Source organism: Achroia grisella, unplaced genomic scaffold (assembly GCF_030625045.1).
Source record: "Achroia grisella isolate CSIRO2021 unplaced genomic scaffold, CSIRO_AGI_Agris_v1 utg152, whole genome shotgun sequence".
NCBI lineage: Eukaryota > Metazoa > Arthropoda > Insecta > Lepidoptera > Pyralidae > Achroia > Achroia grisella.
In genome coordinates, this window is record NW_026712648.1 from 406,010 (window position 1) to 531,939 (window position 125,930).

Here is a 125,930-nt window from a genome sequence, read left to right on the forward strand (position 1 = left end):
ACGTCAGATACAAATGAAGTATTTACATAGTACAATTCCGCTCTTTCTGGTATAAATTGTAAACACTGGAACAAATATGTACAGTTTAATGCTTAAACAATTGAATAAAGGTAAATTGAAACTCATCGAATAACATGTAACTTGTAAATAAAAAAGACCACTAAAAACGTACTAAATATACGTACGTAAGTATACATGGAGTCGACTGTACTAATTATGATATAGACTATTCAATTAGCTGGATTTTTTATGTAAATCGCAATAAATATAACTATAAAAATAATTAACTATTTAAGAACGTATACATACTACGTGATGCGTTCAGAAGAGAGAGCAGGGTATTCAAAATATAATGCTGCTCTTAGATTTTCGTCACGTAGTCAATATTCTCTAGATAAAAGTAGTGCATTTATGTATTAACTAGCTATGCCCGCGATTTTATCCGCTTATTATAGTGACCTTGACTGAATAAAGAAAAATTATTCAATAACCTAACCCAAAAATTACGATTAGTATAGAAAATAAAAACTTTCCCTATTTTATTTTACTCCCTTTAGGATAACATTTTATCAACAGATTAAAAATAAGTATCAAGTTTCTATATTTAAAAATGATCTTTCATCTCGTCTGTCAACCACTTATAACTCCTTTTCTTAATTTATATCTAATCGACACCGTAGAATATAAGATTCAAACTTTAAAAAAAATTATGATATTTTCCTACAATCTTTCATCTACCCTTTCAATCCCTTACAACTCGCTTATATTGTATTTAAACAACAGCTTTAAAAATAGGTTTCACGCTTCTAGTCTAAAAATGACAATACTTCAATACAAACTTTAATTTGAACCTAAAAAAAGGTTGAAAGGAGAGATCCCATTCAATCTATTTTTATTTTATGTTCATCCCCTGAACTGGATAACATGACTTACGTAAATTATTGTAACGGAACTCAGGATAAACGATAGAACCGCAATGTTCTGACAATATAACATTTTGCAGATAATATATTAGTACAACTGATAAGAATGACATTGTACCTGCGCAGTATTTAATGTCAATTATACAGTCAGATTCAAATATGCGTGAACAATAATGTTGTATATAGTACCTGCCTACTCACACAGAGTATTTTTTTGAGTACGTGTGGTAGAAATAAATCACATTCTTTCACTCTCTCCCTCCTTTATCTCTTTCTCTATTAAAATGAGTTAGAGTATGTAAAAGAAGAGTCAAGTTTCTATATTTGTATAAGTATTACTGTTTATTCGCTTAATTAGAAACTATGTGGATATATCTATGATTTAAATACTGGTATTTTTCTACGGAAGGTTAGTAGATTGATACAATTAAAAATCGATACTAATTGTCGTTACTAACAATCTCAGGGTGGAGTTTGTTATTAACATGTAATAGTGACCCCAATGCTAACTATAATATACCACGTCAGGTCGACCTCCAAGCGGTACCCCCTGAATACCATAGTGGTTAATTCGCAACGACTTCGCCACGATCGTCCTCCACATGTGCTTCTCCAACATAAACCAGCGCAGACAGGTGCAACATACCTTAATGTTATCCATTAAGAAAACTGAGTTCCTTTTAGCATTTACAGATAACTTTTTTGTGTACAACTGTACCATGATACGAATTATACCTAATTACATAAACTGTTCGATTATACAAACTATTGTACTTCAAAACAAATAAATGTAGATAATACAATAATACATCCGCTGTGATTCGTTTATGCTTAGAACTAGGCCACTTTACGCATAAATAAATCACAGCGGATGTATTATTGTAATAAATACTTCGCGGATAATATGTCCCGTATCATTTAGTAAATTTTATTGGGAACTATCCATCATTACTAATAATTCGTGGCCAGCCCCTCCTCATTCAGTTATTATGGCAAACTTAAAAAACCTATTATTCAAAATTTAAATATGCGGACTGCGACTTTGTCCTTATAACCGTAACAGATCAGCAAACATAGGCTACAGGTATACATATAAAATTTAAACTTGTCCATGACAAATCCTATTTATTAAATTTACATATGTATATGTATGTAGTATACATATACATATGTAAATTTAATAAATATTTATTAACCTATTAATAGATGATAACATATCAGACCTAACAACTCACTTTCAAATGTATATTGTTAGTAGAGAGCATCTATGTATATCATCTCATAAATTTATATACGTAGTATCTATCAACATTCAAAACGGTCAAATATGATTCTCCCAAAAAGATCTAGACATTACTTTATATTTGTAAGAATAATCCCTTGATATACAATTTTAAAAATTTATTTTTATTGTATATATCTCACACAGAACCAATATTGTGTCGTAGTCGCAATTATAATGAACAACTGCTACTATAAATTACCAAGAATAGATATACATACTCGTATTTCACTTTTCAATACGCTCACTCAGAACAAATTTATTTATTTTTAGAAAACCAAGGCTATTTACAAACGTAGTTATAAAGATAATCAAATCAGAACGGCCACTTACACATTTTCACGGATAGAAACGTAATATAAAATAAATTACAGCACTAACACGAGAGCCGTGTATGTGTCCTAAGTAAAATCAAATAAATTCTACTAAGTAAAAAAATAACAATCTACTAAATTAAAACATGTGCTGAAACTAACAAACAAACATTTTTAAATAATGGAAATGCATATAAGTAACATTAAATCGATACCTATAAATCAAAAAATTGCCTGCTTATCACGGCCCTCGCTAAAGACATTCTATCGGAAAACAAATCAATATCTAATACCCTACTTAATCTATTGAAGTTATTACTTGCTCGCCACAAATAACTGTTTTGCCCATAGTTAGATGACACAGAAGGTATAGAAATAGAAGGAGTAAATCTGGTACGTTTAGCTGGTACATTAAAATTAAGTTTTGAAAGTAACTCCCTTCGGTGTCATAGACTATCCTAGTCTATGGCTACATACGTATTATGCTGGAACTAACTAACTAAATCTAACTTTTAGCCATTTTCTGTGTAAGTACTAATTAATAAGTGTAAATTAATCAATAATAATTGATAAAATACATTTCATATATTCATTATCGTATTCATCTATAATTGTTTTATATACGCATAAAAATTAGATGATAAATTTTATTAAATAAATGTAGTATAATATATCATATACTGTATGATAATAGCTATAAAACCTTTTGCTTTTATATTTTTATTTACCTTAACAATTTATTTTATAAAATCTGGACGCTTAAGAAGATAATACGCATGATATACATATAAATTCGGCTGACGACCAGATCACACCTCGCCTTCTAAAAGTATGTAAGGTACCTATATAAGGCCCCTCCCACGCTGTTCTTTGGCTGTGGCATTACTCTTACGTGTACAGTTAGAAAAAAAGTGCATCTGAGTATTATTTTAGAAATTTAATTGTAAACTGTAATCAAAGTATTAAACATACATTCATATCTGAATATTCTTAAGACTAATATAGATTAGACTTAGTTAATAGTTCAGCAAATATTCAGGTAGACTTCTAAAAAGACTTCTGCGTACCTTAGTCTCGCCCATTTCATCCACCAAGCAATTTTTTTCAGTATATAGAGTATCTAATGTTAGGCCAATGACTTTCTATTATCGACATTAGAATTTATATTTTCAATCGAACAGAAATGTATACAAATTTAAATTATAAGGCAAATAATAACAACAAAGGGTTTAACAAGAAACAGGAAATTTAATAATTATATTATAGATATTACAGTTAGGTAATAATAAAATAAATGTCTAAACAAAACAGCAATAAAACACAATATACATTCTTTGTCCAATAAAATAAAAGAGTTTTCATTATTTAATTGTATTAGATACCTACGTATATTATATATTTGACATTATTATTATACTTAATTGTCTTTTTGTGCGCACAAAACAACAAATACTTATGCCTACTTCACTATATACATAGGTATAGAACGTCTCATTAATATGTATATATATTAGTTATATACAAACAATATAATGACAGCCACATAACTAGTAATTGACTAACCAAAATAATATTTACTGTTTAAAAGGTTAAAGTACATAACTATGGTAGTTAGACATAATGGTGCTATGTAAATAACAATAACAATAATACAGATAAGTAGATACATAGATGGTATTAAGCTGAACGAAATATTAGAAAATGGATTAAAACAATTAGCTAGTTTAACTGAAAATTTCTAGAAAGATATTAGAATGAAATTTGCGATTAATGAATACAAACATCATCACAAGATACCAATTGGATGATGACGTAGAACCTCTAAATGAAAATGAAATAACCAAATTATCTATATTTACATATGTCTACATACAACATACTCTTAGATAATATTTCCATATAAGAGTACTTAAGTTTCATTAAATTTACATGGTCATGCAGTACAAAATAATAAAAAAAATAGACAGAAAAACCAAAATAGATGAATGGCGTAATAAATCTCTGCATGGTAGACATTACAACGATTTATGCTTATATAATATTGACAAGTTAGCATAGAACGAATGGCTAAGACGTGGTTTTTTCTTCCCAGAGATCTGTCTCTGGGTTTAGAGTTTCATCGTCGCCATACAAGACCATGTGGCAAAACGCGGAACTACCAAAAATTCATTATGAAAAAAAAACCTCCGGACAATTCAATGCAGAAGATGCAATTACCACGAAGACCATAACACTTTACAGGACGATGCAAATATCCTGTTCACAAAGAATACAATTAAAACAAGATATTCTTCAGAATATTATAGTTCAGTATACATATTTTGCTAATTCTGTAAGACCTAGCAAAATATATATATATACTTTTTAATTCAACAGTTAGGTATAAACAGAAAGCTATATCGTGCTAGTTATAAAGCAACTTTTTAAAAGTCTATGATTCATATCCATTAATAACTAAAAAACATTTATAATAATTTTATATTCAAATTGGCTTGAACAACATCAAAAGTAGGTATAAACATAGCCTTGATGCAGTAATTGAAAACATTACACAAAAATTATATTACGAATGGGCCATTGTTATTGTCAAAACACATTTCCATAGACCACATATTCGTTTTCTAGATAATATCAATACTAAAGCGTACATAATTGACATTGCAGTTCCAAATATAATACTTATAATGTACAAAATGCTATAGCTGAGAAGATGGGCAAAATATACAAATATAAAGAATGATACAAATCATATGTGGCCCCTACGATTTGCAACTGTAATACCCTTAATACTGTCATGGGAGCCATTTCAAATCAACTGCAGTTGTCATTGACAACTCTGAACCTCTGATATTATACATCGAACTATAAAAAGCTGCCATACTCAAGACATGTAGTAGTAAGACATTTTTAAGCAACTAACTCTCTATAAAATCCACACAAAACAAGACATCTAGTTTGAAACTTTGAATATATCCATTATTAATTATTTATGATTAGGTTTTTAATCAATTTAAAATATTAATAAATATTATTATTTCTATTTTATATAATTCACTAGAATTACATAGATTAAGTTCTGTACTAAGGAATCCTTGTGTTACAGATGATGCGTCCTTCCATAATGAATGCTATACAAGCATTCAATGTTTATGTTACTTTGTAATTTTTACAAGTAATATTTTTTACCAGTATATTTTATAAGAGAGAAAATCTTCTCAATATTACAAATATACAACTAAAAATTAAATTTAGCGTTAAAATAATTTTGTGGAAACTTGAATAAAATTATAGTTTACAAAAATTTGTTACAAACATGAATACTTATTTCATTTTTTATATATTTGAGTATGTGTATGTGCATTGTTCTGAATATAAGGGCGTATGGTTTTTTTTTTTAGTGGATGATAATGGAATGATGCACCTGCCTGCGCAAACGGTATATACCAAGGATGATAAGATGAACATGAAATCAGATCAATTAGCCCATCGTGATGAGTTCACCGGGAATTTATCACGATGCTTTCCAGGGGGAACCGCGTGGAAGTCAACCTGACATGGTACATTGTTAGCAATGGGATCAACAGTCTACATTACTAACAATATTTTGTCCCCCAGGGCGTATGGTTGTAATTGTAATCATACATAAAGGTTTCACCAGGTCAAATTATCAGGATGGTTTCTAGGAGAAACCGCGTGGAGATCAACTGGACATGGTTGTACATTGGTAGCAATGGCTTATTATTCCACTGCACTGGAATTGTTCCCCCCCCCCCCCTACCGGTTTCATCTAATTTTATTGAATATCTATAAGATCTCTAGGAATTATATAGTTCGTATCACCTTGACGATACTATATCCCATCATACCTAACAAGGAACTGCCGGGGTGAGGTGAGAGGAGATGAGGATTACTTACGCGAGAACTGTATTAATAATAACAATCTCTGGACAATTCACACAACGCCATCTTTCTCAAATCAAGCAGATCGTATTAGAGTAAATTATGTATGTTAGTTAGTACACAACTCATATAGAAATAGAATTAGAAATAATCTTTATTCAAATAAACTTAATTCTAATTTTGATTCTACCGCTTTTTCGGAATGCAGATTCATCACAAGAAGAACAAGCAAGAAACTTGTGTATTGCTCTTTTAAATAAAATGAAATAAAAAATATAAATACTTAGATACTCTTTTTTTGTAATACATACATAATATACATATACATAACTTATATAACCATACTCATGAATATAAATATTTGTCAGTTACGAGGAATTAAACCCATGACCATTGGAAGGTGGTCGATTAGCAAACCCATTTAGGTTTGCTAATCGACCACCGATACCATCCATATAACAATCTTAAACCTTATTTTTTGTAATTGTTCAATCAATGGTTTATATCGTGCTAACTCGATAGCGTTATCTACATCTAAAATATTCCTTAAGTAAGCATTATACCTACAGAATTTTAATGGTTTCAATATTACCCAGGCATTACAAACTCTAGTACTCTCTATGCTGGTCATACTTTATTAGATATCCAACGAAAGTTCATGAAAGGACAAATCCTTATTCATTAATCTTCTAAATCAGACCAGACCAATAATAAGAGCGGTAACTATTGGGAAGAACGAGGAATGTAGTGAACATTTAAAATAATAGGGATTTTGAATAGACTAATTACTAATACTAAATATTTGTCACTATTTAATATTTAGTCAATCTTCTCACTCCATTATGTAACGCAGTCGTTGGAGACAGTATAACTATCCTTTAAAAATAAATTGATAGATTTTATTAATATATGAGAGTTCAAAAATGTATCCCAGAATGTGTAAAATATATATGAGAAACATGGTCACCATACTGAACAAAAGGTGTAAAAATCACTGGGATAAAATCTACAAATACCAACAAGAACTATAGAAGTATACAATTAATTATTTACCATATCAAGTGCCTTTTTATAAAATAAATAAATATAATATTTTATAAATACCTAAGTTGGACCAGAGTAGCTAAGTAAGTACATACTATTATGTCTGTTTAAAAACAGCCCACTGCTTTCAGAGTCGAGAGCCTCAGCTCCACAATATTATAATCAGAAAAAGCTTACATGATGAGGGAGGTCCACCCACCCTCTTGCTCTCTCACTCTCAGACACTCACCCACCCAGTAACCATAAAGGCATCTCACTCGCACATGTCGCAAAAACAAATCATTTATAGCGAGGAAGGTGTAGTTATATCATTAACTTAAATAATTATGTAGGCGAACTCGTTACGTTGAACCGTGTAGTCTGTACCTCAATTTGAATCGACGCGTTTACGTTAACGAGATATCTCTTCTAGTACAGAAACATAACGTTTACAATCGCGTTTTGCACTCGTGGATACGTAGCACGCTAGATTCAACGATAGTTTCATGATTACAGTTTCGTATAATGGAGTGGGAGTGAAGTGACTCCACTGCTTTAATCATTGGGGAAATATTCAGCACTCCGCCACCAAAACGCGAATTACTATTTTCTTTTCATATTTACAGGACTTTACCCCGATTTGTGTTGTCGTGCGTAATGACGTTCAAAGCGGCTGAAATGCATGAACACAATTAAAATGCCAAAAGAAATTATTATTAAAATTGTGAGCTTTCAGCATTTGCATTTACTGGTAATGAATAGGTAGGTATATCTACATACCTATAATATACTGTATAGTTAGTTAATTTCATAAAATAATTAATATTTAGGTACTTAATGGTAACAAAAATATATTTAAGAATCCGTAACTAAGTTCCATCAGGAGGAGAATAGAGAAGGTTTCTAATTTTTTAACGGATGATGATAAAATGGTATTCTAGCCATTACTAGCCTAGTATGTATTTAGAGTTATTTATGGCATAATTAATATACTTTAAATTTTAAAAATGTACACGAAATTGTCACTATGCTATTATTTATGAGTTCCCGAAAAGTATTTCGATTCTTACAAGTGTCTTAGTAGCGTGTCATAGACACGAGATGATAATGTATACAATTGTAAACAACCGTCATTTTTACATTATACAAAAAAAATAGTATTTTAAAACGCAATATAATACTGTTTCCGACCTAATAATAAATTACAAATTATTTCTTAATTTTTTTATTTAATTTTCTAAATAGTTTCCTTGTAACTCTACACACTTCTCCCAGCAATTATCCAGTCTGTCAGTGTGTTAAACTACTGTATGCCAGAAGCATCATTTACACAAATAATAAATAAAATTAAATCTATAAAAATGAACAATATGACCACAATTGTGTTATTTTTTGGTAATAGTATTCAATTAAATAGGCAGGATGTAATTAAAGGAATTGAATATTTATTACAATTAAATGTGTATAAGATTGTATTGTGCGCTTTTCCTTACACAAATAGACATCTTCATAAAAAAATTAACAGTAAGGTACATTACCTGAATAACTTATTACATATGTTGACATGTCGTCATAGTGACATTTTTACATTTTTTGATACTAATAGTTTTATTAGTGATTTTTATTTGACAAAAGATACAATGTATCTCTCTAAATCATCTAAAAATAAAATAGCCACTTTAGTGGCTTATAATATTGACTACATGAACAGTTTACATGGTAAACTTAAACATAAAAATACTGACATAACAAATAATTCTATTAATATTTGTGACATAAATACTATGACTGCAGATTTAAACTGCTCACAAAGACAAAGGGAAAGCAATCAGAATTAATAATTGTTCATCAGAACATACAAAGTTTTCCCGGCAGCGAGTTAATTATACAATTATTTTTAGAAAAGTATAATATTGATATTGTCTGTTTCACAGAACATTGGCTTAAAGAGAGCAATATGATGTTCAATTTAAATAATTATAACGTTGTCAGCTGCTTCAATAGAAAGTCAGTTAACAGAGGCGGGTCTATGATAATTGCAAGAAATAATATTAAAGTAAAGGAACGTGCTGACATTGTTAGACTTTCTATTGAGTGTTGTATAGAATTATCTTGTATAGAACTAGAAAATTATATCCTTATATGTGTGTACAGGCCTCCTAATAGTGATTACAATGTTTTTGAAGGGGTGATGGAGGATATTTTCAATATAAAAAAAAATATTTAATAGTCTTAAAAAAATTATTGTATGTGGAGATTTTAACGTTGATATTCTTTGTAACACACCCACATGTACAAAAATTATTAGTTTATTTCAGTCATTTGATTTAAGTCATGTCTTTCATGAACCCACTCGTGTAACTGCCACGTCTGCTACTTGTCTTGACAATGTTTTTTGTAACTGTGAGTATACAGAAAAATTCATAATAAATAAACTTCCTTCAGATCACTGTGGTCAAGTTGTTAAGTTTAGTAATCAGACTAAAAAAAATACCAATAATAAAAAATCAAAAAGACAAATAAATGTTTACAATATTAACAAATACAAAAGCGCGATTAAAAATAAATTGGATTTGCTGTTACAATATAGTAATAATCCTGATTATCTTTACACCAAGCTAATTACTATTCTATCAGGAGAATATGAACAATTTTTCAAGAAAAAGAAGTTTATGTTAAATCTAAATTCACGGAATGGGCAACAGTAGGTATACTTAAAAGTAGAAATATTTTGTTTGATTTATACGATCAAAAAAAATATCGATTTGATGACAAATTCACCACTTATGTGAAAAATTATTCAAAAATTTTTAAAAAAGTTTGTATTACGGCTAAATCTAATTATATTAATAAACAAATTAACCAGTCTTCTGACAAAATTAAAACCATATGGGGCATTATAAATAAAGAAACCGGAAGATCTAAATTAGCCTATAATCAATTTGCATTAAATTATGATAATAAATTAATAACAGCAACAAAAGATGTAGTTAATGTTTTTGAAGATTTTTTTGCTAATATTCCGATTAATATTACATCTTCTCTGGACTCATCTCCATCTCGAGCAAAAATATTACTAGAGTCTAATATCGGTTGTTGTGCTTTAAGATTTAAATTTTCACATGTTAGCCCCGTTCATATCATAAAAATATTCAAACATCTAAATTTAAAAAATACAGAAGACCTTTGGGGCATGTCTGTAAAAGTAGTTAGTTCTTTCATAGATATTGTTGCTCCATATCTAGCTACTATTTTTAATAAATGTATTGATAATGGGACTTTTCCACAATTAATGAAATTTAGCAAATTAATCCCACTATTTAAATCAGGAGATAAATTTGAGCCAGGGAACTATAGACCTATATCTATTTTGCCAGTTCTAAGTAAGGTGTTTGAAAAGATAATGTTAAATCAAATGTTACAACACTTCAGGGATAACCGACTGCTTCACAGTCAACAATATGGTTTCACCGCCGGCAAGTCTACCACTGACGCAGGTGTAGCGCTGATAACACATATTTTCCAATCATGGGAGAAGTCACAGGATGCACTCGGAGTTTTTTGTGACCTATCAAAGGCATTTGATTGCATGGATCATAAAACACTTTTGTACAAGCTCGAACATTATGGTATACAAGTTCAGCTGCATATGCAATTAGAAGAATTAGGCAATTAACAGACGTGGCGACGGCTAAACTTGTATACTTTAGTTATTTCCATAGCATTATGTCATATGGTATACTACTGTGGGGTAAAGCAGCCGATATAAATACTATATTTATTTTACAAAAGAGAGCCATACGTTCTATTTATGGTATGGGTTCAAGAGAGTCATTACGTCAGTGTTTTAAAGACTCAAATATCCTCACCGTTACTTCACAATACATTTATGAGAATATCATGTATACGCGGAAGAATTTAGACAGTTTTAGAAAACTTAAAGACTGTACAAATAGAAACTTACGCAATAAAAATAAGCTAATTTTACCTAAATGCCGCCTGCACAAAGTCAGTAATTCATTCTATAGTAATTGCGTAAGATTTTATAATAAACTGCCAGAATCTGCACTAAATCTGACAGAGAGGCAATTCAAATCTTATATTAAACAAGTTTTATGTAAGAAAGCCTATTACAGGATAGACGAATTCATAGAAGACAACATATCAAGTAAATAATTAGTTTATTAGCATACAACGTTATAATTTGTTTATCTCATTGCTTTCTTGATTCAATTATTTTAGAAATATGAAAGCGTAGCGGGTTTTGTATTAATTGCCGCATGCATTCTTATGTGAAATGTGAATACTATAAACATCAGATGGCAATTGTGAATATGACGTGGTCTAGTGTTTTGAGTAGTCATGCTCATTAAAATGTCCAGACTTGTGGCGGCGTGGTGGACCGGGTCATTGGGCTAAAATATGGTCGAGCGCAATGATGGCTGGCTCATCCGTCATACTCGTGAACGGGTGCTGCTTGTAGGGACTGGTCTGCTCTAATCACTATGACTGATTTCCTCTTATTAATTGTTTAACCAGTTGGTTATGTATTCAATATTTTTTTCTTTTTGAGTATTTAATTGAATTAGTGCTAATATATTTGTATTCACACACTTAAACTTAAATTGTAAGTAAGAATAAATTATTTAAAAGAGCAACACACAAGTTTCTTGCTTGTTCTTCTTGTGATGAGACAGCATTCCGAATGAGCGGTAGATTAAAAAAAAAAAATGTTATGACTATTCAAAAGTGCTTCAATGTAAGTTTATTTGAATAAATGATTTTCTATTCTATTCTGTCTAACCCGTCCAAATAGTAGGTATTCGGTGTTTTTCCCTACAAAATAATTGTGAGTGCCAAATTTGATTAAAGCCCATCGACGGCAATTTTTAGATGAAGGAACAATAAGAAGTCACTTGGGGCTTAATCTGGTGAGTAAGGGTTGTAGATTTTTGCCATGGACACCGCTGATGTTTATAACGACGCGTTGTATCAGTGAAACAGAATTTTCTTTCTCTGTAAATGTTCCCGTTTTTCCGCAATTTCTACCTTCTGCTTGCCAAGTACGTAATGATGCGTAGTATGCTCCCGTTTTAGTATTTTTCCTTTTTAAAGATAACTCCATGACATGACCAAAAGTTCACCATCACTGTAAAACAGTTTTAGATTATTTTGAGCAATCTCCTTTTAGGTTCACTGTTTTAACTATTTTTCAGGCATATAATGGTGTATCCCAGTTTCATCTACAGTAATTAATAGGCGCCAAAACTCGGATTTATTGACTCTAAACTCCGTCAATAGAGCGTTGAAAATGTTTATTCGAACACGTTTTTGGTTTGACAAACAACACATGATTCTATTCCATTCCATTATTATCAAAAGAATATTCCATACCATTATCGCCCATTATAAAAATATATAGTTAATATTGTGTTGATGTCAAACATATGTTATGTTTAAAAGCGCAACAGGTAAGTTTTATAGGTACTTATCTACTCATTCCTCTTGGTGGCCTCATTGGTAACACTGAAACAAAGCAAAAAAATATGTATTCCAGGCATCTTGAAAACAAATATAGACAAAAGCAGGGTTGCATTAACGAAATATTTTTTTATTAATCTATGAAATATATTTTTTTATTGGCACAAATTTGCTTCGGTACAGTTGTCTGCATATATTCATTTTGAATGTCTTTTGTGGGAAACTGTGTATTTTTTTCTTTTTTAGAAGTAGGTGTTATCGGTTATTTCATGGATACATTTTTGGACTATTCCCATAAGGGTGGTGCCAACTCTGGTATGTAAATAATAAAATATTACTTCGGCATTTGTAATGAACACGGAAGTCTATTAGTGTAGTTGGATAGATGGAATGTTGCAAAAAATAGCAAAACAACAAAAAAAAAGCAAACTTACAATAACATACCGTGAAACTGCGGGCACAACTAGTATATAATAAAACGTAGTGCTAATGATAATGAAGTCAAAATGATATAATACTTGAATACAAGTATGTAGATATTTTTTTAATTATTTGTGACTAAAATTTTTACTACGCTAGTCATATGGTATCAAAATAGTACCTACTCAAATAATTTATCCGTATCTCGGTAAACTAAGCAACAAGATATTATGTCTTATTAACAAAGTCTCACCATATTTATCACCATAAAAATATGAATTGTTTCATGGATTTTTTTTCAATCCAAAAGACATATACCTATAATAACAAAAAATTGTGTTTACGGCCAATTACTTTCAAATATGCAATGCACATTCGTAATTACAGCTACACAAATATATAGATATGCACAGTAGTTAGCACACATGTTATCAAGATTGAGACCGCCTTTATAGAAATTAAAAGAAAAGTAAATTCGATTTTTCCAAAAATCCTTAAATAACTATCTACTAATTGCAAATATATCATACCTACTAAATATTGTTATGTAAATACTATATTGATTTAAGCAATATAAAAAAATGAATATATCATTATTCACGTGGGTTTATTACACACTTTGATGATGTGTCAAATCTACCGTCAGTTCGGAGTGCTTTCGAACTAAAAAGAACTGACGAGAAACTTAACTCTTTTCTAATAAGCCTGTACATTTTCAACTCGTTACAATTCCTTTTTATAAAATAGGATTCGGGAATAAAAAGAATACAGGCAGAAGAAGCTTTTTTGATTTGTTAAAACTGTAATTTGTCCTCTAGTTTAAAGCAAAATGATATTTTAATACATATATGTAAAGTACCTAAAACAACCGATGCCGAGTTAACTTAAATATATTTAAAAATAATTCAAGGTAGGTATATAGCTCGTGCTATAACCTTGCTTTTAAAAAGGAGTTTATGCTGAAATTAATTACCCCCAAAAGGCTAATTCTCTATACCTACAATTAATAACGGTATAAGTATTTAGGTACGTTTAGTTTTACCAGACTGTGAGGGAATGACGATCAGAAATGTTACTTTAAAAAGAAAAAAATTATATCTTTTTTAGCGCAGACACCTACATCCTCACGTTAAATTTGCAATATTGTTAAATAGACAGTGCTACCCACTATCAAAAACGAATAGCAGCATTCGTGTTTGATTACAGATGCGTTCATAATTTGATTGCCAGTAAAATGTGAGAGAATGAATATTTTTTTGGGACACATGTATATTTATTGAATTCGTTTATTGCTTTGTAATCTAAATTAAGTTTTTTTTTTTTTAATCTATTACATTTTTATACTATCGGCTATAGTTGCAACAGTTTCGTAAATTTTATTGTGTCGTTAATGATGATGAAATTATTTAATTTGGAGTTTGAGACTTAGGAGGGAATGATTTTGGAGATATTAAATAGATGCATTTATTTTATTACACACTTTTAGCCCCAAATGATGTGTGAATCATTTAGGCATAGTAGTGTAGATTGCAGGAAATATTGGTAACCGATAGGTACATGTTTCCTAGATTTTTGTTCAAACTCATATTTCAGATTTTTTGAGATTCAACATTTTATGCCGATTAGCATATGTATGGTCTAAAAAAATATGAAGTATGCTGTTCTGAAAATTTAAAAAATAAGTATTATTAATATCAAATAGTTAATCGATTAGTCTATGTTTTGGTTTACTCGTTGAGGAAGCATTAATAGGTGTGTGTTGCAAATATAAATCCAAAATAGTAAGACTTTATATAAAGTTTTTTTTTTCACCACAAGTTTCTTGCGTATTCTTCTTGTGATGAATCTGCATTCCGAATAAGCGGTAGGTAAAATTGACTATTCAAAAGTGCTTATATTAAGTTTATTTAAATAAAGATTATTTTTATTTCTATTTCTATTAAAGAAGAACAACAGCCGAGTTTCAGCGAATTGTTAGATATACATTTTTGTCCTCGGTGAACTTAAAATATATATTATAATATCTATAACATTCTATATATACTAAAACTGAAAACAAAGCAGTAAGTGGCAAAATTAGTTTAAAATATTATTTTATGTAGCTCATAAGAAAATATTAAAAAATCGTACATAGCACATTTCATAGATATGCAAAACAATATTTAATATTTTTTTTGGAAAATTAGATAGGGTACTATCGGATATTAGACGTCTGATAGATATATTTTAATTTTCTCTTATAAATGAATACACAACATACATAAAAAGAACTCAGACTAATACAAAAAAATCATACTCAGTACCTAATAATAATGTTTGTACCGTGCGAAAAATCGAACCTGCAACTGCCGGAAGTAAAGAGGTATGCTCAAGACTAGGCTATTGGCTAGACCACTGGTGCAGTCGAATGGCATGAGGCATGAAACCCTAATCCTCCGGAACAGCAACGTGTAATTCTAGTAGTGTAACCAGGACCTGATTATCCATTAAGTAGAGGGGGAGGTAATTGTTAGTAATGTGGACTGATGACCCCATTGCTAGCAATGTACCATATCATGTTGCGGTTCCCCTGGAAACCATCATGATAAATTCCTGGTCAATTTGTCGCGATGAGCTAAATGATCTGACCTCATGTTCATGCTATCATTCTCTACTTGTGTCCCACTAGCATAAACCATCATCATAATATTATTTAAAATTTTAAATAACGTGTCAGTGAAAATTTAATCGGTAAATTAGGATCTGCGCTCAATGAGATACATCATTATGGTCCTGGCTGGCTGTCAGTTGACAAAAAAAATCATACAGATCACAATCATCTAGTATCAAATAGATTAACTAAGACTTTAGATTATGTTTGAATTATGTAGGTAAACTAAAAAACCGCATATGTATTTCAATTTTGGATTTAATTATAGATTTTCTTATTATTATTTATAGATTTATACTTAATATGTTTTTATATTTATATACGCTAAATTGTCTTTTCGAACAAACATTATATTTACTGTTATACCTATGTATACCTTTATCTTTGTCTCTATTTGTATCAATTTTATCACCTTGAAATTATCTAATAAAAAAATATTATTATATTAATATATTTTGTTACTTTTATTCACAATATGTACTTCACCGATTTGACAATCTAATGATCTACAGACGGCCGAAAAGCATTGTTTAAAAATAATATGTATTCTTTCGATATATAGATGTAAAATAACTTTCAGCGACCTATATTTAATTTTTTACTTAAAATACAGGACGCATCCTGAATCATGCCGTGACCTAGGCAACTTTACGCGTTGCCTAAGGGCCACGGCATGGTCATCTGGCCTTGAATACCACGAACGTCAAATAGGGACGTAATAATCGCCCTGCTTTTCATGTGTATATAAAAAAAAAATGTTTACATACAAAATGTTATTTTTTTATCTTAATACATAAAGGAATTTAAACAGAGCCGACATTAAATTACGTCGACTACGAAAATTAGCGGTAATTTACCATACCGAATTCAGCAGAAGTTAACCATAATTTCTTCACGGGATTCCCCGTGGAAGTCTATCTGACATGAGTAAGCTTGAAAATGACTAGTGTAAGCTATCCATGCTAGATGTAGTAACTTACATTACTAACAAAGATGTAGCTATTTCCCATTACTAATAATCACTGACGCAGTCACCGCCCTTTGAAAAATCAGGAGTAGATGTGGCCAAACAAATAATATATCTATTTAAAAATAAATATTAATATTTTTTTACAACGATAGAAAAATCTATAGATTTTTTAATAAAATGAATAAAATTTCCGAAATTAACCGTGTTTCTCCTTATAATATAAGCAATCTACAAGTGAAAGTCCCATCAAATTCGTTCCAGACGTTTCAGAGATTAGAATGAACAGACAGACGGATTAAATTATTATTTTTTTGTATTAGTAACGTTTATACTTTCACTAGCTACTCGCCCCGGCTTCGCACGGGTATACATGTAATATATGTACATATAAGCCTTCCTCTTGAATCACTCTATCTTTTAAAAAACCGCTTCAAAATCCGTTGCGTAGTTTTAAAGATTTAAGCATACATAGGAACAGACTGACAGCGACATCGACTTTGTTTTATACTATGTAGTGACAATAATAATGATGATATGCATTCGGTGAAAAGCTGTTTTATTTGAAATTACGGAAAGATATTTCAATTTTTCGTTTGTATATAAACTGCACCACAGACATCAGACCATCAAGCAATGCCAGTGGTGCCACTCATGCGTGATGACATCCACTCATACGTAGTAACTTTTTACCATATCGCGCTCTTCAAACGAAACACATCTTTGGATTGCAAATTGCTTCACGGCTGAAAGAAAAGTCTACGATACGATACCCACACTTGAGTGGGTTATCTATATTCTTTTATGTTCCAATGGCATTCTAATTGAATGGCAAATTAGGTGACGGCCCACCTTATATATCGTAGCCAATGTCTATATATATGAACACGACACATGACATAAGATAATTCGGAAGATAATTTAAGTATATCCTTTGGTATCTAAAGTTTTTTGAAAATTTTATACCCATTAAAAACCATACCCATAAAATTCCCATTGACTTTTATTAAACGACAGGGATTTTCTATACAAAGGAAGTTGTTATGCCTCTTAAGCTGTAATAACATAACAGTGCCGAATATCACTCTAAATCCAAAACACGACTTACAAAACAAGCTGCTCAGCAGTTAAATAGATGAGACTAAAGTAAATTACACGACTATTTACAAAATCTATCTCGCCTCTAATAGACATCATCACTTAGACCAGTACCGCCCGTAGAATCTCAACCGTTGCCAAAAAAAACTTCATTGACGAGAGTTTTAATGGATGATTCCGGGATAGTGCACTCTTCTCGGCTAATGGTTTACGTTGGCATGGCACCCGTGGAAGATGACAGGATGAGCAAGAGGTCATGTTAGCTGACCCATCATGACAAATTCATCTGGAATTTATTACGATGGTTTCCAGGGGTCACCGGGTTGAGGTCAACCTAATACGGTACATTGCTGGCAATGGAGTAATTAGTTTAGATTACTAACTGTGCAAAACGCACATTTTTTATATGATAATTATATTTTTTATATATACATTTTATATATTTTATTCTTTGTTCCATTTTTATTGTCAATTTCGATATATATGTCTTTTACCATCAGCGACCTTAGTTTCTCTTAATACTAAAAATAAAATATACAGTACTTAAAAAACCTTAGTTGTTAACTAACAATCCCTTTCCTCCGACATTGACGAATTGGTACCACCGTATATTCAGTAATATGGATAAATACTATCATGTTTTGCTCACACAGAAGCTCTGCATATAGATGCAGACTAGTTTCTATAACGTTGCTTTATGATCCAGATAGAAAGAGAGAAAAAATCCTGTACTCTAAGGGCTGTACACCTTGTACCTTCTTTACTAATCTTAAAATAAAATAATGGTTTTTTATAAGGTACAGTTTCTAGTTCTTTATTTGCGAGGCACAGATTTAAAATAATTGAAAAGTTAGTTTTTAGTTTAAATTAGACTGTATTTTGTGATGTAGAATTTGATTTTTTTAAGAGACTACCTGGAATCATTTTCGAGACTGATGATTACTTTAATATACATAAATACTTCATTGGATATGAAATAAAATATATTGATATAAAATATTAAGATTATGTAGACGTGCAGTTTCAATTTTTCACTCATAATAGTCGTTAAAAATCGCTCTAATTTTCTTTAGATCCATCGCAAATATTGTACACAATTACGTCATTATTATCGTTACTTTAGCTCCCGTGTAAATTCATGCAAAATACCGTTCCACCGTCAGATGAATGGAACTAAATGGACTTCATTAGGCACAAAAAACGTGGACCCGACGGCGCGGCGGTGACGAGGCGAACCTGCGTGTCTGCGTGCGCGAATTATGCAATTTCATTTCAATTTGCGGTGCAAAGTGTCGCGGGGTACCTCAGGAGGGCACCGGGCTCGACCCCTAAGAGGGTGGGGTACCACCCTATAGGTGGTAACCTATTAAGGCGGTTGCATACACGACACAACCACATGGTTTTTTTTGCCACCCTTTGCATGGCAATCACACGATATTACACCTAAACACCGCGGCCTAAAAGCGAAAGATGTTGGACTTTGGTTGATTAAATTATTTCTCCATTATTTGATTCGCCACCTCTTTCAAAATGGCGGCAAAAAATGTATTGCTTGTAGAAGTGTATGCAGCTAAATAACTTTAGGTTTGAATGCAGGTAGAGTCCTGATTATACTATACTTATCTAGTAATATTATTAACTTAATGAAAATAACATACGAAAACATTAGATGCAACTACATAGTAAGTACATGTAGTAAAAAGTAATTTACTTTTTATATTTTGGCTATATCTACTGATCCATTTTTTTATCATAAAGTGGTCAGTGTTTTATCTTAACTATATATGAACTACATATTATTATACATATGAGTTGTTAATAAAAGAAATCTTGATTAATTGCCTATGATAAAAAAGAATAGGCTTTAATTTTATTAGACCTATCTACAATAAGTTGTTGCATTGATATTCAAAATAAATAAATACTAAAACTAAATCTCTAATACGTACCTACCAGATGCCTTATAAAAAAGTAGTAAGCAATAAAACATTATTGCTTACTACTATTCTATAATTTATATTAAGCTTTATATTGTTGTTATTTTTATAATATATAGGTAGTTAGTTATGGTCTATAAAAATATCATTTTCATTCATATATGATATAGGTATATATAACTATATATAAGTATCAAATGTTACTAAAATCGGTATAAATTCTGTCAAATAAAATGAGATTTAACAAAATCGGTCCATAATTGGCGGAAATATTATATAACGTATCTATAATACATATATCTACCTAACAACACGATTTTAACTAACTATAAAAATATGTGTTTACATCACTACTTCACTGAATGTGAACTACGAGACTAGTCTAATAAATTGTTTTAACTATTAAAATTATTTATTTGTTTCCGTTGCGTTACAAAATTATGATGTTTTAATTAATTCACACACACAATATGTATATCTATTAATTTATCTTCACTGCGCTACGGTAGCTACGACATGATATAACAATAGGTACCTACCTAAATATACCTCATGCAGGTCCGACTGTCTGAAAGGTTGATATTAGTTGCTATTGTACTACCTATCATACACTTTCATTATAATGGAGTACTGCATTTGATGCGTAAACATTACTTTCCTATTCACACTTTCTTACCAATAAATCACTAAAAGGAGCATTGTCCCAATAAAAGGGAATGACAGGCCATAAGGAAAACAAACCAACACGTCATCTGTTCAATTCCAAATACTCAAAGATAGTAATGGATCGGGTGTGACGGAATTGCTGGCAGCCGGGGACGCCCACTGTTTGGACAGCGGCACAATGCCGCCGGATGCGAAAACGAAAACGAAGCATTATAAGGCGCGTTAAAGAGGCTCGAAACCTTTGAGGTGTCACCGAGTCGGCCTGCGCTCCTAATGACGTAAATCGAGCCGGCACTCTTTTGTTTTGTTTCCGATTATCCGCTCGCAATCCGCTCCTTATTGAATTACCGCCTTTAATCATTGATGCCGTGGTGAAATTGAGATTACGTTCTAACGACCTCTCAATCAGTAAGCACTTCGATGATTGTGTAATCAATACTCCTTTGATTCGACCAAATAAAAAATGAGTAGATAATTGAATTTCTTCCTGCGAGACAGCGAGAGCATACGGTGCTGGATAGACGATCCTTACGCGACGCCGCGACATCTTCTTTTTCACGAGTTTGTTAAATCGAGTACCTATGTTATAGTTGGTTTAACAAACTCGTGAAAAAGGTGTGTATCTATCATTTTATACGATGCTAATTATAATCAAATAGAGGTTAAATATCAAACTTAGGTATCTAATAATATTATAGACATTAGGTTAACTACCTAATGTCTATAATATTATTAGATATATATAAGGTACAAACTATTTCATTTTAACATCTTTATTGCTTTTTAAAATATATTCGTAGTACAATTTTAGTGTTCTAATCGTTGTTTTTACGTGGGGATGGGGATTGTTTGTAATGTGGACTAATTAAGTTAATTAAATTAAATTAAGTGGACCACGTTGTTCCCCCTGGAAACCACGGTGATAAATTTCTAGTGAATTCACCACGATAGGCTGACCTGACCTGACGTCATGCTCAATTTGTCATCCTCCACTTTTACCCCGCTAATTTATCTAAACTGTTAGCGCAAACGGGTGCACCATTCCATTTAACATCCTTTAAAAACACACAGCTACAAAGCAGTGCTTAATTATAATCAAATACAGATCAAACTCATCCATACATATAAATAAAATTGCAGTGTCTGTTTGTTGTCTAATTGAAATAACCGTTTTTTACTACATGCATATGAATATAAATACGGTACATACACGAAAATAACATTTATTACAATTTTTGTCTGTCTGTTTGTTCCGGCTAATCTCTGAAATGGCTAAACCGATTTTGACGGGACTTTTTTTGGCAGGTAGCTGATGTAATAAGGAGTAACTTAGGCTACTTTTATTTTAGAAAAATAAAGTTAAATTTCACGCGGACGAAGTCGCGGGAACAGCTAGTACCTACTTAATAAAATTGTGGACATTACATTTCTAGACCAACCGTGTCATTTTAACATCCTTATTGATTTTTTGAAATATGTATTCAATGGATACCTATACTTATTCATAATACAGTTTTGTTTACACAATCAGTAAATCAATACCTATGACGCCATCTATAGCATGATCCTAACAAACAAAAATCCTTTCTACAGAATACTATCTATTAATTTAATGGTAGGTATTAATTTATTAAACCGATACCAGCGTCACCTTTCCTCCAATCAATTCAATCCAATCAATAGTTCAAATATTGATTGTAGAATGCCTCCTTTTTATCTAATGGTTGGCTCATCATACCCATGGACAAGTGCTGCATGTAAGTTCATATTTTTTCCGTTTAAGTTAGGTTTAAATATTTAGCTTTATAGTCGAACTAAAAAATGTTTTATGCACACCTTTCCGCCTCTTGTGCACGTCATAATTTCTATAACTAGGTATACCTGTCATCCAGTTCAGCTACTTCAGTTGAGAAGAACTGGGAATAAATCGACTGGTATTTTTTTTTATTATTATTTTATTTTAGTTAGTTTCAATCTTCATACATTATATAGCTTTTATATAGTGTATTATTTAAAATATATACATATAACTATTACTAGTAGGTACAGATAGATACTATTTATCATGATTATTATTTTCAAGGACGAAGGCGCCTATCAAACTGTAAATAATTATTATAAACAAAAAGTACTTACAACAGGGGCTCCTTAATTCTGAAAATCTGTGCCTGTTTGATCTATCTACTTAGGAACTGGAGTTACGTTTTTTTATGTTTTTAATACAATGTAGCCCTAACCTAATATCAATAACTAAACTTGTTCTTAGATATATGTGTAGGTACCTATAGGTACACACTTTTAGCGTCTATATTGTTACTGCTATTATTTATTATGGCGGCGGGCGGCGGGCGGCGCGGGCGGCACAACGACGGCGAGTACTTGTGTGATGGACGATAGTGTTTACGGTCGATGGTAATAAGATCTTGTATGGTAAGAATGCCGGTAAGGAGAAGGAATGTAGGAAAGATGCCACCTGGACTGGAGTAGGTTCACGCTTCACCGTGTCTGCTGTGCTGTCGTGGAACGTCGTGGGTCACCAATTTAGCGTCTATAGAGTCACGTGGGGCAAGTGTGCGCAGCGGGTAAGTGTACGCACTCGCAATATTTCAAAAACGGTTTATAGGTACGAACTGATAACACCCCTCCTCATTAGCGCACAAAAGGCTATACTTAGTGCAACTTTTTCACTGTCCGCCGGTGAACCATTTTGTTTCCGTAAGTGAGTATTGTTTTTTGCTTGAAATATTGCGATTTTTGTCTTAAATGAGAGACTCATTCCTTTGTAATATATTTATATTTTGAAATCAAGCTTTATGGGGGTCTTCCTATGTGATGGGTTGAAAAAATCGATTTTTTTTTTTTCATAAATTGCTCCCTTAACATGTCTAGAATACGGTAGTAAAGCGATTTTAGAAAATTCGAAGTCGTTTTAAAGATACAGCAGGTAAAAGAAAGAGCGGTTCGGAGCGGTGAGTTGGCAGTTAGAGACCGGGCCTATTGTGTACCGTCGGCTTTATACCTGGCCTCCCTTTTATTAATATATTTGTTTATACAAGTTTAGACACGTTTCTACAGACTTAAACAGAAAAGGAGCAGGTAAACTTACTGATAAAGTTATCCAAAGAAATTACAAAATTCTACGGATTAGCAATTCGACGCCATCCAGATTCGCTTGAAGATATGAGAAAGGAAGTTTGGGCAACGTACTATCACAAATGTTCTTCTGATGAAAACCCTCAGCATCAATTTTGTCCAGAAGGCGAAGACAGTTGGTGTAAATGGCGTAAGGCTGAAGCTAATAATGAACTGGACCAATTTCATCACGATAAACCACCTCTAATTCCGCAAGTCCAAGAAGCTATCAAACCGGTTTTGGAAGATTTATCGAAAGACAAATTATTAATTCGTTGTTTAGGAGCAGAGACACAAAACAATAACGAATCTTTGAATTCTTTGATTTGGACTTTCGCTCCTAAACATCTTCATTCTGGTCCCAAAGTTGTTGAAATTGCTAGCTACTTAGCAGTTATTATCTTTAATGAAGGTTTTCAAGGTATTTTAAAAGTTATGTCGATTATGGGATGCCCTGTTGGTCGTGAAGCCCAAGCGTATGTTGAGAAACGGGATGAAAAGCGAATCTTACGCTCTGAGCGGCGCGTAAGTGATGTCGTTAAACAAGCCAGGATTGACTCAAGAGCTGAACAATCTGCTTTAAAAGTTTCACGAGGAAGAGGAAGGAATACTCTATGGACCAGGCATCGCCGATTGAGAGTAAGTTGATATTTTAATAGTTTTTAACGGACTTGAAACTTTAAACGCGTTTTTCTCAAAACTGTGTTTTTCAAACTTTCCTCCATTGTATCTCAGAAACGGCTGGACCGAATTACTTGAAATTTACAGGGCACACTCAATATATGTAAACGCATGGAATGAACTATTATCAATCGAAAATTTTCAAAACTTCGATTTTTTTATAGCAAAAAACAAAAAAAAAACGCCTAATTTGCAACTTTTATTTCAAATGTCTATCAAAAATCCAATTTTTTTTATATTCATTTGATTATAGGTCATTCCGTGCTTTTAAGCCTACAAATTAAAACGCCGTTTTTTTTTTTTTCAGATAAGCCGATCAGCCGGAATCGTGGAGGAAGTGGGAGCTCTTTTTTTCGAGGCGGGGGTGTTCAGAGCGCTGTAACTCTAGTTTGACTGAATATTTTTAGCTGAAATTTTATATTTATACTGTCCAAATATGTGTTAATAAATGATAAAAAACTTGAAGCTCTAAATATTTACTGGTCGTAGAAAAAAATCCTAAAATATCCCTAAAAAACAGGCCGTCACATAGGAAGACCCCCTTATACCATCAGAACAGTACATTTTATGTAATATAAGCCGTGTTTAATCTTTTGGTGATGACGATTACGTAATATTGCTCAGTTCTGGTTAAATTTTATTTTGATGGTTTGGGGTAAGTGTGCGCATACGAATGTCGGGTAAGTGTGCGCATGCGAATACTTACCTCGCTCCGCTTTGGCTTTGTATTTATGATGCAATTTGTTATTTCAGAGTTTAATTATACATAAAAAATGCCTCGATTATAAAAGAAATGCCGGATAGAAGTGTTGTCACAGAGGAACAGCTAGAAGCTGTTAAAAGATTAATTTCGGAGGTTGGTAGCAAACGACAGTGTGGCACCCGCAATAATGAGTGTACCTTCGTCTAGGAATGAATATGTACGACTGTCATCCATCCAAGAAATACCGAAGTTGGCCTTAGGCATTTCTTGGAGGGATGACTGTGATTCAAAATCGGCGAAAGAAAGGCAAAAAGTCAATCATTGATACTGTAAGTCCTTATAAAGTAGAATTGGAAAAACAAAAAACAAGAGGAAGAATAAATTGCCAAAAAAGAAGATACGACTTGATCTGAAAATAAATAAAATGATGAGCAGGAATTATTTTGCCCACTGTGTGGAGAAAAATACATATTTCCACCGAATGAAGACTGGATCCAATACAGCATCTGTAAGAGCTGGTGGCATGAACAATGCAATAACTTTGAAAAGGAATTATTTGAACTGATGTATTATTAGGTTGAGGATGTCTATTTTCTGGTTTATCATATGAGTCTGACTCTATTTACTGTATGTTACATGTTGCGTACACTTACCCGCACTACTGCGCACACTTACCCCTATACTTGGGTAAGTGTGCGCATTTAAACAGTTTTGATTTTGTTGATTTCCACAGAATTTGTGTAAATGATAATTATTTATTTTGCGTTTAAGTTGTTGATTATTAAATATTTTATATAATAAACCTTGTTTTGTTCCAGTTAACTTCAAATATTTTATTATATGATACTTCAAACCTTAAGTGCGCACACTTGCCCCACGTGACTCTATTGTTACCGCTATTATTTATGTTATGTTCAACTGGTACTGGCAGCGACAGGAGGAGGAAGATTAAATAACGAGTCCAGTGGTGGCTATGTATAAATGTAATATTCTTGTGGCATTTACAATAGTTGTATGGTTTTATTATATATATAAAAACGTATATTTAATGTATCTGAAAAGAAGCGATTGTGTCCCAATCAGACAAGCTTGTTATATCTTGTTCTACAACGTCGCTAGGCAACGGTGTTGCCGCGCACTATCCGTAAATCGCACACACTTATCTCTAAACCTCCATTCTTCATCATTTCAATCATTCGTTGTCTCTGGGTTTAGATTACAGGTTATTCAGGTTACAATTATCTACTTGTTGTTTTAATGAAATTTCAATAACGATTTGCTATTATATTTATATATTTGATTTGAAGGAACTTCACTGTAAGAATAAGTTGTATTGTGTAGGTATAGCTCGATATTGCAACTGACAAGAGCTTTGATTTGACATTACATTTAAAACCATTGCTATGGCATTGTATATCGAGCAGGTTGCTGACGTAAGCTATCAATAAAATATCAAATCTATTGGTAGTCAGCATACTATGCCTAAAATGAAGTCACTTCCGCTGTCTATTCACTTAGATATTTTGAACTAGGCAACGAGTTTTATTGCATTTTTAGCAATACATAGAGTGATTCAAGAGGAAGGTTCATGTACAGTGTACACACATGTAGGCACTCCCGTGCTTAGCTAGTTGAAAATTCAAAATTTTAAAAAATATTTACATTCATGTAGAACTTTTAGCGGCTTATGAACTTAAAATTTTTATATTACATTTTATCCCTACCGCCCAGTTCAGTATACAGATTCAATAGAGAAAATCTGGCAAGAAACTCAATTAAATTTCTCTTTTTTTTAGTTTATTTAAATATTTACATATATAGGCGACACTGTACTCACTGGTACTAACATTAAATGAAAATCCAGTGCATGAACAACTGCACGCTCGTCATTCAAATAATCGTTTAGTGGGTAATATGCTTTCCTCAGTAAATATGATTTAACAAATGTTTTGAATATTTTAGAGTAGTATAAAAAAAACAATTTGCACTGTAATAAACACCTTGTTTTCAATGTTCTTGTAGTAAACAAATGTCAAAGTGAAACGCCAAAGAAACGTCATGAGTTCAATCAAAATGTCAAATCTGTCAAAAATAACTATTTTATGAATCTATTTTAACCTATAAATAAATGTTTTCAAAGTTTTAAATAATACAAACCCAAAATGTTTTCTTCTCTTTTAAATAAAGTTAATCCAATAAAATTAGGCTGTGGGTTTCATACCACTTCATGCTTAAATGAAGTTCGCTTGTTAACCAGGCTACGAGTGGTAGACAACTCCGAGATCGGAAAACGAGCCATGGCCGAGGGAAAACCACCTAGAATTATCTGTGTTTATAACAAACAACGTATGTATACTGTAAAAACGATTCAATTTGTTGCACAAGTTATTGTCCTGTTTAATAATTTCATCGACAACAAACACTATTTTCGTATTACATCGAAACTTTATTGAACCAATAGAGAGCTAACTTATTTGATCCTGTATATACTTAGTTGTAACTGGTACCATTTTAAGACAAATTTTTTTTTATATGTCCCACAATACGAGTATACCTATATACTTTGGGCTGTCACAAAATAAATAAGTTTTATATACATATGCATGTAAGAACAAATTATGTAAGTTGTATGTTCATGAATAATGAAAATATTACTAATAATGCCTACTGGATTGGGATGGAGTAAACAGTTTCCATTGGAGTAAGAAAAATTTATTAAAACTTGAATGCAGAAATACACAAATAAAATCACATTTCAAACACCTAAAAATAAGTGTAGAGGTAAAAATCCCTTTTAAGAAAGATTTTAGACTCAGCAGTTTGAGCATATTGGACTGACAGGATAATAATAGCACCAAGATAGAAAAAATATTAACACTAACTTGAGTGTTGAGTCCAGCAGTTAGTGAATTATTTTAAGTATAAAAGTTGTCATGTTTATACAATTTATCTATATATATATATATTTTCACATAGGGACAGGCATTTTTTAGTGTACAATAAATTGAGGTAGCCATTATTGATCCATTTTATTAATTTATTTAAATTAAAATTCGCACGGGTGATCACCCGGTCCCAACATGTAAATTTACTTTAGTTGCAGAGTGACCCACTGGTAGGTATGCAGTTTTTAACATGTTAAGAAATTTGTGCAGGTGGAGGAGCAATAATAATAAAATAGCAAAAACCTTATATAGACTACTATGTATTTGAAGTATAGTCTTTGACAATATAACCTTAATAATGTTCAAACTTATATTACATTAAGATTGCAACCACTAGTACAATTTATTACATAATATTACCATACTAATTGCAGGTGTTGGCTACATTGGGGACAGAGTGATGGTAGCAATTAAAGGACAGAAGAAGAAAGGCATTTTAGTTGGACTGAAGCAAACACAAAAAGTAAAAGTACCCAAATTTGATAGTAATAATGTGGTACTGATTGATGACAATGGCACTCCACTTGGCACCCGCATTCATGTACCCATACCCACAATCCTACGTACTATACTTAAGGAGCGAACACACTCAAAAGGTGCAGATTATACTAAGTTACTAGCTATAGCAACAAAATTTGTTTAGGTATCCATTATTAATAAGTAGGTAGTTAATAAAAATTGTACATTATTTTTAAACTTGTTTTAATTTCCTGTACCAAGATCCAATAGTATTTGTTACACTGTTAAGTGGGACTCAAATTATTCATATATATTCCAATTGAAATGTCTTCAGTAGTGAAAAGATCTTTCAAAATGTGCACTAAATAAATTCTTTGTGATAGTTCCAATCATTCAGCATAATATGTTTTCCTCTTCCATAGTTCCAATTAATTTTTACCCAATAATTATCAAAATATATTCACAAGTTTTTTGCGAGAAATAATTGTACAAAAAGTAAACATATCATAGATATATAACATAGATGTGGCACTAGAGTATAGATTACTCCAGGTTCACATATATGGGAATACCAAAATTCATAAGAATTGCCTAAGCACTTTGGATCGGAAAGTGAATAAAGGATTACTTAGGATTTCCACTAGTAGGATTGACCAATTAGAAATGAAGGATAACTTAGGTGATAGAATAATAAACACACATCATCATTGAAATTTCAAAATTTAATAAAACTTATCAGTTCCACTTCAGAGTAGACTTATAGGACACGCTACCTACTGATGGAGATGAGTAGATGACACAACATCAATTTAATGTATTATATTTCAATCAAATTCTAGACAATTATACCTAGTTGACCTTGAGGCAGTAAGGCGCAGCCCTATCGGCGTTATAGAAGTATAACAAAATTTACAAGTGAGATGTAGAAGACAAGACGCATTCACGACACGATTGGAAAGTCGGAATGTCGCTGAGCTGCAGTTGTCAGTTTAAATCAAGACATACCGCTGTATCTTTTATTATTCTAAAAACATACTCAATAGTTCTACTCCATTCGTGATGCAATGTCACTATATAGATATATTATGTCAACTATAAGTATATAATTAATTATATAGCTAGTTAAAATTTGTTAATTTTAGAATTCCAATGACATGAAACATTGGGTGGTAAGAAATAAAAATGTCATGTCAAGCAAATTCTTAAACTATACCAGTAAAAGCTTTATATTCACGCATAATATTTATTAGCAAATACTGTGAAATGTTTATGAATTTACTTATTTTTATTTTGCATACCACTCATTAAGTACTTACTGTTAAACACTCGAACACTTATTATTGTTGCATCTTAAAACAAAGTAGGAATACATGATTTAGATACTGTACGCTTACAAAATACGTATAAAGATGTCGTCTTTTCTCAAGTAAGGCTTTAGAATTGTAATATTGCTATAATTAACATTCAATTAGTTAAAGCTGTGAGCAATAGGTACCCAGACATTTGAATTATTGGCATAAACAATTACATATTCACAGTACGAACAAGAAAGAGTACGGGCGCGGGGCCCCGCTACAGTAACGTAAGAACAAAGTCGTGACGGGGCCCGGGGCCCTATAATATAACGTATAAACAAGTAGAAGACGGGGCCGTTACTATAAAGTAATGTAATTATTGAACAACAGCTGTGACTAGACATAATAAAGATTCACGTGCGATCACTGCTACCCAAGTCTAACTCGTAACATTAAACAATCCGGTAATCAAACTATCACACGACACAATTGAATAGAATTTACGTTTAATATAAGTAAATATAAATTAATCCTAAAACTACGACAACTAATCGGAAGAGTTAGTGTCGCTACTTCTACACAATGTTAAATTAGCTTGATATAAATAATAAAAGCAACGTATTGATTATATCGACGCGGACCTGAATGTCATTTTATAATTGAAGGAGTTAGAGTAAAGCTATTCTATTGAATTAATATAATAAGTAATTAAGCCGCACTTAATCCCAGACAGATTAGTTAAAGGCACAGATAACTGACTGCATGTAGCTAGAAGACTAACTCAATCTAATGTTAATGTAAATAATATTAGTCAAATAATCCACTATGATAATTAGGGACCAACTATAACATGAGTTTGATGCACTGCGTTTTGGACGTTGTATGAATTATTTAAAACATATGATATTAAGTGTTACTGTGTTTATAACAGAGTCATATTCAAAGTTCAAAGAATCACAATCATATACATCTTCTGAAAACAGTGTAAATTAAAATGATTACTGTGAATCTTTTTATTTATATTAAAAATGCATTACAAGCATCATTATATGATGACATGATAGTGTAATATGTCCTAAAACGCCGTATACTCAGCACATACAGTTCCCGTACACTATTTTTAAGAATAACACTAAACTAAAATGTCTTTAATTTGGTGGTCAATTTGTAAAAAGGCCCGCGTCAACACTCAGTACTATATGAGAAAATTAAATTTTCAGATTTAATTTTCGATAAAACAATCCTTATGTCTAAACGTAGAAAGCAACCAGCATTTTAGCACACCGTAAATTGGAGTAAATGCGTGTTTGTATTGCTGTATTGAGATTGTCGAGTGTTTCTTCTTTATTGATCAATTACAAAAAAATAAAGAAAAATTACATATCCTCTGTGTTAATACTGCAATGTCTAAGAACAAAATTGTTTCATGTTATGATCTAAATCACACTTAGAAGTGGATTAACCATTCTGAATTAGACACAAACTGAACGCCTGTTGCCGAGACGCGACTTTAAGTAACGCCCTAGACACGGCCAAACCGGGCATAGGTTATTATTATTCAGTATTTATTCAGTAATGTGATCCTTATTGCATTACCACCAATCCAATCAACAATAGAAAACACGACATCACTCATCCTAAACCGAACTGGACGAATAAGATTGCTTTCTACGAGTATTTACATAAGGTTTATTTTACTGTGACCTATAACGGTCAACGTATAAAGTAATAGAAAGTTGTCTGCTACTATTTATATATCGCATATAAATAGTAGCAGACAATATCAAATATATTTATATAATTATTATATATATCAAATAATTTCAAAATTAATTAACCGGCAAACTACTTCCATCTTAGTTGATATGATTTTAGATCAAACATTTGTAAAACATATATCTAAAAAATAACACCCAATAAATTGCTATAATAATATATAATTATTTGTACAACATTAACATAATCTAAAGGTGAGACAAGGTACTTGGACCTCAGTAGCCGAAGGTCACTTGAGCGCGGTGAGGACCTGGGGAGGGAGAGGGAGATCAAGAGTAAGGATATGGATGGATTGGATTCCTTCATTTTATACATACCTATATATAATACATGGGTTCGCTTAGAACAATTTCATTTTTACACAATATTTATCCAATATTATTTGATTAACTATTCGCGAAATATCAAAAATGTCTTTCTATTCCATGTCTGAGTATGAAAGATAAGGGCGCAACGCACGCCATAGTTCATGTGTGCGCAAAAAACTTGGCTCGTGTTAATCTAAAACATCTTACTTCATTGTTCTGTATCGGATCCCCATATTGACTCTTCAATTCCAAACAAATCATATATATCAGTTAGTTTCCATTTACAATTAATGTACGTATCATTATACATACTCAACGTTAACAATAGCCTCTACAAGTTAGGCTTGTCATGTTTTACAGCAATTATGACGATTTATTTTTATTTCATCATAAACATTGTTTTTCAACCTTGAACGTATCATCCAACTGTGAAGGAGACTCCTCTATAAATATTTATATAATTAATAGTAAGTACAAGAAATTTTAGATTATAACGACGTCATGTAAATACTAGGAATAAATGATAATGAAATTAAATAGAATAATATAAATAAATTCGAATGGATAATTATTAGAAGAAGCATCGTAAGTAAAAGTATACGAAAGCTACAATAGAAATCTAACTACCGACGCTAAGCAGCTAGTTACTACGCGATATGACTGACGTATCACATACGCGGCACAACTATTACCGAGCGGCACACGGAACCCTTACCTCAACTACGGACACGTGAAACTCGCGCTCAAAACAGATCGTGTAAAAATAAAATACTAAATAACAAACTAAAATTACCGTAACAAAAATAATAAAAATCTTACTGTTGATTTGACTACGATAAAATTTCCTCTAATGTTAACTAAATATTATAAATTTATATTGTATACCTTAAGAGTTAAATTGTAAACGAATCACGATAGATTAGTGCGCGCCGGCTGCCCCGCGGGACATATAGCCGCGAAATATCGCCTCATATCGACACGAATGCCCGCATTCGTGTGCTTAAGTAGTTAAGTCACAGCCCTATAGGACCAGCAATACATCACGCAACGTACAGTTTTATGGCACAATTTGTATGCAACGGGACACCCTCACTAATAATAATCGCTACCATCCATCCTATTACTATCCAAATTAGCTATTAAAGACTCATTTTAGTCAAATTTATAGTTTTTCTTATTACTATTTTTCATAAGAATCTTTATCTATAGTTAAGTTAAATATCTTGCAGAGTATACTTACAAGGATATAAGAAATCATTCAATTTCCAATGGGCATTATCTCTGATTACCGTGTATATAATATAGGGTTAATTTTCCAACTGTGCATGGATGACCAAAACTGATATTAAAATAAATAACGAAAAATATGCAAAGAAGTACAGATCAATCAGATTTAGTTAATAAATCATTTTCCAAATATAGGAATAGGAAGAAGACATCGCAATAACTTTTTAATAAAATTTGATTCTACCGTGTTTAAACTTCCTTAAATAATTTAATCCCATCATACTTTGATGGGATTAAATATTTGCAAAAATGCATTGATATAATTTCACTTTGAATATTTAATTATTCCGAATTTTGACCTCCAAGCATACTTAGAAAATTCACTCTATTTAATTTAAAACATGCAGTAAAATAATGAAAATCCTGAAAATGATTGAAGAGTTTGCGATATCATTATTTTTTGGAAGGCCATTAAATACAGCACTTGTATGTCGAGACGAATTACCAACAGTAACATTTACCGAGTCGACCTTGTAGGAACATAGTTTTTTACAAAAAAAGAAACACATATCTACATAGTGTTTTACGTGACACGAATAAATTTACTGGGTTTCACTGAGATAAAGATCAAGAAACGAGCATACGACGACGCGAGTAATGTATTGCATCGAGTTCTTATTTCACTGAACTGCTTTTTGTACTATGTCAAATGTACCTATATACAATAGATATTCCGGGTTCCTCCAAAAGCGAAATAAAACTTCGTTTATTTGGAAGACGAATAGTATCGTCCCACGGAGCAAATGACGCGCAATTTAAATAGTGTTCTAGCTAGAGCGAGAAAATAGAGGGTCGCAAGGAGAAGGTGCTGGTGGAGAGGGGGCATGGTCGCCTACACATCCACCACCATCTTCTTGTGTATGTCTGTGTTGCCAACCACATTGCAGAACTCCTCGAATGAGATCTTGCCGTCTTCATCCTTGTCTGCGAACAGGATCGTCTTGTCCACGATCTGCTGTAGTTGAGTGTCCTTCAAATTATTGCCAACCATCATCTTCAGCACCTGAGAAGTAATAAATAGAACACTAAGTACTATTGTAGTACTAGTATGCAACTATAAGAAGCTAACGGCACACCTGATGGTGGATATGAAAAGTTTCATGGACATCACATTTGCACGTGATGGCATTTGGGTTGCCATTCAGAAAATTTAAGGTGATATGTATTATTTTGTGTTATTTCACTGCACCCTTGAAATTGAAGATGCGTATGTTGTTCCAGTTACAAAACAAATTGCTTAGCGGGAGAAATAGATGAGACAAAGTTATCTCCACAGACATCTTGCACAAAATCTACCACAACACCGTCCACACAATAAAAAACATCAAAACGTGTAATTTTATTATAAGTATTACATTTTAATTTAACAAAACTAATACAGGAATTGTGTAATAGTCGACTGCAAATAAAAATAAATAGAGAAGTTGTTGTCGTCGTTCAATTATCTAGTATAGTTGTCGACTACACTAGATAATTGAAATAAGTTTAATTGCGAACCTAGGTTAATATATACTCTTTGAGTAGTGAATGAAAGTAAATCTTATTTACCTGAAACAGTTCACCGTTCGAGATGAACCCATCGTTATCCATGTCGTAGATGCGGAACGCAAACCGCAACTTCGACAACTTGTCACCTTTAACGCTGAACTGCGACACACCCTGGATGAACTCCTTGAAGTCCACCTGGAACAATTTGTCCATTGTTACCGGAGGACTTCATTACTATTGTTTTTGTGTCATAAAACGTTGCTGTATTATTTTTACAAAATATTTTCATTTCCCGTGTATCACAATCTAGCCGAGATAAACTTCCCAGCTACGTAACCAATCTTTATGAAATTTAGCTCACTGCGAGTAATTTGGTCTAGCCGGTTTTTATTGGCCTCAATATTGAAGCTACCAATCCGTAGGAACGGGTCAGCTTTATAAAAAAAAGTGCAGTCAAGCCTACTCTCGATCCGCTGCCCTGTTCAACAGTATTGCCAGGAAACGGTAGCGACATCAATTCATCGAGCAATGTTGCTAAAAGCGCTTGCTTTCCGTTTTATATTAGTAGGGATAGGTAGGTATAACTTTTAACCCAGATAAGCCTGAAACTAAAATTTTCTGAAAATTTTGAAAAAAGTTACATTATTTAGTTTATTAGATCTTATGCAACATAAAAAAATTATGAAAAAAAAAATTAAGTGTAAGGCTTTCAGGGAAACAGCCGTCCTATATGTAGGACAGTAGGATAATAAGAGGAAATAAAAGACCATTTATGACAAAACAGAATGTAATCAAAAAGTGTAGTTTATTAGATAACTATTGATTATATTACACATTGTTATATGTAATTTACTAGATTAACACTATTTATGAATGATATGTTTCAAAACACTTGACACACACTCCAACATCACATTTCTTGCAACGTGTCAAACATTTTTTGTGACATTGACGACAGCGTGTTTGCTTCGATTGAGGAATAACCAGATGATTCATTTGGTCTTTACGACTATCAGCATGTTCATGATGGGAGGGTCGGCTAGGCCCTCTTTTGGCATTTTTTCTGTTTGATTCAATCAAAGCAATTGCTACCCTTCTGCGAAAGCCAAGATGATCCAGTTTTCCATGATTTATTTTATATAACTGCCATGCATTATGTTCGGCAAGATCAATCATGTGTGTGAGCAACGGCATGTACCATTTCTTACCTCGTATACCAATTCGGTAATGTGAAATATTTTCATCACACCGATCCACTCCTCCCATATATTTGTTATAGATGGACACCATATGTGGTTCTTCTATGACAATGTTTCTCTTTTCACTTTGTGAGAAGCGTTTGGCAGATTGTTTAGGATTTATTCCTACAGCATTTGAAGCAATACTGAATATATTATTGTCATGCCATTTAGCAATAATGAACGTGTTGTCATGTGTCGTTCTGTAATCGACAGCACCACGTTCCTTTTTTTTCAGTAACTTCGATGTAATCAGAGGACAACTAGATGTCCTGTTTTCTCGAACTGTCCCAGTGCAACGAAGGCCTTTCTTTGTTATCTCTTCCAGCAAGGGCGTCCCAGTAAAAAAATTATCAAAAACTACGTGGTAAGGAAGGTCGAAGCCACGTGAAATCAGCACATCACAAAAAGTGAGAACAACGCTTGCACCCAGCCCCAATTCTTTATATATTGGATTGCACATAGTTGTAGCACCTTGGTATGGTTCCATCCATAAAACATACCCTAACCGTGTAGCACCAACCCAAGCTTTGAACCCGTACCTAATAGGTTTACCATGTGCTGTTTGCAGCCACTGTAATGCTCTTCAAGAGGAGAAAACTCTAAGAACTTTTTATTTAGAAATGTAACTAGGGGGCGTACTTTTGTGTATTTGTCTTGCAAATCCAGATTATCATTGACATGAAGGTGGCGAAAAATAAAGTCAAATCTATCCCTAGTCATAGCCGAGCTGATCAATTCATTCTTTGTATCAGGGGAGTTTTCCCAATACATTCTTCTACGGGGGGCTCCCCGGAGACTGGGGAGTGGTTATTCATGGCTATGAATAACCACTAACCAACAATATGCCGATGAAACATTTCATATCTTCAGTGGTTATGTCTCCAGGCAAATTATTTTTGACAGCATATTTATTGCTCTCTGACACCAACAACGAAATAACATCTTCATCTAAGAAGTTTTCAAACCACTCAATTGGGCGCTTATCTTGGCAAGCGCCTTGAACATCTGGCCAATTCACGGGATTTTTTGCCAAGTCCCGTTTTCTCCATGCGTAGGTACGCCTACGTTTAGTTCGACCTGTAGAATCAGAAGGTTCTTCTTCTGTATCACTCACCATAATCTGCCCTTGAATCATTACTTCAGCCGGTTGAAGCAGAATGTTTCGTGGCAAATTATTCAAAGTTACATTATCTTCTTCACCCGAATCTTCGTCAGTGAGACATTCAGGATCAACAGGAGGAGGTAGAATACATATCAGTCGTTCTCTATAATCTTCTTCATTATCAGAAACATTTTCTAAAGCATCTAAAATTTCATGCGCAGCTAACGGTCTGTAAAGAAAAAGTTGTATTATTGTACTAAAATCATGTATATTATCCTACTGTCCTATATATAGTACGCTAGTATTTGTAACAAGTTATACGTAATTTATTTATATTATTTTGCTAGAATATTTATTTAGTACAAAAGTTAAGGTTATCAACTATATATTAACACAGAAAAAAACAACTCACGAATAAAATAATTCTTTTTAAACATACCTGTCATTTGCCATGTCTGCAACGCACTTTTATTACACACTTAAAAGGTAAAATATAAGGTAAAAACTGTTAAAATAACTGTCTTTTTATTTTTTCTAATAAAGCTGACACGTTTCTTACTGCAAATCATAAGACTAAATAATCTTAGATAAAGAGGGTATTCTGATATTTTGTTTTATTTCTACTGTCCTAAATATAGGACAGTAGGCTTAGCTGGGTTAAATAGATAACGCATGACTACAACAATATTGAGTTAACACCATCGAACTTACGCCATTTTAAACGATCGATGATTAAAGATTGGGGATCTTATTCCAACAGGGATCAAAATTATAACGTCCTTAGTCGAGGTTTTAACCCCTAACGGTGAATTCAGATTAAAGTCCTATCATTTGGCAGGCCTTCAGTTCATTTAGAGTGCTCACTGTACTCACTTTCTGGCAAAATTATCATCGGGATCGTTCAATCGAGATTATCAAAAACTATACAAATTTCGAATCCACAACGGGGTCACAACATGCGTTTCCTGAGCATCATACTAATACCATAATATCCTGAATAATAAACCCGTCTATATTAAGAACTAACCCACTCAGTAGAACTAATTTGCTCAAAGGAGCATGAAACAGCTATACCAAGCGTTATAATTAAACATATCGTTCATGGATGTTATCTTAAGAATTATCTAGTGTCAATATTAAAGATTTTATCATTAGATAATTCTAATACTTATAAAGTGTGGGTACTAATTTTGTAACTGGTGGTTTCGATACGCATTGTATACCAATTTGAAACTCTTTCACCTAATTGATCATAAAAGTATAATCATATAATAATTATTTATCATGAAAAATGTTAAAGAAATCATAAAACATCCTTCAGAAACAAGCGATTCGATTTCACTATAAACATTTGGTCTCAACTAAAGAAATCGTAATCGTATTTATGTTTACAATTTATTTCTTATATAGTAGGTATCTAAATTCGAATATAGAATAAAGAAAAGAAGAATATAGCATCGCAGAATATAATGGACTCACTTAGTAGGAGAGGAGCTTCTACCAACCCTGGCCCATCCACCGCGCCGCAAATCATGAAAAGCTAAATAACAACTCACCTCTCCATTTCCATCTGCGTCGAATATATCTATAACGCGTTGCACCAGCGGATTCTGCTGCAACTCTGGCAATGACATAAACTCGTCGATGGACAGCGCACCGGAATTGTCCAAGTCGAGCTTCCGAAATCGCTTGCCGAGCCGCCGTATCTCGTCCGCGTCGACTGTCGGTGGTAGATACATGGATCAGTGTAACTCGTTCACTCCGTTTCGCTTGCTTTCGCGGTAGCAACCGAGAGAGCTCGCGATGAGATCAGAGCGGTCCATTGCAAATGTTATATAGTTCGATATCAGAAAAATCGCGTTATAGCAATAGACTGCTCCTTGTAATCTCCAGTGAACGAAGCCTAACATTAAACGCATGCATACAACTGCTCTATAAAATTATTCGGTCAGTCGAACACTATAATGCCTATATATCTAGTTGTTGACCGGTCCTAAAATTACATGTAGTCCTAACATGCTAACGATAGTTATGGGTTTATTAACGCTTAAATTGCAAGTCGCAGGTGTATGCTTGCGGCTGCTCTACTAGCTCTAGTTTGAACTACGTGTGTTTTAAAGGTACCTATTTTAGACTTTATACATCATTTAACTAGTCACTAGAACTATAAATTCCTCGTGTATTAGTGTGATCTCGCAATTCGTACCAGTACTGTTTTAGAAAACTATCAATTAGCTATCAATAGAACGGACTTCTAGTTAAAAAAAAATAAACTACGTATTTCGTAGTTCAAAGGCACGTTTAAAAAATAATTTATCTCATTATTGACCTCTCTAAAAGACGTATGCTCGAGTCGAATGTCTGTTGTATTGTTATATTACTTCTTTTACTCAGTTTCCAAACAATGTGCCCACAGAAAACACATCTCATGACGTGACAAAAAACACAATATTTATAGATAAAACTCAAATAAATCTATTTTAAAAGCCCCTGTTTATATCAGAATTAATTTTGAACGGCATTTTTTTCTAAACAACTAAAGTAGAAATCACATCAAAACATAGACACATCGCAGCAACAAAGTTAAGTACTGTCTACAACGAATAACAAAATTAAACATTACAATCCACTTGAATATCATAACACTTTATAAATAATTAAATTTCCTAAGATGGTATGTTCAAATAGAAATTTGTTTATCGCTGTAACATACGCAATAAATAACAAATAAAGCATCATATAGACACATTTATAGATTTCAATTGTATAAGACTGCCATGATGTATGTTAACTCACTCCCCATTGAATGTAACAGTTATAGGCCAAATATCCAATTTGTTTTAAAAATTTAAGAATCAACAACAACAACAACAACCTCATCTATCATAATATATCTTATTATCTTATATTTATAAATACCAAGAAAAATATGTATTTTCCGTAAATTATTAATAAACCCATTCGGTCATACCATGGTAGGTATAAGGCCACACGCTCATGGTCGGTGATTTTACATGCAATTATATAAACACTAAAAGGAAGTTCCTTTTGATGTTTGCATATATGCGCGTAAAAACGTCGGCGAGGATTGCGCGGTTTATATAAGAAGCAACATTTCCAGTTAGGTTGCGTTCACAACAAACGTATTGTTAGCCGTCGACTGCCAGCAATCTTTACCTACACAGTATACTGATTTTCCAACATCACATCAACTATAATAGTTCACAGTAAAACGACAACGCAATGCATAGTCTTTGACTTTCGTTATCCGACTATTTTTCTACAGCACCACTTGCAAAGTATATGATGAGTGACCCCTACTACCGCTAGTTTCCAACTAGCGGTTAGATTCGGTAACTGCTAACTATTATTATTTGAAATAGTTTGAGTTATGATTTCTACAATAATTGCAACACTTATAATTTTAAACTATGTTAAAACTCGTACCAACTAACAAGATTCAGTCAGTACAAAGCCCAGGCTTTCAATATTCTCTAATTACAATAATTTCAATTCATTTTAAGCAAGAATTGTTAACAACTGCTCTAATTATTCCGCCTATGTTTAGGCTTTAGATCGTACGCTTACAATACACTGGAGAATATATCGCGAACTTAATAATAAATGAGTATTAACTCATAAATGAGAAATTTAGGAAATCGACCTTAAAGCAAAACGTTAAAGTCTACTTTACAAAATCCGTAATATTTTAGTTAATGTAGGTCATGATTAGACGTGAGATATACTCTTTTGTTCACAATAACGTTAGCGCACGTTAGTGTAGAATAATATAATAGCATAATGTTCTAGCAGGGCTTGCTCACAGTCCTCGGCTGATTATACATTTGGTGTGACAGCACCCTTAAACCTCGTAAACTAATAACTGGCACAAGCAACAGCTACCTATTTAATTTGATAACAAACGCGTGGCACCATCTACCAATAGGCCCTCACGAGTGTTACCAACTGACAATTTGTTCAGTATAAAGCTGACGATATCTCATCAAGTGGCTCGACAATAGTAGTCCAACGCGCACTTGTAGAATCGTAGGCAGGACATTTATAACAATACACTAATAAACTCAGAACTGAATGTTTGAATCATGATAAAAAAAAATTAGAAAAATTACAAGTCTTCTATTTTAATAGATTTTTCTAATAATTTTATGAATAAATGCACATAAATTGAATAAACATTACAATCAGGTCTGGGTTTTCTGAAGAGCTAAGAGATGGGTTGGCTACTTGAAAAATGTATGTTCGACATATTTTTTATTGAACCTCAGTAACAAATGCTAAAATTTACAAGTTGTGAAAAAAAAAATATGTTTGATATAGGTACACTACTAAATGAACCATATCAATTAAAGTTATATACTTCAACTTCTATTTATAATCCTGATATTAGCTCATAGCCAACCTTCCTCATATGCATAGATTCCTCGCACCTGAGTGACAGCATAATAGCATTCTATTATTAAACATTCATAGCAATTCTAATGTTTCCACTAAAGGCTGAAATGTGACGGGATGCACTATCAAACAAAATATCTTTCATAATACAGCTATTGTTTATCCAGAACAATTTTTGTCAATTTACTCTGACGTGTCAGGGTGGAGGAATTATGCGCAGACTGATAACATTTATTTCAAATACCATAGAATTTTTTACATCATCTGATGTGTGAAAAATATGAGAGTACAGATTGAAAAATAAAAAATCAACAAAAGCATAATTTAGATATTTGTTAAAAATATATAATACATAAAAAGATGTAGAGTTATTTATATATACCTTTTTAAAGACTGCACATGATAATTATTTAAATAAAATATATTACTGTTATTATTACCGAATTACATAGATAATAATAATTGACAGATGTTATCAATTTTAGGTATGAAATATCCTAAAAATGAAATAAGAAAAATTGTTCTGGACTCTAACAGTGTACGTGCGGCAGCTAACATAGAGATGAACATCAGAGGCGGGCGAGTGACACTACGACACTCACAGTTCTCCACCTTAAAATCAATGCAGTTTACACGCGCTGAAAACAAACCTCTTGTTACGCTTTATATGCACACCCTATTGTTTCAATGATGATAATAATGCTCATAAACTATGCTGCACTTAAGTGGCAGTCCTTGCTGTCGCCATCCCCACTGTCTAGTGAAGGAGGTACTTTGAGAGTTAGCCATACTCAAAATATACAACATAGAATTAGGAAGCATGTTGTTATAGATATAAATTAACTAATTCAAATATCATATTAAATATATTAATATGAAATATACAATTTAATTCATTTAAAACAGCATTTAGTTATTAAGCTAGGTATAAGAATACTTATATGTAGGAATATTTAAGGCAAGTAGATACGAAGCAACCAGAATCATTTAAATTAAAATTAGTAGTAAAGAAGATAGAATTATGGATGTATAAAAATATTATACTCACAATTTGAACACAGTTCCATGGGAATAGAATTTTCGTTACCCTGTAAATATTATTTATTTTCAGTGGCATTTTAATAAACAACATATGACTTAAAATTATACAAATTTAATACAATTCGAAATTAGCGGGTACACATTAAATATAAATTGTCAATGAATCGGGCGCCGCCCAAATTCATAATTACTATTTTCCATAACTATATTTTATGGATAAAATTAAGTCAAATTAAATAAATGGGAAATTTTATTATACAGGATAGAATTGCAAGAAATGAGTAACAAACGCGAGGAGAGATCATCTACATACAATAAATAACTCAACGCAATAACTTCAGCTCGAGTACAACGAAAATATACCTACCATTTTGTCTTTTTAAAAGGTTTCTTGATTTATTAATCTATGAAGACAAATTTAGATACTGTACAATATTAGCTTTTCAAACACAAAAGGCAAAATCAGACACAAGACACCTCCATTGATCTAAATAAAAAAAATTTGCAAGCACAGGACCACAGATCCTAAGAACAATACGATGAATACAGATTACATCAGTTTTTTGAACGAACACCCATTCGAATGAAATCAAATCGAGTACCTATTCAACGATGTTATTAATAATATTCTAGTAACGGATTAAAATTTATAAGTTGCGTTTTTCACGAAACATTTGAGAGGTGAGACCCTTCGTACACAAGTTTTTTTTTTATAAATGAATACGTAATATAATGAAATACTAGTATCATGCGTGGATAGAACCCACAACCATCTAAAGTATGCCTTTATTTGTATAAGTCTAAATTGCTATATCACCGAAGTAGCTAGAGTTAGTTTGTATGGGGCAGTACCTTTATTTTTTATTTGTTTATATTCGAAATAAGACAAAGGGTAAATATAATTGGGAAAGTAAAGTAATCATATATACATTCACTATAGTGAGTCCATTTTATTAAATTAAGGGTAACAACAATATTTATTTTACTTATATTATTTTTCGTTGCGTAAACCAAATAGTTCTTTGTATAGTTTGTGTTCCATGTTGACAACAATATAGATAGGCAGTAGGTAGGAGCAACTGGAGCAAATTGATTGAAAGTACCTACATACATTGTACAGTTACACATAGGTACCATTTCGAATAGGTTATTTTACAACTCAAATTATAAGATTCATTATAATAGTATAATGCATGCATTGTTTCTCCTGTATGTTGCATTGCAGTAAAAAACATCGATACGATAAAAAAATTGTAGAAAATTGATGTTATAAGTATTTATTATTGATTGCATTAAGTAACATTTTGTCAATCAAAATGTCAGTCATCTCTATGATAGTCTGTTTAGTTTTAAAAATCTTTATTTGTCCTCTATATCCACTGATTATGTTCTTTTTTTATTTATTATTTTCTAGTTCTACAAACTGCCAATCTGTATGCCTTTCTATTTCTATTACTACTTATTTTTCTTTCAATCATCCTGTTATTTATAAAACTTTAGCCGAATATATAAAAAATAATTCCTGTATTCTGTATTACATTTTACGTTCATTCCCCATCCTTAACCCTGTTCTACTAAGATTTTGGTACTATATTAGTGTGCCGAGTTGATATTTGCCAGTTTTGTTTTTTGGAATAAACTCTAAAATTAAAAAAATATATATCTTGTAAGAGGAAGAAATGTTTTTTTTCTTATTTTATTTATGCATGCATTCTATAATTATTACAGCAGGTAGTTGTTAGGTTTGTTTTGGACGCTTATTGTTTGGTAGGGTCCCTATACAGGGACCCTAACAAACAATAAGCGTCCTAAACAGGTCTCATAGGACAGTCTTGAAAAGTCTATAATTGTAGCATTAGTTTTTTGCTGTTAAACGTTAATGTAAACAAATCGTCATAATTTGTTTTTCTTATTGCTTTCTTGATATAAATTATTGAGAAATATAGTGCTTTTTTTTATTGAGGGCTATATTTTGTGTACCTTTAAAATGACAAAACGAAAATTCAAAGTTCAAATTAATGTCCTTCTTTAAAGTTCTGTCATTTATTTATTGTTAAACTTAAACTTTATTTTTAACAGGCTCAAATGGTTTCCATTCTTTTATAAAATCTAGTACTTTTTTTCTTTGAATATCTCCATATTCTCTTCTTGGGTTTTTCCACAGACTATGGTCTAAATCTAATATTCCTGCAATAATTTCCTGCAAAATAAAGATATAAGAAATTATTAATGTAGCAAACATTTGAAAAGCAGTTCGCTTTCGATATTTTTATACCATATATATTTTTAAGAATTTTACCGGTTATTCTTGTTTGTATGAAAAACCTATAATATAACTTTACCCTCTTCTCGAAATTAATATATCGTCATTGACATGATTTCTTGTCTTAATGCAGATTTTTCTCGAACTCCAAACTCAGTGAGGTCTTAGGAAACTGGGATGAATACTCCATTTTAGGCCTTCTTTTGGAGATTGTCATTTATCAAATTAAAGTTCATTAAAGGAAGGAATATTAAAGAAAATATCCTATTTCAATGACATTGATGTATTTCATAAAAACTTTTGATTGGCTAATGAAACTAGGTATAAGAGGGAAGCAAATGATAAGCAAATTTAACTTCAAACATACCTCAGCAAATGTCTTTGGAAACAATTGTTGATCCTCTATAACATGAGCAAAACCTGGATCCATTCCAAAATCTATCCAGAAATATGGTAAACCCTTTGGTACACCTTTTCGAATATCTTTATTCTTTAATTCCACTACTTTTTTATTCATGGACCATTCTGCCTCACATTCTAAAAGAGCTTTCTTAAAATATATTGCAGCCATGTCCCCTACATCTCTGGGCAGGGGAATACAATTTAAAATCATATGTGGGTATCTGTGTAACCTTGTTGCAGTCTCAAAAAATACAACATCTTTGTTTTGGGAATTAAAGTATCTTGTGAGCGCCTTCCTAAAGTTCTAAAATGTTAAAAAATACAAGATTACATTTGAATAATATTTTAATCCTAAGAAAGGTTTATCCTATTATAAATTATTTTACATATTTTTATAATACTTTTTTGTACCATGTACTTTTCTATAGAACACCGTCATTAAGTAAATAAATCTTACAATATATACTTTATTGTAGATTAGTTTGGGAGGTACTTTTTACTTATGCCAGTAGTAACATAATATATACCAGCATATAATAAAATTAACAGAAAGTAAATAATTGAAATTAATTACATGAAGATGCAAATAATTATTGTGTTAAGTCTAAAATGGCATAACCAACATTTAGATGTCTATGAAAAGTAATAGTCTCCCTTGCACTTCCTTACATAATGAGTTAGTGAAAAAACTTACCAAAATTTCTTCCCAAACATTTTCATCCAATGCAGTAGAACATGTTGCATGTTGTATTGTAGTTATAATGCATTGTCCAGTTACCAGAGACTTTCTAGCAGGTACGGACAAATACACATTACTGCCACAGGTAACTATTAAATGTTTTAACATATTTTTGGAATCTAGACAGTATTCACAGCCTTCTAATGACTTTTCCATTTTAACATGTTCATTTATTGCCCTTTGTTTTTCCAATTCACTCTCCTTTGCAGGATTTTTGTTTTTAGATATCTCATCCATGAAAATATCTTCAAGATCATCATTGGGATTCTTATGCTTACCAGCTATTTTAGCCAACTGTGCTTCATCATCATAGTTATTGCCGTATTTCTCTTGTTGGAACTGAAATTTATAAAAATGACCATAAATCATTATAAACTTCAAAGTATTCACGATAAAGTTAATCTCCTTATTATGCATTTGTTGAAGCGAAATTAAAACTTTAGTTGTATAATTTAAAGAATACTTTTCACTACGCATATGAAGACATAAATTTAGGTTTCAAAGATATAATCAAATTTATTTACTATTACAGTACCTTTTTATGAAATAATTTTCACTGTCAGCTTTAGATAACAAATAGCTCTTAGTGGAATTGTTTTCATTAGAATGTATGTACAATAAGTAATTTATTTTACTCTTATTAATAGTTATTACTTGCACATTTTTGTTTTATCTTGAGTCATATCTTTCATATTTAGCAACAGACCTAAGATCAGTAGTAAAAATTGGAAATAATATGAAATAGTATTGTATAATTGATGATACTATAATTATATATGAAACCCACCATTTGCGCTAAATTATATTTATCATCATTTCCAAAGTACTTCTGCCGTTCACCAGATAAATGAGTTTCAGCTTTCCTTTTCCCACCTTTACTTCTTGGATCTCCTTGCTCTGTTCTAATTAATGGTCTTGTACTACCAAACATGTTGGTTGACATAAGCATTACATCATTTTCTTCTTTTCCAGCATCAGGATTTTGTTTTCTGTATTCTCTAGCAGCTTCTAGTTTATCTTTTAATTCATTAACCAATGCTGTGTCACCCATTATTTCAGCTTTAATAATTTTTGCTCCAAGTTTATTCATTTTGTCATCACTCAAATACAGAGACTCTTTTTTCTTCTCTGCCAATAGAGCTGTTGGACTCTGTTTTGTATTTGATTTTTCATCAGTATATTTATGACTTTGTATTATTTCTGTTTTATTGCTTTTATCTTTCTTCCAGTTACCTGAAGAAGTTGATGTAAGTTTATGAGTATCATGAGACATATCATACTCTCTTGATGAGGATGGTTTTGAATAGAAATCAGTATCATCTTTATCAGGTTTTATAAACTGTCTTGATTTTCGGAGGCTTTCTAGACTCTGCGGTAAGCCAGTTCCACCATCCTTCCAATAGGGATTCAGTTCTCTGGTGCTAGTTCCTGGATTATATGAGTCAATATGATTTTTACTTTTTTCTTCCTTTTTTGATTTTGTTTTATCTTTTGTGAATGTCTTTAGCATTCCTGTCATTGACATCCAATCTTCACGTTCTGTTTTATGTACAGGCTCCTTCTCAACCCATTCTTCACTTTCAGTACTACTAGAACTTGAATGCTATAAGAAAATAAGTGATTTGATTTAATATGTTATTTTCTATAAAAAAGGCCAATAACTTTCTGAATTAGTTAAAGTTGAAGAAGTTACCCATAGAGGGTAACTTCTCCAAATTATAGAAGTAGACATCCATTCTAATATTATAAATGTGACACTGTTCCTGTCAGTTGGTGAACAACCTTTGACTTTTGACCAACCATGACTACACTATGTACGCTGTAGCATGGTGCGGACAACAGTTGTTAAATTTAAGTTATTACAGTTATTAATATATTACGAATGTGGTACAGCTGAAATACTATGTCATAATTATAAATCCCAGCAACTTCCAAGAGTTAAATAAAACTATCATCCGCACCATGCTAAAGTGCACATTGTATTGTAACAGCTGAATGTGTCATAGTAAAGTTTGATATAAAGGATTGTATTATAAAGACAGATTTTATCTTGTAATTATATATACTAATTAGATATACTAGTAGTACAGTACAGTAGTAGACGAGTATGTAAACACTGTACTATGTCTGTATTAGAATAGTGAATAAAATTCAGCACACTGAAAATGATACTACATGAGTTTACTAAATACCTACATGTGATTTATTTTCTACATAGCATAAGCTATATATATACTGTTGAAAAAGTAGCTTTAGGTCTCATGCTTATAAATGATCTATTAGTAAAACTGTACTATTAAAAAGTTAAATATAATTATATAAAGACCTTCAAAATATTTACCTTGCGGTGTTTGTGTTCTTTTTTCTTATCTTTGTGTTTTTTATATTTCTTCTTGTGTTTCTCTTTCATATTTAGAGAATTCACTTTAATAAAACTTATTATTTATTATCCTTGGATAAACTTTCTTTATTAGATATTATTATAATCACTGATTGGACAGATTTTGATTATTTTGTATAAGTATTCAAAATTTTAAGGTGAGTGAAAAATTTTAAAGATCAAAATACCATATTAATAACAGTACAGATCAATTTGATTTTTTTTCCATATTCGTCCATCTCCTTTTCAGTGATGGAACAGGCAAAGATCCTTAGACCGTACAGCCTAGTCTACGTTTAAACTTCTCAGATCAATTTGGGAAACAACCGAGTTGTAGTAGTATATTTTATTCACATGTGGATAGGCAAAGGTACGTGACCATACAGCCTAATCTTCAGTAATATTTCCATGAACAATTCTAATTTCTTTAAGGCGAGATCGCCAAATCTTTTCGTTGATTATAAGTTTATGTTCCATTGTTCTTCATGTATGTGTCCATAGTATAACAATCTTTATTGCTAATTTTAAAAAAATATCTGATGAAATATATGTCAAATATGCTGCCCTCTGTTGTAATTACTCTGTGGCTTAATTTAGATATGCACATTTTACATAAAAAATCGATTGTTCTATTTAACTTCGAACAATAATCCATCTTTTTAATCGATCAGATCATTCGGTTTTGTTGAGAAAGCAATCCACACATTTATGAATATGGCAACTTTATTACTCTATGTTTGATGTAGAATACATCTCTCTGGTTGATGGCGGGTTGGTTTTGTAATAGGAAAAATATGTCTCCTGATAAGTTTTGTAATTTGGAAATTAAATAAATATATAAATATTAATAGTGTGTATAAATATAAAAATAGTGACCTACTAAATTACTTCAAAATCAATAGTTATGGGCACAGACTGTGTAATACTGCGTAAAAGAAGTTAAAAAATTGAAAGTCATTCTGAGAAAGGAAAAATGGCGTCGCGAGAAAATTTTATTAAATATAATATTACTTCGTTCAGTGGAGACGGTTTCAATGTGTGGTCGTTTAGAATAAAGAGTATATTACGAGAAGCAAATTGTATTGAAGCGATTACTTCAGAAATTTTTTATAAGTCGGAAGCGAACACGTTTTGTTCGCTTCCGACTTATATCACGAGGCGAGGGCACAAGCGATATTAATTTCGGCAGTAGCTGACAGTCATCTGGAGTATTTACGTAAAGAATCGGCTTACCACATGTATAAAAACTTAGAGGAAAATTTTAAAGAAAAAGGCACAAGGAGCAAATTATTTTTGAGACGACAACTGAGTGAAATGAAATATGATGAATCAAGACCACTTATAGAGTATTTTACAAAAATACAAGAAATTTGTACCAAGTTAGAGGAAGCAGGGACAACAATATCAGAAGAAGAAAAAGTCAATTACATTCTTTTATCTATGCCGAAATCATATACACCAATAGTAACTGCTTTAGAAACAATTGGAGAATTAAAATTGAATACAGTAAAAGACAGATTATTGGCAGAAGAGAAAAAAAGGAAAAAATTTAATGAGCATGAATATAAAGAGGAGACAAATGCATTTCACTGCTTTCAATGTGGAAAAATAGGTCATAAAAAATACCAGTGCCAGCAGACAGTACGAGGACAAGGACGAAGTTATACAAATGCAGGACCAGTACAACAATATAATCGAGGTCAACAATATAATCGAGGTCAACAGTACAGTCGAGGACAACAATATAGTAAAGGACAACTGTATGGTCGTGGAAGAGATAAAGGATATAGTCAAGGTCCAAGACAGGGTAGTTCAAGCAATAGTTACCAAGATAAACAGTATTCCCCAAATGCATATGTGAGTGTTTGTGAAAATAAAGTGAAAAATAGTGATTATAAAAGTGCTGACATTGAATTTTGTGTCGATTCAGGTTCCAGTGATCATTTGATAAACTGTAAGGACTATTTTATGGACTATATAGAATTAAAATCACCTAAAAAAATAGCTGCAGCAAAAAATGGAATATGTCTTGAGGCTATAGGAGTAGGAAATATAGAAATTATATGTACAGTAGGAAAACAAACAAATAAAAGTATATTAAAAAATGTTTTGTATGTACCAGACTTGAGGAAAAATTTATTATCAGTTTCAAAAATGGAAATGGCAGGTTTAAAAGTTGTATTTAGTAGAGGAAAAGTAAGAGTTTATAGTAATGATTATTTGTTAATGATAGGAAACAATATGAATACATTATACATTGTAAATGTTTACAGTTCAGGTATGCATTGCAATTTTTCTAACAAAATAGATCAAACTGATTGTGAATTGTGGCATAGAAGGTTTGGTCACTTAGGTATAAATAATTTAAATTTATTAGTAAAAAATCAGATGGTGCAGGGTTTATCACAACTGGAAAATAAGATAAGTAATAATAATCATTTATGTGAACCTTGTTTATTAGGGAAAAGTACAAGATTACCTTTTAATAAACAAGGATATAGAGCTAAGAGACCTTTAGATCTTGTGCATTCAGATGTATGTGGGCCAATTTCACCAAGTACATATGATGGCAATAATTATTTTTTAACATTCATTGATGATTTCACACACTTTACAAGAGTTTATTTAATGAAACATAAATCAGAGGTTTTCAAATGTTTTCAACATTACTATTATTTGGTAACTAATCATTTTAATAAAAATATATATAAATTGCGAATGGATAATGGGCGCGAATATCTTTCTAATGAGTTTAAACAATTCTGTAGTAGAAATGGAATAATTATGCAACATACTGTACCATACAATCCGGAGATGAATGGTGTAGCAGAAAGATTAAACAGGACAATTATGGATAAAGCTAGAACTATATTGATTGATTCTGGATTAAAAAAGGAATTTTGGGGCGAAGCAGTTATGTATTCAGCCTATGTTATGAACCGAAGCCCAGTTACAGGAAGAGCGAAGACACCTAGTGAGCTGTGGGAAAATAAAAAACCGGATGTATCAAATTTAAGAGTCTTCGGATGTGTAGCATATAATCATGTACCTAAAGAGTTGAGAAGGAAGTTAGATAACAAAGGAAAGAAGATGATAATGATTGGATATAGTATTGGAGGATACAAACTTTATGATGAAGAAACAGGAAAAGTAGTAACAGCAAGAAATGTAGTGTTTGATGAGAGACCTATAAAGAAAGAAAAGAGTGTGTACTTACCTGATTTTGATGAAGAACCAGAACCTGAAAAAGAAGAATCAAAACCAATTAATATGAGTGAGGTTTATGAAGAAAATATAGATGAAAATAATGAAAAAATTATAGAGAGTAAGAAATGTCAGGAAAATAAAGAAAGAGGAAGAGGAAAACGAAATATTAATAAACCAAAATGGCAAGAAGACTATATACTTGATTTAAATGATGAAAGTGATGAAGTGTTATTTGCATTATTAGGTGATACAGAGAATGTTCCTCTGGATTATGAAGATATTCAATTAAGAGAGGATAGAAAGGAATGGAATAAAGCTGTGCAAGAAGAACTAAAAGTATTAGAGGAAAATGAAACATTTCAAATTGTACCAAAACCAGATAACAAGAAAATACTTGATGCTAAATGGATTTTCACAAGAAAGGATATAGGAAAGGAAAGTATATGTAAAGGGAGATTAGTTATTAGAGGATTTCAACAGGAAGGAATAATAGAAGATGTTTATTCACCCGTATTAAGATTACAGACTTTAAGAACTATTTTATCAGTAGCAGCAAATAAAGATTATGAAATTCACCAAATGGATGTAAAGGGAGCTTTTTTGTATGGAGAAATAAATGAAGAAGTATATTTACAACCACCACCAGGAATGAATGTTCCACCAGGATTTGTACTGAAATTGAAAAAATCATTATATGGCTTAAAAAAGTCACCTAAATATTGGTATGAAAAATTTAATGACACAATTACCAAATATGGATTCAAGAGATCTGATAATGACTATTGCTTATATAGTAAAGGGAATTTATACTTGCTTTTGTATGTTGATGATTTGTTGATTTTGGGTACAAATGTAAAGGATATCCAAAAGGTGAAGGAATACCTTAAAACTAAATTTAAAATGAAAGATATGGGAAATAATAATTTAATGTATCTAGGTATATCAATTAATAAAACATCTGAAGGTATTTGTATTGATCAATCAAAATATTTAATGAAGGTTCTTAAACGTTTTAATATGCAGGATTGTAAGGGTTGTGACACTCCTATGGATGTTAATTATAAATATGATGAAAATGAAATTATTGATGTATCTTATGAGAAACAGTGTCGTTCATTAATAGGATCCCTAATGTATGCCACAGTTGGTACTAGACCTGTAGGTCTACCACGAAAGTTACTGCCGATTATCGCGTAACGAAACGAAAGACGACCGAAATACTAGTTTAAAGGAACCATGAAGTTTCTTCGGAATAAGATATTTCGGACGGGTACCATAGACTATGATCGTGAACGAATGAAAGATGAGAGGTCTTTTATTATACACTCTTAAATTAGGAAAAAAATAAAGTGGTATACTCCGGATAAAATAAAATGTACAGTCGTTTATATTTAAATGTATTGAAATTATAAACTTCTAAAATTAGTAGTATTTTATGTCATAAGAAAACGTCAAACCTCTATTTATATTTGAAAATAACGTTACTGCGTATTACAAATATTTTTGTTTTTATTTTTTTATATATAAACTTAAGAATTATCATCACAAGTGTTTTTAAATGATTTTTATTGCTAAATTTGTTCGTTAAACATCAATGAAAATGAACATGTAATAACTTTGATTTTATTTATTAGTTTCTATTTATGACAAGCGCTAACAAATGTATTTATGCATTTAGATGAGTAATCCCACTGTGGAACAAGTGCATACACTCCTAACATTCCTAGCAGAGCACCAGGAGTTAGCTCGTGGCCACTGTAGAAATGCAGAATGGCGAACAAGATCCACCCAATTATGGGTTCGTCTCACAGACGAACTCAATTCATTGGGTGGATGCACTAAAACTGTAAAGCAGTGGCAGAAGGTAAGCACTTTTCTTGATATTTTAGTACGTGATATGCATTTAAAATGTTAAATAATTTTGTTATTAAATAAAATTTTCCAATACTGATACTTTATAAATTTTATAAATTTTAGGTATGGGCTGACAAAAAATATCTAACTAAAAAAGCTGCTACTGCTGCTCGAAGGTCTGCCACAGCCACTGGGGTAGGGCCATCATCTGCTGATCCTTTAAACCCAATACAGTGCAGAATATTGGGTATTATGGGAGAGGGCTTTGGAGAACCTCAGTTGGATGCACATGTTCCTGCATTTCCAGAGGTATGTTGTAAAACCGTTACTAAAATAGTGCTAACTGTTATCTCTAGACATATATAACATAATGGATGTCATCAAAATACATGGTGACTTCCATAGTATTCCTCATGTATTACCATTCCTTTTATTTCTGTATATAAGGTACCTAAATAGCCTTTTCCCACCTTTCAAACTGAAATACAGCTATGCAAGAACAGCTGCTTCATAGCAGAAATATGAGTTGAGACAGAGTTGGTACCTTTTTATATATACACAGTTTTTCAATGTTAACTAAGAAGTAAAGATAAGACAGTACTAATAAATAACACTTACTTATACCTTATTATTGATTAAAAAATTTATATCATAATAAATTATTGTTATATGAAAATATTTCTGTAAATATTAAGATTATTAGTAATGGGGGCTTATAGTCCTAATCACTAGTATATTCCTAGACATCAAGTCTGGTATTAGTACCAATCATGCATACCGAAAACAATAATGATAATAATTATTTAAAAAAAAACTTTTTTAGAACTTCAACGGCTACTACACGTCCAGAGCGACGACGCCGTCGAGCAGACGCCATTGGACCTCGCAGTGTATGCAGGCGTATGTTCGAAATGGAGGAGCGGCGAATTGCACCGGAGGATCGACGGGTAGAGACGGTAGAGTCAGGGCTGATTCGCCAATCACTCCAGGAATTAAATGTATTAATAAGGGATGGATTGGAGGGTCTACTAATAGAATTAAGACGACTGAATAGATGAAATTTTGTTTTTTTTTTAAATTTGACATGATTAATGTAGATTTGTGTTAGTTTGTTGATTTGTTAAATAATGAGTATAAAAAAAGTTACTTAGCTTTAGATATATCATTGTTGATTTGTTGAATTACGTTAGTTTGTTGATTTGTTAAATAATGAGTATAAAAAAGTTAGTTAGCTTTAGATATATCATTGTTGATTTGTTGAATTCTGTTAGTTTGTTGATTTGTTAAATAATGAGTATAAAAAAGTTACTTAGCTTTATATATATCATTGTTGATTTGTTGAATTATGTTAGTTTGTTGATTTGTTAAATAATGAGTATAAAAATGTTACTTAGCTTTATATAAGTATTAACAAAGACACAAAGTACTAAACTACAGTTTTTTACTGGTCATTAATTTAATGCGCCTTGAACTACACTACTTAGTTTGCATATACTTATACAACATTTTTCTGAATGAATGTTTAATCATTTATAATTAGTGTTATTTTAAAAAATGTTTAATATACAATTTTGATTTTACTTTTATCTATATATATATATACCTACATATATGTGATTATAAAATAAAAATATTTTATTGTAAAAAGTTTTTAATTTTGTAAATAAGTAATGCCTTAACTTCTAATAGAATAGAATAGAAAATCATTTATTCAAATAAACTTATTATATTGCTGTCATCTATGAATTCATCTATCCTATAATAGGCTTTTTTACATAACATTTGTTTAATATCAATTTTAACAGCATTTAGGTAAAATTAGTATATTTTTATTGCATGTTTCTACTTGTACAGTCTTTAAGTTTCTTGAAACTATCTAAGTTTTTCCTTGTATACATAATATTTCATAAATGTACTGTGAGGCAACGGTGAGGATATTTGATTCTTTAAAGCCTTGATATAATGACTATCTCGAACCCATACCATAAATAGAACGTATGGCTCTCTTCTAATCTTTATATACCTGAAAGAAAAGAAAACATACTTAACTGTGAGACTTGGAATTTGATAAATGCACTTGATAGCTTATAGACTATTCAATATAATATCAGCTAATAATATTTAACATAAAAAATACTGAAATACAATCTATAATCATCTTTTATGACATCCTAATAATGAAAAGGAATGACAAAACATTGTATTCTTGTTTGTTCACCAATTTTATATGTAGTACAACTACAAAGTTAACAATTACGATTTATTTATCCAGCAAATAAGTTGTTTCTCCTTGAAGACTCTCCAAATGATCTTTGATCTCGTTATGCTCCCAAATGAATGCATCATGAGTGACACCACCATAAGAGGCGTCAATATTCATAATTTTTAAATTACTGTCAGCAATCTAAAAAAATAGGACAAACATTATAAAGATATTTGCAGATAGTGACAAATATGAATAACTTGAGAATTATTTATACACTATGCAAATTTTACATAAAATACTGTACTTACAACTTGAACATTTAAAGAGTGGTAATGTTTTCTATTGAAAAATCTCTCTTCATTGACTGTTGGCCGAATTATAGCTACATGGGTGTACCATACCATACTGTGTAGCAAAACTGAAAAAGAAATATAAACTACTGATTATTTAAACATCAATTAACTTATGCTGATTCCTGAAATTAACAACAATATCATTTATAAATTTACAGCTACAAATAGTTGACTGAACTAAATTAATAGTATATGTATTATAAATCGACAAAGAGCATAAAATTCTATAAAGTTAAATCTTAATCATATTTAATATACATAAACTTACTTTCTCTTCAATATGTTCCTGTCTTCCCTGGACTGAGGAAATCTTATATATTTCCTTAGTATATAGGGTGTATTTAGGGCATCTGTTACATCCCTGATGCAGTTTGAGACAGACTGCTGAGCCATAGTGGTGTCTAAATTTTGTCCGACTGCACCCTGGTAGCTACCACTGGCATAAAAATTTAATGCAGTGAGAATCTGAAAAAAAAATAGATATGGGAATACTAAATAATAGGTAAATACTAAATTTTTTCATCTACAAAATGTACATAAGATCTTACTTTGGTTATTGGATCGATTGCTCAACTATTTTTAGGCAGGGGTAATAATCGTACCACATACTGACAAAGATTCTCGAAGACTTCCCGACTGAGTCTGTATTTAGATACAAAATCGAAGTCGGGAATGGATCTTTGGAGGTACCTAGTACGCATTTTTCTTTTAAACCTGCGTCTTTCAATTTCTTCTTCATTGAGGGCTTCTAAAATTCCAGCCAATCTTGGCATAATGAAACTAAATCAAAATAAAGTAATGCTAAGTTGTAGGTTATATTGAACACAATAATATTTAAAAACACTAATTAGTTTAACTTTTATCACATTATTCACTGTAACACATTAACTGAATTATTAATTAATCACTTTTTTATATATTACAGCACTTATATACGTAAAATCCATACTTACGAAAGTAAAAAGTTAACTATTTAGGTTTCGTCTACTTCGCACTTTAAATCACGATAAACGTGCTGTCAAAACGTCATAATAACGTACGAACGGATACTTCATGGTACGATTTGGGACGATCGAAACGATATTCTCCGTTTTCGGGCACGATTTCGGAATGAACGTTTTTCATGGTACGAATCACACGAAATATCGATCCGAAATTTCGGAATTGCACTTCGTGGTAGACCTACTGATTTAGCAGCTTCTGTGTATTACTTAAGTAGATTTCAATCTAAACCAAATGTTGATCTATGGAGAGCTCTTAAAAGATTGTTAAGATATGTTAAAAAGACTGTTAATTTTTCATTGTTGTATAAAAAGGATAATTCTAGTAAACCGTTATTAGGGTATGCAGACGCTGATTGGGCTAGAGACTCTGATAGAAAGTCTACTTCTGGATATTTGTTGAAAGTTTTTAATAACACTGTAGTATGGAAGTCTAGGAAACAAAATACTGTTGCACTAAGTACAACAGAGGCAGAATTTGTAGCTTTGTGTGAATGTATTATGGAAACATGTTGGATGATAAAACTATTAGCTGATTTGGATATTGTAATTGATAATGTTATAGTTTTTGAGGATAACCAAAGTACTATTAAATGTATAAAGAGTTATGAACAAAAGAGATTAAAACATGTAGATGTGAAATACAATTTTGTAAAGCAGAAAGTAGAAGAGAATTTGATAACTGTAAAATATATTTGTAGTAAAGAGCAATTAGCAGATATTCTTACTAAGCCATTGTGTAAAAGTGTATTTAATAAGTTATTACTAAGTGTAGGTTTGAATAATGAAAATGTATGGATTGAGGAAGAGTGTTGAGAAAGCAATCCACACATTTATGAATATGGCAACTTTATTACTCTATGTTTGATGTAGAATAAATCTCTCTGGTTGATGTCTGGTTGGTTTTGTAATAGGAAAAATATGTCTCCTGATAAGTTTTGTAATTTGGAAATTAAATAAATATATAAATATTAATAGTGTGTATAAATATAAAAATAGTGACCTACTAAATTACTTCAAAATCAATAGGTTTTTAAGGAAAACGATTTTATAATATATATTTTTTATTTTCTTGGCATCTAGACACGCGGTAGCGTGTCAAAGCTGAGTTTCAAGTAAACTGGCAAGCAGCACCGTGTGTATATTTACACGAACCATTTGGAGCCACTTTTGACCCCCACATAACTCAAAAACTCTTTCACACAAACCTGTTAAATTTGGTTCATATATTGAGACTTGTGAGATAAATATGTGTTCCAAATTTCATAAACATATCTCAAACGGTTATTTAGATATTAATGTCCAAAAATCGTCATTTTTATCACTGATCAACTATAGATCAAAATTATAACCCACTTCCAGATGACCTAGGAAGTTCAAATTTGGCATGCAGATAGGTAATTAGGTGAATATAAAGGAAAAAATGAAACTGGTAAATTGTTATCATTTTACTACAATTTTTCACTTTAATTGATTCTATTTCAACTTATACTGGACGAATACTAAAATTCTATGAAAACGTCGATAGCCACCAATTGACATTGATCCCTGGCGAAATATCTCATCTTGTACTGGACGGAAACTAATATTGTATGAAAACGTCGATCATTACCAATTTACGTTGACCCCTTCACATCAGTGTCGATAACTAGCAAACTTCAAATATTGCATTGAGCGGTAAACACTAGTTGCTATAATTTAGATTCTGTCTAAAATATACTCGTACTTATAACTAGGAGTATAGTCGAATTTCGTATTTATTATCTTATTAACTGAGATTTGGTATTAACTATTGTTTCAATATTTAGCGAACATCGATAGTGTCAAATCATTATTTTTATAAATAATGATTAAATAATAGGCATTTCGGTATAGGGCGCCGCGGCGGCACCGTGTGGGAGCGGTGCGATAAAACTCAATGTTTTGTTTCTCGATATCTAACCTATAAGGTTGCGATTTATGCTACGAAATTCATAGCTTTCTTAAATTATACTTATATATTTGTGGTTATATTATTATTACATTATTTTAGTAAATACGTATGGTATAGACAATAGTTTAAACCAAAAATTAATAACAATTTTAGTATAGTTATAAGTAGGAATGTATAGTTAACTCGAGAATGAGAACTCATTGGTAACAAATTGTTTTCTTGAGAATTCAATAGATAACAGTGAATTTGTTACATAATCGTCTTTACTAACTATAACGTGTCAATACGAAATTTCAGATATTAAATAATGTATATGTTGAAAGAGAACAATTCCGTATTTGCTTAACATATGCTATTACTATCCACAAATCACAAGGCCTTAGTTTTAGCAGTCCTCTTCTCAACATAGGCTCCTCTATATTTAATAAAGGGCAGGTTTACGTTGGACTGTCCAGAGTTAAAACCTTAGATGGAGTACGTCTTAACAATTTAGATCCAAGTCACGAGAGCTCTATTGTAGAGTACAACCATCTGTGGACGTTATACCGCCCCGATTTGCCCAAAAATTCCTGATACTGAATTGGCAATGCACTTGAACATTTAAAAGTTACAAGAAAATATAGAAAATAACACAAAAAAAGACAATTATACCCCGTAAATATACGAAAATACAGTAATTTATCAAAAATAATTTGGTATTAATTTAGTTATAAATAAGTAGCTCGTATAATTTATGTACAAAAAGTAATGATATCCCATCAAAAACATAAATGTGAAATGATAGCCGAGTTTAATATTATGATATATACCTTGATCGTTGACTTCTACGACAAAAGAGATGAGATCTAAATGGGTGCCAAGTTCAATGGTCTGTCCTGAAATGTATTTATAACAATATAAAATATCATTTCTTCTTATAACTTAGGATAATATACTGTAGCCTAAGTTCTAACTTGGCTAGTTTTCATATACGAAATATACTGTAGCCTTCGCAAGTTCTAAACATGTTACTTGTCGGTTCCTATTTTAATATTAGTATTAGTATTCTTTATTCTTTATTCTTTATTGTACACACACACACATAATAGAAAAAATTATACAGAATAAATGTAATGTACAAGGGCGAGCTTATCTCTAAAAAGAGATTTCTTCCAGCAAACCTAGAAAATGTTATAGGATCGTGTATTAAATAGAATAGTCATACATACGTGTACGAAAAGAGGAGATATTAAAATATTGTTTTAATGATATTAACTATAAGTATAAATAGACATACATAAATATATATATATATATATATATAGACATACTTAAATGGTACATAAATAAATTATAAGACATAAGTTAAAATGTAAATTATAATATATACCTAAATATATAAATATAAAAATACGTCAGCATTGTGAATGATAATACGCTTTTAATCGGCATTTGAATATTTCAATACTAGAACTGGCACGTATTTCGTGAGGTAAAGAGTTCCACAATCGAATAGCCGTCACCACAAAAGAGCTGGAATATGCCTGCCCAGAGTGTACTGGAGTCCGCAAGAGTAATTTATTCTGAGATCGAGTGTTCATTTCTGTCGGATAGAGAAAATTAAAACGTTCGCGGAGATAGGAAGGTGCAGAAGGATTATGCAAGATATTGTACAGAAGACTGAGAGTGTGAACATTCAGTCGAAAATGAAAGGGCAACCATTTTAACTGATTACGGTATTGAGTTATATGGTCAAACTTACGCAAACCAAACACAAACCGAATGCACATGTTTTGGAGACGTTCCATTTTGTTGAGCAGTTCACCAGTGGCATCAAGAAAACAAACATCTGCATAATCTAGGAGAGGTAAAAGGAGTGTATGAGATAATTCGACCTTCGTTTTAAATGGAAGAAATCTCTGAAGACGCCGTAAGGAGTGAATGGTCCCATATATTTTCTTACTCACATGTTTAATGTGAGAAAACCAGGAGAGGTCACTATCAATGTAAAGACCCAAATCCTTTACTGTTTTAACGTAAGAAATTATATCCCCATTGTATATTATTGAAGGAATGTGCATTGAATCTAATAAATTAAGCATATATCTGCTGCCAATTATAATCGATTGTGATTTTTTGGTATTAACAAGCAGACCATATGCCTTAGCAAAGCCACAAATACACTCGAGTTCCGTATTGATCAAGGAGATAGCATTATCAACAGATGGTAGGTCAAAACTGCGGTACAGTTGTAGATCATCAGCATAGAGATGGAAGTTGCAAGAGATCACTTTCGTCAGTGAATTGATGAAGACAGAGAAAAGTAAGGGAGAGAGAACACCACCTTGAGGGACGCCGGCAGTCAGTTCGCACCAATCTGAAGTATTCCCATCCAGGAACACGCACTGCCTGCGGCCCCTCAAGTATGAATCAAACCATTCTAAAACCAGTGGAGATACGTTAAAAGAGTCAAGGATGCCAAGGAAAATATCGAAGTCAATAGAGTTGAAGGCGTTACTGAAGTCTAATAAAGTGAGGATTGTGAGCTGTTTATTATCTTTAGCAAGGTGAATGTCATCTAGTACTTTAATTAAAGCCGAAACTGTGCTATGGGCAGGACGAAACCCAGATTGAAAAGGAGATAGTAGGTTATTACTATATAGATAAAGGGATAATTGTTCATGAACAATATTTTCTAAAATTTTGGATAATACAGGTAGAATAGAAATGGGACGAAATTCGTTAAAAGAGCTAGGATTATTGGTTTTAGGAAGAGGAATTACGCGAGCATTTTTCCAGGCAGCCGGAAAAGAACAAGTGACCAAAGAATGATTGATTATGTGAGTAATTATGGGCACAAGTTCGTCAATTATTAGTCGAATCATTTGTATACAAATATTGTCATCACCGACTGCCTTGGAGGAAATGGTAAGGATACTCTTTTTAACGTCACACTGGCTAATGATTTTGAAGGAAAAAGGCTCGCAATTGGGTTTAGACTGGCGGCGAAGACTATCAAGTGTTAACGCTTTGATACTGTCAGCAACGGTGACAGGAGGCGAGGAGAAATGCTTATTAAGCGCATTATAGTCCAAATTAGAGGGACAAGTTGAAGAAGAAGATTTGCCAATACCCAATGATTTAAGAAGTCTCCAAATCTGAGCTGAATTATAGCTATGAATGGATTCATGAATATGGCGTCTCTTTGCATCTCTACACATCCGATTACACCGATTCCGCAGCTTTTTATAGTATAATAAATTATCTTCAGACGGAAAACGCTTATATTTCGTATATGAGAACTGGCCAAGTTAGACCTTAGGCTACAGTATATTATCCTAAGTTATAAGAAGAAATGATATTTTATATTGTTATAAACACATTTCAGGACAGACCATTGAACTTGGCACCCATTTAGATCTCATCTCTTTTGTCGTAGAAGTCAACGATCAAGGTATATATCATAATATTAAACTCGGCTATCATTTCACATTTATGTTTTTGATGGGATTATACTAACTGGACATTGAAAGTAGACTATAGTCGTATTTTTAATTAAACGAAGTCAACTGACGTTTACTGTGTTGTCAGTATTTGATGAAATAAAAATAGTGTTGTGACAAAGTGAATAATTGAAAAAACTCCTGAATTAATAGAATTGCCTCGATTGTCTGGTGAATAGTTAGTGAGCCGAACTGCCGATATCGGGTACGGGGTTCGAATTTTAGCCGTGCTTTATACATACCAACGAGTTTACGGCGATTATGTTCCTATAGTATCTGCCTATACTGAATACCGAGTATTTTTAATATAAAGAAAAAATTGCGTGGAAACTTTCAATACTGTCCTATTTACAATTCATCATGTAATTGAAACTATAGATGTATAAAATATAACAATATATAACATAATATAGTTAGGTAATAAAAATAAAAAACTGCGCTTATTACAAAATTTGTTTTTATTCATCATCAGATAAAAAAATAATTGTCGCTTTCAGTGACATTAATTATAAATCTGTCTAAAAATTGTCAAAAAGTTATCTTTGAAACAGTGTTTCGGTCCACGTTTCTCCGGAGACTTAAATTGTTCACTTTGTATTATTTTAATACATTGTAGACTGAGGTCACACTAATTCCCAAAATGTCAGCTGTTTTCGAAATACATTTGTTTTTTTGGGAGCCTCAATAGGTAATAGTGAAGCAGCTTTCTCAAATACGTATTTGTAGACGTTTTGTATCATAAGTTTTTCGGTAACGTTTTTCTTGGAGACAAGCTTTGGCTTGACGTGCTTGGTTGAGGATCCATATTGTTTGTATGAAACAATATAGTAAATATACAATTACCACAAACACAACATGAGGAAAAACTTAACAAAACAGCGTGAGCGCAAAAAAAAACATTAGTGCTCTCAGACAAGAGGTTAGGAGCCGAATTCCAAACAAAATGGCGACCGACGCTCGCGACGTTGATTTGTGTTGGCACTAGTAGCCGCGCGCTTTGTAATAAGCCGTCAAAAAACTGATTGTAGTTACTAGTAACTTATCAGACTTACAGAGCACTTTTGTACAATTTTATTGTAAAATAGAAATAATATTCTTTTGTAGTTTGAAATGATTAACTATTCACACTCATTGTTCATTCATCTAACTGAGAACTGAACGCATCACTATTACTTTAAATATGGCAACATTATTTTACAAAGTGACATTAGCTACTGTCAGCTAGCTTCGTCTAATTAAAAATACGACTATAGTCAATCTCTTAATCAGTGATTTTATTTAAACCCGTTAGTATTATTTTTATATCGATTACAAATAGTCTTTTCTTACACCGTTTCATGATGGATAATTCAAACATGCTTTTTTTTTATTGCAAATATTTCTTCTAAGTGTTCCACTAGCCCGTTTTTTTTTAATCCTTGATAATGGCACAAATAACATAAAATTACATAATAATAATTTGTTAGCCCATTATGTCAAATTCACTAGAATGCACCTAGATTACTTCCATGGATGAGTTCGTGATTTAATGCACAAATACATCATAGAGTTTTTTTAAACACATAATCTGTGGTCTAAAATTAAATAATATTTATTAATAAATTCATAACAAACAACATTCAATTAATATATACAAAATAAAAATTATTTTAATACAACAGAAAATATTTGTTAATAGCAGAAAGTTTTTTATTGTAGATAACTTTTTTATCGATTATATTTTGACATCTCTATGTGTCAGGCCAAGTTAAGTTAAACTTAGTGTTAGAGTAGAGATGTGCTAATTCGTAATAAACTCGAGTTCGAATTTAGGTAACTCGAGATGACTCCAGTCATGATCAGGAATAAATAGTATGTTTTTAATATTTCGAATAATTCTAATATTTTTGGCCGCAGCTGGCCTTGAAAAATTCACCGAACCATGGGGGGCGAGTAGAAATGGCACTTCAAAGCGGAAGGACTTATGGAGCGTATGCATGGCTGCAGGTCAACTAATTCTATTTGGGTGCTATTTTTTTAATGATTCAATAACGAGCTCGGATTTCTTACATATTTAAAATGAATCAGAGCATTTTACAATTTACTTACTACTCACTGCCAATTCGATAAAACAAGGAATTTTTAAGGCTTAAGGCCCGGAATTTACTAAAATATACTACAGTACTAGATGGTAAACCGTTACCGTAGCCTATTATGGCTACGGTAACCATCAAATGAAATCGAATGCTTCTTTGCTATCTACGCTGTATAAAAAAATACTTGGTGTTTAAAAATAACCAACAAATGTTAACTGACAACCGCTAATTTAATCATTTTAATGATAACATAACCGGACGAATACGGGAAGAAAATTATAACAACCTGAAATCAATATTGAGACATTTGTGATCAGTGAAATTTGTATACTTGACTTACTACTTGACTTGACTTACTTTACTTTCATTGATATAAGATGACTTCATGTCATTGTCGGTTCAACGACCGAATCATGCTCCATCTCTTTCACTTGATTCGTTCATTAAATTTTCGAATTCATCGCAATTCGATTTAATTCGAGTTAGGAACTCGAGTTGATACTTCTCTAAGTTAAGAGCCGTAGACCGCTAGTTTTTGTTTTTTATCAGCTTGGATTTGCAGCTGAATATTAAAGAATTATTGCTGTAATATATTCCTTGATCAGAATAAATAGGAATACTCGAAGAAAATGTTTGATCTCAACTTGTTAAATAGTCAATTGTTTGTTCACAAATTAAATTTTACTGCAGTTATTTCAATCTTGTTATAGGCTTTTTATTAATACAATATGGATTTCAGTTCGCATAATCCACGAACCTCTAATTCCTTAAATCTAGCTGCGAGAAACAATGACATAGAGGTAGTGAGAACTTTACTAAAAAAAATGAATCCTAACTGTACAGACAATAGAGGGTGGACATGTCTCCATGAAGCAGCTAATAAGGATAGTTATGATTCTCTGTTACTTATTTTAAAACATCCCGATTGTAGACCACTTGCTGAAACTCATGAGGGACATACTCCATTATATCTGGCTTGTCGCAGACAATGCTCTCTATTGACTATTAAAGCTCTTCTTGATAGTGCCAATGATATAGTTAACTATGGCAGCACTGAAGGTGTTACTCCATTGCATATAGCTAGTGGTCAAGGTAGAGTGGAGTTAATACAGTTATTATTAGAATATGGTGCAAGTATAAATGTTCAAGACTTCGATGGTGATACTCCTTTACATGATGCTGCTTTGGCAGCTCAACATGAAGCTGTGACAATATTGCTACATGCTGGTGCAGATCCTGAGATAAAAAATGGGCCTAGTCTTTTGACTGCATTTCATTTAGCTTGCTGCAAGGGTTCGTTTGAAACTGTCCAGAATATATTACCGTTCATGACTGAAGTAAATGAGCTGGCAGCAGCTGGGGAGAGCCCCTTGATGTCAGCAGTCAAAGGCTGCAATGATGATGTCATACGCTTTTTGTTGGAAAATGGAGCTGATCCTCATATAAGGAATGTATATAACCAATCAGCTTTAGATATGGCTCTCAACTTTGGTTATATTTCTATATTCAAGATGCTCCTGGTAGTTACAGACAAGCAGCAGATAAATTCTAATATAATTGTGAATGCTTGTAAGCCACACTATTTTAAGTTTGAAATACTTGAAGCTTTATTAAACTATGATTTGGGGCCAGACTTTTTTGACTTTATTGAACCATTCCATGTGACTTTGGAAGAAATTGGTGACCATAAACCATTTTACCTTACTAATGCACCTCTGAACTCATATTTAAATATTTGTGAATATATTTATAACCAGTCACCTGATAAATTTAGAGAGTTTTTTTATCTATTCCTTATGAGGGGTGTAGGTGTAAATGCCTTTAATATAGGTGAATGTCCTCCATTAGTATACATACACTATTGTATACATGCTGGATGTTTTGTAGAAGTAAGTATAAACATTACAAAATATGTCTATTTTCTATTTCATTATTAGACTAATTATTTAGAAATGATTTCAATTTGATATAAATATTTTCTTAATATAAAGAAATATGGAATTCATTTGGTATGAAGATGCAATAGACATAAAACCTGCATCCAATAATTTATGTTATTATTATTAATCCAATATTTATTCATCCATCCATAAGATATATGATAACCATTTACCATCAGAAAGGCCTTATGACTAAATGCCACTGCTGTGGTAGAAAAAAAATGTATTTATCAAATGTAGCAAATAGGTAAATTTTTAACATAATTTAGTAAAACATTATTACATAAAAATAATGTTTGTGTGTAAAAATGTTACAGGTTTTCCAAATACTTGTAGAAAATGGTCTTGATGTGGATTACTGCAGCTCAACTACAACTGTGGCTAAGAGCCTCTGTGTTCCTGATGCCTTCTTGGCTTCACTCAGTTCGGACCTTGATACTGCTTCATACATGATACCATATAGCCTAAATGTAGATCCAGAGACTTTCTTACAATTTGCATGTGACAATGGAGTAGCGGGTAGAATATCTCTGCAAGTAAGTTAATTGTGTGTAGTTGAATACTGTATACAATTTAGAAATAAGATACAATTACAATTTAGAATTAAGAAGTTGGACTGTTTTTGATGGAATTTTGTGTGTACTTTTACATAGGTTCCTGGATGGTTCCAGGAACCTATAAAAGTATCTCCGCCTTTCATAAGAGATACTTTTCTAGGGAAGACTATCTGCCTGTATAGCATTATTTAGAAATAATCCTTGCATCTCATAATAATCATCTTCCAACTTGTCTCAAATTGTTGGCTGTCTGTTTATTTTTATATTTAGAATAAAATAATCACATTGTTTCTCAGTAGCATGTAAAATTTAAATAAATGGTTCAATGAATTTCAACAAGATTTTATTCCTGAGCTAGTATAATTAGCAAAACTGAGATATTTATTAATTAGATAGCCAATGATGTTTCATATATGATAACAGACAATCTAGTCTCAATACTTTAATTGTATAAGAACTTATACAGCCTAAGATTGGGAATAGATTTCAAAAACATCTTTTGTTTATTGAATAGTTCAAACCTTAGGCTATTATATAGTATTTCATAAATGACAAAATTACATAATTTTCAGGCACAAAAAAAGTTAGTGTCCTTGATAGATGACAACAATGAAATGGTTTATGTGGAACAGCTACCATATTTAGTGCCACCATTGAGACATTTGTGCAGAATTAAAATACGAAGTGTATTTAGAAATAGGAGAGACATAAAGTCTACAAAAGAATTCCACAATAATCTCAACCATCTACCATTGCCTCCAGCACTCAAGAAATACTTAACTTACATGTAGAGTCCGAGATTATTTTGTTTGGTTAATAAGTACAATACTTGAGTTAAAAGATATTAGGTTTTTTTACAATTTATTTATTTATTATTTAAGAATAATATTGCATTTATTTTGCACATGTTTTTGCTCAGTTATATAAATATATAAAAATGTTTTACATGGTTATTACTTATTTAATACCTTCATATTACATCAGTATTAACATTAAATATACAATATTATTAATTTATCAGCAAGTCAGACACAGTTGTCGCTTACTAATCTATATAGTATACATGTGTTAGATATATGATTTATATATTGTTATTACTTGAAATTTGCTCCATTAGCCATAAAGTCTTCAATCTCAGCAACCCTTAAACAAAAAAAGAAACAATTATGTCAATTCCCTAATTTCAACTACTACAGCACATGTTCAATTCAATTCAATACTTTATTTGCAAAAACATGGGTACAAACTACTGTGTACTATTATTATGCTAGACAAGAACTGCATGCCGACACAAGTTAAAAAGACAAAACGGGCACAGTTTTTTTGAAAACATCCACATTTTAAACTAAAATGACTATCATAGCTAGAGTCAATTTTTGCCAAAGCAACATTCCCAAATACGGTTTTTCTTTCCTGCGTGAAAGCAGATTCGTGTGAAAGAGTATATGAGGAAAGGCTGTTAATATTCATTTTGTATGAACTCACGTTCTTGGCACAAAGGTCAGGTTCTCTACACCATCATCTGTGATGAGAACATCATCTTCGATCCGTACTCCGCCAAATCCGCGGAATCGGTCTACTACGTCCCAGTTGAAGAACTGCGACTGTGCTGGGTTGTTTTTAGCGCCATCGAGCAGCTGCAATTGAAAATATTCTTTTTTTAAACATTCTAATACCATGGGCTTGGTCCTGACCTTTACACCTTACCGAAAATAGAAGCGAGGGCAGAAAGTACATACAATAAATTATGACAAAATTTATTGTATGCAATGTATGTAATACATTGTACAACTAGGTGATAGCTGATTTATTCGCCTTTGATAAGGTAAAAAGTATTAAATATTGGAACAACTAAAACTGAAACAAACGAAAACATGAAGGTCGAAAGTAGTCATCCAATATTTCATCTACCTAACTCTTTAGCGTAGCCTTAATAAAATATAGATTTTTTTCTTATGAATGATAATAGAATAGTGCACCTGCCTGCGCTAACGGTTTACGCTGGCGGCACACCAGTGGAGGAAGATAAGATGAGTATGAGGTCTGGTCAGTTAGCCCCATCGTGGTAAATTCACCATGAATTTATCTCTATATAGATCTGATAATACGAATAAAAGATATTAAAAATTTTGCCCATTCGATCCCGGCCTGTTCTGAGCGGCCGGACCTTAGTGTGATGCACGCACCCTGGGTATGAAGTAGCAGCCGGGCTCGATGGTGAGCAGCATGCGCGACTGCAGGCTGCGTGCGGTGCGCAGGCGAGAGAGGGGCGCGGCGGCGGCGCGCGGGGGGCAGCCCGCCAGGTACCCGCCCACGTCGTGCACGTCCAGCCCCAGCAGGTGGCCCAGCCCGTGCGGCTGCAGGATGCCGTTCACGCCGCTCTACTCACAAAAACATCACCATGCAGTCTCACACAACGAAAATAGAGTAGAGAATTGTTTGGGATCCTACTCCTCTTAAATGAATCATGGTTTCGAACTTCGGGACGGCTAATAAATTTTAATGTCCGTTAGAATGGTATAGTAAAGCGATCGGACGGTGTATATCTATAACATTACGCTAAAAAGGTAGATAATAACATTTAATGTTACCTTGATCATTTCCTCCACATCTCCCTTCAACAAGCCACCTTTTTTCAAATGTTCTAGCATAACTCGATTGGCTAATAAATGCATTTCCGGCCACAGCACACCAGGTTTTCCCTCTCTACAAGAATAATGTTTTTTAATATACTATATTTGTAATTTAAAAAAAAAAAAATTTATTATACATCAGATAAAACTACAAACATATCTGACGACTGTCCAAATCCACTAATTATTATCAGTACGGGTGTAAGGAGAGATTATATTAAATTTTGTATGCTATTGTAATAGTATATAAGCTGATACCAGGAATTTGTGTACATGTGATTCAGGGGGCTTTCTTGTGCAATTATGTAGAATTTTTAGACATAAAGAGATAAAATGCTCAATATAAATAACATCTGCGCTATTGTACGCGATAAGTGCAATGTTATACTCCATATATTAGTATGTACCTTATAACGGCATCCCTGGCAAACAAGACTGCCTCGTATATAAGTTTCTGGTCAGCTGTAAATTTGCCATTGGCTGGAAAGGAGCACGTGATGTCGGCTGCATACCCTGCGTAATTACCTCCCATGTCGAATAGACTGTAACATATCAACAATATAATTATTTCAAGTGTTTAAGTATGATCTAAACATTTGTTTATTTTCTATCTGCATTAGTATTATCCATAATCTACTTTAAGTACCATTGTTTTATTTGTGTGTTGTGAATTGAATTTACATGACACCAAAAAATACTGGTGTATTTTTACATTTCTAACAGACTCTCCGGTGAAGGAATTCAACGTTGGATTCAAACGTTTTTTTTTCTATTTGTTTCTATTGGAAATAACTAAAAAGCACTGAATATTTTTTTTCTTTCATCATAGGATCACTATTTATTTATTTACGGTCATTACTATAAGTTATAGTTTATTATTATTATGGTTTATAGTGTTGTTTAACATTACCACATATCGCCGTCTCTAATGCGTTTGCTGTTAGGCGCGGCTGCGTGCCCGTAATGTAGAGTCGCAGCATTGCCGCCCGAACCGCAAATGCAGGTATAGGATACGTGGCGGCAGCCTCCCACTCGGTAGCAATGGTCCAGGAATATTGACTCACATTGATACTCCATTAGTCCAGGCTTTGTGTATAGCATCACCTGTATAGGATAAAGTAATTTATTATAACAATAGGAAAAATATTAATACAAAAAACTTAACGGTCAGAAGCGACTAAAATGTCATACTTGAATATTTTTTTTCACTTCATTTGATATACCATCGAGCGACCCATTTTCGTACAGATGTACATTTGTAGATCGTTATTTACTGATGCTAATAAAAACTCAAAATTGTTCAGTGTTGAAAAATTTTTAACATAATATTTTTCGAAAATATCTTTGTTACTCCTCCAGTCTTTCGGTCTATTCTTCCAGTTGTTTTTTCGTGAAACCTAAACATATCAACAGATATACAAATTAACAGGTGGCTTTCGTCTTTACACGACTTTGCAACTATATTATATAAAAAGAAAAAAAGATAAAAACTACTTTTACAATAACCAGGTTTGTTTCCCGTGTGCTGTTTACACACGAGGTCACATGTTCAACGGAGCGCGTTTTACCTAAAAATTTAACCGTGACCTATCGGATTTTTTTTTATTGGTAAACGATGGAGGTCCTTAGTTCGGACTTCGATGAAATGTTGGTCTCGATCGGTCAAGTCGTTTCGGTGGAGTATCGTTACAAAGAGTGCAAATCTGATCTCTAAGATCGCTCCACGCTTCGCGCTTTACTCAATTAACACACTTCTACCGTAATATATAGGATTGACACACCACAGTAAACTACATACGTGTATTATGTGACACTTGGGGCGAATCTGTTTGTCACAAGGCAATACGTTCAAGGGCTATAAATGCTATAGAGACATATATACTGTGCCCTTCAGTATAGAATACTTACGTCCCCGTAATCTTTGATATTTATTACAGTAGTTAATAGAAAATATAATAAAATAATAGTAAAACAACAAATCTAACCTGTTTATGAGCATCAGAAGACACTTTGCATATATAACGCATCACTTCAATTTCCTCTGGAGTCTTGATAACGCGACTGCAAATATACATACATTAAATTAATGAAGGATTTAGCTGTATTATTTACTTACAGGTATAATTATTACTAAATTAATATTTTTTTCCATGGAAATACTTAGAAGTCTGAAGGAAGATATAGATGAACAAGAATTTTTAACAAGTTAAGTTTTATAAAAGCTAGGATTTTAATAAAGAACTTTGTATTAGGAATCTATTCATATTCATAATGTATACTTTTACCAATTTAGTAATTATATACATAATTATTGCAAACCAGATTCTTTTCATTGATTATTTTATTACATATCATCATAGACTTAGTCCATTAGATGATATTAGATTATTGTAATGTAACATAATTGAATTATACAGCTGGCAGTTCTAATTATCAGCTTATGATAAGATTGAAAAAATATAACGTCTGGATATAAGTATTTAAAATTATAATGCATGTTAATTAGGAATTAATTACATTATGTAAGAAATAATTGTAATTCGTTTAGAAAACATTCTGAATATGTTTAATTAATATATTATAGAAACTTACATTTCTGCTATAATTGGAAATAATATTTCATTATCCACTTTGAATCTGGAAATAGAAAATAAATTAAATATTAGATTTTATGAACTAATCAAAATGGAAAAACTTTTTAATAAAAGTATTATTGTTAAACTTACTCATCTATACCTTCAAAAAGTGCTTCTTTAGCTGTTAGCCCACTATCTGTGTTTGGTCCACTCTAAAAATGCAAATAGGTATGTTATATTTATTATTATTTTATAAAAATAGATATATTTAGTCAAAAAATGAATATGAATTTATGAATCTTTCATAGAAATTAATTCTTGTAACACAATCTAGAATTTCATATAGTTAGTAGATTAACTTTCGTATGGCGATTAGTAGAAACAGTCATACCACTATCAGATAATTTAATTAAAATATAGTCATAAATAAATACATACTAATGTCAAAAGTGATTCTGCATTCAAACTTTTGAGTACATCCCGCAACTGTAAAAATAAAACAATGTCTCTTAACTAATATTAAATAAATAAAACAGTCAACTGGCATAGTGTTATCAATTTCTAAATGAAGCTGAGCTTGTACCATCAAGACTACAGAACTGTTTACATATTGGAGCACATTTTATTTTCTACACATTTATTTATGAACTCATTTTTTAATAATTAATATCCAAAATTATAAAAATATTATATTTAGTATTAATATAAATCTATAAAAGATTAAGAATACAATTAAAGCCAATTATTAAAAACTTAATTAATGTATACCTCATCTACATAATGGACTTCCTCAACGGCATATATTTTTTTGAACTCATCACATGTTAGTAGTTTCCCCATCCAGACTTCATATTCCTCAGGTAATCGTGGTACAAACAAATGTCCTTTTCTTGTTTTTACATCTAGAGCAAAGTAGCATCCTGGCTCACGCACTCCAGATATCCAGGTGAAATATGCTTCCTGAAAATCATATTTAAGTCAATTACAATATTATTGAAATTACCCTGATTTTGTAAATTATAAATCCATAATCTCTTGAAACACTATTCTAAATATAAATAAATGAATTTGTTTACTTCTTACACTTTCACATTTTACTAATGAAAGATGGCCACAATATTTATATATGTATATACATAATACTTAACATTAACAACAAGCATATTTTTTATTCAGAACAATCACATATCATACATATAAAGTGGCAGGTAGAAACTATCAAGTATAATAGCAACAGTAAAAAATAACTTTAAGTAAACTTAATTCTCAATAAGCACATGAGTCATGCTGCAAGAGTGTTATTAGTTATTACTTCTAACAATACTACAATAAATTATAGTTATATATATACTTGTAATGTTTGATAAATGTTGAGTATTGTATTGTAGAATAAAACCTAATTATATACCAAATTGTTATATCATCTTATTTTTTCAGTATTATTATTTGTTTTAAACAACATATTTAATATCAGTAATTGAAATATGACACAATATGTGAGAGGTAGCACTGTATAAAAGACTGGGCATATTTATATGTGCAACTAAAATATATATGTAAATGTGTTCTTTATTCTGTGACATACTGCACTTCAGCTTAAATAAAAATGTGCCTTATTTATAAAAAAAGATTTGTGGTATTAAAATAACACTAATTTTCATTAGAAAAATGTGAAAGTGTAAGAAGCAAACAAATTCGTTTATTTATATTTAGAAACACTATTAATTACATATTATGGTAATATTTAAATTTTAAAAGTATAGTTTTGGCATACTGCATTATCATTATAATGCATAGCATTAAATTTAATCCATTTGGTAACTTTCTGTAAAACTAGTATATATTTATATAGATTAGGTGTGTAAATGGGTAATAGTTTTAACATTTAAATGATCTAATATACAGAAAAAAAATGTATTAAGTTTGCTTTTAAATATTACACAAAATAAAATGTGAAAATAGTTAATTTGAATTTGGAAGACTATACAAATATAGTATTTTATTGTCTTCCAAATTCAAATACTACTAAAAATATGTAAGTCCTAGTTTTAAATTTTCTATAATTTTCATATTATGTTACTGATAGTAACATTATATGAAAATAATATTTTTTATATACGAAAATTTAATTTAAATGTAATAAGAAGATTTCATCTATTGTCCAGTTTAAAATGAAACACATTGATAATCACAAGCAGTTGATATAATACTCTGACCTAAATATCAAGTTAAAATTGCATGTACAATAACAATGAAATTATTTATGATAACTCACTTGTCTAAAAACATACTCCACGTCAGTGTCATAATGATTTATACTATCGCCTCCTTGTAACAATACAACTTGACCAGGTTGCAATTTCTCAGCAAGTCTCTGTCTGTTGGTAGCAAATAATGACAAAGGCACTTCGTAAGTACCCGGTCCCATAGACCAGGTAACTGTAGTGGCTGTCATACTCACGGCGATTGTCGAATGGAGACTAGAACACAATTCTTTTATAACAACATTACACCTATCTTCACGGAATGATAACGATTAATTAGATAGATAAGAAACTTGTTTTGATAAGTAATACTCGTACTTACCTACTTTAGAATATTTATATTATTATTTTTGCATTACACTTTGTTTATGACGATGTTTGACAAATATAACTTTACAATATTAGGAGATAATTACGTTCAAAATAGATATTCCAAGTGAGAAAAACATAACTATGTTATTATTATGGAGTTTATGTCGTTGTGCTTTATTGATTGACAGAATAACTGACTAAGATTAAACAGAAAACTGTCATTCATTTTACCGATATTGCTATTTCATTCATAATTTTTTTTCTTGTGGTATGGCATTCACCCCGATTTTAGGGTATTTCGCCAAAAACAGAAAATTATATAGAACATGATAATTACAAATAATATATATACAATACGGAACACATTACGTTAAATTTTAATACTATTTAAATATATAAATTCAGCTAAAATTTTATAAATAATAGGATCATTAGAGAAAAGAAGAGTAGTAATAGAGGTAGGAAAAGAGATACGGATGGATCTGATATGTTTAAAAAAGGAGGAGTGATCAAGATCCGGACATGAGAAAAAAATCTAGTTATATCAGCTACTTCAGTACAGCAAATACAACAGGAACTTTCTACAATACCAAGTTTATAAAGGTGAGACGGTGTGCACATGTGACCAAGACGCATACGAGTTAATATAGTTGTCGCAGTCTTTCCGAGCTTTATCCCATAAAACCAGGGCTTTGTAGGAATGTCGAGTTGCACCTGATATTATAGTTTTCCTTTTGTTTTACTAGTGTTCTGCCAAGATACAACTTTGGAAAACACGCTAGGTCATTGTAATAGTTTTATAAGGAAATATATCTCCACAAAGTACAGCCTCCTTCGCAATTTGGTCTGCCCTATTCTATGGTACCTACGATAACATATTTTACGTTACGTAACATTTTTTAAAAGTAGTAATAAAGTAATGTACTTTATAGAGTGTCTAATAATAAAAAAATGTTTTTACAGTTATAAAATAATAATAAACCTCGGACATTCGGCAGTTTTCATTACTCCGAAATGTAACGAAAAGCTGAATGTACCTTATACATTATGCAACATAAGATAAATTTTGTTACGACTCTGTTCATCAGCTTACTTTGATTTATAAAAATAAATAGATAATTCCTAATTCAAATAACCTTTAGCGAATCCGGAAATTACAATTACGCTACTTTCTAACAGATGGCGCTGTAAAGATTTATAAAATGATTTCGAATATCTAAAATTATATTATTTAATACTTTTTGCACTTAGAAAAATCACTACGTTTTATTTTACTTCAACTAAAAATATTTCGTCTGTTTGTTTCTATTTTATGAATATGTAAACTCAACGGTACCTCTCTCCTAGCTTAGGACCGTTCTTCCATTAATATCGGTAGATGTCGCTATGCTATTGAAGAATTATGTAGAAATTAATTGATAATTTTATTAATTGGATTGCATGTGTATATGGGTTTACGAAATTCAATTTATTCTGTGTAACAATAATATGTATAATAATTTGTAATGGAATTTCAGATAAGACTTAATTTTATAAATATTTCCACGTAAAGGGCAGAACAGATTTTAATCGTCGTCAATTGATGTAGTATATTTGTGTGTTAAGTAAAAGAACTACTTATTTATTGGGTTACGTAGACATGAGAATAATATATCAAAACTCAGTTGTATTTCTCTTAATTTGAAAACATAACCGTCCGAAATTTTTGACTTCCTGGTTTAAAATAGATTTCTAAGAAATCAATATATTAACAACTAATTAAAACCAAGTACTTGTTTCTTTTTAATAAAAAATCTTACTGTTTGTGACCAAACTTCAAACTATGTTTTGTGATGCATGAATAAGTGTGACTGGTTATGTAAATGAAGCACTTGCCTTCTATACTGTGTAGGTAGGTGCCTGAAAGAATACCTGTGTACCTAATAATGTATTTAACTTAAGAATCTATTCTTTGAGGTTTTTTAGTAATTAAAAATGTTGTTAGTTTATTACTATGTAAAAAAAACACATACATATTTCTTATATTGAATATTCATTATTTATTTCTTATCTAAATCACAAGATCGACGATAAATTAAACTATCTAAAAATCACAAAATGCACTAAAACATGCACACATGTAATACCTACTTATTACAATGATTTTTATACCTGATTTGGTACAATTGTACGTAATTGCTACGCCTAAAACAGGTATTAGTTTAGTTTTAAATTATTATTGCCTACAATTGCCTATATTTATCTATAAATAGAATACGTTGGTACAGCAAATTTCAATTTACATTGCAGTAGCGTTTAATATTATATTTAATCGTGAAATTCATGTTAAATATTATTACGTACTCCGCTAGCTATATTTATAACTACCTACCTACCTAACTACTCAAACGCATGATAAAGTAACTGTATTATTTTAAAGTATGTACAGTTAGTAGTTCTACAATCACTTTGAATTGAAAGCATTGCTCTAATAAAAACTATAGATCTAGATATTTTTAACACAGTAAAAATACGTTATTACGACGATGTCCAATAATACAATGCTTTTAAAATAATGTAATTGCAGGAGTTTACAATAGAATTAACTAATTATTCATAATTAATCGAGTAGTTATTAATGTCCAGCTAATATTATACATCTTTAGAAGGTAGTTATACGCAAGTAGGAATACCCAGCTACAAGCAGAACCGCTGGTTGGAAGTGGGTTAGGTCTATGTTTTTTAGTATAAAATAATTGAGGCTAATACATGGTACTGAATAATTAACATAGTGCACATAATCAATAGTTAAAGCTCTTTCAATACTTTACTTAATTGTTTATATGTATACAATATAATCCGTGACAATAACCTATGGAAATGTCATAATGCCTTTGACTATTTTAGTGAAAAATAAAAATAACTAAATATATTAGAAATAGGTTATTTAGAAAACATGACAATACCACAATCTATAATAGTGACAATACTAAACGTTAGTTACGTCATTCAGTACTTTGATCAGTTAAGGTCAATATATAACGAAGAATAAATATTATGATTGTAGAGTACGCGCGGCCATTTTGATTCGTTCTCGTGACTCGTGTCGTACGTGGCACGATATAGATGGCCGTCCCTCTCTAACACGCTCTCTGCTTATAGCACCATTGTAACCCGACACGTTTCTAACACACAAGCGATTTCACAACACGTTTTACACTTTCACAATTAAAATGTTTTGTTTATAAATTATGAATCTACGGATATTTCATGACATGGCTGTTTCTTTTCTTGTAGTCTTCGAACAGCCTCTGCAACAAGGGCACGCTGTTCTAACAACCTTTCTACTAAATCGACAGGTTCTTGTTTCCTGATGTAATAAGGTGCAGCTCTCGCTCTGGCTTGTAGGTGGAGTTTTTGTTTCAGGCCAAGGGTAAGCTCTTCTATTGCGGGTAATCTACTAGATGCTAGGGGACGTCCTTGTTCTTCGGAGTTATGACGATTATCGTATCTAGTCTTCTCTTTCAACATAGTGATGAACTCGTCGATATAAACAGAACGTTATCACAAATCAGAAATTTCACTGGCGAGGCGCGGCGCAGCGGACAGCGCGCAGTGTTTGCAAATAACGAATGAATGAGCGAGTGAGCCGTCTCGACCCCAGCGTAGGGAAGACAGGTCTCCGCGGGGTAAAGGGAAGGGGGAATGACGTAGACAGATGCGCAATCGTGCCGGGCTGTATACAAACAATACGATGGACGTAAATAAACACAAGATAGAGTTATTGTGAACGGCTTTGTTTTACTTCCAGCATACATCTTTAGTGCTTATTATGTTTAATAATAAATAGAAAATCACTATAGGTACCTGTTACAAAACAATAGCTAGATATCTTTGTAAGGGAACATTGAAAAATATTTTAAGTGAAGCAATTTATGAGTGTGTCTTTTGTAAACAGTAACCCAGACGCAGGTAAAATATCAAGAATCTGGCCTACTTTCTATATAAAAATTGTTTAATGTACGTCGCGACATCGTCTAGCATGAAATTTGACGTGAAAATAGTTTTACCTCAAGTAAAACTATTTTCACTATTACCCTTTAACAAACAGTTTCATTATTATCCGTTAGTCGTTTGGTCCTAAAAATATAATTGATAGATACACATACACATTACTGAATTAGTATTCATTATAGCTGCTACATACATACAAAGTAAACAAACATAAAGATTAGCTGAAATCGGCAATATGCCGATACCCAATTTGTAACGTAATTATTAAAAAAATATGTTCAGAATTATTCATCGTTGAACAATTTCTTATTCCAATGTTATATACCAAGTAATTTTCACATCTTTTTGAGATACAAGAGTTTTGCATTTATGTACAAACGATACATTTCCACATATTACTGTAATCATATTATTATACTTTATTTCTGTACTGATAAAGTAATACGTCCTCCTTTCCATCATCAATATAGGTGGCTTAGATATAGGAAATACCCTATATTTCCTTCCTGTCGTAAGTATTTAAATAAAGCTTGGTAGAGCAAGGTCTGTACTACCTAGTTGTGACTAGGTTATTCAGGAAGCTAAATATACTTACCTAGTAAATAGTCATGAGTAAGTGTTGTTACAAACAAATGCAAATGAACCTTATTCGTATAGTATTAATGTCGTAACTTTAATTTCCTTTCCATTACCGAAGTCAATGTGTTGGTGATTATTTATATGTGGTAGTAATAGGTAGACTGTCTGTGTTCTCATCGTTTCGTTGAACCAAAACTAAATACGGACGTTGCCCTCAGTTCACGCGGTTTTTTCCTCTACCTACGTTTGTTTTGTTATGGTTTTGTTTCATTACTTGGTACCTGTATATTTTTTGTGTCTATTGGCTGGTACTTACCTGGGTACGAAACGTAATGTAACGGGATTCAATATAGATATACCTGTTTAAGTCTCTGCTGCTTAATCTATCTATACATATTGTAAAATTGAGTCCTCCACCGTATCTGTATGTAAATTCTTGTTAATCTCAAATAATACTGAACATATTTTCATGCGGTTTACTATCATCAGCAGAGTGAGTATTAAGGAAGATTTAGGTGTATAATTAATTACAGTTTTGTATCAATCGGTTGAAATATCCGTGAAAAGTCGGAGCGGATCGATAGTTTTATATAAAATTTGTTTTAATATACAAGTATGTATAGGTACTTGCCTACATTATGTATGTAATAATCACAATAATATACAATCTTATAGCTAGGTAATTTATTTTCTCATATTTAGATGTTTTACGGATTAATACTTCCAATACTGTCCTTGATTACCTACTTGCTACATATGTTTATACTACGTAGGTACATTTCAAATAATAACTGATAACAATATTATTATTTCTCAGCAGAATAATAACATCAGTTATCAGTAGGCGCCTATACATAAAAACATTGGAAATAGTTATGTACTTAATAAATTGTGTTTACTACTTAATTCCATAAATTACTATAAGATTAATGGATGTGTGTGGATATAAACAAATATCTACGTGTTAAGATCAAGAATAATACGAAAAGTATTATTCTGAATGTTTATACTTATACCTATATAGATACACAATAAAATAGTATGAACTAAATAAAATAAACGTGTATTTTTTAGTATATATAGTATATTTTTATAGTTTATAGTAGATTAGGTACACGTGTTTAATGGTATCGGTACTTTAGCGGGGCACCAATGAAGGACTACCGGATGGGCACAAAGTGAGAACACTTAGCAGAATTATTGACAAATTTATCAGCCACGTGGTTTCCAGAGGCGATCGTGTGGACGTTGACTTCATAGGTTACATTGTTCGCTCTAGTGCCCATCTATAATGACATGTGCTAAATTCTCATTGGTGAACCAATTACTCTTTTTATTTTTATGGCCAGACACACGACATACTAATATACATAGGTACAAAATCGTTTATACTCTGTCTATTTAATACTGCTGAGTTACTTATATTCCATTCATTAAGTTAGTATTATGCCTATTAACTAGTTATATCTAGGTTTGAACAGCTGTAGTATGATAAAATAGAAAACTATAGAACCTATTATATACTGTGACGCTAAACACCATTCATCACATGGCACATGCATTGTCGTTGTAAAAAGAGCGACATCTGATAAATACACAGAAAACCATTGTAGACTAGTGTCTACATTGGTTTTCTGTTGTTTAATATTTATAAATAATAATAATTGTGATTTATGTACCTATAATATATTCCTGTAATTAAATCATTCATAATAACATTATTACTAATGTGCCAGTATTTTTTTTTCTCAAAAGTTAACATTAAAATTAAAAGAAACTATATATATTACTGTTCAAGAAGTTAAACAGAAATCTCTAGTTTATATCTTCCGATCGGTGATTAATAAGATAACTAAATAATGTATTTATACTTCCTATATAATCATAACCTTGAAATTATATTGTAGACGCAGATAAAAATAGTTTTATAGGCATACAATTAACAAGGTTGCCTATTTGTTTTATGTATCCATTATTCTAATCAATAAGGCGATTGAAATTGTATTTTATTGTCCTTTATAGAATATAAAATATACGTTTAAAGACAAAACTAAATAAGACACGTTGCTCCATCTAGTGTGAAATAGTTCAGTCTTACCTTTAAATTTCCACGAGACGATATCTCACACTTTTATAGATGGCGTTCTAGCAAAATAAAAATATATTGTTTTATCACAGATAACATAATATGTTTTATACATTTTCGTTGTGAACTCGAGATCGTAATATTCTTTTATTTGGTATCGATTTAATGTAACAGAGGTTTTTCATCTATATTAGTTAGCTCTTGTTATTTTTCATCTTATTTTATTCATAGTGCAATGTGTAAAGTACGTATTAGGTACATATATATGTACCTAATATAGTGATAGAAGTTTTAATGTTAAAACTTCTATCACTAATAAATAAACATTTCTTAAAGACATTCCAATTCTTGAAATTTGCAATCGACGCAAGCCACTATGTAGTTGAAGTTGCTATTTATTGTTTTGCACTAACAAACCAATTGCAAATTTATAAGTATTATGCAATCATCCATATGTGAAAATAAACTTACATCTATAACAGCACTGTTTATCTAAATCTCAAATAAATTTATTAGTTCTTATAAAATGTATAATTGGAAAATTGGAAATAAAGAACACAAACATTCGAAATATTTCCCGCAATGTTAGTCACAATAACTATCTTAATTGTAACGTTCTCTAACTACACTATGAGTAGATATATTATTTAATTATAATAATATAAATGTCAATAGTGCGAATATTGACGCTTATATTATTAAAATTTATCCATTCGTATGACGTAGTTGTATAAAATAATCAAGTCATAGTTGGATTCTGCGATGTATGCTAAATTAATATTCTAGATATATATGTACAAGTCGTGAGTTTTATTTATAATTTACTATTTTTAGTCATATTAATATGATAGGTACTAAACGGTTGACCTGGCTGATTTATTATTGGAAACGAGTGCTAGGAATAGACACGTCTACTTGATATAGTCTAGAGAAAACCTCGGCAGGTAGTTCAATCTACCGCACTGTCCGAGACCACTTAGTCCAGGTTCCAGCGAAAGGTGATGAATTCCCTGTCAATGGCGAGCGGTGCGATCGTCATAATTATTTATTTACTGTCATTTTGAAAAGCCATTAACCATGACAATATGAAAAATGCAATATTCTATAAATTTTTAATACATTCACATATATTCTGACGACCTCGGTGGTCTAGCGGTCTAGCACACCGCTTTACGTCCGATGGTCGCAGGTTCGATTCCTCGCACGGCACAAACATTTGTATTCACAACTATGATTGTTTGTATCGATCTGGGTGTATTCTATGTAGATATAATATGTATGTATTTACGAAAAAAAATATCTATGTATTTGTATCAGTTATCTAGTACCCATAACACAAGCTTTAGCTAGCTTAACTTGGGTCTAGATGGCGCTGTGTGAGTTGTCCTGAGATTATAGATTATTAATATTAGTATATAATAATAGATATAAGTTTTAAGAGTTACTATTCAGGCATGCCAGTGAAGAATGACAGGATGAAGATGAATGAGGGTCGTTATCCCATCGTGTCGAAATGCAACCGTCGACTATTACATCAATTTTCTAATACATAGTTGATCATGATACATGCATTAATAAATAAATAGTTAAATTGTGACTTATAATTATAAAATTTTAATTGGAAGTCTATTATGCGTTTGTTATTTCATATACATCTATACATTGGTCTATTATTTTAGATACACTGAAATCATATAGATACCAACAATAAGTAGGAAATATTGTATAGCATTGTAAAAATAAGAAGCCGTTTTAACGTTATAATTCCATATGATTCGCAAAAACTCAAGAAGTCACTAGGTTATTCATAACCGTTAAGTGAAGTTTGCACAATTGTATGGAGCGCGATTTATCGAAGCGTAAAGTCGGTCGGCCGGCCGGTTAACTTCCTAACCAGCAGTTAGTCGTTACCACAGAATACTGTTGTGGCTATATACTGGTCGTTACCTCACGGTTTAGCTTACCGTAGCGTTGCGATGCCATATTACATTACGATAAAATCAATATTATCGACGAATGTTATTTATTTATCTACATAAGTAAAAACAAAAATAATTATATTTCTTTGTCCTCTACATAAGCTTCCTTCCTATTATCATATCTTTCTACAAATCATCTAATTTTGAAGAAATTTAAGTAATTTAACTTAGTCTGTGTAGGTGCATCAGCGTCAAACTCTATGTTATGTTTTTGTTAATCCCTCAACCAATTGGACAAGTAATGGGGACAAGTTGCTCCATTACTGGTAATGCACCATGTCGGGTTGTCCTCAAGGCAAACCCTTGAAAACATTCGTGTTTTATTTCAGATGATGTGCTAATTCACCTGACTTCATGTCCCTTCTAAGATCCTTCACTGCTACACATGTATAAATAACCAAAGCGCGGGTGACTGCATCGTACCGTTATCATCCATAAAGAAATCCCTCCCTTCTATCTTTCAACTGTTTGTTTTAAAATTAGCCATACACGTAGTGTATGGGGTGGAAATGAATATAACATGGATACTGTCTGTAAATCAACCATCATACAACAAACACCATGAAGGAAGCTCACTAGTCTTTCATGTTTTTAGATCAGCACAACTATAGGTGACACGAATTTCCATAATATAATAAAAGCTCTACGCTTTCTGTATTATAATGTACTTAGAAGTAATGTTACATTCAGGCTGCAGATAATGATTTGGAAAATGATAAATATAGATGTACTCATCAAGAGAAGACCATAATTGTAATTACAGACTTTGTTTTAGGACTGTGTAGATAACAATTTGAAGACAAACATTACACCAAAGTGTTAAGAGATGCGTATAGAATAAATAATTTATTTTTTCTTCTATAGAGATATTTTAACGGTGTGTCACCAAAGTGTCTATAATTGAGCGCCCACGTGATATAGTCTATCTTTAAGTCAAATATCATTAGGATCAGTTTAGCCCTTTAGTCAGACATGAAAAGGCCACAGACAGACAGTCTGATCTATAATAAGAGTATGAATATCGTGCAGACATAAACTACACATTCATACAAAAACTAAAGGTTGTGTGTTGCTGATTCATTCTTATGTTGAAAGTTTTCTTTTCGAATAAAACTTAATTGACAAAACTTGTCTCTTTCGTAGCTGTCAAACTATGAAACCATAAAAGAATGAAAAATGATAGTTACACTTTCTGTTTACCTTATTGGTCTGTGGCCACAATTACCATTTTGGTGATGGTAATATGAAAACTAACCTGTCCTTCTGTGTGTACCTCATTGACCTGAGGTTATGATTAGAATTTGTAATGGTTTGAATACAAAACCTAACATAACCTATCTTTCAGTATACCTTATGGATATGTGGCCATGGGTCACATATAGGTACTATTATATATAGGTTTATATTATATATGGGTACTATTTGATGTAGTGGATAACTTTGTATATCTACTGTGCGTAAAATGTAATACGTTTCGTTTGATATTAAAATATCTAAATTGTTTCTTGTTGTTTATTTGGCGGAAATCTGTTTCATTATTTAAATAGGTCTGAGAATTGGATTATGACATAAAATGAATATTAATACTACAAACTAAAAACTACTACAAAGTGTTGTACTCTTGCGATAATAAAAACACTTTGTATATTTACCTAAATTCGCACGTCGCTCTATATCATTTAGAACGTATAAAGGGGACTAAATTCGAATCAAATATAAGTTTTAATTATATCCGAATGACAAATTATTTTAGTCATTCAGAATTTATATACTAAAGACCCAAGCTGTGAAAATCCGCAGTAGATTAAATACTTAATACTTAATGTATTACCAAATATTATCATTACAATAATGTGAAAATTTCGGAAAATGTAAATATCTCGATATTTTACAAGTCATGTATAAGTTTTTATAAGTGAACGAATAAATAAATTAATCTGCCATAAATATTCAAGTTACATTTTTGACAAACATTTGTTAATTTTCCCGATCATTTGCGTAAAATATTCTTTTGTTATCTTATCGCATTATTATATGCTATAGTACTATCAGCTAGTTAATCTGCTGTTAAAGATAGAGATAGGTATCATGATACAGTTGTGGTCACAGTGCTAATATTTAATGTGTTTGAAATTTTAACCAGGCGTTATAATTAATACATTATTCTTAAGTGTTAGAACAACACTAGAGAACAAAATTTAATTGCGTAGACCACAAAATGTCGAAAGAAAGTGAGCGCAACCAACACGCCGCGATGACTTTTGCTGACAGTGTAGTCCGGTACCTTTGCTTCAACGCTCGCTTCGCGCGAATTTTAAAATACGAACCGGCTGCATTCGAAATTTGAAATGTGTTTCTCTATTATAAATTAAAGAATACTAAGAACTGTACAAATATAAAGTGTTTTTATTGATAAAGCTTAAAAAGTTAATAAAATGGATTTACTTAGTGAGTCAAGCAGTGAAAACAGAATTTTAACTGCTCGACATATAAGTGCTGAGAAGACACTACCCGAAACAAACAATGCAGTTAATACCACATTATTGTGTTATAGTTACAGCATTCAACCAGACTTTGGTTCTTACCTAGCAGGTAGTAAAAGTATTTTTTTAATAGATAATAAGTTATGTATAGAACGCATGCTGAGCTAAACATGAGTTCAGGTCAAGGACGGTTGGTAACTTTCTCCAAAATAGTTAAGTTCAATCATATTTAAGAGTTATGAAATCACGTCTACCTATGGTATGTGCTCTAAGTTAATATTAATATCCGAATCAAAAATAGTTATAATTATCTAAATTTTAATGTAATTTTATTAGGTAATGTTTTTAATGTCATATTAAATATATTTCATTAGATGAAATGATGCAAGAAAAAAAACAATCAAGCATCTTGAGAGCTCTGTTCAACGGTGATGAGGAATATTGTGAAAGTTTATGTTTGAATGTTTGTTACTCAATTATGTAAATGCTGTTATCGGTAGATTATAATTTGTAGCATTGTTACCATATGGTGGATATTTTTTAATCTAACTCCGACGGGTATATATATGGAGGACCAACATTGGAGTCCTAAGGAATAGCAAACAATGAGTGTATGGTCTTACAAATTACAGCGCATCTATATTGTCGTTAATTTTTGCCGTAGATCTAAAGATCCGGCGAAATTATTCCGTCGGTATGGAATCATAACACTCATTTTTGGGGAAAGTGGGGAAAATTTTTCATAGAGACCAGTTACTCAAACATATAGCTCAGCAGATCATACTCATACAGATCAGCAGTTCAGTGGATTGGATGACCGGGTTTCTTCCAGGCTTCTCCCGCCTAAAAATATACATAACCACAGTAATCCTCGTCTCCACCATTATGGAGGTAAAACACATAACTCAAACTGCCTATGTATCATTGGTATAATGTGTATTTTCGTTGTGATGATTCAGACAAATCAAATCCATTAATCAATAAGAGATCGGTAGTAGAGACAATCACTCGTAGATAAACTTACAAACAATAAGATAAAAACACAACCGACCTTGTCCTCAAAATAGAACACCTTTCGAGAAACATGGTGAAACCCACAACGAATGTTGGAAAATTCAAAGGCGGATGTAAGTTATTTAAAAGAAATCTAGAATAAAAAATCCTAAGTGGATTTATTTATACAATGTGGTGTTTTACGCCCAATGTTTATCATTGGATAAAAGATAGTAAAATATATAGCGTAATACTGTAATAGGAAATATATAAATAAAGTATATATATATATATATATATACTTTATAATGTGCATGAATTATTTCCTATTACAGCTAATTAACAACATAATGATTGAAAGTGTGTTTATAACGTCTTTAAATTCATAAATATTTGAAATGTTTGCATTTTATATATATTTATATTGTCTAATTATAAAATAAAAGTTTTCTTTTATGTTGAGAATAAAGTAAACAATGCTTAAAATAAATTTCTATTATTTATTATAACTAATTCCATTTCTCATAAGTACAGTACCTACGGTAGTGCAACGACTCTACCGACGTTACCTCTATCTTACTATATATATCGAATATAGATACATGGGAATTCGTATTTACATACTAATGTAAGGATTATAAATCTAAAAAAATGTATATATGTTAAATTTTTATGATAAATAGATAAATGGCTAAACGTGTAATTGATAATGAAAGACATAAATATTGATTATATCACGAGAATGAATACAGTGTCTTTGTTTTATAAAAAAAAAACAGAAGCTACGCTACGGCTAGTGTGTCATAATTATATCACATTCCCAGTCTCATACATATTATCATAGAATTATATCAAATAATAATAGAATAGACACTAACACACTGTTTACGTTACATTGTGTGCTGATGAATGGGCCTTATTGTAGATACTATTACTATGTCTACGTTACATTTACGTTGTAATTATTGTATTATACCTAATTAATAAATATTACGTACTACATTAGGTTAATTATAACGTAACAGATAAGCTAATGTCAACTCCAATTCGTCTCGTGAATGTTTTGATGATGTAGTAAATTTTTACGTAAACTGATTACTAACTCGTTGTTAAATTCTGACGCGTTGATTGCGCGTGTTGTTTCGGCATAGATAAGTAATTGTGTGTAGATACCTATATTACTGGTCTGTGGTTTCAGTATAAAGATTAAGAAACCTAATGCAATCACTGACCTAATTATATAATTTATTAGCTATTCCTACCAGGTTAGTCTTCACTTTTGGTTGTAAGTTTTTTATCTTTTCTCCATTATACCCATATCTATCTACTTATTAACGCAGTGACTGAAAACTTAGGTGAAGGAGAAGGATAGCTTCAAAGCCAATAAATCTTATGCAGATATCAGAATTATGTAACCAGATAGGTACCTATTTTCAACTATATATTCCACAAAATTTATAAATTATCCGAAAAGTACAAAGTTATTGTTGCAACAAGGTTAAGTTTACAAAATTTAACCTTACGGTTTGCATTGACTTCGGGGTAAACTAGGTAGTTGATCCGATACCGGAAATGCGTTTACTAAAGAAGCAACTACTTTTTGATTAAAAATGATTAAATACTACCTTCATAACCTTTTTTCGTAATGGGGTTAATTGCAGGGCTATAGAATTTCACTTACATATAATTATTTTATATTCATATTTAAAAATTAGTTAATGATGAACACAAAAGAATTATGTCTAAGTCACAGTATTGTGATTTTTTGAAAGAAGCTCTTATTTTTTTTATTTAATGGTCCATTCAGTCTTTGTACCTTTTGAAATAGGTAATAAATATTTTAAACAAAAATAAAACGAACGCACAACAATATTTTGTAGGACAATGGTGCAGGCATGAATTAGTCAGGTAACGGTAAATTTCGTTATCATCTATTTAAAAAGCTTTACAGTCCAAGTTTCACTTAACAGTTTCTTCCAAACTATCCTATTTATGACTTGACCGACAAAACACAGGTAGGGTATATGTCTAATTGAATATTACCCTTTGTTTTCATCACTTTCATTTTATACCTACTATAGACATAACTTAATTGAAGGTATATTACTTAGTGAAATTTCTAAACTTACTCAGATGAACATCATTACAATTAGGGGCTAAGTAACAGGTAGGTATTATGTGAGTAGATAATACTTAATTGTAAAAGGGTATTTATTTCAATATATAATAATATATAGAATCTTACGCCCACTTCGGTTTATTGTCTCTTGAGATAAATTTATCCCGTAAGTATACCTATCATTACCCACAGTTACAAAGATAGGTGGCAATATCGAGGTCAGTGGTATTTAATTTCTAAATGTCCCCGTGATAATAACCGATGTGAAGGCCACTTGTAAATTAATTATATTGCCTTTATCTATGCTAATGCAGCAAAAAAGTGACCAGTTACATTAACGTTAAAATATTAAAACGAATAAATAAAATTGTATATGAAAAGTAGGTTCGAGAGAACGTAGGGACAGAGGAAATATTTCACGTTTAGTTCGTGTCTATATTTAACTGTGCCAATGTAAAAAAGTTGTAAAATATTTTATTACGATGATTGTTAAAGTCATACGTAATAATGGAAAAGAAATGTTAATAATCCTTGACGGCCTCAGTGATCTAGCGGTTTAGCACACCGTCTTATCCTGTGGTCGCAAATTCAACTCTTCGCACGGTACAAACATACTCACGAATACTTACAATACAATACCAATCTTACGATTGTTTATATTTTTATGTATATTATGTATGCATTTAAAAAAATGTATAGCTATCAGTTGCCTAGTACTCATAACACAAACTTTGCTTATAGCTTGGGACTACATAGATGGTGCTATGTAAATTGTCCAGGGTTATTATTATAAATATAATTATTTTATTGATTTATGTTAGCTACATACAAAATAATAGAAACGAAATAATAATAAATAAATAATATCTACCACTTACGCATAGATATAATTTAAAATAGAAAAATTAAATAATATAATGTTTCAACACATAAAATATTTACAATAATTTTAATAACATTTGCCTCAAGAGTGACTCAATTAAATTCAACGTATACATGGGAGTTAGAGACTGCATAAAGAATCATCAAAAATATACTTAAAGTTGACATAAATATCGTTTAGACGATATGTATAAATATAAATGTGTTTTAAATTTATAACCTTTTTTGACTCGGTTAATGACGTAAGCATGATTTTACAATTTTTGATTTAGTTATGATAAAATACATACTTGTTCAGTATATCTAATAAATATTAATAAAAATAAATACCTAAGTATTGACAGGTATGACACATAATATTGTTTGTCTGCATATTACTCACAAACTGATAAAAATTTAACTATATAATAAAAACATTCATTCTGTTTACTTCTTTTTAATCCTGATATATCAATTATTTTGTAGATTTCTAATCGGTTAAGTCAATACAGATAACATTACATATTAAGAATAAAGAAACTTAGAAAAAACAAATATCTTATGTACAATAATTGTCTGGAAATCTGTATTAAAAGTTTTATTGAGCTGAATGAATGTGTTACGATATACCGTATTAAGAATTAATCAAATTCAAATTTCTCGTCAAATTTCTTGATTCTTTTATACAGAAAGAGGGTAGGTATCACACGGTCTGCCGTCCAACGGTACCTTATGACTTGTCGACAACTTAATCAACAATGACACATGATATTATGGTATATTGCTGAGATAGACATAATCATCAGACATGATACTGACAAGTTAGTCACTTGATGCTAGTGATAAAGAAAACTACAGAAAAGGTGATTGCAAATAATTTTATTTGATGGTTCAAAATATAATATCCCTTTATATTTTCTATATATGGACATAGAAAATATAAAGGGATATTTTCTATATATCTATCTTTGTAAGTGTTGTAAGTTATATACATGTATATATCAATCCATAACATAACTTAACATAACTTTATTATACAACTACAACCTAAAATTAAAAAGCTTAAAAAATATAATACAATAACTAAAATATATTATTAAAAGGGGTCCCTTTAGGCAAAGTTCCGAAGATACTGGCAGCGTTCCCTCTTTGAATAGCTAGACTAATTCTTTGTCCAAGGTAGCTGCCAGCTCTTCGGTTTGTCAAATACGTTATAGTGGTCTTTTTTATCGGTGTTGTTCAAGTAGTATATATGTACGTATATGGTATAGACGTCAGCTGGGTTGTTATCTTCGCTACACCCAGTATGTAAGGATGTAGTACGTTTGGTACTACATAACAAATATTGACAAATATTCACGAATAAAAAGAAATCACGAATAAAAGAAGCTATAATAATATTTATTAATTTATTTCTAAGAATTAATGAAACTTTAGCCTCTAGCCTCTTCTAAGAAATAGGTAAGCTTGACGATTATGTTTGCTAGGGTTAAATATGGAGTGTATTTATTCTACTATGATTCGAGATTATAATATTCGTATTAAAAGTGCTTTTATTAGAGTCGCAAACATTTATGAGCTATCTTAATCTAGCTTTAATCGTGACAGAACTCAGAATACAGGATCACACCATTAAAGACTAATCAAACTACATTCGTTTTTGGCCAAGACAAATCGACCCATTTGGTAAACATTTTTTTGTTAAAAAATATTTAATACTCTACTTGTGTGTATAAAAAGTACAGTTGAATTGTAGAATGTCTAACTAATGTGCAACCTCTTTATAGAAATAGTTTCGTTCGTTTTGTAAATAGTGAAGATTCAAATTTAATAAAATGTTTTTCTTTTATTTTCATTCTAGCAATACAACCGTACGCGTGCGTATTTTGGAGCTGCGGTGCGTTAGTATTACTGGCAGTATGCGCCTTATACTTACTGACTGTTCGTTCCGCGTCACGATTTTGGCGCGAAGGAATCAACAATGTCGCTGTAGTCGTGGCAGTATATCCAGTAAGTAAAAACTAGTAGTAACATAAAGAAAATCAAGGGAAATAATGACACATCAAGTTTAAAAAAGTATATAACACTAATAATCAGAAATATGGAGGTGGTAGGCTCGCCACCTGTACTTTGGGTTTAAAATATATTGAGCGAAATGTGGGCATATTAAGTATTGTGTTCATAATAAAACCTAGTTTCCTTAGAAAATTTTTACTAAAAAATATATACAGTTAAGTAATTGGACACAACTATAACTGAATACCTGTATCTAATCTATTTCAGAGGATTAACATGTCATTACGTATCACATCATCAATCATAGTTCAGTCTAGATATATCCTACAGACACCCAAAACTTATAATTAATTTTCAATTCTGAGTCTATTTTAGGTGAGCTTAACTGATTCGTATTTACTTACGTAAGCTAAATGGATGAAGGTTACTCTTTTTATATAAATCAATATAAACTGTTCAGAATAAAGTAGAAAGTATAGTAGGCTTGTAATAAGAGTTATGGTTACGCTTATTAAGCATGATTTTGTCTGAAATGAAATAAAACAATATTACAATTAAGCTACGTCCCTATGACTGATTTAATTTGCTAATTTAATTAGCCTAAAAAGATATTTTAATGTAAAGCTTGTGTTATAAAAGTAGTAGGTATATGTAAATAAAGTAAGTGGGTAATGTATAGTAATATGTAGTACTAGGTACTAGGTACTAATCCGTACAAACAAATATCACCCTAAGTACACATTTGTTGTTACTCATAAGTTTTCAGTAACTCATTCTTTTTCTTATAACCATTCGTCATGAATTAGATCTGATTACATCATGAAAAAACATGTTTATTTATTTTGCATTCTTTTTAGAATCTTATTATCCAATAGGGCCCGACACTATTATTATAGTACATAAGTCTTTTCTTATTAGCGTAAATTCAGGATAGTATATAAGGATTATCCATTTACGCCTGTTCGATTATCTGTAGATAGACTTTTGCGCACGAACGAATCCAAATCAAATTGAATATGTATAAATAATACTGATTTATAGTAAATATAGAGTTATACATAATTAAATTGTAGTATGAACTTTTAAGATCAATTTTCTATAACCAATATTTCGTTGTGTATAGATACAAGTAAAAATGGTGATATGATGTGTTCGGTACTGAGTACAACAAGGGGACAGTCATTGTAGGTCAGGTCTATAGTAAAGATATTAACAGCTGACTAATAAAATGTAGTCATCGCATAGTTGATACAGGTATTCTATCAAGAAAACAAACTTATGGTAATGTTTATAGATATGAATTTATTTCATTGTTTGTTTTTATAATTAAACAAATATAAAATATACTTACTATATAGAGCGTTAACTATTAAAATGTATACATAACTTAAATTTGTACACGCAAATAAGATTTATTACAATTATATATAATAAGTAGGTTATCTCTTTAAAATCCGAGAGTTGTCTGAGTCGCGTTGTGGGTCACTGTTGCATAAGCTGTGTTGGTAATGTTTCGTAATCTGTGACGCGCCGGTGAGTACTATACTCCTCGTACGAGTGAATATCTTTGTTTAGTCAACAAAAATAGTACTTATATTCTATAAGTAAAATTAAAAATAATATAGTAATTATTATTATATTTAAATAATGTAATTTTGTTGTTGTGGGTTACCACATATTGATATTTTTACGTTAACATCTCATAAGATTTTTGCATCTTGTTTACGTAATGCTGTCCAATAACTGTTACATGTGCAAATAGAAATTCCAGGTCATGTAATAGTAAGTAGGTATTCATTATTCAATGACATATATATATACAGAATAATACCTCTATTACCTATGACCTGTAATATTATGAACCATAACTTTTACAAATTTGCAAGTTGCTTTTTTCTTTAGGATTATTATGAAACGTATTAAAAAGTGTTTACGTACGTAAAAAATATTTTTACTGTTTCTTTGTTATGGTTAAGAATTATATCGTGCGGTAAATGATTATTAAAGAGGAAGTTACGAGTGTCGTGCCATGACATGATTAATAAGTCATCACATTGACCCCAATTACGTAGTTTTTTTATTTCATTTATGGTTATGGAATATTTTTAAATCAGATGATAATGGAATTGTGTTCACGCCTGTGCTAACGGTATATGCTGCCAGTAGGATCATAGAATAACGACAAAGTCCGACCAGTTAGCTCATCGTAAATCTTGTAATTAACCACTATGGTTTCCAAGGGGAATCTCATGAAGGTCAACTTGATGGAGCTACATTATTAGCAATTAGGTCAACGTTCCCATTACTTACCACCTCTGCATCCTAATTATGAAATAATTAATCTGCGGTAACCGTTAACTGTATATGATGGTGGAAAATGTGATATGATGTATATAAATGTAAATATATGTAATATGATGGAAAATATGGCAAACCACTAGGTACTAGTACTTTGTAAGACCTTGTTGAGGTCAACCTGAGCTGGTGATTGAGTGCAATGGGGCCACTAAATCGCAACGTATTATTTAGGTGGTCTTTGATGTCTTTTTCTACTGATAATGATAAGAATAGCAAGTCTCATATCGTCCCTGTGTTTATGTTAATAGCATACTCATTGTTTATTTGCAACATGAATGTGTAATTTGTATGCCGTGAGAGAAATTTTTAAGTAACAAGGACAAAATAATGAAAATTCATTTATATTGCAGTATTTAGTTTGTTGCAAATAGTTAATTCTGACTTTAATTGTGTCAAAATTAGTATAAGAGCGATGTAAAAATAAAGTAGATTCAAAATTTATAATTACATAAATCAAATAAAGTTTAGGTTATCAAATGATAATAGTATTTAGCATTTAAAAGAAAGAATAGTTTAATATTCCTTTCGCTATTTTTTGCTACTAAGTTTGTTTTGTTTGGTCTGTTCCCCTATTCGAATACACTCAGTCTTCTGAGAAAATATTTTGAAACATAAAAATTACATTGACAATCACCTCCTCTTATTTCATTGCGAAATGAGACTCTCGAGATGAAATGTGAAATGAGCAGGTGTGTCAAAATTATTAGATAGCGTTATAATAAGCTGTCAACAGAAGTAATTAAAATCACCTTGTTTGAAAATTGCATCTGTAAGTTAAATCCAACTTTATATTTTCCAAATTACATTCATCTTTAACCCATCTGTGAGTGTGTAATACCACAGTCCTACTAATATTTGTACCTACGACAGTTCCATTTATTTCAGCCGTCAAGTAGTTTCGTTTTCGGCTGCAAGGAGGTAGGTAGGGTTGCAGGTATTTTACTGTGTACTCTACAGTACGCAGTAAAATTGTACGCAGTAAGGGGCATGACATCTTAGTTTCCTTAATGGCAACGCATGAGTGGTTTCACGGGTGTCGCATGATAAAGTGATGTCCGTAGTGCTGTTTATGTACATATATTAGGGATAGTTACCACTGATGGGCTGTCAGCTTGTTTGTCATAATTGCATATAAATTTTATTGTGTCAAATGAATACTTTTCTTTACAAGACAACTACACACTGAAGTAGGATTTGTGTACATAAAGAAAATTATTTTAGTACGTGTATCGTATATGATAATTAGATCACAGTTTCATTGTTTTTCAACACACTATAATATATTAGTCGGTATCGGTAGTCAATTCATAAAAAATACGTGCGTTATAAACGCAAATAATGAAGTTTTCTATAACCGCAATATTAGATTTTTTTTATCAAATCTCAAACTGACGCACAGCGCCAGCTAGTAGGTACGTAGGCAGCGTGCTGATTTAAAAAAGTAGAACGGCGGGAAACCATCATTGTGCATCACAGTTAAAAATCAACAAAACATAATATTATGATTGTTTATTCTGTTTCATCGTAAATGTGTTAAAAATGCCGTACAATATATATACGTGTGTATTTAACACACGGGCTTTATTACGCCCTCGCCTTCGGCTCCGGCTGAAAATCACCATAGTGTGTGTTACCATCGTAACGCATTTATATCGGAAAATAACTGGAGTCTCATTATTTCAGGTGGTAACAGCGGCAGCATTAGTTGCTATCATAATTCCACGATCTCTAATACTATGCGAGGCCATAGCTCAAGAAGTCGTTATGATAGCAATGTACCATTACTTTTGTACGCTTATAGCAGAATGTGGTGGCATTGATATGCTTGTCAGGTATGATAAATTAATAAAGTTTATTTGATAAGTACCCACTACTTTTTCAACATTATTAATTTAGTTGCTGGAACTTGCAGCTTTGGAATTGTAAACACGGGATCAAATTCCGTTTGACTTGATATAAATTGCTGTTAAGGTTTATAAAACAGAATAGTTATTACCAATACTTACCTGTGACAGGTAAGGTAAGGCAAACCAAGATATGGTTGAGACGTTTAGCAAGCCACATCGGAAGGTACAAAATTTCAAAACGTCGTCTACAAAGTGGCTTGTGGCTTATAATTGTTAAGAAGGTATAGTTATTATATGATAATAAAAATATTTTATAACTGAGATAATTTAAAAATTTAGTACCAGTAAACACTGAGATATTACTTTACGATGAAATAATTAAAATCTGTTTACAATCGAAGAATATATACTTAAAAATAAATAGTAGAACCTACAATATTCTTTTATCGAAGACGGTTCTGAGATCATTTTATTGATTTTATTTTTTATTACAGACGTGCCGGTTCAGCTGAACATCGTATGGAGACCAGGACTTTGCCTTGCTGTTGCTGGCCATGTTGTGTTATCCCAAAACCACGTGTAGAGAAGTAAGTAATCTGTCTTCCCGTCAATTTCAACACCGGGATAAATTTTTTAGATAAAAATCATCGCTCCTAAGAATATCCTTCAATTCTTGTCCCTAACGGGCCTAGACAGCGAACTCTAAAAATAGGACGAGCACAATAGAGCTAGGGTGTATTAGGACAGCACCCCAATCCAAAGGCCCCGGAGGTGTGCGCGTGTACCCACACGCCTCCACAATGGAGTAGGGCGAAATAGGGCGCCCTAACCACAAAACGAGATGGGGCCTGCCCTACAACACCTACAGGGCGGGCCGTCGCCGTCGGAGCTGGGGTAGAAATGCACTTGCGAATCCCCTGGCTCCGGCATAGGCGCTCGTAGGTACACCGTGTGGTTTTTTAGTGGGTACGAGTCCCACACACCACCTCGCCATCCCTCCGGCGGGGTGACGGTCTTTTGAAGATTTTTCCACATGTTAATAAAAAAAAAATAAAAAAAAAAAAGGTGGCAGTGCTACGCCTTAATAATAAATAGGTGTTTGAATGCCGCGGAAATTAGTAGATACGGTAAATTTTCCGTTATTAGCAGAGATCCGTATTCAGAATTGAGATGCCAAAAGATGGGTATTGTTAACCTATAGATACTAGTAATATAACTAAGATATGTTACCATCATATATTGATTGTTATTGAAGTAGTGGTAATTAATATTCAGTGAGTAGATAGTAGATATATTGTAGACATGGTGTACCTAATTATTTATTTTTATTTTTAAGAAATGTGTTGGCTTATACAATTTTGTAGGTACTTGTTTGTTAACAAAGATATTAGTCGTTACGCTCTTGGGTGGGGTTTTTAATTGATGGCTTTCAATTTGATTGCAGCCCATTAGGGCTTTATGGTGTCATTCATTAATGGTTTTAAGTTGCTATTTCTTTACTAAGTAGAGTGTAATAAAAATGAATGTATTATATTATCAGTAACTTAATCTAATTGAAATAAAGGCATTGCAACAAAGTTTTTACGTATTTGAAACAAATATACTTTCATTTTATTATCCCAGATAAGTTAACCAGAGGTATTACAACATTTAGTCCGGTATACTTGAATTCATTTCGTTAGAGGGCAATAACGCGTCGTATTTCGGAAATCTCTCTTTATTATTGTTCGTGTTTTCTTTATTTTTTGTCAACCAGTGACCGCTGGGTGTAAGCCTGACAAAACAATTCGCCACAATGTCACTTATTTAAGCATTTCATAGGTAGGTAATTTTCTGTCTGTTTTGTTTATTACTTGTGATCTGTAGAAAAACTATTTAGGCTCTTTTTATTCTCTTTGCTTGTATGATTTTTTACTTTACTTAACTTGAATGTATTTGATTATAGGCAAAGTCTGGATTGGATACGCAGCCTGACGCTGCAGATGTCGGTGATTCAAGGAGTTATCTACGTCATAATCCTGATACTCTGGGCAGAGGACATGGTAAATATATTTTAGTTCATTTTCCTACATACTTTTAATTAGATATTATTATTAATACCTCCTATATTCACATTCTTCTCGCTCTACTAGACGATTCACTCCCATGAGAGTGTTTTAGACTGTCACGTTACACATTAGTCCAGTCTAGTTGAGAACTTGAAAAGTAATACGTAAAATGACAACATAGTATGTACATATATAAATATGTGTTGGAAAGAATACGTATAGGTATATTATTTCCAATTTAAAGTTACGTGATTAGGTGAGTATGAAAATTAAATTAGGTTAATGAAAACCGTAAGAATATCCAAGGTCTATGGTAAATGAAGATTCGTATTGTTAGCCACGATGACTTCATTAATTAAGATAAAACGGGGACATAACCTTCATTGAAGTAATAGTTATCCTATTCATAATAACGTTTATTTTGTTTAGTAATGATTGTGTTTGAGTGCTAATTAATTCTAAAGCTAATATTTTTCAGCTACGTCTTAAATATTTGTTAAAGCTTTGTTTTTGTATAAATGCATAACTTATGTATGTGACATCGTGTTTATTGTGTAGATAAATATAATAATCTGTACCCACGGCCCGCGTCTTTGTTTTTGCGTACTTTGTTATCAACAGTAATATTATAAACAGGAAAGATTTGATGTCAAAATAAAAAAAATACTTAACGGATTACAACAAATCTATAGTATGTTATATATCTAGTAAGTTAACATAAATTATAATCTTATTGTATAAACCTATGTAGAACCGCAAAATTGAGGTAGAGAGGTGCGTTTTAGTCTACTCAGATATAAACTTCGTGCCTAGTTCAGTTCCCATGCTCAAATAATCACATATTGTTTATGAAAATGATATAAGACCTTAATAAATATATGTATTATTATAATCAAGAAACATTGCACTAGTGTTAAACCGAAATTACAACATAATTAAGTTTTCTGCGCCCAAATAATATATCTAATAATGAGGATTTTCGCCCTGCCTATTGAAACAAATAATTATAAAACACCCCTCATAACTAACCCGAACCAAAAACTTTATTAAAATATTGTCAAACTGATTTTAAGAGATTCTGAAATATAGTTTATATATTTTTCTGAAATATAGTTTATATATTTTTATTTAGAAGCTTGTAAAATTTTCTGATGACTATTTGAAGAAGAATCTGAAAATTTGGAAGATCATGAAGTCTATGATAATCTACGTAGTATGTTATGAATTTTTGGTTGTTGAAGAATGCTAAAAGCATTAATTTTCCATTTTGAACCAAATTAAATCTATACATAGGTCGTCCGCGTAGGGTGTCTGTCTCGTATACTAATTTATCTGTCAAGTATTTTTCTTATTAGGATGTATTTCGGTTAAAGGATGAGATAAGACAGTGAAATTATGGGTACACAAGGAGGAAATAATAGTCAGAGAGATACCTAGTTAATACTATACTATACTAGTTCATAGAAATAATCAGGTATACTGATAGCTTGTTTGTTATAAAAAATATACCCGTAGATTTACATTATTCATGTATCATTATTCAGATGCTACTCATTGAAGCTACTAAATACATCCAAGTATTTATCGCGGCTTCTATACTCTCCGGTATGTGGGGGATCATAATGACCGTAAGGTTGGCGGAGTCGATGGGTTTGAGACCCAAGGCGAGGTTCTTGGCGCTCCAGCTGGTGCTACTGATAGTGAAGCTGCAGTGTGGAGTGGCTAGAGCTCTGCCCGGAGTATTCAACTTACCCTGCATTATGTCTCTTCATCCCTTTGTCTTTGTAAATTGTGAGTGTATATTTAATTTTATCATATTTATTTTATTTCATAAGTAAATTAATATAATTATTAAAACGTGAAATTTATACGTTGATTTTTTTTAGAAAAGTGAACTTCAGAAGTACTGCATTGATTTGAGAAATTCTTTTCATTATTCTAAAGATATTGTCCAGAATCACACAGACTACATATATGTTAATATCTTCTATATATATAAAATTGTCGTGTCACAATTCAGTAGGTCTGAGAATCGGCTATTATGTATTTTTCACCCCTAAGTGGTAAGGGATATCCACCCCTAAATATGTTTTTTTTATTTTTTCGATATCATTTTATTTTCATTTTATTATTATTTAGGATTGAAAAATGCATACAACCCTAAATTTTCACCCTTCAAGTATAAAACCCTATTTTTTAAAAGCGATTTTAATTTATATGGCAAACCAACGTTTGCCGGAACAGCTAGTACTATATATAAAAATGCTTGCCACTGTTGTTTAATAAAATGCAGAGCAGACCATGTTTGGCAAGTAATTTGGAATCATTCAGATGTCGGAATGGCCTTGACTGACGTATCGTAAATTATCATGTTTTTCTAATCGACGTCGTAGCATTAGGGAGATGTAGAGTAGTGTATATATGCGTAAGTCACTCACGAAATTCTAAATCAATAAAAAATTGCGTTAATTTTGTCATTCGTTTTATTATTTACTATGACATACGCTAAGTAAATAAACACTATATGTGCCCACTGTCTGTAGATGACATCAGAATCATTAGGTCATTAACATTAAGTTGTATAACCTTCATTTTGTAATAAATTAATCTTCTTATGTTTTCTTTTCAGTTGTACAGAATTGTATAACAATTCTGCAGATGTTACTGCTCTCTATATGGGCGTGGAGATTGTACAGTGTCCCTCCAGGAAAGGTGGTCGATAAAGTACAACACTCAGTTGTTTCAATCGTGGAAGATATATCCGGCGTATTCGATGTTCGGGCCGTTAAGAATGGTATAGATAATAAGTCGTTTAAAGAAAATATATAAAATAGCCAGTCTTTATTGTAGACTCAATTTTTATAGTACAAACCTGTCGACAATGGAAGGTTTGAGAAGTGAACAAAGTTTTAGAAGAGACATACAGTTTATTTTTACAACTATAAAATTATAAACATTTTTCTAAAATGTTATTTCTTCTAAATTACTACATTTTATTAATGTAGTACTGAGATAGGTAAAATAAAGATAATTCAAACAGTTTCTGATATTTATCCCAATTATGGCAGAACGTTTAAAGTGTGAAGTTTAATTTTATTTAACTTTCTGCTTACATTTTGTCTCAAGGCTAATTGCTAGACAAATTGGGTACAACCGGACAGGACATTTGCTAATATTGCCGCCGACATTGTGTAAACGTATCCTACGGTTTACCACAGCTTAAATATAAGATCATGATAACAGCTCGTGAACTATAGATAAGTAGATTAAAACTTATCAAACAAATAAGAAATGTAATAACTACGTACATAACTATTATATTATTTGGTGGCGTTATGGGTTCTATATTGATGTTATTCTCTAAAATTTTCTACCAGTGACATGTCTGAAAATTATAAAAATTTCTTAGTCAAAGCTGATGGGCGCTTATATTAGACGCTAACTACCTGTTTAATTTTACGAAGTGTTCATAGATAAATATTTAGTCTATAAGCCTGGAACATACTTAATAAACATTTGTATTTCACGGTATCTAATTATTACGATAAAAATATTTTAACATAAAACGTAATTACACTCAATTGTAAATTGCACATGCATATAAAATTTGTACCTATTGATGTTAACGAATTATTTATGTATCTCTAGAGATATATTATTTACCATTTAAACAAAACGTCAATTGATTTTAAGAATTAGGAATATTTACAAATCCACCGATCTTTACATATCTATCTATAAATTGTAATACTAATTACCGTGTCTATGTCTACTTTATTTTTATTAACATACTTTCCGGAGGGGATTACTTGCTAGTTAACATGTTAGCTCGACTTATGGAGCTAATCCTACTCGGAAACCATTCCTGGCTAATTGACTTGATTTCATTCTCATCTTATCATCCTCCACTGGTGCTCTAGCAGCGTACACTATTAGCGCAGCCGTGAGCACCATTCCATCATTAGAAAAAAACATAGTTCTGGATTAGTATAAAATTTACTTTTAAGTAATTGAATTATTTGATTATTATTCTTTTAGATAGATAGGATACTGCAAGTTAAGAAAATCATTGTACTTAATTATAATCAGCATTGAAACGTGTAATTCAAATTTCTTTTCCAAATGTAGTAATTTATGTATTGCTATCTAGTGAATATTAAATTAAGTGATAGGTATTAAATTAAAGCCGTAATTTTTCTTTGAATTTTGGCAATATTGATGTACCTGATTATAATTTTATTATAATTAATTCTTAATTATGTTTTTTTATTCATAGCTGAATTTCTAATACATTTATTGTGAGACGAAAATGTAGTTTTTATTATTTCTAAATTATTACATGCGAATCAATTAAACATACATTAATTATGCTTATAAAATATGTATATGAAATAAGAATTTATAACACGAGTCATATTAATTTAATCATCAGAGTCGTTTCCATCCATCGGAGTTTTGTCATCATTCTCTTCAGAAGGCGTGCCAGCGCGCGAATTTTCAGAACCATATATATTATGTAGTTCCTCTAATTTGTAATGTATTTTTACACCTTTTGTAGTTGTTTTGTTTACCTTATTGACAAGAGATTTTGTTTGTTCTTCCAATCTTTTTAAACGTATGTCACGTGCGGCAAATCTTGCTTCGTGATCGATCTCACTGGATGTTGACGGCTGATTATTATCGTTAGTTGCTATTGGGATATGTTCTTTTGGTTCTGAATCGTTATCTTCCTGTGTAGGCTGAACTGTCACAATGGATCCAGAGCTATTTAATACATCAAGATTTTCTTTATTAGTATCAGTGTCTAGAATCTCGACGCAACCAGATATTGGATTTTGAACTTTTTCATCTTTATCTCCGAGACTTTTATCTTGTTCCTCATTAACTTCCATAAATGATTTCAAATCTGCTTCAGATGTTTCTGGTATTTCGTATAAGGAACATGATGAATTTGATGTGGAATCCGAAGTACCATTAGTGAAATTATTTGATATTGTGTATTCAGTTACTTTATTGTCTTGATTAGGAATATTAACATCTACCAATTTTGTTTCAATGTGAGTATTCTGATTTTCTGAACATATTTCATTAATGTGTAGATCTGTTTGTAAATCTGTACCGTCATTATTTATATCAGAGTCAGTTACCGCGTCAACATTACTAATACTTGATGAAGGTCGATTAACAAGTTGACTCAACGTGCTGTTTATTTGTTCGCTGAATTTAGTAAGGTTATGTGTTTTCTTTAGTAGGATTTCACTATTTTTTTCTAAATTTTCAAGTCTTTCATCTTTTTTAGCAAGTCTTTCATTTTGTAATTTGATGTTTTTCAATATTTGTTTAGGATCAATCATTGGTGGCTCGGTGGATGACCCGATTTCTGTAGATCGTCCAATGTTTTCTTCAATATTTCCATCAGTACTATTTGAAGCAGCATCTGCAGTTGTAACTTTAATAGTTGTTACTTCAATAGACGAATCGTTTGTAATATCACCTATTTCATCTTCAGTCTCCTCACTGCTTTTAACACTTTTAAGAAGATCTTCATTGTGACTGTCATCTTGATTATCCAAAGGTAAATCAGCAACATCAAGCATATCACTAGCTGGATCCTCTCTTTCAGCAACTGGATTAAAGTCCGTACTGGAATCTAAAACTGTTTCAAAAGATTTCATATTTTTTTTACACCTTAATCGCGATTCTGTTACATATTCACTTTCATCATTGGACCCAGAGGAGTCATCTGAAGGTCTTTCATCGCTATAACCACTTTCGGCAGAGTTGTTAAGTGAAGGCGATCCAGATTTCGTTTTTCTACTAGAAAACTCTGCTCTTAATGTTCTCCAGTCTCTTTCTGATTGAGAATTTTTTTCACGAGCCTGAATCCATTTTTCTCGACAATATTCTAGCTCTTCTTTTAGTTCATTTAGGAGTTTTCTTTTTTGTTGTAATTCGTATTTCAATATTTTCTCATGTGTATGCAATTGATGATGGTGTCGGCGTAGTCTTCCAACAACATGCCAAGTTTTACTCAGTTCAGCAGTGACAAGGCAAAGTCTACGTTCTTGTTCTTCTAGACGGGTTTCTAAATGACCATTAAGTTGTTTCATTCTGTTAACTTCTTTGATGAGTCCAAGCTTTTCAACAATTAAATCCTGGAAATAGAAGAAGCAAATTTAAGATTACTTGTATTTTAATTTGCATTTAAATTTGTGTGTATTTTGACTCGCATTGGGTAGCGTAAATTTTTACATATTCTGAGAAAAAATTTGGCTTTTAACCAAAATATGCTAGTAATGTGATTGTATTTAAAAAAGTTCTTGCGGTGTCTTTGTTTTCCTGATTTCCAAAAATGAATCATGACACAAAAAATCTGTATACGTTGTATGGATTCTGTATCTGTGTATGGATTGTAGGTGCAATGACTTACTTTTAATCTAATATAAGTTTGGCTAACACTTGGCACTAGTACAGGCCCCGATTTGGTTTCTACCGATTTATAGCATGTCGTGACCTTTTCTGGCAGGTTTGCATCAGTAACGTTTTGGTGACTCAAGAGCTCCATTAACACTCTCCATACTTTTGGAAGATTTTGAACAATTTCCTCCGGTGTTGTATTCGATGCATTTAAACACTCTATAAGAAAAAACATGTATATAAATTATGGTTTCTGTATTATGTTATGACTGACTGTGGATGATTATAAGGGTACAATAAGGAATATTAAATTATTTATATAAATACTGAGTTGAGGAAAGAGCAGATAATAAAATTAAATAACTACCTGTAACTTCGGTAGATATATCTGTTGATTCGGTAGATATATCTGTTGATTTATCGGTTTCTAATTCTTCATTGATTATGCTTTCTTCACCGTCATCTACTTGACTTATAAGTTCCAGAAGAAGTTTAGGTAAAGCTGTAGATGCTTCTGATCCATTTTCTTTTTCGGCCATGTGAGTTAATATTCCATGATTTTCTTCCAGACGATGAACTAATTTGTCCAAATCATATTTTGTTTTATACCCAAGTAGTACTTGGGAAAATAACTGAAATTAGGACATCCTTAGAAAATATGTTTCGCAAAAAAATTTTCATCGTGAACTTATTACCGAAGTTTAGTACAGGTATGTAATATGTTATCTGTGTTTGTAGTAAGACAATAAAATCTTAAAACTCGTTGTATATACATAATGTATTTATTACTGTATTGACTGTCACAAAATAAAAAAAAAACTGTATTTTTAATTTACTTCGGTTTTTGTAGCATGGTAGAAGTAAAGATTAAAAATTCTTCGGTATCTGGAGTTCATTTTGTCAAGTAACTAAAAATATTTTGTTTGTATCTTAAAATTTTTAGTTACTGGGAAAAATTAGTAGTGTGTTTATTTAATTAACAATTACATGGATAATTAATATATGTATATTGTAATTATTATATGCGTGTGTAATTATTGGTATTTCTGGTACCAATAAGCACTTATTGCCTTCTTAAGTTAGCCACTTACTTTATTAACTACAGACATTTCAGACTTTAGTCCACGTGTTTCATCTTGAAAAGTGGACAATTGAGTGTTTTTGTTGTCGATTTTTTCATGCAACGTATCTACTGTTGCTTCTAGTTCTTCCACTTTATCAGAAAGATTTTTACACCTGTAAATAATTTAAAGTTCAAAAATTTTATTGTGACAAAAGAGTGTCATCGTCTAGTGGTTTACTACCCTGAACTACGCGCGAGAAGAGGTGAGTTCAACAAAAAAACTTGTTGTGTAAATTTATATTTACATTTACTCTTAAGTGAAGGAACACCGATAATAAACCAAAAATTAATGCGAAAAACGGTGCAAGGGTCTCCTCCTGTCACGTCGGATTGAAAATATACCGACCGAAATGGAGGCATATTAAGTGTTGCGTTCACTACAACATCGACAGATAACAATGCCTCTGATGTCCATTTGTGATATCAGTCTTGACGGTTTAGTACATTTTGTTTAGAATAAACAATAACTAGTTTAATTAATCATACTTATTGACTTCAGCTTGATGAAGTAATTTCTGCTCTTCAAGTTCGCGAACTAAGCCCAGTCTTGTAACTTCGGATAATCGAGCACGCTCTTCATATAAGCTGCGTAAAGTTCGAATATTTTGCAATTGGCGTTCATATTCTTGTCTCAGATCGGTGGATAACATATTTGTCTCTCTATCGGCTAGTGATCGTTCTATTTCATTTAGCTTAGATTTTAACTAGAAGAACAAAAAATCTATTAAGTTTGTCTCTTTTTATTGCCTATAGAAATTAACTTAACTACTGCTACTAAATTACTAAAGCACCAACCGTCACCCTTAAATAATTGCCAGTGTGAGTACCTCAGTCTGACTTATTTCAGCCATGAAGCAGTGATTTATAAAATGTGTTTCGATTAAATGGTTAGAAGCAGTGATACCTATTACAGGATAAGAAGGATGATATCTTAGTGCTACGGAATCGCAAAGCATTATTGGTATCAAGGACATCATATGACAATGTACGTAAATCTACTTCTGTATTTATATAAGTACATCAATTATTACGACGGTTACCATTTATCATCTACCGACCGGTCGACGGACAGCTTTTATGCCATTTCAATTACATAAAAAAATAAACGTCATAGGTTATGCTTACTATCCTCGTAATGACTTTAATGAAAGTTGCTGGACCTTATAAGATGGTGAAGTGATGGTATCTAAACTTCTGTGATATACATAGAAATGGCATCATAATTACACGAGTTGTGCACTTGATAAAACATTAATCGAGCTAGAGTGAGGTTGTACCTAACTTGGCATATTGTCAAAATCCGGTGCCAATAAAATAAATGTTCATGCCGACGGGGTTATAACTACGTCATTTCAGCATCAGCGGTCTCTGACCGGCATGGCACATGTAATTACATTTCAAGTAATTATTGTAATATTAAAATTCAAATTTGAATTTGACTGTAATGTAAATATTAAACAAATAAATAATAAAAAATATATATAATTATAGGTACCTCATTTAACTGTTGTTCACGAAGATTTATCATTGTTTTGCTCACTGTTACCACTTCTTTTAACGCATTAATATGTTTAATTGATTCTGTGTTTTGTGCATTTAAATCCGCAATATCCGAAAAAGCAGATTGCAGTGCATTGTTGGATTCGGCTAAATTTTTTCTTAAATTATTATTATTGGACTTCAATTTTTCAAATTCATCCTTCATTTGGAGTATTGTGTTTGTTAATTCAGAATTTTCTTGAATGTCTTGAAGTTCTTCAGGAATTTCAATACTATTTTTACTCAATATTTCACGCAGTTGTTTATTGCTCTCATATAACTGTAGTTTAGATTTTCTTTCTTTTTCTAAACTTTTTTCTAATTCTTCTTTCTCAGTTCTGTGTCGAGTTAGAATTTGTTTTCTTATTTCCCTCTTTATATCAAGTTGTTTGTGGAATGCAATCATTTCTTCTTCTTTAGCTTTTGCGCGAGCTTCCTTATCATCAATTAATTGATTATCATCAAAAGTATCATAGAATTCTTCAACTTCTTCATTTTTTTCTGTTTTGTTAATATCACATGCAATGTCCATTGTTGATTTGTCACTTAGAACGCCTTTAGTTGCACGTTCCCTTGCCGAAGCACTACTGAGTACATTTCCCATTTTGGAATACTTTTATAAACAAGACGCACTTTCATCCGGTTGAATTCAGATCAGGGTGCGCGATTTTAAAATAGGTAACGAGTAATACGTTTTAATAAGACAAAGAACTGTTGACTGTTGGATTAGCACGCGTATACTGTAAGGCAGACGTTTCCCAAAATAGTTTCACCGTCAGCTACGTAGATGCCACAGCCACCGTCGTGCTATCGCAAGTACATGTGTTCAATATTACCCGCCAACGCTGACCAGCGGACTTCGACGAATCTCTGCCGATATTTTATTTTTACTCAGGTTATTTCCGACAGGACTAGACTTTGTGTGTGCATTATTGTATTAAATAGCGAAAGTGACCTTCGCCTATGTAAAATAGACTAGTGTAGAATTAGTTACCTCTAAACTATTAATAATGCGTAATTTTACTTTTTGGTGGGGTACCTTTTCAGGAATTAACTGCAGAACGAATATTAACGAAATTTGAGGTGAAGATAGACTGTATTATGAGAACTGGACTCACATACTAGATAGAGATGATTACGATTTAACTATTGGAGTCGTGTTACAGTCCAGCATTTTAATAGTTCTATAGAATTTATATATTAGATAGTTTATAGAACGGTCACATTAGATTATGGACTAAATTATTTACTCATTAAAAATGGAGAAAATAATAGATGTTTATATATATATATATATATATATATATAAACATCTATATCATTCATATCATTCATATATTCTATTTCTATTTATTAGTGTTTGAACATTAGGTAAGGTCAGTGGTGGGAAAGGACTAACCATTTTCCATTCTTAATATATATATATATACTGTTAGGAGTAATCGGTATCTTTTATCTCATAAAATGCGGAATAAATGAAGAAAAGGAGTCGTATTGAGAACCACCTTCTATTTAATGTTGGTAGGTTGGTTGGTTGCCATCTAGCGACTGTTATATAGCACTACTAGATAATATAGAAAGCAGCGTATCATTCTGTGTTAGCGGTAGTTGTCTGTAGCCTGTTATACTAAAAGTTCTGGACTCACAAACTAGATAGAGATGATTACGATTTAACTATTGGAGTCATGTTACAGTCTAGAATATAAAGTAGTTCTATAGAATTTATATATTAGATAGTTTATGGAACGGTCAAATTAGATTATGGACTAAATAATTTACTCATTAATAATGATATCTTAGTACTTCAGAATGGCAATGCAAAATTGAGCAAGGTGTACTAGAGTTTGTGGTGTTATGTGCGTATATAGGCGTCAATTACTTTTCCATTCCAATTACTGAGCTTATAAAATGAAAATAATAGATGTTTATATATATATTATATTATTTTCATATATATACATTATATATATATATATATATATATATATATATATATATAAAGCAGTAGTTTTTTAAAAATACATAACTGTATCACAGATAATATAATTACATACCTGTATCAAAAAACTAATTAGACCAACACGATGCACAACGAAAATGTATTGTCACGGAATTTATTAAAAATATTGTAAAAAGTATGTAATTCATTACTTGAATTATACTACTTCTAATTATATTTGTATCACATCCTCATAGTTGATTAAGTCTAGATGTTTATTTACATTATAATGAAATGGCTTCCTTTACCTCTGATTATTTTTTCATAGCCATTTTTAAGCCTTCGTTTAGATCTGCATTAAACAGATTCTAAATAAGCAATAGAGGAAGTAGTTGTTGGACATAAAACTCCTTTGTTAGATTGACATATATTATTTGTACCTATATAAAAAGAGAAAACATATTAATAAAAAGACGACTGCGAATAAAATGGTGTTTCTTTATTTGCCCTCTGCATAAATAAAATCCCAATAGTAGTTGTATAACTTATTTATGTTAATGTCAGTAAAAATTGAGTGTTGCCGATTGAATGACAGTATGGGTATATTTCCTTTTGCCTTTCCTGAAGGATAAACAGAACCAAAAAAAAAGCAACGCCTGACATTACTCCACAATTCACAAGTTAAGTCAGTTTTGAGTCAGTCTATCATTTATATTACTAAGTAATAAAAATTTTCAGCTTTTCATCTTTTCAGGGAAAACCCTAATTACGTATACTTAAATCTAAATTCTAAATGCATTTTAATTCGTATAACCAATAGCGATATATTAACAATTAATCAATTTGGCTGTCTCTGTTATAAGTAAATATATCAAGTTGTGTGTAAAATTGTTTTATATTAATTAATTTTTATATAACGTGGCTTTTTAATGAATAATAGTTATTGCACTGTTTGTGTCACGTCGCACAATTTAAACTTAATCGTGCTATAATGTAAAATAGTCGTTTGTTGAGTGATGGATGATAGCAGTAAAAACTCCCCTTGTAAGGTAAAAATTATTTTCAAATTACTTCCAAATATAAACCTTCACATTTCATTAGTTTTATTTGGATGTTAATGATTACAATAGTCTTTTCCTTAATAGTTTTTATATACGTAAAAATATATAGCTGTGTGAATAAATTATATTGTAGCAGTAAACAAATTTAATGTTTTTTTTAATCTGTAGACATAGGTTCCTTGATTAACTATTAATAATAGTAACTTATTATCTCTTAGACATTTATCTTTTCCATTGCACTGTGCTTTTCTGTTATTATTTGCTAACATGTAGTTTCAGAGAAATACACTACAAGACAATAGTTTCACATATTAAATCTGTTTGTTTACAAGATTAAAAAGTTATATGTGTAGATTGGAATGTGTTTCATATTATCCAAAATCTTTAATTACACCCATTTTCAAATGATTAGTTGATATTACATTTGCAAATTATAATTGAATTCTAATGCCTGAACCTGCACTTAAATAGCTGAATTAAAGCGAGCATGAAGTGTCCTCTCTTAATTTATTCTTCCAATGATATATTTAGTTAATAATCTTTGCATGTCTGTACGAAGTGTAAATTAAAAAAAAAAAAAGTAGAATTAAAATTATTAATTCCTTATGTAATATTATGGAATGACTAGGAATATTAATACATATCCATATTTTTAATAATAGATTATGTTCTTATATAATTATATACTTATATATTTTTCCTAATCATTGTCTTAATTGGAAATAGATTTTTATAAAAACATGCTAATTAGAGAAAATCAACAAGTTATATATACAAGGTCGCATGTTGTTAAGATCAAATATTCTTAAAAAAGAAGATTTATTATCAAATAATATGTAACTTGGTATTCTGATTGTACCGATGTATCCATTAATATCTCCCGTTTTTTTAAAACAAAGTATATAAAAGTGTTTGATGTTCAATAAATAGGCATAATAACTAATTGTATTTTGATGATTAAATAATTAATCTTTATGTTTGATTGTAACAACTTATTAGATATTTGTTTATTCTTAATCAACATTATACTTTATATAACACATAACAAAACACTATGTGAAACTATTCAACATGTCCCTATATACACATTTGCTTGTTTGTTTTTGTTTTGATGTTGCACATTTGGTAGGCTTGCAATGAGGATGCTGAGGGTCTGCAGCTGCATGCCGAAGTGGAGCATTTGCGGCAACACCTTGGAGAGAGAGACGCACACATTGTAGCCATAGAGAGTGAGTTCATCAAATGCACAGCTAGAGCAAATGATTTAGAGGAACAACTTGATACTTGGAGAGAGAAATATGAGAGGTGCGGCTTTTATCAATATTAATTAGGAAAATTTTTTATTTATATAGCTCTCAATCAGCTCAATAAAAAGGCATATGAAACAACCAGAAACAAGTATTGTGAGAGTTATTATCTATATTGATTTGATAAACTCTACTTGTTACTGTCATGAGAATTATGATATAGAAAGTATTTACTTTATTTTGAATATTGTACTAAATTTAATAGAAGACAACTTCATAGTATGTCCCTTTGATATTTTTGATTTTCATTACTATATTACAGACTAATCTATACAAAGAAATAAATTTGAAGTAGGTTTTTGTTATTTTAAATTAACATTTTTTCACTAAATGCATATGAAAGTATATACTGTACATTACATTAAAAAGGTTACTTAAAAAATTGCCTGTCTATCTTTTTGTGCCATTTTTAGTCTCTGTCGAGATAGAGATCTGGGATATTTTGATATTAGTTTATATTATGGACTTAATATTGTTTTCTTGTAATTATAGATTGTATGACTCTCACAAGCGTGTACAAAAGTTAAATCAAGTATTAGAAGACAAGTTACTTCAAATGGTGGATAAAATGAAGGGAGAAAAGAGTCAGTTGACTAAAGATATTGCCACTTTATCAGTAAGGCTTGCAGAGTCAAAGCATAACTACAGCATGCTGCAAAAAGAGAATGTATGTATCTGTATGTTAAAATTTATGTTAAAATTATATGAGTACATTAAATAATAAATCCATTATTACTTTCAGGAGCGTTATAAAAATGACATGAATTTAGCAATCCAGTTGCTACAATGTAAACCTGATAACTTTGTATCTCAAAAATTAGATAGCGTAAGTAAAACATGTTGATTCAAATGCACTTGTAGACTCTTGTATACAAGATTCTTGATCAATTTGTTTTCTTTACAGCTTCCTGTTGATACACAGGCACGAGTTTCACAATATGTAATGTCGAAAACATCCAAGCCATCTAGTTCTACTCAGTCTAAAACTGGCAATGAAAATGATGCATTTGACACAAGTGAGTATGAATTCAATATTTCGGCATCCCTCATGTCCAAAATACTTGAAGACAGCATTCAAGATACTGTCACCAAACATTGTGACACCTGTACATGTTCTAAATCGCAAAGTAAACCTTTCTGTTATAATGACAGTTCTTATTCTATAGCCACACAAACTTTATTAACTGGAGAAGTGAAGAATTCGCTTTGTTTGAACTGTAATTCAGAAATAAAGTCTCTACATTCCAATTTAAGCATTAGAAGTATCTCACCACATGGTATTAAGCTTGTTGAGGATAACATATTAAACCATGATATTGCCAGTCCTCTATACACAATACCACAACCTGTTTCTGAAATAATCAATGATAGTTTTCAAAATGTTGTGGGTAAAAGAAATCTTAATTTTGTAATTAATGAAAGTAACCATATAGATGTTACACAGAATAAAGATGATCAAAATATTTTACAAAAAAATATCAGCACAAATATGGAACCAGAAGTACATCATAAGCTCTGTGATCGCACAAAAACTTCTATTTCTAGCAAAAAAAGTAGTAGTCATAGTGTAAGAAATGATGACTCGCTTATTAAAGATACTTTAAATGGAAAAGATCTTCATATCAAAAATAGATCTGGAGATAGTACTAGTCTCAGAAAGAACTCTCAAAGTTCTATGGGAGGAATGAGTAGGACTTCATCTATAGCTAAATCGACAGTAAGTACGCATAAGTCCAATACTCAAGTGGGACCTGGACCAAGATTTTGTCATTTACGTATGCAAGCTGGTTCTAAGAATATATTGCTTGACAATGCTGAACCTGATGTACCACCTGTTTTGTATAGGCGACAGAGTAAATGCAATGAAACTTCAATATTCAAAGATTTGAATGATGATTTAGAAAATTTTATCAACTTAGATAAAACCAATGATAACATCAGAAATGATATAAAAACTGATAACATTGTTGTAGAAAGTACACTTATTGATGTCCATGTTGATAGCAATAATAGAGATTCCGGAATCATTGCCAAAGGCACATCAATAAACCCCGTGTTATTAAATGTTTCTTCATCACCATTGCAACCCTTAAAAACCCATAATTTCTCCAATGGTTCCGAACATAATAACAATAATAATTCCCTAAGTATTGGTAGCCAACAAAATACTTCTGGAATCGATAAGTTATTAAGTGATTTTAATCCCGATAGTTGTAATATTTTAAATACACAAACAAATGAGGACACCAAAAAACATGAAGTTGTTACTCCTGTTGATAATCACAATGTTAAAATGTTCAACTTCGATCGGTATGAACAAAAAAAGTTAGCTAATCAATATAATAGACCTTTGAGAAAAATTGACATGTCACAACTACATTCTATCGAAAATACTAAAATATCAAAAGATTTTCCACCGCAAAATTTCTCGAAAATAGATAAAAAGGCTGGATCTGCTGTAAAACTGACGCTCCCCGCAGTTGTTAATGTTTACCCTAATTTAACACAGACACACTTGAAAGTAAATGAAAATAAAAGAGTATTTACAAATGAACAAAGCACAAGTTCTCTTTCAAGTGACGACAGTGCCGCATTACTACAAAAGCAACAATTACTTAGGGTTGCGGAGTGGGTGGAAAAAAATTTAGAACAACAAAATAGCTACAATGACCCATTAGAGGACGAAGTTAGTTTCAATAATCGAGCCATGAGGCGCGATAGCAGACTTGGTCGACTTACAGAGACCCTAAATGAATTGGCTCTTAATATGCCACATCCTGTAAGTAAATATTCAAAATCTTATGCCAAAGAAGATCGCAATTTGTGGGTCCATGATAAAGTCGCACAAAATGAAGAAAAGCCTGGAGTATATAATTTGTCTAATACAAAAATTGCAAGCAACGTGGTTAAGGAAACAATATTCCCAGTGGAATATGATGAAGCAACAGTCACCGAAGTGAATAATGAGACTACAAAAAATTGCGTTATAAATAATCTTGAAGAGTTTGATGTAGGGAAAGAGATAAGGGCGGCATTTAAATCCAATACCGGCAAAGAAATTACTCCTGATGATTTGGCAAGAATGGAGTATAATGTGAAGAAATTTTTGTTGAGTGGACCTCACTGGGTTAATCCAGAATCTGCTGGGAGAAGCCGACGCACTAGTAGCAAAACTGAGACTGATGTATAATTCCACTGTAGGTTGAAGATAGTTTTAACTTTCTATGTTTCGTGTGTTCCATGGATTTAATGTTACTTAGGTAGCGGCATGGCAGTCTCTTTTTTCATTTTGTTGTATAGAATAGGGAATAAATATTTTATAGAATTAGTGAACGCGCTACTCGGCAGCCATATTGTATCTAGCAAATGTCGCATGAATTTATAAATTGTATGAAATATATTTGGCGATAGCTATATGTTTATGTGCTAGTATACATTTCACTTAATTCTGTGTTTTCTCCGAATTATTTCTTACACTAGTCATTATATATATCTACAATTGTAATATACAGTTTGGATAAGAATTTTCCGTATATCATGTATAACTTCCAATAAAATTCTGTACTTATAATAAAAATACAAAAACTAATTTTGTGATATTGATATTGTCGCTATTAATATGAAAGCCTACAAATTTGTTTTAGCTTTCAAATGTATATGTAGTTCTGCATTAGTTATCTCAGGAAGAATTTCAAGAGTATTTAAATTTGTTAAAATCAAGGCTGTCATAGTCTAGGATAACGTAGCATAAAAGCACTAAATGTTAAGTGAGTGGAGTTAAATATTTACAAGGTTCTACACAAACAGAATCAGAGCATATTGGAATGCAACATGAAAATATTTTTGGTAATAAAATTCAAAACTAATAACAAGGAGCATATTCATCGAATTTGGTTAATTTATAATTTGAATAGGAATATTTAGTAATATAATGAAGTATAAAAGTGCCGAGTTTATAGGAGATTATATATAAGGCTTGCCTCATATTCATATTCATGAAATTAAAATGCTTCTCAGTATGTGATAAAAATTAAGATTCGTCGCTTTGACTTGTTCAAATGTTTTATTATTAGACACTGATGAATGAAAAAGTTTAAGGCTACCAAAGAAAAGAAAGTATTTATTTTTAACCTCAATGGTATCGAAATATAGATACTTTTAGTAATAATATATATTTTTACATAACATTTATTTTCACAATGAACAAAGAAATTTAGATGTTAATAGTATATTATTACTTTTTTAGTATATTTAGATTACAATTTTGGCCTTAAAACTTTTTCATTCACGTCACAGTACCTACCTAATATAGGTATATATTTAGCTGTATACTACATAACTATATAAAAATACTATAACTGTACTTCTCTGGTCTGACAACATCCTAATTTTTAATTATATTTTTTTTAAATGTATTTTAATGTATTACATACAAGTAAGAAATGACATGATTTTTTCACTTTCATTGGAAAAATCTGTTTATTTAACCTACTGCTTTTTTTTTATTTTATAATGTTAATATATGTAATGATTACATATTTGTCTCTGTTAATGCTTTATTTTTCTCAACAATAAGCTAGCGTCCTTTAGGCGTTGTCATGCCAGAAAATTACAAGTATTAAAGAAATCATAGTCCAAATGTATGCCGTCGACGTAATGTATAGTATATTGACAAATTATAAAAATATTTAATAATATTATCTATTGTACTTCATAACACAAAGTATCATGCCTCCGCTTACACGTGTACAACTATTTATATAAAAGTATCTTATATTAAATGGACGTTTTTGTGCATATTTTCCTAATTATGTAATTGGATGGAATATATTTTTGAAATATTAGTTACGAGCGAGTATACTGTAGCTAGGTTAATGAGAGTATATTAGATTGTAGTAAGCAGTGCCCGCCAATATCTAGTGTTGTAAATTTATAAATTTTGTTACTGCTATAAAAACCCCTAGAGAAATAGAACCCCGGATTCTTCAAGTCTATAGTGAATAGATTTCTTCTGGGTAAGCGCGCTACATCTAGTCTTGCCATCGGGTGCGGTAAGAACAAGAGCAAACCCATTTATAACAAAAGAAAAAGTTGTAGAAATGCTTAATGTTGAAGAATATCGTTATATTGAGATGTAGCGATGTAAAACGTATTTAATGAGAGGCCCTTGTATTCAAGAATTGCATGGATACGATCCGCAGGTTAATCTTATCTCAGTATCAAGTTAAATCCAATCACTTTATTACGGTTCTTTTGAAATTCTTGTTTTCAAATTTTATTTTATTTGCTACGCTATTTCATATGTAATGTACTTGTGTTAGTGTACTTTTTGTAATGGATTATAAAGGAATGGTGCATCCGCTGTCGCTAATGGTTTACGCTGGCGGGGCACATATGGAGGATGATAAGATGAGCATGAGGTCAGATCAATTAGCCCGTTGTGGTAAATTCCCCAAGAATTTGTCATGATTGTTTCCAAGGCGAATTGCGTGGAGGTCAATCAATAATAATAATAAATAAGAATCCCTTTTCCTCCATGTTAAAGTTCTGTACAAAGTATGTACCATTGTACTTTAAGGTGTGTGTGTATACGTCTCTTTAGGAATAAAAATGACACAATTCTTATGCTTAAGGGCCTCTAGACGAAGTAGTCTAGTACCATGCTAAAAATTGTTTACCAACTTCCAAAAAATAAGACATCAAAGACACGTAGCATTCAATTCTATTTAAAATAGTAAATTATGGTTTATTTGAAAGCAAGTACTTTTTATATTAGTCCCATAAAAATTTTACTAAAAAGGGTTTAGCGGTTTGGATATTAAATCAAAATTATTGGGGAAATGTCATTCAATGATGACAGTCACTTAAATAATGCTAATAAAATACCTATATCATTAGATTATGACGATGAAATTGGTAACTATTACATTTGTTTTCGTGATATAAAATGCTTTGAACTGTTTTATTCATTTCTTAACTTGAAAACAATTTGTAGATAGCAGCTATATCTACACTAGAACCAAAAGTTGGCGGCCTGCTTGGTCCTCTAGTTGTATTGAGCACAATTTGATGTTGTTTCGTGTTAACGATAATTCCGTCAACATAGTAACAGCTAAACAAACTATTCCTAGCGCATTTCTAGTATCGTGTTTATATACAATGATTATAAAGATTTAAAATTATTTCTCTTCTAGTTTTGTTATATTATGTCTTAGTGTATTTAAGTCACAGGTATAGTTTTTAGCATTATAGTTATTGTCATATTCATATATTTTTTCATAAACACTGTTTTAAACACTTGTCGATTACAAAATCGAGAAATGATCAGCAGGGCTGGTTTTTCTACTCAATATTGATTACAATTCTATCTATTTTTGTATTGTTCTAGATAACAATGTCAGTTAGGCTTTCATTAAACACGAAGTATGGGTTTATGCGTTGCTAGTGCACAATTCAAGATAGAAAAAATATAAAACAAGGCAATCCAAATCAATTCGGGGCAAGACAATCAAATCCATTTGTCGATCGAAATCAGTCTCCAGAGTAGACCACCGATAGTTGTCGAGTCGATATATAACGTGATAATAAATAATAATAATAATTCTGGATTACCCAATAATAACATCTTCACATAGCGCAACCTCTCCCACACTTGGTGTTAACCAGATAAAAGAAGAGAAAAGAAACGAATCCTTGCAAAAATAATAATATATTTTTTTATTTATTCCATTATGTTCTATTAGTATTATCACGTTATATATCCGGTTTGGCAAAGGTTTAGGTCTCATCATCCTAAAAAATAGGATTTGAAAATAAAGTTAAGGGTTGTCGTATTACTTTATATCCGATAAATTCGTCCGTCGGGTGTGGCCTTAGAGTATATCCAAAAAAATCCCGATTATGCGGATGATGTCGGAGTTGAAAACTAGTGACAAAATACACTTATTGTTTTTTTTTGACATTGCCAATGTTTCGTTCTCAATATTGTAAGAAACGTGATGCACTGTTTTGTGTAATCATTAATTTTGGTCTCATTGTTTTTATATTTTATTTGTCATTATTGTAGTCTAGTCGATAAGTTTATAGATATATATATATAAATTGCGGCTGCGCTCCCACTGAGTAATAGCTTTAGCAGCAATACTTGTATTCATTTACGCCATTATTTATTAATAAATGCTGAAGAAAAAATCTATTTTTTCATTTATTTACACTTTTATGTAAATTGTGCAGTTTGGTAATGCATATCCGTAACATTTATGACTATAATATCAAATCATTCTTAAGAGTTTGACTTAAGGGTGAACTTTTCGCGAATAATAGGGTGGTAACGCCACGCTCAGAGACGTCTAATGATTTCTCAAGTTACTCCTAGCAAAGGACACTCAGAGTTAGGTTAATGCACTACTTGATTTATTATATTTTAGTCTCAAAAATTCTGTATAGATTGACTGACTGCTGAGATTCTGATGTGAAATGGCGCACACATACCTAAGCGCTAATTTTACGCTTGAGGGACCGCCTAGGGGTCAACCATTTAGGCACCGTTGTCACGTAACACTGTCTGTAGGTATATGTATAATTAAGATCAAAAGCAGAAGCTTGACTAGCAGTGCGTGTAATAGCTTATCTGGCTAACAAGGAGGAAGGGCTTATCGACGATCACAACGACACCTCTGACCTTTGTGCATTTCCAAAATCGCTCCGTGCGTGTCCATTGTTAACGTGGCCTTGGTGGCTCAGCTATTGTTCACGGAGCGATTCTTCAATTTTCGCGTTTACATGAAATTTCACCTTGGATGATTTACAATTAAGAGGCGTTTTATCTTGTTTATATCTCTAGTAAGTACAACTTGTGTTTAAGTAACACCAGCGGTGTACACAGGCATTGCATAATTTATGGGTAAGAATACCAACCAAGTATGGCTTCATTTCATACTAGCGATCCCCCCGGCCTCATTCCATTGCAATTATTGAAAGTATCTCTGTTTACTTTAAAACAACGTATGATACGTGCTAGTACCTAAAGTAAGTAGCTATCTGTAGAGAGAGTATTTTAAAATGATATGATAATGCTTACAGTATTATAAGTATTTTTGAGGTTAATTTGCTTATGATGATAAGATATCGGTTTAATTTTTTTTATGGTGCATCGGTTTAATGTTTATTATATTAGTTCAGATTGAAAAAACGAAGCATACGGTTATAAAATACGATTAGTTACATGAACCGAAACGATTCAGTTACGTCTTATAATAACATAGAACACACCAAAGAGAAGTAGTTAATATAACGAAATGGAGATTTTCGAAAAAATTATTACTATCTATAAATTTTATTTTGTAAAGTTTAAAAAACAAGACAAGAACAAGACTTACGCTATAAAAAATTTTAGTTGATTTGTTTATTTTTCTGGATACTAATTGGTGCCTGAAGACAATTAATTTCGAATTGATTATCGAAGTAATATAATCACTATTTATATTCGATATATACTTTTATGCGAAATTGTCTCTATATTTTTGTGCATCTGTTTGATACCTTTTCACAGCGGCTGCAAGGATATTAATGAAATTTAACATAAAAATAAATTGCATCATGAGCAGCATATAAATTTTTTTACCTAAAAAGAAATTAACGAAGTCGCTGGTAACAGTTAGTTTACAAGTAGTAGTTCAACTATAGCTGAGGTAATGAGCAGGCCGCTGTATGCGTTATCTACATTCTTGGAGTCCTAACAAAAAAAAACTCGTATCTACGTATCTAGATATGAGTTTATTGTTAGGACGTTGTCATATATGCTTAAACATTTTCTACTTATGTGTAGGTATGTAGGTAATTCTTATGTTTTCGGACATACTTAATCATGTTGCAAGTAGGTGGTTACCTATTTTTCGTAGTTATGTTACAAATATCGCACGGTGGCCAGCTGCGGCGTGGTAATGGTAATAACATAGAGATAATGGAATCAGAGTGAACGACCCCTGATTCGCGCCACGCGACAGGTGGTCAGCCCTCTGCAATTTTAGGAATATCGCACACGAATTATTGGATCACGGATGACATATATTTAAAAATAAATTAGTACCCGAAAATATATGATACCCAGCTAATAATTAAAAAAACTATTAAAAAGACACACATAAACGGTGGTCTAGCAGTTCACACACACACAAACACATCGTTGTATTCTAATATGATCAGGTTCGATTCCTGGCTCCGAGCTAACTCTTGTTTTATGAGTATGATTATTTATATTGGTTTGGGTGTTTTTATGTATATTATGTTTGTATTTACAAAATAAAATTGTATTTCTTTATTGTACGCATTATGTATAAAAAGACACATAACTCAGAATAATAATGGGTATAAGGCGACCTTATCCCAAAAAAGGGATTCCTTTCAGTCAACCTTTGAGTGACTGAGAGGAATTGTGGAGTAGTGTATACAGGTAAAAAACATACAAATTGTCTATCAGATGTCCAGTATATCCCGCAAGTCAGGAACAGGTCAAGGCGACCAATTTCCTCTTGGTCCAATAGTTCGAAAATGGTTGAGTAAGTTGTGTTATGAGCTTAGGAGGTAATTCACATGCGGTCCCAAGGGTCAGTTGAGGAGTAGCACTTTCGCAAACATGTAAAAAATATTCCACTGTTTCCTCCCGGTTCAAATTGCTATTAAACCATAGTTAAACCGATATATTGAACATGTTAAAAAATATAAATTATCTCTTACTGAAAAAATTTTAATTTGTTACTTTATATGCTATTTTGAATAAATACGTTTTTATTATATATAATGTGGTAGGTACTAGTCAGCTGAAGGTATTTAATTATATTAGTGACCATTTGGCCTTTGATAAGAATAAATTTTATACACCATAAGTTTAAAGTCCATTTCCATCTATAGTGTGCGATATTCTTTATGGTTCCATAACAATTGATTCCCTACGAGTTTTCTTAAAAATTATTCTTTCAATTTTCTGCCGTATTAAAGATGATGAAAAATTGAATTGGGATTATTGTTTATTTAAGTATTTGTTATTTTATTGTCTACATACAAATAATTGTGATTCATTCTTTGTTCAAGCCTAAAAGTCCTAAATTTGAGTTGAAATGTATATCGGTCCAAGATGGAAGTGTTCGTTAATTGTTAGGTACCTACTTAGGTACCTAATTATACGATATATATTTAAATGAACATATAATTTAGCACACAAATAAACAATACCAACCTACTGGCTATCTTATTTCATGAAAGTAAAGTTGCGGTTTATAGTTAGCATTAGAAATAAACAAAAATTGATTGATCGCTTCACTAGTTACAAATTCCATTGTGGTAGTGCTGCATTGATGGCGGTTTGCATCTGTCACGTTAGTATGGAAAATCGAATTCAATGCCGTAGAAAGTGATACGAAAATGTATTATTATTTTAAATTGAATATTTTCTCACATAGAGAATGCTTAGATATATACCCACTACTAGTCCGCATTTGATAAGTTTCTTTCCTTTTTACAATGAAATGGAGGTCTCGGTGGTCTAGTTACCAACCCGCCTCTCCTCCGGTTGCATATTCGAATATCGCATGACACAAAGTTTTATATTAATGAGCATTATTTGTATCTTTATTTTTGGTGTTTATTATGTATTGACAAACTATGTATATATATATATATATATATATAACACTCCTCATCTAGAAAAGGTTGGCGACCACGAGGGATTGATTTCGTACTCGTTCTTTCACCCTATATCGGTGTAATGCATACAATTACCGTAGACGTTAATAGATTGCACTATAATTCTATTATCATTAATATTGGTCAAAGCAAGGGGTAATGTTTTTTAATTGTATAAATAAATGTTCTATCAAAATATTGTGCTATTTTGACAGAACAGTGAAATTAGATATTGGTATCTATTAATATGTAAAGTAAAAACTAAGTACCCATTTTTCGAAAATTGCGCGGACGGAGAAGTAGAAGTATCGCACACTGAAAATTACATAGAGAAGGAGCATTCCTCCTTGTGTTATCATTTCTTCTTGTGTTATAATAGATACATAGTAATCTTTATGAAGCAAGTCTTAGACAATAGAAATATTATAATATTCAAAATTTTATTTAAATTAATTAGGTATGGTCGAAATTAAACTAGGCGACGACTAGTATATTATAGACTGACATACATGCCTTCATAGATATATTAACTAGGTAGACTTCTTAATTATACCACAAATAACATAATATTAGGTACATAGTTTTATTTAAGGCAACATCCTTCGATGCAAATACAAAATGCCCTACCATTTTTTATTTCAATAATGCAATTGTTTACGTATGTTGTTTAATATTTATACCTAAAATATTGTGAAATAAATATTAAAATTTGAAGGTGTTTTGCCTTTATTAAATAAAAACAGATTATTAATTACCGTTTGGTAAAAATGATATGTGTTATTATATAACTAGCTGATCCAATAGATGATGTCCTGTCTTAATTATGTACCTACCTATATTTAATTTGCATAGGTATAATTTATATATTTTTTTCTTTCATAAGAACCTTCACCTAACTAAAATATACACAACAAAAAAATAATAAGCTAAATTGTTCACTTTTATGTTATGTTTACATGTGATACCGTAACCCTTGGAAATAGGGATTCATTTATATATAGATAGTTTGACTACTTAGTAGGTGACTACAATATAATATATTATAAACATAATGCAAGGTAAGTAGTCCCGGCCTTCTCACGGTCGAGGCGACAATGAGTTAATGTATAGAATCATAGAATCGTATGATTTACCGCTACACCGGTAACTTCGCCGTGGAAATATGAATTAGTTGAGTTCACACTGTCGAAACCACGCACGGAACCTGGGTCCGTGTAGGTTCAAGATCTTGGATAGGTATCTAGAACGGGTACGAATATTGTCTTGTTTTTGTAGAATATAACTAGACGAAAACAGTAGTATTTAGTCGTTTTATTTAGATATAATTTATGTGGATTTTGTTCATTTTAAGTAGCTACTCTACGAGTGTAGTTAGCAGGGTTGCCAACCTTAAAACGTTTTGCATCGAATCAATAGACAAATATCTAATGTCTTTCACATAAAAATTGTACAAGAATGATCATGTTCTCGAGCGGTTGGCATCCCTGTGCGATAAACAAAATTACGGTATACAGCATATATAAAAGAATATTTTATGCGATTTTAATATAATTGATTCTTCTATAGTGAGATAAAAGATTAGGTAATCATTACAATTTTGCTAAGGTAGAACGTGAAGTTGAGTATATAAGTTGAGGTGTAACTATATTTTTAATTTATCATTATACTTTGAAACAGCGACTTTCCAAATTGTAAATTGTTAACGACTATTAAATTGTGTTCATAACAAGTCTCTAATAGTAATCTAAGACTGGGTAGCTATAAAAAAAACCGCACAGTCAATCACACTATCTATATCTATTAATATTGTAAAGAGGTCAGATTTAATTGTTTTGCATGTATGTAATATATAAATCCAATATTGTAGCGATTTTAATTCTTTCACGCTGGCAGAGTCACGGGATATACCTAACTACTATACTAGTCCACCATAAGAATAAGAGTTCATTGTTTGGAATGAACTTTATATTAATATAATTGAATTTAAAATTACAGTGACTTCAATGTATGGGACGGAAATAAAATTTAGATCAGGTATGCAATATGATATGTTAAATATCATCATTGTATCATAGTAGGTAGAATAAAATTATATATTTTGTAATGTATAATACTAGTTACTTAGGACCACTCACACAGCGCCTTCTAATTCAATGTTTGTGTCGTGCGAGGTATAGAACTCGAGACCATCAGAAGTAAGACAGTATGTTAAACCGCTAAACCACCGAGGCTGTAATATTCTCACTTAGGAACTTTATACCAGAGAGAGCCTCTATCTACAAGGTCGGCTACGTGGGTACTTCTGACCTATTTCATCTACCAAGTAATTTGCTTTGCACGCTGTGTTCCGGTACGGAGGCATAATGCTTTATTTCTCAGGATTAATACGTCTATACGGGCATTGAATACAATTTGTAACGTCCTTACTATAATTAATTTCTATAGGCCATAATTACAACAGGCCGTTAATTTGTTTGTCATTTTATTCATAAATAAATATTGTAATTGAGAAGGAATATCTTGAAATTATTTTGCAAATCTAAGATAATTAGATAAACTGGTTATAATAAGTTTTTCTATATACCGGATTATATAAGTACGTCAGGTACTATCTATTAAATGTCGGATGAACTGTCAACTTAATAATTATTATTTAAATTCATTTGTATTCCCCGGTCACAATTTATGATAAAATATTATTCAAAGGATTGTTGCCGCAAGACACACAAATCATATGTAAGACGTAGCAGTAATTTTAAAAAGAAATATAAACGAAAATCACTGACTTAGGTCATTACAGTACAAACCAACAAATATTTTTCACATTAAGCGGTTTTCAAATAAAAGCTTTTGTGCTGATTTCAATAGAAATTTAAGTGAAGAGACTAACGGTTTGGCTAACTCTCTAACTATTCAGAGTTCGCTCTGCGGATCACCGTTCCTTTACTTCACTATCACCATATGTAGGTACCACTAATTTACCTACGACCAAATTTAAATACAGATAATCTGTTTTTATATTTTGAATATTTTGCTGGATAACAACTGGAATGTACCTAATGAATACAATAATATTGGTACATGTTAAGTCATAAATAAATCTTAGAATCGATATAATACGTGAAGCAAAAACTTTGTACCCCTTTCTAAGTATAACGGACGGACGGACGAGTATGAAATTTCGCAAACTTATACTATAAACAGAGCAAGAGCCAAAATTGTATATATACCTATGTTATGAAATTATGCATAATAAATAAATTAAATCATAAAAAAATAATTACATGCACTACCTTGTATTTGACGCACACATGCATAATATTTGACATTCGAACCTTAATAGTGTACAAACTTATAATTTCTATTATAATTATTAATTAATCGAATTTCTACCATTGGGCGACCATTAGTTTGTTCAAAACCTCGACCTAAGTCGTGATGATATTAAGATCAACACAAGTGAATTTGATAGTGAATCTAATAACTAAATGTATTTCATGCATAGAACTGTCGTCATATTCTTTTGTTTCATGTTACGTAGTACCTACTCTTAAAAATACCTTCACCTTTTTAAATATGGTTCACAAATCCTTCACTTTATAAAGGTAATATTTCGACACAGTAACATAATTGCCTATATAATTATAATATTACAACGCATTAAAAAAATGGACCGGAAAACCGCGAAAGTAGCTAGGACGAGCGCTTCGCACGATGGCGACCTTATGACATCAGTACGTGCCCTGTTATCGGTCACTAATATACCTAGTCAACTACTACGAATCTGGTAAAC

The 125,930-nt window shown here is 31.5% G+C and overlaps 9 protein-coding genes and 1 pseudogene across 12 annotated transcripts; 5 read left to right on the forward strand and 5 right to left on the reverse strand.

Moving 5' to 3' along the window:
• Window positions 1–27,269: 27,269 nt before the first annotated feature.
• On the forward strand, window positions 27,270–28,828 carry LOC131840905 (large ribosomal subunit protein uL14m). The gene is made up of 2 exons (XM_059189120.1): window positions 27,270–27,523; window positions 28,497–28,828. Exons 1-2 carry the CDS (start codon window positions 27,340–27,342, stop codon window positions 28,763–28,765), a joined length of 453 nt encoding a protein of 150 aa, XP_059045103.1. The 5' UTR covers window positions 27,270–27,339; the 3' UTR covers window positions 28,766–28,828.
• A 2,022-nt stretch (window positions 28,829–30,850) lies between these two features.
• On the reverse strand, window positions 30,851–43,030 carry LOC131840904 (calcineurin subunit B type 2). Of its 3 annotated transcripts, XM_059189118.1 has the most exons (7): window positions 42,900–43,030; window positions 42,540–42,579; window positions 42,094–42,129; window positions 38,635–38,798; window positions 34,796–34,930; window positions 34,125–34,250; window positions 30,851–31,902 (listed from the first exon to the last, which is right to left on the reverse strand). In XM_059189118.1, exons 1-7 carry the CDS (start codon window positions 42,900–42,902, stop codon window positions 31,882–31,884), a joined length of 525 nt encoding a protein of 174 aa, XP_059045101.1. In that variant the 5' UTR covers window positions 42,903–43,030; the 3' UTR covers window positions 30,851–31,881. The 3 variants fall into 3 exon arrangements, with proteins under 3 accessions (XP_059045101.1, XP_059045100.1, XP_059045102.1); XM_059189117.1 differs by lacking the exon at window positions 30,851–31,902 and having other exon boundaries at window positions 33,581–34,250; XM_059189119.1 differs by lacking the exons at window positions 30,851–31,902; window positions 42,094–42,129 and having other exon boundaries at window positions 33,581–34,250.
• Window positions 43,031–44,532: 1,502 nt separating this feature from the next.
• LOC131840933 (CWF19-like protein 2 homolog) lies at window positions 44,533–48,635 on the reverse strand. The gene is made up of 5 exons (XM_059189148.1): window positions 48,278–48,635; window positions 46,724–47,539; window positions 45,892–46,275; window positions 45,163–45,501; window positions 44,533–44,732 (listed from the first exon to the last, which is right to left on the reverse strand). Exons 1-5 carry the CDS (start codon window positions 48,344–48,346, stop codon window positions 44,592–44,594), a joined length of 1,749 nt encoding a protein of 582 aa, XP_059045131.1. The 5' UTR covers window positions 48,347–48,635; the 3' UTR covers window positions 44,533–44,591.
• A 4,469-nt stretch (window positions 48,636–53,104) lies between these two features.
• On the forward strand, window positions 53,105–54,431 carry LOC131840920 (uncharacterized). Its single transcript, XM_059189134.1, has 4 exons — window positions 53,105–53,131; window positions 53,202–53,387; window positions 53,501–53,686; window positions 54,201–54,431. The coding sequence occupies exons 2-4, from the start codon at window positions 53,202–53,204 to the stop codon at window positions 54,429–54,431; spliced, it is 603 nt and encodes a 200-aa protein (XP_059045117.1). The 5' UTR covers window positions 53,105–53,131.
• Window positions 54,432–55,637: 1,206 nt separating this feature from the next.
• LOC131840921 (uncharacterized) lies at window positions 55,638–57,117 on the reverse strand (annotated as a pseudogene).
• Window positions 57,118–64,950: 7,833 nt separating this feature from the next.
• LOC131840939 (ankyrin-1-like) lies at window positions 64,951–67,721 on the forward strand. The gene is made up of 3 exons (XM_059189155.1): window positions 64,951–66,316; window positions 66,685–66,903; window positions 67,497–67,721. The coding sequence occupies exons 1-3, from the start codon at window positions 65,156–65,158 to the stop codon at window positions 67,713–67,715; spliced, it is 1,599 nt and encodes a 532-aa protein (XP_059045138.1). The 5' UTR covers window positions 64,951–65,155; the 3' UTR covers window positions 67,716–67,721.
• Window positions 67,722–67,825: 104 nt separating this feature from the next.
• Window positions 67,826–74,907, reverse strand: LOC131840940 (xaa-Pro dipeptidase). Its single transcript, XM_059189156.1, has 13 exons — window positions 74,720–74,907; window positions 74,409–74,613; window positions 72,902–73,093; window positions 72,572–72,619; window positions 72,284–72,345; window positions 72,150–72,194; window positions 71,543–71,618; window positions 70,468–70,661; window positions 69,965–70,099; window positions 69,516–69,630; window positions 69,111–69,305; window positions 68,410–68,561; window positions 67,826–68,067 (listed from the first exon to the last, which is right to left on the reverse strand). Exons 2-13 carry the CDS (start codon window positions 74,586–74,588, stop codon window positions 68,019–68,021), a joined length of 1,443 nt encoding a protein of 480 aa, XP_059045139.1. The 5' UTR covers window positions 74,589–74,613; window positions 74,720–74,907; the 3' UTR covers window positions 67,826–68,018.
• A 10,729-nt stretch (window positions 74,908–85,636) lies between these two features.
• LOC131840883 (organic solute transporter alpha-like protein) lies at window positions 85,637–101,359 on the forward strand. The gene is made up of 7 exons (XM_059189072.1): window positions 85,637–85,938; window positions 91,664–91,812; window positions 95,860–96,008; window positions 96,518–96,610; window positions 97,969–98,065; window positions 99,616–99,862; window positions 100,701–101,359. Exons 1-7 carry the CDS (start codon window positions 85,782–85,784, stop codon window positions 100,898–100,900), a joined length of 1,092 nt encoding a protein of 363 aa, XP_059045055.1. The 5' UTR covers window positions 85,637–85,781; the 3' UTR covers window positions 100,901–101,359.
• A 65-nt stretch (window positions 101,360–101,424) lies between these two features.
• Window positions 101,425–108,125, reverse strand: LOC131840882 (interaptin). The gene is made up of 6 exons (XM_059189071.1): window positions 107,107–108,125; window positions 106,098–106,315; window positions 105,580–105,724; window positions 104,856–105,120; window positions 104,502–104,707; window positions 101,425–104,226 (listed from the first exon to the last, which is right to left on the reverse strand). The coding sequence occupies exons 1-6, from the start codon at window positions 107,752–107,754 to the stop codon at window positions 102,493–102,495; spliced, it is 3,216 nt and encodes a 1,071-aa protein (XP_059045054.1). The 5' UTR covers window positions 107,755–108,125; the 3' UTR covers window positions 101,425–102,492.
• A 1,597-nt stretch (window positions 108,126–109,722) lies between these two features.
• On the forward strand, window positions 109,723–117,354 carry LOC131840944 (uncharacterized). Of its 2 annotated transcripts, XM_059189159.1 has the most exons (5): window positions 109,723–110,138; window positions 111,280–111,455; window positions 111,950–112,124; window positions 112,200–112,283; window positions 112,362–117,354. In XM_059189159.1, exons 1-5 carry the CDS (start codon window positions 110,106–110,108, stop codon window positions 114,645–114,647), a joined length of 2,754 nt encoding a protein of 917 aa, XP_059045142.1. In that variant the 5' UTR covers window positions 109,723–110,105; the 3' UTR covers window positions 114,648–117,354. The 2 variants fall into 2 exon arrangements, with proteins under 2 accessions (XP_059045142.1, XP_059045143.1); XM_059189160.1 differs by lacking the exon at window positions 109,723–110,138 and having other exon boundaries at window positions 111,344–111,379.
• The last annotated feature ends 8,576 nt before the right edge of the window (window positions 117,355–125,930 follow it).

What these genes read in the sequence shown, in the direction of transcription:
- LOC131840905 (XM_059189120.1), top strand. Translation starts at nt 27,340, where the DNA reads ATGTTTTCTTCTCTTTTAAATAAAGTTAATCCAATAAAATTAGGCTGT. An exon ending in CTGTGTTTATAACAAACAAC is followed by an intron (nt 27,524 to 28,496) that starts GTATGTATACTG and finishes TACTAATTGCAG; the next exon opens with GTGTTGGCTACATTGGGGAC.
- LOC131840904 (XM_059189117.1), bottom strand. An exon ending in CATGGAACTGTGTTCAAATT is followed by an intron (nt 42,130 to 42,539) that starts GTGAGTATAATA and finishes GTTTGTTTTCAG; the next exon opens with CGCGTGTAAACTGCATTGAT. An exon ending in CGAACGGTGAACTGTTTCAG is followed by an intron (nt 34,251 to 34,795) that starts GTAAATAAGATT and finishes ATTACTTCTCAG; the next exon opens with GTGCTGAAGATGATGGTTGG.
- LOC131840933 (XM_059189148.1), bottom strand. Translation starts at nt 48,346, where the DNA reads ATGAAAGAGAAACACAAGAAGAAATATAAAAAACACAAAGATAAGAAA. An exon ending in AATATAATTTAGCGCAAATG is followed by an intron (nt 46,276 to 46,723) that starts GTGGGTTTCATA and finishes TATAAATTTCAG; the next exon opens with TTCCAACAAGAGAAATACGG. An exon ending in TTCCAAAGACATTTGCTGAG is followed by an intron (nt 44,733 to 45,162) that starts GTATGTTTGAAG and finishes TTTATTTTGCAG; the next exon opens with GAAATTATTGCAGGAATATT.
- LOC131840920 (XM_059189134.1), top strand. Translation starts at nt 53,202, where the DNA reads ATGAGTAATCCCACTGTGGAACAAGTGCATACACTCCTAACATTCCTA. An exon ending in CTGTAAAGCAGTGGCAGAAG is followed by an intron (nt 53,388 to 53,500) that starts GTAAGCACTTTT and finishes TATAAATTTTAG; the next exon opens with GTATGGGCTGACAAAAAATA. An exon ending in ATGTTCCTGCATTTCCAGAG is followed by an intron (nt 53,687 to 54,200) that starts GTATGTTGTAAA and finishes AAACTTTTTTAG; the next exon opens with AACTTCAACGGCTACTACAC.
- LOC131840939 (XM_059189155.1), top strand. Translation starts at nt 65,156, where the DNA reads ATGGATTTCAGTTCGCATAATCCACGAACCTCTAATTCCTTAAATCTA. An exon ending in ATGCTGGATGTTTTGTAGAA is followed by an intron (nt 66,317 to 66,684) that starts GTAAGTATAAAC and finishes AAAATGTTACAG; the next exon opens with GTTTTCCAAATACTTGTAGA. An exon ending in CGGGTAGAATATCTCTGCAA is followed by an intron (nt 66,904 to 67,496) that starts GTAAGTTAATTG and finishes CATAATTTTCAG; the next exon opens with GCACAAAAAAAGTTAGTGTC.
- LOC131840940 (XM_059189156.1), bottom strand. Translation starts at nt 74,588, where the DNA reads ATGACAGCCACTACAGTTACCTGGTCTATGGGACCGGGTACTTACGAA. An exon ending in CTTTTTGAAGGTATAGATGA is followed by an intron (nt 72,195 to 72,283) that starts GTAAGTTTAACA and finishes TTCTATTTCCAG; the next exon opens with ATTCAAAGTGGATAATGAAA. An exon ending in TTTCCAATTATAGCAGAAAT is followed by an intron (nt 71,619 to 72,149) that starts GTAAGTTTCTAT and finishes GTATATTTGCAG; the next exon opens with TCGCGTTATCAAGACTCCAG.
- LOC131840883 (XM_059189072.1), top strand. Translation starts at nt 85,782, where the DNA reads ATGGATTTACTTAGTGAGTCAAGCAGTGAAAACAGAATTTTAACTGCT. An exon ending in TAGTCGTGGCAGTATATCCA is followed by an intron (nt 91,813 to 95,859) that starts GTAAGTAAAAAC and finishes TCATTATTTCAG; the next exon opens with GTGGTAACAGCGGCAGCATT. An exon ending in TACTCTGGGCAGAGGACATG is followed by an intron (nt 98,066 to 99,615) that starts GTAAATATATTT and finishes ATCATTATTCAG; the next exon opens with ATGCTACTCATTGAAGCTAC.
- LOC131840882 (XM_059189071.1), bottom strand. Translation starts at nt 107,754, where the DNA reads ATGGGAAATGTACTCAGTAGTGCTTCGGCAAGGGAACGTGCAACTAAA. An exon ending in TATATCTACCGAAGTTACAG is followed by an intron (nt 104,708 to 104,855) that starts GTAGTTATTTAA and finishes TTTTTCTTATAG; the next exon opens with AGTGTTTAAATGCATCGAAT. An exon ending in AAACTTATATTAGATTAAAA is followed by an intron (nt 104,227 to 104,501) that starts GTAAGTCATTGC and finishes TTCTATTTCCAG; the next exon opens with GATTTAATTGTTGAAAAGCT.
- LOC131840944 (XM_059189159.1), top strand. Translation starts at nt 110,106, where the DNA reads ATGGATGATAGCAGTAAAAACTCCCCTTGTAAG. An exon ending in TGGAGAGAGAAATATGAGAG is followed by an intron (nt 111,456 to 111,949) that starts GTGCGGCTTTTA and finishes TTGTAATTATAG; the next exon opens with ATTGTATGACTCTCACAAGC. An exon ending in TATCTCAAAAATTAGATAGC is followed by an intron (nt 112,284 to 112,361) that starts GTAAGTAAAACA and finishes TTTTCTTTACAG; the next exon opens with CTTCCTGTTGATACACAGGC.